Genomic DNA, 144179 nt, shown 5'->3' with positions numbered 1-144179 from the left:
GTCCTCGTCTTACATGAAGTTACCTCAAACATTCTCAATATCATTAAAATCAAACATGTTATTATAACGTTTTAAGTACTGGTACCTTAGCTTTTCTAGACTTTCACAAACAATTATTAAGTGTAGCAGGGAATCAATTTCATTGCTGCCACATAAGCGACAATAACGCCTCTCTTTACACACGCCAAGCCTAGCACCCATTGTTTCTAATGCTAGAGATACGTTAAATTTAATCAGCAAGTAGGTTTGAAAAATCTTAGCACTAGGATAAGCTGTGATATATTTTGGTAAATTAGTGCGAATAGCTCGTACCTGACAGTAGTGACCAGTATGAGCTTTGGATGCAAGGTCAATCATGTTTTGTTCATAGCTAAATTCTCGCAATCTACTTTTTAACCAAGTTCTTAATGTCACACTTACAGATAACAGAGAGTATCTAGCAGTCCATGTTGCATGGAGGTTTCCCAGTTTACCAACTGTTCCAATTGTCAAAAGACCTTCTATACACATATATACCTGCTTATAAGAGACAATGATTGTGTCATTCTGTAATTTACACATTGTTTCATAAAACATAACACATTGACTGTTGAAGACTGACATGATGTTTTTCAGATTGAATTCCAGATATATGTATTCTACTGAGACATTCTGTGGTAATCTCATACGTTTCCGCAATAGCATCGCTTCAAGAACCACAAATTGTTTCCTGTAGTTATGGCCCCATATTTCAACTGCCTATGATGCGATCATTCTAATCTTTGCGGTATATATTGTCAGAATGGCTGAAGTCGAGTACCCCAGATTTCTCCCTATAAAAACACTGAGTGCATTGGTTGCAATTTGGCAACTAGATTTAACTGAATTCCATCTCAGTTTATCATCAATCAGTACTCCCAAATATTTATATGTGTGTACTAATTCTAGACTTTTTAATTTTTTTAAATTTAAAATGTTTTAGTTTGTCACAAACTTTTCATTTATGAATTACTTTCAATTGAGAGAGAAGAAAAATTCAATTACAACTATACACTCATCAAAGTAAATATCAGTTTGCTACTAATGTATTGGGATCTTTCCCTATTCCATTGTTAAAGGTCCATTCATAATTGCTTCCCAAAATTGCATTATTCTGCATGTAATTAAGTTATTGTTTCCTATTACAATCTGTGTCCATCGTTCTAAGCGTTCTAGTTGTTTGCTTAAGCATGTTTGCGAATGTTCTTCTTTGTTCATTTAGTTCTTGACATTCCATAAAGATGTGGAAAAAAGATTCTTTCTGATACTTCAGCCACTCCCAAGCTCACAGAATCCGGGAGAGTATAGAAGACCAGACAGGCACCTCTGGTAGCAGTGCCTCTAAGTCATAGGATGAGAGGACCAGGGTGACCCGAACCAAGAAAGCCAACAAGGTCAAGAAGGCCTTGCTCAAGGATCCCCTAAAACAAATAAAGGACATTAGGAGCGTCATCACGCCCTATCATAAGAATGCGAAATATTTGGTTTGGTAGCACCTTGAGCTCTTTGAACAAATGATGGAGACTTTCCATTTGAAGGACAGCCAAAGCTGTATTCAATATGTGAAGTGGACTTTCTCTCCCGAGTACTCCAGCTTCTTTGCGTGGCTGGAGGATCAGAATCACTCCAGATGGTCCACATATAGGGCGGCCATCCTGAAACATTTTTCTGTTCACAGAAATCCTCAGGAGGCTCGCAAGGCAGCCTATAACTTGCAATGTGGGGAAGATCAGTCCCCACAAGAATTTGTTCAAGAGTTAAAGCATGCCTTTGTGCAGACCACTAGAAGGGTGCGCACTGACAGCAAAGAGTTTGTAAATACTTTCTTCCAAGCTCTCCCTAAGTACATCATGACCCAGCTAGTGAGGGACTTTCATGAGAAAATATCACTAGAATGGGTCATCGAACAAGCCACGTACATTTATGAGGTGCAAAAGCCAGTGGAAAACAGAAATAGTCCCAAAAGCCCCAAAACAACCAACACCCCTTCTGCTCCTAAGGTAGCAGAGGTGAAGGTTGCCCCCATTTTAGATTTAGAGATGGAGGGGCCTAAAAACCTGCCCGCGCAGAATCAAAACAACCCCAAACCCAGAAGGCCCTTGGGCCAATCACAAACAGTGAGCCAGGGAGACAACCCCACAAATGGGACCCCTAACTCCCCTGATTGCATCAGCCCCCACTACAAGGGCAATAGACCCATCCTGGGTTATGCATGGACTCCTCCAGCCCAAGGGGCGGGGATCCAACCAGACAACATCTAACCCAGGGAACTTCCCTCCTCACTTCCCCCAGGGGGGCAGTAATCCCCAAATACTAGACAGAATTTCTTCGCAAGGTACCTGCAGAATTTCAACCCCCAAAACAATCCATCCTTCGTTCACCAATTTCCCGAGCCCAGACAGCCCAATCCGGGAGAGGGGAGTCCAAGGGTGGAGGGGTACCCAAACTTTCCTAACCCGGGGTATTTTGGGAGAAGGGATAGCTACCCTTCCCAGGATCAGCCGAGGGGAGACATGAGGACCCCGTACCAGAGGGTGTCCCAACTAGAGCGCCAGGTCCAAAACATGGCACAGGATCTGGGTTGCATGCTGAGGGCTCAACAGAAACCTCAGATGGGCATGGCGGCGCAGAATGCCTCAAATCCAGGACCTGGTGCTCCAGAGCAATGACGGGGAAAGAACCCCGAAAACACACCGGTTCCCAGGGAGGAGGCACAAGGGGAAGGGGGGTGTAATGCGTTGGAGGAAGATTCCTTCCCCACTTGTAAAAAGCCCCGGCAAACCCAGGAACCGGAAAAAAAAAATCCTCCCCCTGTCAATCTGCCACCCAAGGAGTAGAGGGGGATAGGAGAAATAAAGAGCCCAAAAAGACCTATTTTGTGGAGGAGGTACAAGTCTTCCAGTTTGAAGGAGAGGGATCCTCAGAGGATCCTGGGAAAATAATCTTCTCCTTCAGAAATGGGGGAACTCCTCCCAAAGAAAAATGGGTCCCAAAGGATCCAAATCCATACTGGGTAGATGTGGGGACTGAGTTAGCACCGCCCATCATCAAACCCCCAGAATCATCAGCACGAAAAAAAACCTGGTTCAAACCCATACTGGTGACTGCCTCCAAAAAGGGGGGGGCAGCCCAGAACCAGAACCAGGGGAACCCAAAACTTCCCCCATATTTAGCTTTTCTTTCAGATTCCCAAGACACCAAACAGAATCCTGCCCAAATCACCTTTCTGTCAGCATCCAAAACCAAGAAACTAACCCACCAGTTGTCCAAAAATGTACATTATCTGTGTCCCCTTGAGGAGAAGGAGGGAAGATTCTATGCCCCCGTCCAAATACAGAGACAGTGTACAATTTTGGCACTGGTGGACACTGGATCCCAAGCTACCCTTCTGTCAAAAAAGGGCCTTTGATCAACTGAATTCGGGAAGGGGGGGAGAAATACCAAATTCCTCTCACCCCTCTTCCTGAACAACTTCAGAACTTAGACGGGAAGGAAATTCCCATCAAGGGAACTGCGGATTTGGACATTAAAATTGGGCGACACAAGGTGAAGCACCCGGTCATAGTTGTGACTCCAGAGGGCACCCCTTGTTTACTAGGGAATGACATCCTGCAAAGGTTGTCACCCCTAATAGATTGTGTAAACAAGGTCCTCTGGACCCAGACTACCCAACCAATAAAAGTGAAACAGAGTGTCAACCATGCTAGTTTAAACGGCACATGCCACATGGTTGAACAAAAATTTGATCAAATAGAATTTCACTTCCAGAATAATCAAATCCCAGACGTGAAAGTGATTGCAGTAGGACAACAAACTGGTGATGGGGTGTCCTCTCTATTTCTGAAAATCAACCTTCCTTCCAGTTTAAGGTGGCATTCCACACTGGAAGGAAACACTCTGAAATTCTTTACAAATTCACAATCAGAAAATCCCACTCCTATAGTGCAGAAAGATGAAAGATCAGCTGAAAGCCTGGCTGATATTCAGAAAATTGGAGAGCAGTTGTTCATCCCTGTTCAGTTAAATGAAGGGAAGGACTCTGTTCTCGCCCGAGTGTGTGTGAACAACGGTAAGAGCTTCATCAGCAAAGCCATGTTCCGCAAACTCCCAAAATATCCAGCCATTCCCACATTTAAACAATGGGAAATGGACCTGGAAACATCCAATTCCAAACATCTCCTGCCTAGCAGGTGTATGTTCAAATTTCCATAGGCAACAAGAGCATAGTCCATAATTGTTGGTTCGTGCGAGATGTCCCTGCTGCATTTTACTTAGGCAGTGATATTCTCAATCGCTTTTCCATTAGTTTGGACCTAATAAACTTCAAAGCCTGGTCCCGATTAGTGGGTAATCCCATGGACTTTGATGACCCAGAGAAAGCATTTAGGTCAGCTCAACTGCTGCCTTATGCAGTTGAAATTCAGATTGGAGAGGAAGTCACCATCACAGAATGGACCCAACAATTCTCACTGGAAGTGAAAGTTAAAAGAGGACAGAAACTGAAAAACCCTGATACCTATATTCATCTTAATGCCCACTTCTAACACCAAGGGTTGGGGGTAAACCCAACACCACTAGTCAACATAGAACATGACACCATTCCAATAGAGGTGGATAACAGCAAAAAAGAGTATCACTCTAGCTGCAGGCACCATTATTGGAATGGCTGTTGATGACTGATATTTTTCCATAGATTTAGGTAATGAACTGTTAGGACCAATCCCCAAGGACTGTTTTGAAAGTGATAGCGACGATGTTGCAACATCAGACAGGATCTTCACCCGGCATGGGGGGAAATTCCTGGTGTACACTTCCTTCCCTTATGGTAAGGAAGATGTGAACTGTGACTTCAGGAAGGATGAGGTGATATTCCAAGTCCACGAGGACTGCCTTCCCCACCTGAAGCCATCAGTCCAAATCAGCACCCTGACCAGGGACTTCTCCACCCAGCTGGAGGAGGCTGCTGAGATAGCAAAACCAGAAGTCTTTCCAGGCTTCAGGCAGATGGTTGAAGAGAGAGTCAAACTAGCTGATGCCTATGAGACTCTGGAGCAAAAGCAAAAATGCAAACAAGTTTTCTTAGATTTTCAAGATCTCTTTGCAGTGGACTCATATGACTGTGGTCGCACCGACATCCACACAACAACAATTCCAACGGACCCTGGCATGACTCCAGTGTTTGTGAAGCAATATCGCTTGCCTCTCGCATCAATGGATTCCCTTACCGAAATAATTAAGAACCTTTAATCCTGTGGGATAATTCGTCCAGTTCACAGCACCTTCAATGATCCGGTGCTGGTCATTTTAAAACCAAACGGCCAGTCGAGACTCTGTGCCGACCTAAGGTAGCTCAACAAACGGGTCCATACTTCCGATGGCCTCTTCCCTACATAGACCAAGGGCTGGCCCAGATCCAGGGGTCAAAGGTATTCACTGCCCTTGACCTGACCAATGGGTACTGGACTATACCTGTCAGTAGGGAGGACCATTACAAGCTGGCTTTCACCTTCGGGGGGCAGCAGTACACATGGACCCAGACTCCCTTGGGATATATCAACTCCGGCAATTAATTTAACATTTTTCTCTACAAGGCCATGCCTGACCTGGTTGAAAGGGGTAACCTGGCCTATGTAGATGCTGTTTTAGTCAAAAGCTCAACTGTGGAGGAACACATAGCGGAGATCCGTTATGTCCTGACACAGTTGAGGGCTGCCGGAGCAAAACTCTCCTTTCAAAAGGCACAGTGGTGCACAACCCGTGTCAATTTCTTTGGGTATGAGATTACTCCTTAGGGTCTCTGTCCCCAGGAAAAGAAAGTGGAAGCACTCCAGAAAATAAAAGACCCCACAACTCTGCAGGAACTAAGTAGCCTCCTTGGACTAACTAATTACAGCAGAAAGTTAATTGAGTACTACACAGAGATCACAAGACCCCTGCTCCATCCTTTGAAGGGCGGGTCAAGTGGGAGTGGGGTCCAGAACAAGCCGAGGCAGTAAGACAACTCAAAAGAAGCCTTTCACAAGCGCCTTGCCTAGCTTACCCTGTCAAAAACAAGGAGTTCTTCTTGGAGACAGGGTTCTCGAATCCGTGCTTGACTGCAGTATTATATCAAAAGCATGACAAGGTCAATAAAGTAATCTCCTATGCGAGTAAAACTTTATCCTCTGTGGAGGAAAAATTCAACGATTGTGAGAAGGCACTCCTGGCAACGGTGTGGGCATTAAGGAATTACCGCCCGTTTATCCAGGGGGAACACATCATAGTGGAGACTCCAGACCAGCCTCTGCAATATCTCCAAAGTGACAGAATCGGTGCTGGAAATGTGAGTAATTCATGAATTACTTCCTGGATTCTGTCAATGCAAGCTTTACTGTGGAGGTCAGATATGGCCAAAACAAGAAGAGTCCCCTTGCACAAGGTCTGGCTGACTTGCATGATTGTGTCAGAGAAAACTGCCTCGAGGACGAAAATCTTAAAATCAAGGACAACATGGAGGCATACCTTAATTCCCCACACAAAGTCTTTGAAGAAGACCAGTGTGATGAAATGCCCACTGTCTATGTGGATGGATGTTCCTACCATGTTGACAACAACGGGGAAAAAGGACTTGTGGCCGGCGTAGGGAATGCATGGGTGAATGATGCCCCAGAACCCTCCGCTGGGTACAAAATCGGTCCCCGAAGTAGTCAAGTGGTAGAGTTGATGGCTGTGCATCAAGCCATCCTCACTGCTTTCCAACACCAACTCCACGAACTAGTCATACTCACAGATTCGGATTATGTACGGAACGGGTTTGTGGAGCACCTGGTAAACTGGAAAACCAGAGGCATGCTATGTACTAATAACAAACCATTGAAACATGGAAAATGAATCCAAAATATTGATGATCTGGTCACCTCGAATGGGATGACCATCTACTGGAAAAAGATCAAGGGTCATTCAAAAGTAGAGGGACCAGACAAAACTGGAAATGACCTAGCTGATCAGCTGGCCAAAACAAGAGCCATCCAATGGGATCTACTTGAGATCGAGTCCATGTTGGGGGAAATCCAGGTCACTGCTATCACTAGGTCCCAGACAAATGCTCACAATGAACTCTCAACTGCACAATGGAGTAAGGAGACCCCAGATGCTGATTTGATTATGGCTCAAAAAGGGGATCCAATAATTGGTACGTTTTATCAACACATTGAGGATCCTGAGAACTTTCCCCTGATGGATACCGATTAAATAGGGAAAGAGGACCTCAGAGTGTTGATGAAACGTCCAAAAATGTTCTGAATCCAAGACGGTTTGGTGGTAAAGAGATCCCTAGCTAGCCATGACCAGTGGGTGGTCCCTACCTTATTCTGAAGCATGATGCTAGGTCACGCCCATGATGCGGCCACAGCCGGTCATAGGGGGTTTCATACGACATTAGAAATCTTAAGAGAGGTTGCATACTGGCCACACATGGGGCAGGACCTCAACCAATACTTGAAGGGGTGTCTTGTGTGTGCACAATTTCAGCCAACATCCCTCACACACTGTGCACCTCTCATAAAGAGGGGGATGACACTGCCTTGGTCAGATTTACAAGTTGATTTTATCGGGCCCGTGATTCGCTCCTCTAGGGGGAACAAGTACATGTTGACCGTGACATGCTGGTTCACTAAATGGGTGGAATGTCTCCCGGCCCCAAATTGCAAGGCAGAAACAGCAGCTGCCCTGATGATCAACCACATCTTCTTGCATTTTGGACTACCCCAAATGATCGAGTCAGACTGAGGTAGCCACTTCACTAGCGAAGTAATGACAAAGATGTGGGAGATACTTGGGGTCAAAAGGAAACTACACATTGCCTATCGGCGAGCCTCTAGTGGTGGAGTTGAGAGATACAACAAGACAATTGTGAGCATATTAAAAAGGTTTGTGGCAGATTCTGGGCCAAGTTGGGACATTTGACTACCTCTTATCCTGATGGCCATCAGATCTACACCTTCTTCTGCAACTAAAATGTCACCGTTTGAGCTGATGACTGGACGAAGGATGGTGCTTCCCCAGCATCTGCTCTGCAGAACCTAAGAGCAGACATTGATAAATGCCTCCACAACGCATGAGTATGTTGAAAGTCTGAGAAAACACCTTTGACATGCTTTTGCCTATGCTCAGCGAAATCTAGAAAGATCTGCAGAAAGTATGAAGACCAACTATGACCTAAAGACTACTAGAAAAGAATACCAAGTAGGAAACTGGGGCTACTTATACAATTTCCAAAGGAACCAGGTCAAACAGCACAAATTTCTTCCTAGCTGGCGGGGACCTTTTGAAATTGTAGACAAAATCTCACCAGTCGACTACAAAATCTGTATCCCCAAAGGCAGTTTGGCAGAAGGGGAAGATAAGTGGGTCCACATCAACCAGCTGAAGTGTTGCCATCCTCGGCACACTCTGCAGCAACTAGAGGGACTATTTGGAAACCCAGAGGGGGACATTCCAGCTCCCTAGAAAATCTTGATTATAAAACTATTCCACCTGTTGAAAATCAGTGATAATTGTAAATAGAAAAGATTGTCATTAAATGTCAAATGTATGCGTCTGCCCCACTACATGAATAGTGGTGGGGAAATGTCTACAAATATGCTCTGTTTTGTCATCCTAGGACTGAAACCATGGATCCTTAGCCCAAGGAGGACCACTCAGGGACCAGGAGGAAAGACTCAAGGGGCCCGTGGTATCGCTCCATCCACTTCCATCTGGAACCGGCGAGGAGAACCTGTCGATCCACCACTGATGGGAGAAGCAGATTCATTTTTCCACTTGGACCAAAAAGAACGAACTGAACTTCCCAATCTCCCGACTTCCCCTTGATGGGCGGTCAAAAGTCAAGTCGCAAGGGGGGGCTTTGTGGGATGTTTTAAACCACTCTGCTCTGCCCTGCGGCATCACTGTGTGCTGGTGGCACCAGAATCAGCAAAATTACCACGAAAAACCCATGCGCGCCAAAACCTAAGGAAATTGCGCTCTACCAAGCACAAAAAGATGGCTGCCAAATCTACCATGCATGTTGTCAGTGGTGGAATGGAGACCACACTTCTGAAACATGTCATTGGGCTGTCCAACATGTAAAAATGGAGCACAGATGAAAAGCAGTGTTTGCTGAAAGAAATCCGAAATCTTGTGTTTTAATCTTTTCTTGGTTGCTGAAAATACAGAATGCTGGTCCTAAACACCCACAAACATCCAATTTTCTTGTTGGGTGTCACATTTTACTGAAGTCAAGAAAGCATTGTGGAATTGCAATATCCTGGAAAGCTGAATTGTTCACAAAAACATCCACAGCCAGTGACTGTTTCAAAAGCCTGTTTTAAAACTGTAATTTTGCACCATTAAGATCTAATGTCCCAAATCTAAGTGTCCTGTTATCAAGAGCAAAGTAGGTTGTCACTATTTAAACTTCATGGTTTAGAGCATGGAATCAGTGTTCTAGATGTTTGTTTTAAAATTGTAAGTTTATTTTCAGCAAAGGAAAATGTAACAAATTGACTTTTAAAGTAAGCCTGATTCAGCCAAAACTACAAACAAACTTCCCCCACTGGGCAAGGCACCTCCCTTCTGCTCTCTGGGCCAGGAACTCACATTCAGGTGTTGATTAAGAGGGGAGGGGCACTGGGGCTGCTCTGGGAAGAGCACAATGGCTTCTTTCCAGGCATGGAGATGCTAATCAGGAAGGATTGTAAAGGACCTCTGCCAGAAGGAAGTAGGCAGAGATTGCTGCTGAAGCTGCAAGAAGGAACAGGAGGCGGGGAAAGACAATTTTGTGGATTCACAATGGACAAAAAGCAGATTTCTCATAAGACTGATAATTTACTGTGGACAATTGTTAAAAATATATAAACCCTGGACTTCTGAATCTAAATTTGTGCTGCACATTTTAAGAGGAGCCAGAACTCTGTGTGATGTTCTGGAATATAACTGTAGAAATTGTGGTTTTATACCAAATGTAATTATGTCAGAAGTATGAAACTTCACACACTTATGCCCCTATGCAATGCGCACATGTGTACCAAGTTTGGACAAAATAGATATTGTGTCCCGGACAAAAAGTGCAAAATTCTGCTAAATCCAGACCCGAGATCCTACCGCTACGGGGCTTGGAGGAATATTTGCTCCACAAAGTATGTGATATAGATATGCTATTGTTATCAAGTTTGTAAAATTGTAAATATGTATTATATGAAAAGTAGATTTCATGTTCAAAAGCCAAGGGGAGGATTCCCTGGCCCATAAAACCACATCATCATGATGACACACTGTTTTCTCCTCCAATCAAGGGAGAGAGCGGATTCTAGACAATAGACTACCAAGGGGTGCGCCTAGGATAATTCAGCATACCAACCCCTTTATCAAATGCATAAATAGAGACAGCTGAGGACTTAGAAAGACACACACATTCACCCACCAACCGATTGCTGGCGGAGCACTTTGCAAGAGAACTATCCACATTCCAGGTTCCAGACTACAGAAACTTTGCAAGCAGAAAGGCTCAGAGCATAGCTGAATCACTTTCAGCTGGGTCTAACTTCCAGAACCCATCCCTCAACTTAAAGGGGAAACAAAAGAAGCAGCCAGGCTATGCTGTAACTGCTTTCCTGCTAAGAATTATTGCCAGAATCCAAAGACCCAACCCAGTAGAGCCATGCTGTGACCAGATAGCTGTGAACCAGAGCCATTGCAGATCCAGTCCAGTCCCACCGTGTAGTGATCAGAGTGTCTTGCTGATTGCAACCCAGAGTGCCTTGCTGTCCAGTCCGGTATACCCAGCAGAATTCCTGTCCAGAAATCTTGACTGACCTGAGTACCTGACGGTTCTGTTCAAAGATTGGTAGTGAGTATCCATAGTATAGGATTGTCACTAGCCTATGTACTGTCCATAGTCATCCCTATCCAAACCCATCCTCTATTATTTACAGAACTGCATTGTTAGAATAGTTTTGAATTGCCTGAACTCTCTATCTCATCCCTATTATCTTCTGTACTAGTAGAGTTAAACCGATCTTTGCGCTGACATATATTTCATCTGAAGAAGGCGAGCGTCTCGGCAGGCAAAAACCATCCAGAGACGTTGTGTGCTGGTGGCTGTGCTGTCGTGTAGTTTCTTTCTTCATAGTCCATCCCTAGTGTAAGAAATCCTGTTTGTCCTTTTAAAAGCGCATCCTTGTTTTACAAATTTGCCTCCACAAAAATGTCCATAACTTCTCCATATTTCATGCTAGAAACGATATTTAAGTGTCTACTTGTAGCTAAAATCCTAAGATTTCTAAAGAACCCACAAGTGCATCGCAACTCCTTATCGTATTTCTGCAATTGTGATTACCGCGTACAGAAAAGCTTGCTGCCAATTTGTTTGTTTTGGCAAAATCTATAACGTATAAAATAGCTTTTCATTGTACCTGACCTCAAAATTAAGTTTTCAACTTGCTTATTACTGTCAAATCATTGCTAGTGTATGTCTGAAACCATACAAAGCGACTCCCATTAGAATTTCAACAATTTCAGTGAATTAAACCATTTTCAGTGTTTTACCTCTTCCATTCAAAGCCAACTTTAAAACCATTTTTGACAGTTTGCAAATCATTCCTGTTTCTCTCTTGTGTTTGCTGGGGGGAAATTGGGATTGATATATTTGCTTGAATTCTGCATTCCTGAAACCTGTTCTCTCTCCTTCTATCTCTTTATATTGCATATTGGGGGGATTGAGGGGTGTGCAGGGGGAAATAGTAATCATACTGCTATTTGATTTGAATATACACACAAAAGTATTATTTCTATGTTGCATTGTTTGCTCATCATTACTCCGTGTGATTAAAGAGATTGTTTAGTGTGACATCACCCCATTGGTAATTATTGTATAACCATTATAAATAGTGTGATATATATATGGGGAAATACATCAATAAATATTTTAACTTTGCAAACCAGCCTGATTCCTGGTTAGGTGCGACCGGGGGGGAATCCAAGAGAGGGGCGTGATATAAGGGTACATCGTTCGGAAATAAAAGAACTTATAGACACAAATGATTAATTAAGGATTTCAGTTGTGCATTACACACTTGGCGTTGACTTAGGTGAAGTGCCGGATTGAAATCACTTACAAGCTGCAGAGAGGCCAAGAAGAACAGTGAGTGTTTGTTCATGTACAGAGTTACTTACATGCAAACCTTTAAGCATTATTGAATGCCAAACGGGGAACCAATGTTTAAAAAATATATCCGCATAGTTTTGAATACTGCACTGAAAGAAAACCATTCCTTATGAAGATGCTAAAAGAAATTAAGCTTTTCCACATAACTAAATACACTGTGTGCCAATTCTTAAAGTGAATGAAATTTACATTGCAAGCAACGTTCACCTATATTATTTTAACAGATCAATTAAGGGTTACTTCAAAGAAACCAATGTTTAATGAACCCTAAAGTGAATACAACTTTAAGAAAGCCAGCAAAGCCAATGTGTATTTCAACCCAAAGTGAATGGAACTCTGGTAAATTAACTTCAAACAGTGATTTTAACTGAAAAGACATTTTGTGGTGCAAAGACCAGTTAAATGCAGAGGGTGCAAGTGTGGCATATAACATTAAGAACATTGGGAAACACCTTAATATTAAAACCTCACTGAAATGACTCATTGGGCCTCATTACACGGTAGGTGGTCGCGGAATGAACTTTGCTGGTAAGGGACCGGCACCGTACATTCCTGGCCGCCACATTACGAGGTCTGGCTAGAACAGACTTGCAGAGCGGGACCCGCCAGCAGACCAGGATGCTAACAACGGGCCCGTCATTAACCTATGGGGGCTCAAATGGGAATGTGGATGTCCGAGTCCCGTGAAAGGGAATTACCGGGCCATCTAAGTTTGGAATGGCCCGTAAATCCCCTTTTGCGGGACCCAGACCCGTTACCCGGTTTGGCGGTAGCCATGCCACTAAAAACAGCATGGCTACCTCCAAATTCCTAATGAGGCTCATGTACCAAGGGGGCAGTTATCAGTCAATAGTACATTTTTGCAGTTCTTGGTGGTCTGACAGCACCAAACAAGACTTCTTGGTGCTGTGCAAGGAATTTAGTAAGATTGGGATAGTGCAAAAGGCAGCACTGGAGGGCCATGATGGTTTAAATGTGTCGAACGATTTTTGAAAGACACTCCAAGCAGTTCAACAGTGAAAAACACTAGGATACCAGTTGTCGTGGCTCTCAAGGTGTTGTGAATCCCAATACAGGGGCTCAGTGACAAGATTAGTACTTTTCTCTTGCTCCCAAACATGGGGCAGGCTGACACCACTGCAGGGGTCCTTCAACATGGTGAGATCCAGGGTACCGCTGTGGCTGACAGAGAGGCATGTCTTGTTCCAAATCAGGTTCACCCCCAATGGTCCCAGGGCATGGTTAGGGGCAGACGGTTGAGCATTCACCTCGCAACTGAAGGACTTTGGAAAGGACTGCTCTCCCGACAGAGTCCAACAGAGTCCAATGAAATCTTCTTCAAGGTCTGAATTCCAAAGGGTGATTCATAGAAGTGGTCATAGACCCCTTCTTTTAAAGGTAGAAGTCTGCAGGTGATTGGACCAAAGCTAGCCTGCTTTAAGGCTTTAAAGCTACAATCCCTGTTCTTAACGAAGTGGACTTTGCCCTTCTGGTATCACACCCAAACTGCTTTGTGCTAGAGGAAGTGGATGGGACAGGAAGGAGAGAGAGGCAAAGAGAAACAATAGGGTGGAATCCTTCCCCAACTGTACAGAGCTCTCCCGAGCTGCACCAACCCTGTCCCCTCCCTTCTCAATAGGATCAAAGGCCCCTCTGCTATGCAGCACCCTGGTGTGAGGCTACTCCCTTTGAATGGGTATACACCTTTGATGTATTTTCCCAGAACAGTTACCTGTTGAGTGGCCATCTCTGGTGTAGGTTATTGAGGTTCTTGTCCTATCACTTGGCGTGACCAGCCTGTCTGGTCAGAATTCATTTCACTGTGCACAGATCAGCTGGCTCACAGGAGCTAATGCATGTATGATATCAAATTGGATGTGGCTGCAATGATTTTGAGCAGTGCCATGTACCATGTCCTATCTCAGCATAGCTCATATTTAGAGTTTACCCTGCCATTAGCATGGGCTGCTTATAATAATGATATTTTGGAACAGGGGTGCATATCTTAAATGCTATCCATCTGCTGCAGTGACTTTGGTCATCACTTCAGCTGTCAAAAGTGCACTTGCGACCTGAACATGCTCTATGCAACTGTAGGGCAGTCGCTGCAATCAGGCTACTGATGCAGCAGTGCACAGGTGTACACTATGATTTTGGCATGCAGCTTATGAAAGGGCAAACTGATCATCAGATTACCCTTTCAGAGATGGATTACCCACATCACTTTATTAAATTAATAAAAATCAAAAGCAAGGTCTTCTCAACCTTTGCCAAATGGCAATCCATCACACCTACCCCTCCCTCTCCTATCGACTTCTTGCCAAACCACTTTGACACTGAGCTCCAACTAAAACAATACATCACTGCCACCACTTTTCCTGCTGATATTAGCTTTCTCAACACTCAGAAAATTCATTCATTCCTTTCTCACCCGTCACCCCTCTATGAAAACACTAGTCTCTGCCCTCATGCACAGCAAACTGGAATACTTCTTGTGAAGGATTCCAATCGGGAAACACACACCGGACCAGGCCTTAGATGTAGCGCACAATTGGAATGCTTTTTCTTTATTTTCAATGAAATCGAATTGAGCTGATACCCGACCATCTCACACCCCCTTTTACAAATACCCCGGGTCACAATGGACCATGAAACAGGCCGGTGGGTCGTAACACAATATTTATTTATTTTAATTTCAAAGAAAATCACACAATTTCTATATGGGGCAGCAATCACCAATGGGGTGATAATTACAATGAAAAGCACTGAAATACACTTGGGTAACCTTCTACAAGCACATGTCCAAATCACAAATGAATAGGAGCACTTTTTGAATTAGGATAGATAGCACCCAAGTTAAGCTTTCCCCCTGCAATGTTCCCTCAACCCTCAATTAATCTAATTCTGAGTGGATAGAAAGAAGCAGCAGGTAGTCAGGGATATGAGGCAGCAAACAGAATCAAAATCTGATCCTTTTCAATGGCCTAAAATGACACTTGGATTTTAACAAATAATTAATTATATGTGTAATTAAATAATTATGTACATATGTTTTATCACAGTCGGGTGAAATACTCTGAATTGGAATGCGTTTTTTGGGCTGGGGGATAGATGCACATCCCAGGGACAATATAGAAGTGAAATGAGGGCTATAGCTGAAGAACTGGATGAGTTTGCAAGATAAAAGGAGGGTCGGTTTTGGTAATATAAAGCCATCAAAGAGAGGAAATCAGTTTGGAAAGAAAAAAGACAAGTTTTACTTAAACTAGATTATTCAGACTAAATTGTTAAAGAAAGACACGGTACGATCCCGGGTTAATTTGCAATTTAACCCTTTCACCCTGCGTTCAGATCTATGTGGGAATTAATTTAAATTATTCCAAGATGAGGTGAATTAAAGAATTGGGCTAACACTAGAAAAACAAGGACAGGGTGCACAGAGAATTAGAACAGTTTAGACAAGTTATCAGGGTATGGATAAGATTACTTAGAAAATAGGGCAAAGACAAAGGGGTCAAGATGGGGTATGCTATGTTTTACTATGGGATGGGGAAATACTCACATTCCGCACTTGAGTTTGCAATTTGGGACAGCCAACCAGGTTCTGGGCTCAAAATGTTCTGGTCACCGGAGAGCAAGCTCCCCTGGCAAAAGATAGCTGGGCAGAGGTCTGGTCACGGCACAGTGACGCCTCAGCTGGATGGAGCGGGTAAGCAGGAAGAGCAGGCAGCACTGGAGAATCCCAAAGTGGGGTCAGCCACCTTTCCCCTTTCTCCCTGAAGTTAGTGGACTTTTGTTGTGGGGTTTTAGTGCTGAAGGGTGCTTCTGCCTTGATAGGAAGGCCTGGGTCAACTATCCCTTTTCTGGCAGTGGGGTCTGGAATCTTGCAGAGTGAAGGTGGAATATCTGGATACGCATGCGCTGGAAAATTTAGAAGAGAGTGTGCAGAGTTCTGTCAGCCACTCTTATTTATAAGGCATAGTGACATCATTGAATTATATGGTGGGGCCGGCTTAAGCTAGGCACGCCTCTAACAACTGGATTGGCCACGGGTGATTGTTACTGCCTTGCTGTCAGCTGGTTGGATTTTTAGAGATATGACATCAGCTTTATGATGTGGCTTTACAATGCCTAGGATCATCCCACATTTACTTTAGCTAAAATCCAGTTTTGACATAAATGGCACATTTTTACAGTTGTGGCATCTTAACAAATTACATAGACAGATTACATATTTTATGCAGAGCATGGCAGTCCCATCCTCATGTCTGTAGGACTTTGTTTTGCCCATCTAATAGTTTTTCGCAATTTTCAGTGATAAATATTTGACCTAAAATTCCATAACTTTATACATGGGTATAGATTATCATAAGGCATGTAGGTATTGAATTTCACAGTGGCATCACGTACACTTTCCTCCAACTGTCCAATTCTCTGCCATTTCTGTTCCCAATATGGCAGTGAAGACTTCCATGTCTTCAATTAAAAACCACAAAATTACATTTAAACTGTTAACTGTTTACATTCCTGCGAAGTCCTGTTGCAAAGATAAAGGTCTTAAAAGTTTATTAACAAAATAGTCTTTAGAGCCAAAATGGTCATCATTGTTCACCATATAAGGGCATAGTTCCCAGGCTGCTCTTGAGTTGGCTTTGAAGCTCCCAATAGAAGTCGCAGGGACGTGTGATTTTCTATTTCACATGGCCATGTCCCAGAATCTCTATTGTAAGATGCCTCAGCCCAGACAAAAGTCTGATGAACCTGTGATATGCAGCCTTCTGGCCCATTCAAAGTTTTTCAAGGTAGCAATTATCACCCATGTGTCCTAGAATCTATGGTGGCTCCTTCTTTCGGGGGTTAGACCACTCCTATTGTCAGCCAAATGTCCCTTGAGCCATGGAAGAAACCTGTTTGGCTAGTTTTCAGAAGGCAGCCCATGTCTTTATTTCTTATTTTGTTTTAAATAAAAAGCAAGCCTGTTGAATAAAACATCCCACATATATTTCACAGAAAAAAAAACCCTTTACATTGCTAGGCCAAGACAGGGCCTTCTTTCAACATTACACTTTTAAAAAAGGCATTTCTCCTTATTTAAAAAAACACATTTTAACACATGGTGAAGTCTGCTGGGCTGACCATTTTAAAAGGTATTCTCTCTGAATTTCCCTCATTGTTTTACAGCCCTAGTCAGTTTCACTTTTACAACAATCTGTTTAAGACACAGGTACATTGAAATTGACATGGGCCCAGAGAGGCAGAGTCTCTTTTGCAGCATTGATATTTAACATTGTGTAACTTAAAAGTCAAGTGTTTTCCCATGCAACTGAAAATAAAGATTCTTTTGATTTCTCAGATTTGGCTGACACAGCCTGTCATACTGAGATAATGTTCTATTTTGCTGGAGCACAATCTGGATATGGGTGGGAATGGCAGAGCCTCATTGATGAAAGCAGTGTGATGTTTGAACAAATGGAAATATCGTCAGGGTGCCATCATTATAAAGGCCAAATATTTCCTTTTTCAAGGGGAATGTGGATCAAGCAGCAAAGCAGTGCTGCTTCTCAATTTTCTTTTTGGTGCATTTAAGGAACACACTGGCAGGCTTTCTCAGTGCTCCCCCTTCTTCCATCCTGCCCAATAGGTGCTTGGCAAGATGGTGCAGCTATCGTTTTGTAGCTGTAAAATGCAGTTTTGATGTGTGGCAATGGTGCTCCAAGGAGCCAGATCAGCCATTTTGCTGTTAACTGATGAAGTGCAGCTGGATGATGTGAGGAAGTACTGCTGAGTGGGTAAATATATCCCACATTCTTGTGTCTACCCCTTGGCAACCCCTGTTCTATTTCCTCCCTCTAGATGAAGTCCTCAACTACACTACCCGCACTCTCTTCAATGTACCCAGATCCTACCACACTTCCACCTACTGAGACCATGCAGGCTGGCTCTTCATGCACAGCCCCTTTCTTTTGAAATTCCTTCTCATAGTCTACAAAGTTATCAATGGTATTCCTTATCAGTACCTGGCTGACTGTCTCTCTGTTTACTCATCATCGCGTTCCCTCAGCTCCTTCTCTCCACTCAACACTGTCCCATGACCGCTTGTGCTACTGCCGCTTCTGCTCTTCTTCCCTACCTGACCCGCTTATTCGAAACCCACTGCCCATTAAAATCAAAGCCAGCCTGACTGCGGATGTCTTCATAGCTCACCTTAAATGTCACCTAGTTTTCAAAGCGGGAGAACCCCACACCCTCTCCCCATCCTCCCTACGTGAACCAAACACTCTCTGCAGTGCCACAAAATTGTGTAGTTTTGTATATTTGTACAGTACTTTTCTATAGTTTGAAGCACGTACCATCCTAGTTTAATTTCACCTTAATACATGAACTCTTCCTGTTATCATTTTATTTTGTCCCTGGCGTATGTTCCACTTTATTCACCCCTCATAAATTGGCTCACCACTTGTTCTGACATGTCTGCTAATGTATGGGTACCCCTCAGGAAATACCTCTGCCATCTGTAATCTGTGATTGTAAGTAATTTCTGATCACAATTGACAGCCCTGTTCTTCAAATCAATAGAAATAAATACACTAACTGTATTTTTAAAACTTGTTATATTTACCACCAGCATTATTTTCCCCCAGTTCTAATATAATACTGCCAGAGTTACTGTGCAATTGCATTACCACTAGACATCTTGTCCAGTGGAGTGGAAATCTCTGTAGTGTTAATTTACCACTGGCAGTACTAAGGCCCTCTGTGTCCTCACAAAACTATCCATGGACTCTTTTGACTTTTGCTTTGTAGAAAGAAAAATGTATCTTTTATAATTGATGTTTTTTACCATATGATGAATTTATGCTTCCTTTTTGCCAGTTAATTGAGTTATAATAATTGTTGTGTATGGTTTCTGTAGGAAGCCATTCACTATTTTAATTTTAATTTTGTTATTTTGCAAATGGTTTATAAACAAACTGTACACATTTAATATTAATACAATACAATACTATGCTAAAGAAATTATCAAAACCAATACACTGTACTTAATCAATAAATCAACAAACTGCAATATACATAAAATATACAATAAACATTACTACATACATCCACTTGTAATAAATTGTGTACTATTAAAATGCCTATAACCCGTCCAATTTCCAACAATCATCACTGCATACACTACTAAGTGCGTACACATCTATTAATAATTTCACTATACGTATATAAGAATCGCCATTGCATAATGTCAGTAGTGTACTGTTAAAATTCATTTAATTCATTCTGTCAATAAAACTCATGTGGCTTCCTATAAGACAATACCTGCAACAGGCCAAAAAGAAAGGAGAATAAACCCAAACATATTACAACGTGTTGTAGATAAAGTTAAGATGTACTGCTACTTAATTAATTGCTTTACAGGGGTTTACAATTTCCTGTGTGCATCTAATAGTTGTCATTGTCAGAGATAAATGCCTCCCTGCAAGGATGTTGTTCCAAAAATGCACTAGTATGTATAACCTCCTTTCCTGAAGAAACCCTTCAAAATTCTTTAGCCTTAGGGTGAGGGTCTTCGGGCATTCTGTAGGAGATGTTCCAATGTCTCAATTACACCCTCCTGAAGGCAGTACCTACATATCCTTTTAACTCTAGGGATTCCCAATCTGGCCCGTTCCACCACGAAAGTAGGCAAGAGGTTGTGTCTCAATCTTAAAAACATCATCCTCCATTTTGGACATGGGCATTTATTAATGTTAGGCTCTACCTGGTAGGAATCCTTCTCTTGCCGGCTCCTTTTATGATATAGAGTGAACTTGCTGATACTACCTTGTGTGTTATTCCAATCCTGTTTCCAAAGGGCTTTATTTCCTGCGTGGAGTGTGATCAGCAGAGTTTCACTTGACCTAATAATGTGATTCATTAGTGACTTGCATTCTTTCACCCAATCAGTTAGGTGAGTGAAGCTTTTCCTGATCATCAGGCCATTCAGTTTGTCGAACATCAATTTTTTAAGGTTGGGTTCCAAGACTTTCTTATATAAGGCTTCAGCTCTCCACTTAATCAAAATTTCCATTGAAAGAAGGCCACATTCCTATCTTATAACCGAGACTGAAATGCCATTAGGCAGGCCCAGAACTTTGCGCCAAATGAGCACCTCTACTTTCTGCCATTCAGAATCTTTGTAGTTAAATAGGATCTTGGTATCAAAGAGCAAGGCTGGAATTACCTTTACTCTGTAGTACTTTACCATTGGTAGAAAAGAATAATGACCATGTTTTCAATGTAGCCTTCTGAGCTGTACTACATGTATGCCACATTCGTTTAGAATTCTCAAAATGCACAGTTAACTGTAATCAATTGTATATAGAAAATCCTAAATATGTGTAGTGATTTACTATATCCATCATCTCCCCATTGATATTCCAGCCCTAGCATGGATTCTTCTTTTAATTGGAATATATCATTACTTTGAATTTTTGGATATTAATGGTCAATTCCTGTTTCGTCATATAAGTAGCCAAGGCATCCAGACTGCGCTGAAGACCTATCAGGGTCTCATCCAAAATAATGAGGTCGTCAGCAAAAGCTAAATAATGCACAGGCAACGTACCGATATGCAGAAGGAAATCTCTAATCTGTCTGAGGTGATTCCCCAGATCAGACAAATACAAATTAAATAAGGCAGGCCAACACACATCGCTGGGGAATACCCCTGTAGGTGTTTACAGCCCCAGACAAATGTCCATTCCCATTCAATCGCACTTTAACGTTTGTTGTTGTGTGGCTAGCAATTCGAATTTCCAGGCTATGTTCCAAATTTATTTAGTTTTTCCCAAAGCAAGTGCTGACTCACCCTGTCAAAAGCCAAAGAAAGATCAATAAAGGCTAAATATACAGGGCTCGATTTGGTCCATCTAGCCTTCAGCAGTAAGATCATAAGGAATATGTTAAGTTGGGTACTCAACCCCTGTCGGAAACCTGCCTGACATTCATCCACCCTGTCTGCATCATAGGTCCATAAGTTAAGGGACCTGAGTATGGTAGCAGAAACGATTTTACTTCCAACATCCAATAAAGCAATCAGACAATACTTAAGAGGTGACAGCCTAGCCCAAAGTTCACAGTCTCTCTTAAGGACAAGGTTCGACAAACCATAAGTATCTGGGGCTCTCAGCAGGTTAGCCTTATGGATCAGTAACGCTATATCCTCAATATCTATAGCCACCTCCCAGGGTACATTGGCGGAAGAGGCTCCACCAGTCTGGGGACATTAGTTATGCCATGTAGGCCATCTAAATAATGTATCCATGATTATTCAGGAATATGTATGAGTTAACTGCTTATTTTCTTGGAAGCCTGGGTCATCATCTATGAGTTTCCAGAAAGTCTTTGTGTCATTAGTTATACGAATCTTTAGCATGGTTTCCCCCTCTGATTGATACCGAGCAATTTTAGGACCCGTTAGCCAATTTTCAAAAGCATGCTCAAGCTTCTTGATCTTTTGCCAATTCCCTGGGTGAAGATTGATTACTTTTTTTTAAAGTTCACAGAGCTGCCGTCTGATGTTGGTCCCCTTTCTTTTCTTGGACCTTAAAATCATAGGTATATTTAATCCTATTGTTCCCTGTGAACCCATGGCCTTGATTGAGCTTACTTCTCTTATTGATATACGTCTCTAAAAAAAGTAGAAAAAGAAGGAACAGAAAACAAGTCAAACAGTCTTTTTTATAGAAATGCAACTGCAGAAGTGTGAACGTTCTGCATTGACCACGACCCAAGGCCTGGATGAAAGACTTGTACTAGAGTTGTTTAATAACATGAGCGTGGCCAATGTCATTTCCCTGGTCGAGATATTGGTCGTAATAACACCACCCAATAAAAGATGGTCACTTGGGTGGTGGGAAAAATCTAAAACCCCATACATTTATCCAGCATTAACTGTGTAGTGAAGGAGGTGGATTTGTCCCTTCTGCATGTATATTCAGGGACTGGGCTGTTAGATTAAAGCACATTTAGGCAATACAAATGCCACTCCTGCATAAGGTTCAACCATCTCAAGGTATTAGCTATTTCCCTTGGGTCTGCCCCTCTTCATTTAGGGTGGTACAACTCATGATGTCAACATAATTGCAATTGAGTTCGCCCACCATCAGTGGAATTGTTATCACTGAACCATTCTGTCGGTAGCTCATCAGTCTCGTCAACTAAGTCAGTATTGTGGGAGAACAGTGAAAAGGGCCCACTCATTCAAAATGATCTTGAACAGTAGTTAAGGCCACAGCTAAAATCCCATGATGGGATGTAGTCAATTGATAACCCACCATGCTCAAGTCATTCTTGATTGATTAGACCACCATATGGTAGCCCACTAGTTCCTTGTAATGCAGTTTCAAAAAAGATTTTAGACCCATTAGATCCATGCATTAATGGTGCATCCTTTAGCCATCCCTCTTGTAAATTGGTAATGTGAAATGTTTTCAGCAAGTCCAGATTCTTCATGGCCCTAAGAAAATGACTAAATTCTCACATTTTCCATGGAGCTATCAGCAAACTACTTTCCTATGCTTGATACCCAATCCCTCCCTCTGTTCTAGCTGTGGCTAGACATTTTGCTATCCATGACTATCCCTCCTCACATGGGTCGTCGAGATTCCTCGATGATAGGGTGAACAAAGTCGTTCAGACCGCAGCTTCAGCCTTTGCAGTGCTCGTCGACGATCGTTCGTGGACGTCCTGCGAAGATGAGACATGTGGGGCACCTGGATCATGAGAGTTTGTTACCACAAAGAGTACTTAATGAAGAACGTGGGTCCAGCAAGGGCGTCGGGTCGTCAGCGTTTGGCGTTGACGATGGGACTCGACCATGGCTGGCTTTCGGATCTTCGTCAGCGTCTTTGTGGACTTCGGGTGGTGGAAAACCCACCGGCAGATTCTCCTCGGTTCGTCAGCGACCTCGACTTTCTCCGGCGGGACAAAGCGTTCGACGGTGATGAGCAAGGGTGCCCTTGATTTCAAAGTGTGTTAGGCAATGGAGCGTTGTGGCTCTGGTCGACGAGGTTACAGCAGTCTTCCGAACCTCAGTCAATGGTGATGGTCATCGACAGCCTCGATGTTGTGGCGCTTCACTTCAGATCCCTCGGTTGTGCCGTCTCCGTTCGCCAGCCTTTCGAGGACTGACTTCCAGGGAGCCTTGTTGAAGGTTAGATGGTTCACAATGTTCCCTCGTAGCTCAGGAAGAGGTCTCCTAGCCAGGTCCTCTCTTGTATCAGCTCTTGAAAACACAACAGCTTTCGGATTGCGTCGAAGGAAAGCAGCAGCAAAGCCTTCTTCTTCCAGCTGTACTTCAAGATTAAGCATCAAGTTTCAACTTAATCTTCTGAATGATTGCAGTCAGTGAGAGGTCCCCAGGTATACTGTTCTGTCTCTCATTCACACTGCTGAGCCAGGCTCAGGCAGCCCATCATTCAGAAGGGCATTCAGCAGGCAGGCAGCTAGGCAGGCTCACAGTACATTCAGTCCATTCTTCTCCATCCAGACACTCACAACAAGGAATGTGGATTGGGGCAAGCATCCAGCCATTACGCATGCCACACTGCATTTATACCAGTTTCGGGCAGGGCTGTCTCATTCATTGTGTTACACACCAGAAACCAGACACTCATAACATGAAATGTATATTGGTCACACACTCCATTCACCCAGGTACCACCCCAAGGGTGTACCCACAACATACAGTCATTGGGAAGGCTCCAGCCAGTCTGGCCTGGAGTTCCCCACAATACCATATATGGAACATCCACCCAACAGCCAGTCAGGGGAAGGGATATAGGCAGGGCTTCCCAGGACATTTAGAAAACAAGGTAATAGGCAATGGAAAGCAAGAGGCCACAGGGGCCATCTTGTCTCCCATCAGGATTCAACTGATTCCAATGGCAGGGCCTGGGTATCCCAAAATGGTGGATACTCAGAGCACCTGTCAAATTCAGCATGGAGCTGCCACCAGCCCATACCCTGCTCTGTGGGCCACACACAGGTGCTCAAAAACAAACAGAGTGCAGGGTTGTACCCCCACCCATGGGTGCCATAAGGGTATCCCAAGGGTCTGTTCACCATGACCAAAGTGAGGAAGAGCTACACTGTGAGGAGTCCCACATGGACACCTGTGCAAAAGATACACAGAACACACATGAAAAAAGTAATACAGGACAAGGACATGGAGGCGCTGCCCCTCCAATGCATTTCCAGCATCACAGTAACCAAGGGCAGTTAAATGCACACTACCTGTGTTCCTGTTCTCAAATTGCATTCCTTTGGTTTCCCAGTCTCTATTTGTCCATATTGATCCTGCTCAATCTCTATGGACAGTTCACGGTTTATTGGGATTTAATTTACCTTTTTAAATCTGGCTTCTTATTTTGGATAATCATCTGGGCACTTAGCCTGGGATCATTCCTTAAGCAGACCATCTTTTCAGCACTGTCCGTAAAACAATTTACAAGCGTAGTCTGGTCATTCTTCTCTCAATAGACTGGTCTCGAATCTGCATAGGGCACTCCTTGAAATAGTATGAGCTCTGCTCTCTGCTTTTCATTCCAAAAATCCTCAATGTTCATCTCCCTATATCCATAATAATCACAATCCTATTAGCTGGCAAGTATACATTGTTTAACTCCTCCCAGATCTTGCCACAGAGGTGTGGTTTTGCAGTCCCATGATTCAGGAACGGTGTGGGGAGGAAAAGTGTGGGGGACTACTCCTATTGAGAAAATACAATTTTGTTCATGGGGCCTTATTTTAGATATGCACATGTGAGATTAATAAAATGAACATGATCAGACTCTGCAGATCCGTGCCCACAATTAGACACTTGAATGATCCCACTGTGATAGAATTTGTATAAGCTATGCATTTGTGCCTTTTTTCCCCTAATGGTAGTGGGGCACGATGTATACATTTTTACATATTTTGGTACGGCACCCTTCTTACTGCCTTCTCCTCTCTAGGTATCTTAGGTTCAGTTCTTACCTGGTTTGAGTCCTACCTTTCGATCGCATACTGTGTCTTAGGCTGGCTGTCTTTCTTCCTCCCGCTCTCTTCTATATGGATTTCCCCAAGGATCTTTCCTTGGTCCCATCATGTTTTCCCTTGATATTATTCCTCTTTCCTCCCTCATTTTACCTTTTAACATATCCTGTGACTTCTGCACCGATGAGTCCCAAATCTTTTTCTCCTTTTCCGAGTTTTCTGAAGCTCTTCATACTTTTGTCTTCGGCTGTCTTCCTGCAGTCCAGACTTGGATGTCCTCCACTTTCTCTATCTTAACCCTTCTAAAAATGTAGGTCCTCTTCTTTCCTATGTCCTCCCCTTCTCACTTTCCTTTCTGTCCTTCCCCTTCACAGTTTCCCTTTTCTCCCTCTACTGAGAATCTTGTGTACTGTTTGACTCTTCTCTCTGTTTCCACTTACATATCTCCTTACTGCACGCAACTGTTGCTTTCTTCTTTTCAACCTTTGTTACGCTTGTCCTTTCTTTCCTTCCACGCTTCTAAACTTCACATATCTACCCTAATCATTTCTAGGATTGACTACTGTTCAGCTCTCTTATTTGGTCTGCCTCTCTCTTCTCATTCCTCTTCAATCTATTTACAACTCTGCCGTTGGCCTTCTCTTCTGTATTCCTTAGCCCTTGATTGATTCCTCATTGTCATCTGCTTCTATTTTAGCCTTTGAATCTCAGCTTTTGCTTCTTTGTCTATTTATTTTGCTGTCTCCTATCTTTTTTCCCTAATCTCCTTTTACTCCCACTCTCGCTCTCTCCGCTCACAATCCACTTTCCATCTAGTTGTCCCTAGACCTGTATGTGCTTCCTCCTGCTTCCTTTCTTCCTCTATATTGGCCCCCTTTCACTGGAATTCTTCGCCTCTTGCTATCTGCTCTTCTACTACCTACCATTTTTTTCAGACTCATCTTAAAACGCATTTGCTGCACTAAATTGTTTGTATTGTTCCAGTGTTTTCAGTGCTTTGGCGAATGTGCTATAAAAGTATCAATAAATGCAAATACAAATATTACTTTTAGTGACAAAATGCACTTTGTTTTGTGTCAAGCTGACCTTTCATCATGATGCAATGAGTGTTTTAATGATTATATATTTTGGCTGTACATGCATCCATTAGCTTTCTATTCAATTTTTGAAGTGAAGATAATGTATGAACATGGAAGGCTTCTTCTGTTTTTGCATGTGAATCAACAACCTCTCCCTTGACCTAGGCTTAATGGGTTTTATGAGGCCTGGAATTTGATGGATAATAACAGTTTATTTGAAGAACAAAACCTGACACAGCTTATTTGGAAATTGCCTGCAGAACTATAGATCAATGGTACTGATCCATGAAATTCCCATATCTAGGTTAGGGCTGGAAATGTGACTCTTCAGAGGGTTTCAATTTTTCCCATTTTGTACACTTTCAAACTCAGCAATCATTAATTTTGACATTGCTGGAGAATGAATGTGATCCATTAAATGCCATCAGGAATGTCTCCATTTCAGTTGCTAAGATCACAGAGGTCTTTGTAAGGTCAGTTTAAGCACCTAATAAGTTTCATAAAACTAAAGGGTGGTTTAACGATAATTGTTGAAGTGCCAAACGCAGTCTATTGCGTGATTTACAAATTCCAGATCTAAATAAAAATCAAGTGAAACTCGCACAAAAGAACTATAAAATTGTAATTGCGAGAAGGAAGGCCGAGCTTGATAGCCTTACCTGGATAGAGCTAGAAGTAGCAACCACTGAGAATGATTCAAAAAGTTTTGAGACATAATTGCAAAAGACAGATCCCAGATTGGAGGTTGCATTACCTGATCAAAAAAGGCTGGCTCACTTTCAAAATGTACATGGGGAACCATCTACACTGTTCAGAGTTTGAATGTGCTATCCCACTGAGTAGTCTTAATCCTGGATCTTTATCGGCACAGGGCATATCGATTTGACCGAGTCATCTATTTTCGGTAGTGGAAGTGATACATGCAATTAAAGCCCAAGCTCGTAACCGTTCATACGGTCTACAGGGTATTCCTGCATATTTGTACCAGGACCTTATAGAGCTTTGGGGACTATTATTAACAACTTTATTTAACACAGTCATTAGCACTCAAATTATACACACCATCTGGAGAAAGACTATCTGTCAGTACCTGGCTTACAGTGACCAGAGTCCAGGCTTCTTTGGTTATCGCTGCAGGATGATAAAGCTAGTAAGCAGGTAAGAGCCAAACCCCATATATCCTGTTGGGTAGGTTTACCCCTTTGTCCCCAGGACCTCAGTTGGAACCTTGCATCAAAGCTGGAATACTGCTCTGCGCTGTCCTAGGGCATCCCATCTCCAGGTGGAAAAGTAGAGGAGAGACGTAAACTGATTTAACAAAGGTTATTTATTTATTTATTCACATTTATAGAGTGCATATCAGCCCTTAGGCATTGTGGCGCTTGTTACAAAAGGTGAGCAAAGGTTAGTTACAGTAGCAGCATATATACATTTTGACAAACAATGTTTTGATAATATACAAGAATTAAGGAAAGGTGAGGGTGGAGGGTGTGGTGTAGGTATGGGGATATGAGGGTGGAGTGTTAGTTGAAAAGTGCTGTTTTCAGATTTCTCCGAAAGGCAGGGAGCAAGGTTTCAGCTCGAAGAGGGTGGGGAGTGAGTTCCAGGGCTTTGGTGCTATGTAGGGGAAGCCTAACCCTCCTGCTTTAGCCCTGTTGATCTGTGTGATAGTGAGTTGATTGGTGTAGCGTGTTCTAGTAGGTCTTGCTGAAGTGGTTCTGTTCAGAGTTTCTGATAGATAGGAAGGTGCCGTGGAGTTGATGCATTTGTGGGCTGTGGTGAGGATTTTAAATGTAATGCAGTCTTTTACTGGAAGCCAATGGACAGACTGTCTGGCTTGAGAGGTGAGAATGTTGAGTGCTGCTCTTAGCACGTTGTTTTGGGTGATTTGGAGTCTGTTTAAGTTTTTTATCGAGGTGCCTGCTAAGAGGGATGGTGGCGTAGATTTTGCTTAGAGCGGCCGCATCTTGCTCGTATGAGCCGGTTAGCGGTAGGAGAACTTGGGTATCGTCATAATTGGTATATGCGATCCCAAGTGCATCCAGCTTGTCAAAAAGGGTTTTCGTAAAGAGATTGTAGAGCGTAGGCACAGTACATGATCCCTGTGGGACACCACAGTGAATGGTGGTAGGTGCTGCATTTGCTATGTTTGAGAAACCTTTCATCACTCTTCCTTCTAAGAAGGAGGAGATCCATGAAGTCGCTTGTTTGGAGAATTGTGCTGCTTGAGTGCAGTGAGTGGTGAGAGTTTTATGGTCTACCAGGTTGAAGGCCGCTGATAGGTCTAAGAGGACCAGGAGGGCAGGCTTACCTTTGTCTAAAATTTGGGTTATTTTTTAGGTCTAATAGTGCCGTTTCAGTGCCGTGCCCTTTGCGGAATCCCGACTGTCTTTTTCCTAGGACCGAATTATTCTCCAGATGGAGTTGGATCTGGTTAAGAGCCGCTTTGTTCAGTATTTTAAGAAGAAATGGGACGGTGGTTATGGGCTGATAGTTGTTAGGTTGGGCTGGATCTAACATGGGTTTTTTCAAAAGAGGACGCACCCAGGCCTCTTTAAGGTTGGCAGGGACGAGGCCTGTTCCAAATGAGGAGTTGATGAAGACCGTGAGAAGAGGTGCAAAGGCCTCTGCACAGTCTTTTATGATCTTAGGGGGGCACGTGTCTCCCTTGCATTGCAATGATTTAAGGTGTTAGAGAATGTCTATAACTTCAAGTTCAGTGACATCCTTAAAGGAGAATGTGGGTAGGTGTTGTCGCTTATGCACAAGCGTAGTCTGTGTGGCCCTATTTTGATTTTGGAGTGCTTTGTAGTGAGCCTGGATTTTATTTTGGCAGAGATCTATTTTTTTAAGCATAGCCGCTTGGATACTTGCGCACCACGCTTTGTCATTGACGATTTCGTCTGTGCTGGTAGGGGGAGCCGTGAGTTCCTTAAATATGGTGAAAAGTTTGTTGGTTTGTGAGTTTGCATTAGATAAACGAAGATTAAATTAAATGGATTTAGCAGAGAATATGGCTTCTTTATATGTCAAGGCAGTCAATTTAAAGCTATCTTTAGTAAAGTCACATGGGTTAGTTTGCCCCATTTTGAGAGCAAGCCGTTTGTTTGAACGCAATGTTTGTAGTTCATCTGTGAACCATGAGTTCGAGTGAAACAACTTTTTTCTTTCTTACATTCTAAGGTTAAGGAATCTCCTATCTGCCCCATATTACACAATAGTTTCTACTCACACGTGTCAGTGAGGGCCCGACCATAGAAGAACAGGATAGGGTGCCTGCAGTATTCGTATGACATGAAGGTATAGATAACCTAGAAAGGGGGTATGGATTGCAACAGAGAGTCTAAACATGAAATGAACCAAAGCGATAGGTTTCTTGGAATATCATACGTCAAAGAGGGGGGTTCACTCTATGAGATTCATAGAAATCTCCTGCTTGCCCTAACTTACTGTATGGTGGTAGACAGTTCTTGGCTTCTCTCTGGATAATGCAGGAGCGTTTCACAAAGAGCAATTTAGCCAATGTAGAGCGTGGTCATGAAGGAGAGTAATCATGGAGGTTAATCCAATGGGCAATTCGTTTTGATCGATTCTATTGTGGGTCTGTAAACATCTGTTGCTCAGGTGCTGTTTCCACGCCCTGCACAGAACTTCATAGATTAAACCAAAAATGTTAGGGTATTACTTCCGGTTCGTCACACTCGTCTTCGAGCCTGGCCCCATCCGTGAAGACATCATGGACTCGGGACACGTGCATTGTTTCACAACAGTCTGTGTTCCTAGGGGCTTGTGAACTCGCAGGTAAGTCATATCGCTAACAGTTAGTCCCCTCTTAGGCTCCTCCCTGATCAGTGCTTGTGGGGATATGTTTTGTGATATTCTCGGAGTAGGTTGGGTGCATGTATATTGGTTGCGGGTTTCCAGAACTTGTCTTCATGCCCATAATCTTCCAATACTCGCAGATAGTAAACATTTTTACGTTGCCATTTGGAATCCACTACTGTAGAGACCACATATTCTTCTTCAGCCTCAACAGCCACAGGTGGGGATCTTGGATATAAGTGAGGTCTGTGAGGTTCGGAAAGGGGCAAAAAGTAGTTTGATAGCCACAGCATTGATTATATTCTGAATAGAGTAAGGCCAAATGTAGCGAGGCTGGAATTTGTGAGAGACACCTAGAATATGTATGTTCTTGATGAACAACCGGACCTTTTGGCTGACTTTATACAGGGATTCATTACATCGGTAAAGATCTGCAAACTTCTTGGCTTGTGCTTGTCTTTGAAGGAGATTAGCTTGGCTACTTTTTCATTTGGTATGCATGCTTTTAATCCATTCATCTGGCTGTGGGCACCTTGGTATTTTTAATTGGTTTCAGAGGTAGAATTTTAGGGGTATGAGCCATGAGCCAATAGAAAGGGGAAACACCAGTAGCAGTATGCATAGTATTATTGTAAGTGAACTTTGCCAAGAGGAGGAGAGTAATCCGGTCCTGTTTATATTGACTACAATAATAACAGAAATATTGTTCAGGATTTTGATATACTCTTTCAGTTTGTCCATCACTCTGTTGATGGTATCCTGTGGACAGATGTAGTTCTACACCTAGATGTTGCTGTAATGCTTTCCAGAATTTGGACACAAATTATGGGCGTTGGTCTGACAAAATAATATCCGGAAGACCATGGTATTTAAATATCCTGTGAAGGAAGGCTTCAGCTGATTCAACCAATGTAGGTACTTGTTGCATAGATTCGAAATGAGCTAGCTTTCGGGGACATCTGTTACAAAGTCCATGCTGAGGGAGTACCATGGGCGTGGGGGGTATAGATAGAGGCCTAAGAAGACCACTTTTGTGCTGTTGAAGGCTTTTGATCTAATGCAAGTTTCACATTGATTTACATAATCTTTCACATCTGGGATGAGTTCTTTCTAGCAGACATATCGTTAAACTAGATCTAGCCATTTGCATTGTCTGTAATGACCTGCTAAAGAGCTAACATGGCACCACGCCAATATTTGGCATTGTTCTTTATTATCAGGCTTCCATTGTTGTTTCACTTTTTAAAATAACCCATCAACTTCCATGTTTTATGGGTCTTGCAGGAATTGAAGCATCTCATCTGTTTGATGTGATGTTCTGACTGAATCTAAAAACTGCAAGGAGGATGGAGATAATGCTAATGGAGATAATGCTAGTATTACTTTACTGGGGTGGCTCATCTTTGGTGTTCTTATGTTATGATATGTTAGGTTATTGCAATTTGTAGAGCGCAGCATTCACCCAGAGCTATCTTGGCACTGAAGAGGGAAGAGAGTGAAAGAGGAGTGTTCGCTGGAAAATTAGAACAGATGTGTCTTTAGCGCTTTCCTGAAACTGAAATGGTCAGACACATTTTTTACTGGTAAAGGGAGGTCATTCCACATTTGAGCAGCTGCAATAAAAAAAGCACGTCCACCAATGCGTGACCTACGGAACGTGGGAACCAACAGCAAGCCGGCCAAAGCTGAGCGAAGAGAATGAGTGGGAACATAGCTAGTGAATTTCACCTGGAGGTACTCAGCCCCCTGTCCATGCAGCGCACTGAGTACTATACACATAGCCTTAAACTTAATCCGCTGTATGACAGGGAGCCAATGAAGGGCTCGTAGCACAGGGGAAATATGGGCCCCATAGGGAGAGCCTGTCGCTACCCTGGCAGCAAGATTTTGTAAGTGCTGCAGCCATTGGATCATGCCATTGGGCTGAGCCAGATACAAGGAGTTACAGTAATCAAGTCTGCTCAGCACAAGGGCAGCGTCTACCGGGGGATGAAAGGCAGTCGGAAGCATGGAGAGGGCCTTCCTTAAAATGTTTAGGTGAAAATGACCCATCTTACAAACAGAGGACACTTGGTCATTCATCGAGAGGGAGGAGGAAAGAATCACTCCCAAATTCCTCACCTAGCCAGAGTAGCAGGCCAAAAGGAAGAGACCCAGACAGTGGGATCTGGGCGGGCTCCGATCACCAGCACCTGTTGTATATTCAATAGCTACATGACAAAGCATCCGCTTTAGTGTTTTGTGCTCCTGGTTTATACGTAATGATAAAATCAAAACGACTAAAGGAATGTACCCACCTTGACTGCCTTTGCTTCTTGCTATGGGAGGTTTTGAGGAATCCAAGATTACGGTGGTCCATGAGTACGGTGATAGGACATTGGGCCCCTTCCAAGTAATGTCTCCAAGCAATGAATGCATCCTTGAGGGCTAGTAACACTTCATCAAATATCGTGTAGTTATTTTCGGAGTCTCCGTTTTCTGGAGTCAAAGGCCACTGAATGCATTTCTTGTGTGGTATCGTGTTTCTAAGATAGGATTGCTCCTAGAGTATGATTGGATGATTGCATCAATCTCTACGACAAGTGGTAGATTGGCTTTAGATAAACATAGAACAGGACCAGAGGAGAAAGCAGATTTGAGGTTTTGGAAGGCTTCATTAGTTTTCAAGTCCCATACATACTTCACATCTTTCTTGAGATGTTGTGTCAATGGAAACGCTAGTTTGGATACTATGATCTAAATCTCCCATAGTAATTGGTAAACCCTAAGAGCCTTTGGAGTTTCTTCATTGTCTGGAAATCGACCAATCCAGTACCGTCCTGAACTTTTCTTTATCCATATCCACTCCAACTGGGGATAACATGTATCCTAGGAAAACTACTGTGCCTTGATGAAACACACCATTTGCAAGATTTTGTTGCTGGAGTTGGTGTAATACAATCACATGTTGAATATGTTGGGAGTAGGTTTGTAAGTAAATTAGAAAGCCGTCTAAATAGATAACAACGAAGTAATGTAAATTAATGTAATGGGCATTTGTATAGTGCCTTTCACCATTGGTATGGTCACAACGTGCTGTAGGTTGAACGCCCTTGGGGACTTAAGTCAAGGTATGAGAATGAGAATTTTGTCAGAGAGTTATAGAATGTGTTTATGCATTTTAGCCAATAAGAAAGTAGATAGGAGTGACTAAGTCCCTGCGAGTCACTCTTGTTGATCTCGTAATTGGGTGGGCGCACATAGGCAGTCTGGAGAGTGTGGTGTTATGTGTGCAGCAAGGCTGAATTCTATTTTGGGGATAGTTGCATTCTAATGGCAGAAGTGCTGTGCAAAGTGCGTGAAATAGAAGACATTATGGGCCCGATTCGTGGAATATTTGCCCGGTTCAAAGTGAATTTGCACTGCTGAAAAGTGACTTTGCACTGCCGACACAAACACTGATTCATGGAACCGTGCAAAGTGTATTTTTGCTGTGCAATGTCCGGGCAGAGTAATTTTGTACTGCATTTTGCACCTAATCAGCTCATTCCAATCAGGTTTCTACCATCCCAGACAAAGAAGAGACAGCTTTTCTAGCCCTACTTGACCCCTTAGCAGTTTGACAACGTTTACCACAACCTCCTAAGCACCAGGATAAACCTCTGGCACCGGTTTCAACCTGCTTAACTCACTGGCAGGAGAATGACAATGCACCCAAATCAGGGTTCCACAGGGATCTTCCCCCAGCCCCTTTTCTGTTCTGTGTATACCTTGAATTCCTCAGACAAACTAAGCAGCCGCAACTTCCAGCTTCACAAATACGCAAACAAAAATCTACTCAAGATCTTCAGATGCTCAAGAGTTATCCCCATCATCACCGCCTGAAACTGAATACTTACCCTGCCCTCTCCCACACAAACCAGACCACACCCCAGGATAAAAAACGGATAACCCACACGTCCCGAACATATCCACGTAAGTGAAGGGAACTGGCATTCCAGGGAAAAAAAGGAAAGTCGCCAGCACACAGTGAAGTGTGGCGCCAAAAGGTATATAAGGGTATGTGGGTAATGTAATGCGCAATTACACCGCAGTGTGCTTATCGAATTCAAAATATTAGAATTTGAAAGTTTTGCGCTGCAGCGTAATCACGTATATCCTCAAGGCACTAGACCGTTGAAAGATGGACTACAGAACTGTACTACACAACACCCCCCTTCCCAACCCCTGCTAGCCATACAAAACAAACTAGCAAGACTCATCAAAAAATGTCCTTTTAACTAGCTAATCCAGTCAAACCTTTGTCCCTAGCAACCTTTATCCTGATCTTCGCATTGCATTCTGAATAATTCTAACTTTCTTTACCCTCTCCCTTTAAGTTCAAAGTGCTCAGAAAGCCCATGTGTAAGACCAGCTATGTATACTATTTTTTTATACGGCACAATTAGAACCACAAAACCGTTACAAGGACTGGCGACTCCTGAGAATATTTTAAATAGTTAATTGATTAGATAAGGTCACTGCTCTCACCTGTTCGTCTCATTCTGCACGTGAGTTCATCACAACCCTGCTTTGGTTCCACAAAGATGATGGTCTTGTTCTCCTTCTCAGCCATAATCTCCTCCATTAACTGGATCAGCTTATAATCTTTCAAGTATATCTTTGAAAACCTCTTTGAGAAAGTATTGAAATGCTGCAGGGGCATTGCACAGCCCGAAAGGCATAACCATATATTCATAATGCCCTCCTGGTTCTCCACTCATCTCCCGCATACTTACCAAATGATATGCCCCTCATAAGTCGAGTTTCATATTAAACGTGTGTGCCTTGGACTTGGTCAATTAAAACTGGAATGAGAGGAAGAGGGTACCAGCTTTTGACAGTAAAATCATTAACCTCACAATAGTCAATGCACAGTCTCAGTTCTGTGCAGTCCTTTTTTGGTATAAAGAATATGGGAGCACCAGCGGGTGAGGAAGATGGTTGAATGAATCCTTTTGCGAGAATTTCTCAGACATAATTCTTCAATACCAATGTTTCTTTAGGGGTAAGGGCATATGTCTTTCCATAAGGTATATCAGCACCAGTGATTAATTCAATCCTTCAGTTATATGGACAGTGAGGGTGTAAGGACTCTGCTACTTAAGGGTCAAACACGTCTTTGTAGTCTTGGTAGTCCTGTGGTAGACTATTGATAATGGCCACCAAATGTGGCTGTACAGCTGATACATCTTCCCTGGGAAATCATTGGTGGGCAGAATCATGGATTCCAAATGGCAGTACTGAGCACAATGAGGATTTTTGAATTTCACCGCCCCCTTACTCCAATCAATAAGGGGGTTATGTTTGGCCAACCATGGCATCCCTAGAATGGTCTGAAAATAAGGACCCTCTATAATGTCAAATGGGAAGTATTCATGAGGGTATACCCCACACGTCATGTGTAGGGTTCCTGTCTGGTGGATATAAGGATCAGAGGTTAAATCAGAACCATCTATGGAATGTAAAGGCTCAGCAATGGGTTTATCATATATGTTTAATCCTAGTTCTTGGGTTAATTGGGCATCAATAAAGTTTCCTGTGGACCCACAATCTATCAAAGCATCAGTTTCTATGGCTTTCAATCCTTTTTTTCTTAGAATAATACCTAAATATATATATATATATATAACTCAGGGAGGGAGATATGAATTCTCATAGATTTTAACGGGGCCCTCCATTACACCCTGATTTAACATGGGCCCTGTTTTTTTCCCTGTCTTTTCAGGCAGGCCCGAACAGCACGTCCAGATAGTCCACAATAGAAACACAAGTTTCGTTTCTTTCTGCGTTCTCCTTCTTCCAACTTGCCAGACATCTTATTCTGCCAATTTGCATGGGTTCTGGAATATCCCTTGGTTTTTCCATTAGGGTATATTACGTTTCAGTTAAAATCTTTTCTTTTACCCCTCTTCTTTCCCCTTGTCGCGGATCTAGCTGTAAAGATAAGTCAATTAACTCCTCAACGGTAACAGGTGGAGGGTGTACTTGAACAATGATATCTCTGATGTCTTCTCTCAATCCTCTGTAAAAGATAGTAGCCTGGGCATCTTCATCCCAAGTTCATTTTCACGCAAGGATTTTGAAATCAGGCTACATAAGTCAACAAATCCTTATTTCCCTGTTTGATGTCTAAGAGATAATGTTTTCATAATCTCTTACATATGTGCCAATCGAACATCTTACTAAAGGCAACTGAGAACTCTTCGTATATTATCAAAGAATGGATCTTGTTTATTTATCCAAGGAGTGGCCCAAGTAAGAGCAGGTCCATCCAAATTCATTAGCACAAAGGCTTCTTTAGCTCGATCTGAATTATATGCCTAGGGATGATTCACAAAATGTAACAAACATTGGGTTGTAAATCGTGGAAATTCTTCTGAGTTTTCTGTGTACTTCCCTGCCATCGGTGTGGACAGTATCTTTGTTCCTTTTCTGCCTTCTGCACCCTGCTTTATAGACACAACCGGAAGTGTTAGGGTATTACTTCCGGTTCACCATACGGGTCTCTGAGCCTGGCCCCGTCCCTGAAGATGCCATCTTGAATACAGGCACCAGGACTCAGGACGTGGGCAGCGTCTTGGAATGGTCTGTGTTCCAAGGGGCTTGTCAACTCGCAGGTAAATCATATCTCTAACACTATACTATTTCTGATTTTCAAAAGGGGGGACAGATCTTTGCCAACATCATACAGGGCCTCATTACGACCCAGGCGGTAAGGGGTTTACGGCGGCGTAAACAGCGCCGACCCTTACCGCCTGATTCCGAGGTCCCTTAGCGCCATGGAGGATTTAACACCTGCTTTTAGCAGGTGTTAAAATCCATGGCGCTAAGGGACCTTGTTGTTAATTACGCTACCGTAATTTACGGTGGCGTAATTAACGCCTTCCCCACTCCCATTATGCCCTATGGGGCAAAAATGGGAATGGGGAAGGGTAAATGGGTTAATGGGGACTTACCGCCCCGCCAACCTCGGAATGGGGCGGTAAGTCCGCCAACCACCATGGCGTAAACATAGTTTACGCCATGGTGGTAAAGGTACGACCCAGGCGGTAACTTACCGCCTGGGTCGTAATGAGGCCCACAGACCTGTCTCGGTTTTGAATTCGATTTTCAAGATCTTCGGTAGAGGTTTGCTGGCCAAGTTGGAACATTGGGTTGTTGAAAATAACATCCTCTCTATAACACAACTCGGTTTCCGCCCGACACTCAGAAGAGCTGATCAGGATCTAAATGTTTATCCCTTGGTGGCCGTATATCAAAAGTGAACCAGTCTACTTGGCATTGATGGACCTGAGCACCACCTTTGATAAGGTAAACAGAGGTAAACTCTGCACATGCACCCAATCAGCGTACTCTAACTCATTACACAAGTATACACAAACATAAACTTTAAATCAGTCCTTAACCTCTGCCCCAATCCTGTTGCTTCTCACTGTAGCACCTCTCTGAAAGCGCTCCGGCTTCTGTGCAGAACAAACAGGAACCAGGAAGCTAAGAAAATGTTCTGGTTCCTGAACATGCGTGCAGGAGCTGGAGCACTCCATTGGCATCACCCTGATCTGTTTCCATTTATGGGGAAGTGCAGGAGCACCCCCTTGCACATACAAATGTGATTTCCCCAGCCTGCATCCCCAATGGGCCATGCAAGACTGTGTGTTCATTCTTTAAAATGCCCAATTTGCATCACGTTTGATCTAAACTCCCCCATGGGTTCCATTCAAACAGTGTCACAAAAGGAACGAATATCCATTTGCAACTGTGGGCCACTTTTTCATTAGTGCCCAAGGCGATTTTATGGCACGTTTTAGACCTGATAGGAGCGTTTTTGATTAGAACGAACAGAGCCGCAGGTGCTATTGTGTGTAGGCTCCAGTGCCCGTCACTTAATACAGTTAAGACTAGATAGTTGTCATCAGCGACCCATACTAATGTTGCTCTTTTTGTGTGCAGAAATCTCAGGCATTTGAAGACTGGTCCCAGAGGCATGATATTGGACGTAATAGGGTTAACCCTTAAATCCTTTGTGTTCCTATTGGCAATTCATTTTCGTAGGGTTAAAAGGTGTGGGGCAGGCCATCGATATCAGAGCATGTGTTAGATAAAAGCATGTGAAGGGGTGCCATTACCCTAATCAACGAACATTAAGGAGCCCTCCTCCATGCCAATGGGCAAACCATTGGCATATAATGTATACATTGGAGGCGCCATCACCCAAGCTTGTCTTCCTTTGCCATCAGAACGGAAATGTCGAGTGAGTTAGCCTCGCCTTTCATCAGGTACTGCGGCTGCCATGTGGAAATTCAAAGTGCATACAGGGGTGGACTGGCATCCAAAAGATGCCCTGGAAATAATTATCCAAATTGGCCCATATTACACATTTTCAGAAAGTGCAACCCTTTTCCTATTGGTACATTTGGAAATGCCACATAAAAGATGCCCAAGGTGCACAGGCCTACCGGGAAATCTCCAGAGTTCTCTATCAGACAGTCCACCCCTGCCCAAGGTGCAGAGCCCTACCGGGAAATCGCCAGAGTTCCCTATCAGACAGTCCACACCTGCCCAAGGTACAGAGCCCTACCGGGAAATCGCCAGAGTTCCCTATCACACAGGCCACCCCTGCCCAAGGCGCAGAGCCCTACGAGGAAATCGCCAGAGTTCCCTATCAGACAGTCCACCCCTGCCCAAAGTGCAGAGCCCTAGGAGGAAATCACCAGAGTTCCCTATCAGACAGTCCACTCCTGCCCAAGGTGCAGAGCCCTATCAGGAAATTGCCGGAGTTCCCTATCAGACAGGCCACCCCTGCCCAAGGTGCAGAGGCCTACTGGGAAATCGCCAGAGTTCCCTATCAGACAGTCCACCCCTGCCCAAGGAGCAGAGCCCTACGAGGAAATCGCTAGAGTTCCCTATCAGACAGGCCACCCCTGCCCAAGGTGCAGAGGCCTACTGGGAAATCGCCAGAGTTCCCTATCAGACAGTCCACCCCTGCCCAAGGTGCAGAGCCCTACGAGGAAATCGCTAGAGTTCCCATTCAGACAGGCCACCCCTGCCCAAAGTGCAGAGGCCTTCTGGGAAATCGCCAGAGTTCCCTATCAGACAGTCCACCCCTGCCCAAGGTGCAGAGCCCTACGAGGAAATCGCTAGAGTTCCCTATCAGACAGGCCACCCCTGCCCAAGGTGCAGAGGCCTACTGGGAAATCGCCAGAGTTCCCTATCAGACAGTCCACCCCTGCCCAAGGTGCAGAGCCCTAAGAGGAAATCGCTAGAGTTCCCATTCAGACAGGCCACCCCTGCCCAAGGTGCAGAGGCCTTCTGGGAAATCGCCAGAGTTCCCTATCAGACAGTCCACCACTGCCCAAGGTGCAGAGCCCTACGAGGAAATCGCCAGAGTTCCATATCAGACAGTCCACCCCTGCCCAAGGTGCAGAGCCCTACGAGGAAATCGCCAGAGTTCCCTATCAGACAGTCCACCCCTGCCCAAGGTGCAGAGCCCTACGAGGAAATCGTCAGAGTTCCCTATCAGGCAGTCCACCACTGCCCAAGGTGCAGAGCCCTACGAGGAAATCGCCAGAGTTCCCTATCAGACAGTCCACCCTGCCCAAGGTGCAGAGCCCTACGAGGAAATCGCCAGAGTTCCCTATCAGACAGTCCACCTCTGCCCAAGGTGCAGAGCCCTATCAGGAAATCGCCAGAGTTCCTATCAGACAGGCCACCCCTGCCCAAGGTGCAGAGGCCTACTGGGAAATAGCCAGAGTTCCATATAGGACAGTCCACCCCTGCCCAAGGTGCAGAGGCCTACCAGCAAATCTCCAGAGTTCCCTATTGGACAGTCCACCCCTGAGAGCAGAAGTTGTTTAGTGAAGATTGAGGCATGCCCAGTCTTTGCAGCTTTTCCCAAATGATGGCGCTGTTCATGCAGCAAAGGCAGAGCTCGTGTGCATGAAGGGAGTGTAATGTCCCACACATGACCTCCCTTGTCCTTAAAATATGTTAAACGTAAGTTGAGAACGGGCTGGGAGGTGCCCAATGAAACATTTTGGAAGTCTGTCAGGCAATGTCTCTCAGTAGCCCGCACCATTACACGTCAATAGATAACGAGGCCAAATATTTTGGCGGATGAATTAAGAGTGACTTTGGATGATAACATGCCCGGCCTGCCCTATCTGCCTTCTTGTGCGCTTGGATTGCATCTGCCTTCCTTTACTTCACAGCCGTGACCCAGGCCTAATTTCTGCATCCCTTGTGATTTATTTAAAATCCACACCCACAGATCCATGTCCAATTATAAATGGTTGATTAGTCGGCCATTGCGGCCGAAGACTTGATTAGCTATGTGTGACCTCGAGGTGACTCCTATCTGACCCGGGGTTAATTGCACTGGTTACTTTCTGTGACCCACTGCTAATTGGGGCGGTACCTTCTCTTCACTGACGCACGGTAGAATTGCTGCCCGCGCGAGAGTGCAGAGTCTGCCCCAGCTGGTGAGAACGGTGTTTGCTGGGTGTGGTTTTATCTGAGGGCCCTTCTAGGACTGGATTCCATAAGTGGAGGCCATGATTGGGGTGTTAGGGGGGGGGGGCTCTTTTCTTTTTTTATTGTGATTCTAGTTGCAACTAGTCAACCTTACACATGGATAACATACATCAAGGTCCTTAAAAGAAAATCATTTACATCCAATACATCCTGTGACATTCGGTGATAAATACATTAAGACTCCAATAAATATCAGACAATATGACAATGTAATCATCTAAAAAAAACAGGCTAACATCCATACTGACAGATAACGTGCAAGTATATGAGAAACTGTGCAAATTGGGTTTCAATGTGCAAATATTGCAAATGCTCATATGCAATGGTAAGCCTTTCTTCATTAATACAATGAAATGGCCCAACCTCACAGGGACAATTTAATCACACCTACAAAGCTACCTCCTTTTAGAGATGCTATTGTTAAAGAGGTTTCCTCGCAGCTGGTGAGTCTATAAAACATATCAGCTAAGTTCACAGGATCCCAGTTATGTACACGTCTACCCAACATTAGTAACCGTGCTTCTTGCAGTGAAACCCTTTTGGTCAGTATATGTTGTCTCGTTTGAATCGTATTGGTAATATTGCAGAGTTAGCATTAACCCCCCCCCCCAGAACCAGCGTCTCACTTGGGGGCTCTGCTGCTTGCAACTCTTGCCAGTCATGAGTCTTGGCTTTTGTTCGTGCTCTCTCTGATCGTGTGCTTGAGTTATTTTCTCTCCAGCCATATTCCTTGTATAGCAAGTCCAGGATTGCCCTCTTTAAAGACCTCTGCCCATCCAGACATTAGAGCCAACCACAGGCATGACTCGTTGACCTTCATTAATAACAAAGAATCCACCAAGCAGGGCAGCTACTGTCAGCAGGTGTGTCGATTTTAAGCAACCAGTACTGCGGGGATTCTGCAGTTTTGACACAAATATCTTAACGAAAATACAATTTGTTAACAGAAAAGAAGCAAGCAAACAGAAAGGGGCACAGGAAATTGCAGTGGACATGGTGGGAGTGCAAGGGGGAACACTGGGGTGCCAGGTTCGTTAACCTCAACTTTATGAATAACAACATCGTGAAAACCACAGAGCTCCATAAGCAGAAATATCTTGGTCCAAATAATTCAGTAGGCTTTGGCTTATTTTGTGGATATTTTGAGGTTGGGGATTGGTAGGGGTGTATGTTTTGTCCTTTTTTTTGTTTTTTGTGTTGTCACGTCTTGCCATGAGATAGGAGGGTGGGGATGTTTTCGGATTTCGTTTTGAATAGCTGTTACTTTAGTATTAATTTGCATTTTGTTGCACTGATGTATATGGAGTAATCTTTTGCTTGTTCCCATTCTGTTGTTACTCAGTTGTATTATGTTTTGTATAATTATTAAATAAAGGTGATTAAAAAAAAGAAAAAAAAAAGTAAGAAATATCTTGGTCATAAAAGAAGATGACACCGGGGCGGGGTATACATGTATTTAGGTTGCACGTAAACAAAATAAATGTTATCACCACCAGACAGGCTGAAAAGTAGTCCACAAGAGGAAAGGGTGATCAACAGTGAGGTCAGATGTGATTAAACACTACAGCGGCCGGAGCAGGCTCATTCACATGATTCTGCTCTGCAGCCACTGTTGGAAGCCCTGGCTGACATCACGTGCGCCCTAAAAGCTCGAGCACTTTCAGCTGGAAATAATAATGGCGATGTGCGCCTGTGGCTAAACCGTTGGCAGTGGAAACAGGAAATGTGGGTTTAAATCCTGAATCGATGCCATCCAAGTGAAATAAGCATGCCTCGCTGTGACTGCTATGTTTATTCCTCAAAAACCATAAGCTCGTACTGTACAAAACAGCGCTATGCGTCCATAAAGAAGAACAAATGGTCGTTTGAGCCTGAGTAAAAGTTATGCTATTAAAATAAGATTTACATTTTCATATTCAACATTAAACATAATGTGGACTGAAGATTCTGTAGAATATGTAAGCCTTGGGGCTCACCTAATTAGAATATGTATATATATATAGTGAGTAAAACCAAGTAAATGCCACCAATGTGCATTGCTAAGACTAACACCCAGGACATCAAAGATGACATCACAAATGTCATTGATGACATCACTGATGACATCACTGATGACATCACATATGCATTTACTTTCCATGAAAAGTCTGTACAAGGGATTCTTATTGTAATGTTAATAAAAAAGTGTCAAGTATCATTGCAATAACTATCATGAGGTACGTAGTTTATAAAGCAATGCACTAATCCAAATAGCATTGTATGATGACGTTTTTTCCAATGTACACATGTAGTAGCATAGGCATAGTGTGCAGCAGATATGATGGAGGTGCAATATTAATAATCTTTCCATGTTAAATACTAAAATTATAATACTAACATTATAAATGCTTTCTTATTAGAGTTCTGCATACTGTATATATTTTCAGGCCGATTCATGGAATTAATGTGCACGGAAAGTCGCAGCGCAAGCTTGAAAATCGCACCGCAAGCGTGCCAAAGCCGCGCACATCGATTCATGGAAGACTGTGCTTCTGTAAATCCTGGGATGTGAGCTAAAATCGTGGGTGCCGCACGCGGGCCCACACGTCATCAAACGGCGTGCGCTACGCACAGAGCGAAAGCGCACATAGCGCAGCGCACACAACAAAAGTGGGCAGAACATGTGGCGTAACACACAGAATGGGGAACAACACGTGAAAATGTGGGCGTTACGGGGGAAGTACAGGAGGTAAATGCTCGCAATGCCCACACGCGTGCCTACAACACGTATTCATGGAATCGAACAGGGGAAACCCGTGCGCCAAAAAAGACGCACTAATCCGGAAACACGTACTCCAGCAGGAAGCAGCCTTGCGCAGCATAAAAGTGCATGCAAACAACAAACAAGCTCAGACGCTACGATGAATATACCGTTCCTCGCAGCAGTGCTCGTGGGACACCGCAGGAGGAGGAGTAGGATAGCCAGGCCCTGAATTTTTACACCCAGGACCAGCCTTTTTGGGATGCCTGATGACCAGGTGTATGGGAGGTACAGGTTTCAACCACACATAATACTCGACCTGGTGAGTGAGTGGGAGGATGACCTCACATCACCCACCCTGTGCTCCCAAGCACTGAGCCCCTTGGAAAAGGTGCTCAATGTACTGCACTTCTTGGCCACTGGTTCATTTCAGCGGACAAGTGCCATAGTGGGGGGGTGTCACAGGCCACGCAGTCACGCTGTCTACACCAGGTGTTGGCCATCATGACTGCACGCTCCTCAGTCTGCAGGCACATATACATGCCCAGAACACCTGCAGAAAGGCAGGCTGCCGCCCAGGACTTTTACAGGGTGGCACACTTCCCCAAAGTGCTTGGTGCCATTGATTGCACCCATGTGGCTCTACGTCCACCCAGGGCAACTAAGCACATCTATAGAAACCGCAAGCACTGGCATTCCATCAACGTGCAGGTAGTATGTGATGCCAAGGGAATCATCACCTCAGTATATGCCAACTATCCAGGGTCCACCCATGATAGTTTCATTTTCAGAATGTCACCCCTAAACCGGGACCTAGAAGCTGGGCGGCATGGCAATACATGGCTGCTTGGTGAGTATAAATGCCTCTGCACATGCATGCATGTCAGATACTGAGTAATGTCACAACCCCACTAATAATACCCATCATCACCTCCCCAGGGGACAGTGCCTACCCTCTGAGCACCCACATGATGACGCCAATTCGGAACCACACCACACCACCTGAGGTAAGATACAACACAGCCCATATTGCAACCCGGGGCATAGTGGAGCGCACATTCAGAGTGCTCAAGTCACGCGTTCCCTCCCTTGACCGCTCTGGTTGGCAGCTGCTATACGCGCCCCCAGTAGTGTGCAGGATCATAGTGACAGCACGTGTCCTGCACAATGTTGCAACCCGCCGGGGCCTGCCGGTGGACATGGTGGTGCCCCCACATCCCAACCACATGCACAGCCGCTGCGCATGGGAGGTGAAAGGGCACGTGGTGAGGCAGCCCGTACACAGCTGGTGGCTAATTACTTCACCTAAAATCCTACCCCTGTGGAGTGCACACAGCCCTGGCACATACCAGCTGACAATCAATGATGATGACATAAGGGACAGTCAACTGTCACAACCATACCAGCCTGAGATTGGTCACCTGGAAGTGTTACATTGTGTGCATCCATACCTACTTAAAGACAACCAATGCTGTGTGACAAAAAAAAACACATTCATGCTGCATGAATGATTACCCCCTTGAAAAATACAACATGAAAATAGTGCCATATCACCCAACTCCTCCCCATCTCAGCTACCCAACACACCATGGCATGTCATGCAATGTGAAAGCAACAAAATGAATGCACAACACCTGACACAAGTGTCACAAAGTGCACTGTTCCAAATGTAAACAGGCCACAGACAATATGCTCCCAGTAATCAATAAGAAACAGCACACATGAACAAATACTTACCAGCAACACAGAACAGCAACACAGGATGAAACAGTGTCAAAATACGACAGTACAAAATCAAAGTAGTGCAAGTCTCACAACCTGACTAAGGCAGCACATCGACCCCTTCCAACTGCAGAGTGTTGCTGTCAGGCAAATGTGTCAGTGTACTGCATACAACATGAACTGCATCTGCAAAGGAGACGGCCTTGTGAAGACATGAAGAAGGTACATGTGAATAAGGAGAAAGTCATGGATGCACAAGCACATATCAATACACCATTCAGTGTTCAATCCAACAACAATCCCCACTAGGGATGTACACAGAGTTTTGACTACAGACTGCCCGCAGGGCTCATGGGAGCCAAATGTCACTGTGTAAGTTACTGTCACTTAGTCACACCCTTTGCAAGCCCATGAAAAGGGGAAGCAGGAGGGGTGTGTGTGTCAGGAACCCAAGCATCTAACCCAAAGACAGGACAAGCCTGCATGTGCCCAGCTGGAATACACAGTGGATGCCCACGGGAGCCACACAAGGCAACACACTGTAAAAAAAACAAACACAAAAAATCAAAAATGGCCATGTGTGGACCAGGGGGGGGGGGCACCCAGGAGGTTCGAGGACAGGGGGCACACCAACACCCACATGCGTGGATGTTGCGAAAATAAATACCTCCATGGGCTCATGGCCTGCACGGCTACGCTATTGTGGGAGAACTGCTGTCGCTCTCTTCACCCTCTGCTGCTACATCAGGAGGTGGCTGTGCTATGGGAGGCAGCCCACGCAAAGCCCTGGTATGGTCCTCCATGGCAGCAAGCATGCAGGCGTGGAAGGTTTAGTTCTGGAGGATGATGCTGCGGAGATCCCCATGCAGCACCTCACGGGTAGCCTGCATTTCTACCAGCATGGCCTCGCGTGATGCCCGGGTCTCCGCATGGGTTGCCTGGAGCTCTGCTGAGAGTGAACATGTGAGCTGATCCAGCTGCTGTTGTGACCTAAAATTTCAGGAAGCCTCAAGTTCACCCATAGTCTCCCTGAGGAAATGGAGTTCTAACCTCAGGGCTTCCCCTGTGGCCCTGTGACTCTACAGATATGGCTTCGCGCGGAGTCTCCAGTGCCGCCCGTCGGTCCCTGTTGGACGCCAACATGTCTTCCCTGTATGACTGGCAAATGGAGTCTGTTGCCTGCTGTTGTTGCTCCATCTGCCTTTCAGGGGGGAATGGAAGTGGCCACCCTATCCATTGCCTGAGCCATCATTTCAACCGATGCTCCCTGTTGTGCTGCTATACTGGAGTTTTCCCATACAGTATTGCCTGGTGGCGTACGGCCACCGCGTCGGCGGGTACCACACCTGTTTGGGGCAAGGCAATCTGCACCATGCTGTGCTGGCACTGCCTGAGGCTGCAGGACTGCATTCCCCCTCTGATCTTCTGGCCCAGGAACAGGATCAGATGTTGTGGAGCGTGGCCCTGCATCCGTAACCGCCAAAGGCAGAGTTACCAACACTGACATCCCCATAGAGGGATCTCCCCCTGGTGCAGGTGGGTTGGACAGAACAGCATCCCTCCCAGTAACACTCACCTGCGACGCCACATATGTCTCACTGTCCGATTCAGCACCTGAAACATAGAGGTCTGGGGAGGTGCACCCAGAGACACTCGTGGACAGTATGGTCTGCAAGAGGATTGGGTTTTCACCCACCACCACCCCACATCCTCCACTGGTGCCCGGTTGTGGCTGAGATTCCTCCTGGGTCTGCACCATTTCCTCCACCTCAACAGCATCAAGTGTCTCATCACCTGCAAAAACATGAAAGGCAAGAAATGGAAACAGGGATGAGCACCATAGCACACACATAGGCCTGACAAGCCAGAGATCCAGTACATGAATTACACATGTCCCACATGACTATAACCCTGGCATGCATGCACTGTCAATGAGTTTGAAGGGGAGGCAAAAAGCAGACACTGAGGACTCCAAGATGGAAAAGCAACACATTTGATGCATGCTGGATAGCACTGGCATCACACATTAGCCCGTGAGTGGCATGTCCAATACACATACATGACACATGCCAGCACACAGATGGCATGTAGTACAGCCATATGTTAGTGAATGAGTACTGTCACCCATCCATGTGAGATGGACACGATGAGATGAAAAATGCAAAATAGTGTGACAAAATACGCATGTGCCACACACTGCAACACATCCAGTGTACAAATATACAGTGATGGCAGGCAGATGGATACATCAATGGTTGGTCACTTCAACATGACAGGAAACAACAATCATGTTCCACATTCAAACTTGCAGCAAAAATTAATGTGAGCAGGCACTTACTCAATCGGCCCGAATGGTCAAATCATTCCCATAACATGGTAATAAATGTGGGACATTGTGGGGGGTAATCTATGACAGAAGCATGTCACATATGTGGCATTAGGGCAGAAAAATGTGTTGCAAGAATGGGAGGATTGAAACAATCAGGCTGAATGAACACTGAAAATTCCGAACAATGTTGTTGCAAGATGACATTTCAAGGGCAACTGCAGTAATGTGGTGCTAATGGCCACTGTGGTCAGAAGGGATACTGTCATACCCAAATGCAAGGCCGGCGAATGGTTTGGAGGAAGCACATGGGTGACCCATACCACTCATGAGTACACACCCTGACCTGGCACTCAATCATAACACATCACCCAAGCAACATACACATGGATTACACACACATGCATGGGCACTCACCGGACAATGCTTCATAATCTGGTAGGTCTCCAACGCCTTGGATGTGTTCCTCTGTGACGAAGGTTCCAGCAACAGACTCATGTTCAGTGAGTTGGTCGTCCTCTGGTGGAGACCCACCGCCAGTCACCAGAGTAGAGGCATGATTGGAAGCCAGTTTGTTCTTTGCTCTGCGTTTCAGGTCATTCCACCGCTTGTAGCAATCATCAGCTGTGCGCCTCACAAATCCAAGGGCACTAATGTGGTCCCTGATGGTCTGCCAGTGGGCCCTACATTGAGCATGCGTAGTCTTGCAGCCTGCAGTCACCACAATTTCGCGGCTATGTGCCAACACATAGGCCACAAGTGCATCAAGTTTGGCGTCATTGAAGCTAGGCTTCCTTGACGTGCCGGAGTGTGTAGCCGTGTCTGGGGTCTCAGCCTGAAGTGCAAGAGCACCCTTCTTCTTCTTCTTGTAAGGTGGTGCAGATCCTGAGTGGCTTACGCCGCTCTGATCAGTAGGGGCAGAAGCGCAGGTGGACTGGGTACTTGAAGCCTGTAAAGGCACAATGAGCAAAGGTCGTGGTGCAGGCATTGGCTGCAGGGTGATGGTTGCAGGGCCAACGTCGGTGTGATGGACCTGGACAGACACTGTCCCGGCTGGGAGACTCGGAGCTGGGGTGGATTGAGCTGCAGCTGCCCCTGCAGCCTCCCCACCCTGGCTACTTGGGGCAGCAGATGACATTGCGGCCCCAGATCCACGTGGCCTGGTGACAGCAACTTTCACTGACACACGTGGCTTAGACTTGGTGACCTGGAAGTCAGCCTGGGAGTCATCCTGTGCCGGTTCAATTGACAAAATGGGCCGGTCCAACAAGGGCTGAGCTGGGATGGTGTCAGCTATGTTTCCCACAACCATTGGGGGGGCATAGGTGGCCCCGATTGATCCTCCACACACTGGGCTCTAGGGGCACCCTGCAAATCCTGGCCACGTCCCCTACCGCGACCACCACGCCCACCTCTTTGAGATCGGCCACCTTTGTCTCCCTTACTGCTTGGTCGCCTCCCAACCATGGCACTGATGTTGTTGTGCGTATGGGAGTTGCAGTAAACAATTGTCCTGGGCAATTAGGGTGAAAGGAGTATGTACTAGATGGAATTCATACCCTAGTGCTCTAGCAAGGCTGTCTGTGACCCCTGGGGGAAGATGACGGGTCACGAAACGCACAGGCACCCCTAAAACAAAAGTACACATGCACGCAACCCCTGGTAGACAACATGCGTGGAAAAATGAACCCCCACTACGCTGTGGCACCCAGAAACACGAAAATAAGCGTACGCGTGTTACACGCAGCCTACAATGAGCTCTGAAGGGGTACGCGACACACGGGGGCAACCACAGTTAGAAAATACGTGTGCTACTCACCGTCTGCCTTGAAAAAAAATGTGAAAAAGACGCGCAACACCCCCACCAAAAGAAGAAAAGAACGCAGTCTGAGGAAACAGGGAGCACGAACTGGAAACGTTGTGAAATAATCGCGCGTGAACCGACAAGAAGTACAAGAATCACCTGCTCGCTCTCCACAAAAAGCACGTACAAAAAACTAGTGTCATAATCGTACCTTTTAAGCCAGCCCACACGTGCAACATCACCTACGCGCTTACGCGCTAAGGCCTTTCCTCCAATAGCACGGTGACGTGCAGTTATCTCACATGCAGTTATCTCACGTGCTGTCTCACTATGCACCTGTGTTGTGGGGACCGCCCGCGCATAACGTCACTTGCGCGCTTATGCGCTAAGGGCCTCCCCTCGGATTTCATGCTGACGTGCACTTTTTTCACGTGCCAAATCACTCCGTATCAAGCTGGCCACGCGAAAACACACAGAAGACCACCCTCCTGCCCAGAAGGCCATATTCCTGCCCCCCAGAGTCCCAAGCACGCTCCCACCTGCCATCTGCTGCCCACGTGCCCTGCTATTTGGTGCCTGCACATCAGCCAGGGGTGCAGTTGCTGTGACCACCCCTGCTGGAACTGAAGACTTCCGACTGGGATACCATCATTCCACAGCCCAGCCCCAGGACCCAGTTGCCCGCCCACACCTGCCTCTGGGGTTGCCATGTCGGACACTACACCATCTGGCACCACTGTCAACCCCCAGGCAGAGAGACAGAGGGCCACCAACTTCAGTGCCAGTGAAGTTGGTCTCCTGGTGGAGCAAGTCCTGGGGCAGTATGATGCCCTCTTTGGAAGTTCGCGCGCCGACAATGAAGGACGGAAGAGGTTCTGGATGGACATTGTGACTGCCAATCAACGAGGAGGGGGTGGCAGTCCGCGAGATCAAACATGTCCGGAAGCGCTGGGAGGAATTCAGGTCCAGGACCCTCAACAAGGCCCGGCGCCTCTTGAAGGCAGTGGATGCCAAGGGGTGCCGGATCCACCTGACAGACAACCAGATGAGGGTCGGTCCTGGAACGCATACGCCCAGCGCTCCACGTCCGGGTCCTTGAGGGGCAGACCCGCCTGGAGTCGAGTGGTAAGTGTACATGCATACTGATCGGACGCCGTGCGTGTTGTGGTGTGCCAGGAGTGTGCAGGTTGCACATATTTCTTTGTAGGGACATGTATGGCTGCGTATGTACAGGGACGTGAACCTGCCACATGTGATTCCTATCAAGTGTGAGACACATCGATGGTGTATGTGTTGGTAAGCATGCTGTGCAAATGTATGTGTGGGTGCACACATGTAATGAATTATGAGTATGTACTGTGGCATGGTTGTGGTGTCACACATGGATGCTGGTTCATACTGCATGTATCTGCACTATGCACATGTGCATGTGGGTGTATTTGACAAGTGTGCAACTGTGATGCAACATGGATGCATGTGACACTGACATGTAGAAGGCTGAATGTGAGATGCAACATGGATGGCGATCTCATCACTGCGACAGTTGGTGTAGATGTACACATGCATGTAAGTCTGGTGGCATGTGTGCATGTGTTATGCACTCCTCGTGTTTCATGTGACGTCAGGCTCACCTTCGGCTGCTCGTGCTGTTGTTTGTGTATGGACGGTGCTGCCTGGTGCAAGATTCCTGTTGATTTGCTCATGTGTGTGAGTTGAAATGACATGTCTGTTGGGGAGTGTGATGCCATGTCTGCAGTTTTACACTGCCACTCATGTGCAACTGTCATGTGTGTATCAGTCCATTGTACAGTGCCCTGATGCCTGTGTTCTATCTCTCCCTGTCTGCAGCGTCAACTGATGAAGAGGGCGGAGAGGGTGCTGTGGAGCAAAGCGGCAGGGATCGCACCACCAGCCGGAGACGCAAGGCCCAGCTCCCCTCCCACGTTGTCATCTCGTCAGGGAGTGAGGAGTCTGGTGCCGCGTCCCAGGCCGCAGCTGCCGAGGGTATGTCCAAAAGGCAGAGGTCGCAGGTGGACTCCTCGGCAGCAGAAGGGGCAGCTGAGACCCCACAGGGTCCGACGGAGGAAGATGGCATGGAGTCATCCAGGTTGGTGGGGGGTTTGGTGGAGGAGGAGGCCGTGGAAGGGACACACACAGGGTCTGGAGGTGGGGATTCCACTTGTGCTAGTGGTGCAGTGCAGGGGCAGGGACAGGAGGCAGTACAGGCTGCCGCAGAGGTGCCTGTGTGTAATCCTGTCTCCGATCCTGTGACTGCATCATCCTGCACCAGCAGGGATGCCTACGTCCAGACCCGTTTTCAGGGAGTGGATGAGCACACAACAACTGGCCTTCCTCTCCCTGCGGACGTGGTAATCCGGGACCGGGTTCAGCCTGTCCTGGCTGGGATGGAATTGCATCAACGGGGCATGCGAGGTGACCTGCAGTATTTTCGTGAAGACACTGCACGTCATCTCGGATGCCTCATTGACCGCGTTGACCTACTGGGACGGGTCACCAGGGCTGGATTCCTCCGGATGCTGGACCTTATTCCGACCCCCTCCTCACCTGAACCCCCTATGTGCCAGTCGTCCTCCATGCCATCTTCCCACCCATGTATCACCTGGGTACCCTGTGGAGCTGCCACTGACCCAGCGGCCAGGCTGGTGGAGGACACATCCCTGCCACAGTCGGGAATCGGACGTCCAGCAGGGTTGGCCATCATGACAACTGCACCCCAGCCGGAGGATGACGTGCAGGCAGCAAGAGCCTGGGCACAGGCACAGCAGCAGCAGCAGCAAGGTGGGAGCGATGATGGCTCGGGGCCATCAACATCGGAGGGGCAGGCATCGGCCACAGGGCAGGAGGACCCAGGATTGGAAGTGTCTTCCGTGTGGCAGCGGTTGGGCACGGCCATAGGTGCAGAGCGACGGCGGGCAGAAGAGGCACGGCTCACAATGTTCAGGGCGGAGAACTCCATGCGGAGGGCAATGAGGCGGGCCGAGTGCCTCGAGGCTATTCGCAGGGAGTTGGAGTCCAACATGGCATCCTCCCTGTGAAGCCTCGGGGCCATGGAAGAGGACTGCCTCCAGGACATTGAGCAGGAGTTTGATGATGCCCTGGCCCGGGACATCGGAAAGTGAGCCGTCAGACTAGCCTCCCACCATTGTAAATAGTTTTTAGTGTTAGGCTTTCTTTTCGTTTTGCTTTATTTCGGGGTGATTGGACTATGCCCCACACTTTTGTATATTGTTCTTTTCTGAGGTAGTTTTTTGGACAGGTTTCATTTCTTTCGTTGGGCTCATGGAATCTGGATGAACTCGGTGTACATAGTTGAACAGTGGATCATGTGAGGATTTTATTTTATTAATCACCATGGATCAATGGATTTTTCAATTTACGTTTCCTTTGGATTTCATTTGGTGGACCATGAGATTGGACACATGGTTTTTTTTCATCACTTTGGATTGGTTCTACATATGTTTTTTTATTCTGTTTTGGACATACATTTCATTTCATCGTTTGAAATATGTTTTATGCTTTCATTTCATTTCATTCATTTTGTTAATAATACATTTTTGTTTCTTACTTCCATGTGTGGTATTCGCTTATTGGGTTACTGCATGTGAAAAAGTGGATTTAGACAATCACTTGCCCCCAGTGTGTGTGTGTGAGGGACATGTTTTAATGTACATAGTTCACTTTCGTTTTGTGTCATGGAATAGCCATTTCAGTGTGGGGTGGATTGGGGACTTGATTGCCTCTCAAGACTGGTGTGGCGTGCTGTGGGATTTTGGTGCACATGAGGAGCATGATTGTGCATCTTTATGACGTGTTGGGAGGGACATGAGTCGGGGCCTGCTGGCAGGTGGCTCTCAATGCTGGGTGGGTGGAGGTGCTGAGGGACATGAGTCAGGGCCTGCTGGCAGGTGCCCGTCAATGCTGGGTGGGTGGGGTGCTGAGGGACATGAGTCGGGGCCTGCTGGCAGGTGGCCCTCAATGCTCGGTGGGTGGGCGTGCTGAGGGACATGAGTCAGGGCCTGCTGGCAGGTGCCCGTCAATGCTGGGTGGGTGGGGGTGCTGAGGGACATGAGTCGGGACCTGCTGACAGGTGGCCCTCAATGCTGGGTGGGTGGGGGTGCTGAGGGACATGAGTCAGGGCCTGCTGGCAGGTTTTCGTCAATGCTGGGTGAGTGGGGGTGCTGAAGGACATGAGTCGGGGCCTGCTGGCAGGTGCCTGACAATGCTGGGTGGGTGGGGGTGCTGAGGGACATGAGTCGGGGCCTGCTGGAAGGTGGCCCTCAATGCTGGGTGGGTAGGGGTGCTGAGGGACATGAGTCGGGGCCTGCTGGCAGGTGCCCGTCAATGCTGGGTGGGTGGGGGTGCTGAGGGACATGAGTCGGTGATCACTTGTGCAAGGTGACATGTGGGCTGGCTGGGGGGCATGCCCATGGTGGATGGGCTGCCTGCGGGACATGACCAGGGGTGCAGGGTAGTCCCCTGTGGTGTGGGCTGCCTGCACAGGCTGGTGAGGGGGTCGAGGGCACACCTGGGAGGACCCACACTGGCAATTCACGTGTGTAACACCCCACGCACCCCACTGGATACACGTACCCTGCTCAGACAGCAAAATCACGTGTGAAACTTCCCGCGCACCCCCAAAATACATGTACCCCGCTTACACAGGGCCAATCGCGTGTGAAAGTTCCCGCGCACCCCCTGAAATACACGTACCCCACTCGCACACGGCCGATCGTGTGTGAAAGTTCACACACACCCCCGATATACACGTACCCTGCTCGCACAGGGCCAATTGTGTGTGAAACTTCCCGCACACCTCAGAAATACACGTACCCCGCTCGCACAGGGCTAATCGCGTGTGAAAGCCGGTCAAGTGGCACAGCGAGTAGAGCGCTCGCTTTGACATCCGTGCAGAGCCTGTTAACGCAGGTTCGAATCCCGGTGGGGCCAAACTCAGCCTTTCATCCTTCTGAGGTCAATAAATGAGCACCCCACACTGTGGGTAATAATAAGCAGCGCTCAGATACCTGAGGGTTCGTAGCGCTATATAAGTGCCAAATTATTATTATTATTATTATTAAAGTTCCCGCGCACCCCCGAAATACATGTACCCCGCTCGCACAGGGCCAATCGCGTGTGAAAGTTCCCGCGCACCCCTGAAATACATGTACCCCGCTCGCACACGGCCGATCACGTGTGAAAGTTCACGCGCACCCCCGAAATACATGTACCCCGCTCGCACAGGGCCAATCGTGTTTGAAACTTCCTGCGCACCCCAGTAATACATGTACCCCGCTCGCACAGGGCCAATCGCTTGTGAAAGTTCCCGCGCACCCCCGAAATACACGTACCCCGCTCGCACATGGACGATCGCGTGTGAAAGTTCACATGCACCCCCAAAATACACGTACCCCGCTCGCACATGGCCAATCGCGTGTGAAACTTTTCACACACCACAGAAATACACATACCCCACTCCCACAGGGCCAATTGCGTGTGAAAGTTCCCGCGCACCCCCGAAATACACGTACCCCGCTCGCACAGGGCCAATCGCGTGTGAAAGTTCCTGTGCACCCCCGAAATACACGTACCCCGCTCGCACATGGACGATCGCGTGTGAAAGTTCACATGCACCCCCAAAATACACGTACCCCGCTCGCACATGGCCAATCACGTGTGAAACTTTTCACACACCACAGAAATACACATACCCCACTCGCACAGGGCCAATTGCGTGTGAAAGTTCCCGCGCACCCCCGAAATACACGTACCCCGCTCGCACAGGGCCAATCGCGTGTGAAAGTTCCTGTGCACCCCCGAAATACACGTACCCCGCTTGCACAGGGCCGATCACGTGTAAAACTTCCCACGCACCCCAGAAATACACGTACCCCGCTGGCACAGGGCCAATCGCGTGTGAAACTTCTTGCACACCCCAGAAATACACGTACCCCGCTCGCACAGGGCCGATCGCGTGTGAAACTTCCTGCGCACCCCAGAAATACACGTATCCCACTCGCACAGGGCCAATCGCATGTGAAACTTTCTCCACACATGTATTCGGAGGGGTGAGCGGGGAGTTTTACAGATGTTTTCATTGTTGGTGGGGCTATATGCTGGTCCACTGTCCTGTGCGCCGTGTACGGGATTGGTGCGCTGTTCATGGTGCACGGGGAGGGGTTGGTGGCGTAACTGGCACTGCTGCACGGTTGCTCCGCTAATCTGCGCCAATGTTGGTTATGGATGTTGAAATCCATGAATACGCTGTGCGCGGAAATTGATTTTGGCGCACGCGACTGGCGCAGACTGCCGCACGTGCACACTGTGTTCCAGCCGCATGCGCCACTTGTGCGCTGAATTCTATGAATTACCCCCTTTGTAAATACCTAATAACACCCACTTACTACATAATTGCATGATTGCAAACATAAAACAGACAACACATACAAATATGAGCCTACACAAGGAAAATGAAGTAAACAGAAAAACAGCAGTATTACCAGACAATCTTCATAGCCTAACTGATTATCTTCATGCATAGAAATAATTGCTCTGCTTCAAAGCTACTACTGCCCTATGTATAACTATCACATGATGTGACTGGATCCTAAAGAAAGTAGTGTGAGTACAAATATGAGAATATCCAGAGAAAGTACAGTAGTAAAAAAACAGCAGAACAATAAGAAAGTGTTGATAACCTTACTGATTATCTTCATACCCAGAAAGCATTGTTATCTTTCAAGTCTGTGTTTTCCCCTATATATGTGTTTCATATGCTGTGAGCGGACCCCAAGTGAATTACTGTAAGAACATATTTGAAGTATAAGTCTACAAATATAGTACTTTTTGATAAACAAAAATGTCCTGACTGTTACTGGCCTAGATATATCAGTAAAGGAAAACAGAGTGAGCCAGACATGTGATGTCATCAGTGATGTCATCAATGGCATTTGTGACATCATCTTTGATGTCATGGGTGTAAGTCTTAGCAGTGCACAGTGGTGGTGCGAGTTATGGTGCTTAGCTTACCATAACTGGCAAATTTCAGGGGTTTTTCGGTTTTACTTGGAACCATAACGTCCATTTAACAAAGTTTTTTACTAAATTTCACAGGTTTTTAGTAGCGCACCTTAACCATAACGTCCCTTTAACAAAGTTTTTTTTACTGAATTTCATAGGTTTTTAGTAGAGCAACTTAACCATAACGTCCCTTTAACAAAGTTTTTTCATTTAATTTGATAGGTTTTTAGTAGTGCAACTTAACCATACTGTCCCTTTAACAAAGTTTTTTCAGTGAATTTCATGGGTTTTTACCAGTGCATGCTATTTTTCTACAATTTACGAATATCATACTTAGCCAATAAGCAATATTTTTGTCCAATTTACAAAGTGTCACCTTAAAACTCTGCCATTTCCCACCTTGTAGCATCATTTTTAACAAGTCTATAAACTTTTTGCAACTTTTTGAAATAGTTTTGCGTCCTAAGACATCCGGGAATGTTTGACTTCATCGCAGTCCTTCTAGACAGTGCAACGTGACCATACGCTTGCGCGCGCCATGGTGACGTGTTCGCAAATGCGTCTGCACTTCGTGATCAGATCCGTGTTTCGAAGACAGTTTGGAACTGCATTTTCTAATGATCTAGGAACTTTCAACTTCAAAATTTCACTTGCATACCTCCTACATCTTTTCGTACTCATTATCCATTACCAATCTAGTACACAGTACATACTTGGAAGAATTTTATTAAAACTGCTATTTAGCTTAAAAATGGCATCAGTTATTGCCATCCCTCCTCCCCAAGAGCCATCACCACCACCACCAGCTGGAGGACCTTTACAACAAAAAAAGCGCAGTACTTTCAAAAACAATGAAGAGGACCAAGAAGTTGAGGTAGAGGAAGTGCCTACTTTTAGCACCAAGATCGAATCATGAGTGTGCCAGTTATTTACTACTGTTGGGAGTGTACCAAAGGCTAAAGCTACCAAAGTGAAATGCACAGAGTGCAATTGTGTACTCAGTCACAGACTACCTGGACAGTACTCCTACGGGACCACCTCCATGCGCCGCCACACCAAATACAATGACGGCAATGCTCTCAGAAAGGTTGTTCCTTTCTCAGCAAGTAGTAAGCTGTCTTCCTCCAGCTCAGCTTCCTCAACAAATACTGTAACCACACAGCCTGATGTCTGCAGGCTTTGGCTCGATATGAATAAATAAATAAAGAGGGCTACCGACCATTATCATCCATTGCAGCCCCTGAAATGGGGGATGAAGGCCATTAGCACACCTGGCTCCCAAAGCGGGAACCCAGGGTGCTAAAACATAGGTTTTTCTTCCTATAGCGGGACGCCACAGGCGTCCCGACTGTAAGAAGGAAGGATTATCCTTCCTACAGCAGGACACCACCGGCGTCCGGCTGTAGGAAGAAAAATCCTTTTCCAAGACAGCCAACATGGAAAGAGAAAGTGGGGCTCCGTACACAGCCCCTCTTCCCTTGCCATGGCAGCCTGCAAAACCCTATGAACATATTACCACAAGCACTTTTTTCCCTTTCAAACCTATCCTAACTTCGAATAACTTTACCACATAGCCGGTCCCAGGTAGACATAGCCACTTCAACACCATTGTTCGTCCCTAGCCGTCATGGCCAGTAGCCAGATTGTCTGTGTCATTACCTTATGCCATGACCCAGACAATATGGCTACTGCCCACGGCCACAGGCTATACCTCAGTCACCAAAGGTATATGACTATTTTCTGTACCTACATTATGACACTTGTTGAAAAATAAAACACGGGCACATTTGCAAAACCATGCTTTAATGTCCTTGCCAATGCTCCTCACGAGTTTGCTCGAAACTGTCAAAATGTATGTGCATACAATAGTCATATAACTTAGCCCCCACGTTCCGAAATCGATTCAGTCTTTACACAAACATTGAAAGTTGGGTCTATAATCTTTCTCAAAACTTTTGTCCACATTCATCAAATAGCAACAAAGTTATAACCATTTAAATATGTTGAGACCCCCCCTCTAATTACGCCCCCTCTTGAGAACATCCCACCAAACTTTAGAAAACCATTTATATCTAGATCCAAAATGGTTTTGCCAAATGTTGTGCAGATTTGTCAAATGACACCACATTTATATGCCTTTACAATATTTTGGGACCCCCCCTCTAGTTTTGCCCCTCTTGACAGAATCCTACAAAACATTGCAAAACCATTCTGAATTAGTTTTAGAATAGAATTGCAAAATGACATGCAGTTTCAATGAGTGGCGCAAATGTTATAAGCCATCCAAAAACTGCTTTCCACTATCCCTGTAATGCAGAAATAGGTACAGATGTCCTAGGACATCTGAAGTGCTCGCGAACACCACAGGACTGCCCCAGGACATCTGGAGTGTTCGCGAACTGTCTGGGTGTGACACAGCCCATTTTTTGGCTTCTTATGGCCATATCCCATCCCATCCTCATCCCCCCTTCCTCCCCAGAGATTGTTTGTTGAGTTTGACAAGTGCAATGTTGCTTTTTTCAATTTGTTCACCGCGGACCCCAAAAAAGTCTGCAAATCCAAGATGGCGGGGATTTCAGGAAAACCGATGCATTTCACGTTTTCTGACCACCCAATCAGCGGGACCAAGCTGCCGCTCCTGCCGCAAAATGGTGAAAATCCGTCCAGCGGTTTGGGCTGTAGGCGTGAGCGAATATTTTTCCCATTATGTCTATGGGAAAAAGTACATTTTGGGACCCCCCTATAACTTTGCCCCCCCTTGACCAAACGTCACCAAACGTTGCGAAAAAATGGCGAGGAGTGGGCCATATACTTTTTTTGCAAAGTTTGGTGAGGATTCGTCCAGGGGGAGCAAAGTTATAAGCCACCCAAAAAGTGCTCTTCGTATAGGTTTAGCAACTTAACTATAACTACATGGCCGCTAACGCAGGCCATGTAATATGTCTGAGCAGGCCTTTAACTTAGGTCCGACAGGATTTACTAAGCTATCCTTATTCACCTTTTGGTAGACATAGCATTGCAAGCAAGCCCTGGCTCTCCAAGGCAATGAGAACCACATATGCATTTAGTAGAGGACCAAATCACAGAGAACCTCTGTGCATTTAGTAGGAGAAGGCGAAAGGACGCAGAAAGCGAGTGCTTTTTGTAAGAGTAGGAAAAGGCCAAAGCACTGAGAACCACATGTGCATTTGGTAGGAGAAGGCCAAAGGACTAAGAACCAGAGTTCTTTTTGTAGGAGTAGGAGAATGAGAGGCCAAAGCACTGTCAGACAACATGCAGTTAGTGTAATAGAAGGCCAACACACTTAAACCCCACATACATTTAGAAGGCCAACACACTAAAAAACCCAAATACATTTAGAAGAAGGCCAAAACACTGAAAACCCCACATACATTTAGGAGGCCAACACACTAAAAACTCACATACATTTAGTAGAAGGCCAACACACTAAAAAACCCACATACATTTAGTAGAAGGCCAAAACACTGAAAACCCCACATACATTTAGTAGCAGGCCAGAACACAGAAAACACCATAACCATTTAGTAGAAGGCTGAAGCACTGAAACCCTCTTGTGCTTTTAGTAAAAGGCCAAAGTACCGAAATCCCCTTGTGCATTTAGTAGTATTTGTATTTGTATTTATTTCATTTGTATAGCGCAGACCAGGCCCGGAGGCTACCGGGCGCATTTCTTAAGGCAATGGTTACATAAGTTGCATACAGTGATAATATATCAAACAATAAATAAGGCATAGAAATAGACATAGGTAGGTAGTACAACGATACATGGTTTGTCAAGTAGTACATCCTTACATAGGTTATTGCAACACGTTTTCCGAATGTAGCTTAGGCATTGGAGGAGGCGAGCCAACATTTGGCTCTATGTTTGAAAAGGTTGAGGGAGGGGAGGTTTCTGATAGTCAAGGGGACAGCATTCCACAGTTTGGCTGCCAGGACTGGGAAACTAGAACCACCAGCTGTTTGGAGCTTATATCTAAGTATCAGTAGGCTCTGGTTCAGGGTAGATCTGAGTGAGCGAACTGGAGTATACAGCGTGAATCGTGAGGAGAGATAAGTGGGGGCCAGATTGTTCATGCATTTGTAGGTAAGGGCAAGCGATTTTAGTGAGATCCTTTGGGTGACTGACAACCAATGAAGGTTCTTCCTGGTATCCGAAATGTGTGCAGATCTGGGGATATTGAGGGCTGCCCTGATGGCGTTATTTTGTATGATTTGGAGCTTGTCTAGGTTACCCTGATTAGTGCCCTGGTACAATGCATTGCAATAGTCAAGTTTAGACATGACCAGGGTCCTAGCAAGAGTAGTACAGTTGTGCGAGGAGAGGAAAGGGCGACATGCTGTGATCAGCTTGCAGGTATAGGCGGCGGCGGCCGCAACTGCATTAGTTTGACTGTGAAGGGAGAGGGTGGAGTCGAGGTAGATTCCAAGCGTTTTTGTGTCTTTGGAGACTTTTATTATATTTCCATCGATGTTAAAGGAACTGTACATAGGGTTCAGCTTGTTTAGTCTTTGCTGAGTACCTAGGATGAGGAGCTCTGTCTTGTCGTCATTGAGACAGAGCTCATGTTGGGCCATCCATGTTTGAATGACATGGTAAACGTCATTCAAGGCTTTTGAGTCTAATGTGTAATCACCCGTGATGGGGATGAGTATCTGGGTGTCATCAGCATAATTTGTGTAGGTGACACCCAGATAGTCAAGCACATCAAATAAGGGTTTAGTAAATACATTGTAAAGGGTAGGGGATACAGACGATCCTTGGGGGACTCCGCAAGGGACTGGTGCAGGGTCAGCCGCGGAGGTGGGTGAGAATACCCTCATCTGTCTGTTATCCAGGAAGGATTGAATCCAGTTTGTGGCCATGTCGGAGAAGTGAGCTGCAGTTTTCAGGTGGTGACAGAGGATTTGGTGATTAACCAGATCAAAGGCAGCAGATAGGTCTAATAGTAGTAACAGGGCTAGTTTACCTTTATCTTTGAGATCCTCAATTTGGGTCTTGAGATCGAGGAGGGCTATCTCCGTACCGTGCTTCGGTCTGAAGCCAGACTGTCTCGTGCCTAGTAGGTTGTTTGATTCCAGATAGTTCTGTATCTGAAGATAGGCTGCTCTATTTAAGATCTTTAGCAGAAATCGGACCATTGTGGTAGGTCTATAATTGGTTGGAACCTCCGGGTCTAAGGTGTTTTTTTTAGGAGAGGGATAACCCAAGCATCCTTTAGGTTATTGGGGACCACTCCCGATTGAAAGGAGGCGTTGATAAAAGAGGTGATAAAAGGAGCGAGGTCATGTGCCGAATCCTTAATGATCGGGGCTGGACAGGTGTCCCCTTGGCAGTTTGAGGGTTTTAAATTGCAGATGATTTTTTCAACCTCCAGAACGGTGAGTGGTGTGAAGCTGAACAGTAGAAGGCCAAAGCACTGAAAACCCCACATAAATTTAGTAGACGGCCAAAGCACTGAGAACCCCAGGTGCATTTATTAGGTGGAAAGATTTAAAGCACTGAGAAATTCACATGCATTTAGAACTCATATGGGATGGCCAAAAGCATTCAGAATGCCACATGCATTTTTCAGGAAGAAGAGAAGGTCAAAGAACTGAGAACCGTAAATACATTTAGAAGGGATAGAAGGCCAAAGTAGTGTTAGGCATTTTGCTTATTGAAGGTCAGAGGTGAATTAAGTAAAGGTGTTCATGGTGAGTCGGGTGTATTGCGCTTCAGGGGGGCACACGGCCCACCTCACTCCTCAAGTGGATGGCTACACCCAGCGAGCGCGATCTTCAGATGAGTGCTGGAAGTGGCCTGGAATCATCAGGTCCTCGTCGCCAATGTCAGCAGCAGGAATGGACCACGCTCTGTACAGCACGGCTTTCCCCAATCATTCATACACATCCAGGAATAACAGGGCATAGGCGGAGTGCGGTGTGGAACCTTCTTTATTGTTGGTCACACGTGAACTGAATTTCCTCCCCTCCCAGGTCCCGCCCCCTCCCTGCCCCAATGTCACTTCCCTTCCAACCTGTCGCCCAAACATGGGACCACCCACCCAACGATGTGGGCAACACAAGGCCTGTCACTTCAGAACGTGGCAAGATGATTACTGAAAATTCTCCACCTCCAATTTCCTCGAAAAAAGATGACAACTATGAACATAACAAAGATGATGCTCCATCACCGGACAGCGAGTGAGATAAGAGAAATAACAAGAGGGTTCAGGCATTGTCAAACCATGCATTTGACGGTGAGAAATAGGCAAGCTTCATATGCTTCCTGAGTGCTAATTTACATTTGAACACAGAGAAGTGCCATCAGCCAATCAGGTGGGTGGAACAGCGGGCGAGAATAGGCATTAGCTGCCTGCTGCTTCCAGCCACCCAAAGCCCTACCCCGGTTGGCACAGTTTTTTAAATTATTATTTTATGTAGCCACATGCAGCCTCTCCCCATTGCGGCCCTTCCTCTTCTCCCCCCAAAATCTTCTGTTACCCTTCCTTACTCCCCCCCTCGCTTTGCTGGCTGGCGGGCTCTTAAAGGCCATGTCCGCCCCCCACAGTGGGCATTAAAGCAATAATCTATTTCAACAACGTTCTTAAAAATAACAAATTTGCAGTCAATTACATGAACAGTAAGGGACCTTCAGTCAAGAGCACCCACGCAGCATCCACGGTAGAGTGTGCTTAGCAGCCCCCATGACGGAGGTGAGGTACGGGCCCAACTCAGCCAGCCCAAACTATCAGTAGCATGGAGCTAAATTAGAGATAACAATCAACAAGTATATCTTTACCACTGCCACTGTCAGTACACCACTTTCATCTGCATATCCCACTGTATGCAGACAACTCATTTTCCCCTCAATGTGCACGTGCAAGCCCACAGTTGCTGAGGTTTTTGAGCATGTAACAAAATGTCATAAAAGAGAGCAAAGACTTTGCCCATTCAATGACAACCCTATTGTAACATTGGCAATAGACTGAAATTACTGATCTACTCTTTTGTAGAAAACCTTGCTTCATGCAGTTTCTTGACCCCATTGATTCCCATTGGGCAATTGTTAGTCAGAACTACTTCACACAATCCTCAGTCATGCCTCTGCGACCATGTTATTGAAGCAGTGTGACTGATACAAGACCACTCCGAGGGTAAGAGGTCTACATCCGCTTCTCCTCTGCTCCTCAACTCCTGGAAAGAGCCACGCTTCATGAGGTGCCGGAGCACTCTCATTGCATTTTCTCATGCGCAGAGCACACACTTTGAAAGGGTAAGCCTTTCTCATGTTGCTGTTTGCACTGCACCTGTTGCGTGGTTTTTCCCTCTTTTACATAGAAATTCCTGGTAATCCACTAAGGCAGCTGGAGATTTCTATTACATCTATTCTCTGCCCTGCCTTTGATTTTCATCATGGATTTCCACTGTTCTTCGTGACTTGTTTTATTTGGCCTCATTGTTACACGGCCATTCCAAAATGGCCATGCCACATTCTGCAGTTGGTTTCCTTGCTGCCTTGTCCCCACTCCCCTTCCCATTGGTTGTCCCGGCCTAGATAGGCCAATGAGAGCAACCAGAAGGCGGAAGTCAGCCACTGCTACAAAGGCCCCCAACTAAGGGCCTGTCTGCCCCTGTCCGCTCAATGGATGCTCCAAGGTGAAACACTGTCCCCCTCACTGCCCACCTGAATGTGCCCCTTTCTTGACTTTTGCATCTCTGTGTAGTAGCCGCCCTGCAGCATGGGGTGAGGCTCCATGAATTTGCCCCTTTATTTGACTTTTGCATCTCTGTGTAGTAGCAGCCCTGTAACACGGGGAGAGGCTACATGACTGTGCCCCTTTAATTGACTTTTGCATCTCTGTGTAGTAGCCGGCCTGCAACATGGGTTAGGTTCCATGATTATGCTCACCTGAACTCTTTCTGCACTTTGCTTGTGATGTAATTGCTTCTTTATGTTCCCCCCTGATGTAATCACTTCCTGAGCTTCCCTTCATGTAACCAGAAGCACTGTAATCAATCTCTCAAGTTTAAGCACCTAGATACCCCAGGGTTTTGAGCGCTATATGAATATTAAATACATATACAAAATACAAATACAAAAGTTTTCCTGACACTGGACATATGGACCAGTGTTCAAGGCATATACTTTAAGCTTCTCATTGGACACATGCTCACCCTCCCCTGTACTTCTACTCAACAAAGCCCATGAAGCATCCGCCTAATGTCCAAATGGAAGGGTTTGACAGCACGCCCCACAGAGGATTTGAACTCGGCAAGAGATTTCAGGGTGTGGTGCCATTTGGAAAGGACCGGTGGGGCAGAGTGGGGAATTTGTAGCAGTTGACTAGGTGTGTAATGTTGTAGGATAGGCAAAACCCTCTATGTGCTCTCTTTTGCCCATATCCTCCATCCTGTGGCAAACAGCTTCATAAAACAGTAACCACCAGCAGATGAGATGGACAGTGTAACCCAGAAGATCTGTGCCTACTTTAGCTATTTCAACATCCCCAGAATATATTAGGAAAGTGGCAACCATGCTGCCACCTTACTTACAATCATTTGAACACCACAATGCTGTGTGAAATGTAACCATGCATAGGCTTGCATGACTGCAACAGCAGTGCAGTGCTTGACTACTGCAATAGTCATAGCCGGCAAGTAGAAGATGCCTACTTACCACCTATGCAGTGGCATGTGTTGTACAATATTTGTTTTTTACTGTGGCCTTTTAAGAAGCCACCCATTCAGTTAGCTTGCATGCAAAGCCATGCAGCAAGGTGCTGTCACTGATGTATCTATTATAAATTGAACATAATACCTTAACAGGAACTGTCTGGCAGTATGAAAGTAGCAATGAATCGACTCTCGGCCTTCTGATAAGATCCACACATGTTGAGATTAATGGGAATATGGAGTACCTTCTGGCAACTTTCTTGGCCCACAGTTTAAGGTAAAGCGACACCATTTAAAGATGTATGTGAGGATGAGGAAGATGAGGAAGATGTGTTCTACTGGAGGTAAGGAAGCTCTGCTGGTCAATGGTGCCACTGGGTCAGGCTGTGTTGGATAAGACTCATAAGGCCAGGAGGACAGTTGAACTGACCCAGAACCAGGGGGATGGAGGCTGTTTGCTATAGTGTGACAGTGGCTGAGCTGCAGTGTCAGCCAGTACACCTTCACGGTGGGTGCCAATGCTAGAGGAGTGTGCTGTAGTAGCAGGGTTAGTAGCAGGGTTTGTGACACATGAGTTGCTCCCCTTGAACATTTCAATTGTATTACAGACTGCAGAGATTGTGCTTCAGTACCTAAGCCACTCCTGCTGTGCTTATCCTGATGCACTGTCTTCTGGTAGAGGTTGCATATTACACTGCCTGCTTCCTCTTGACAGTGCTTCTCTCAGCAAAGCGGAGGTAGGGTTGCACCCGACCAGAGAGGGAGTGATGTTGTGACTGATTAGGTCTTTTCATCAAACTTCAACCTACTGAGAAAAGCTGATCCCACCTTTTCCTCATCCACAATGCTGCAGTGGCCCCAGTTGCCTCCTCCTATGCTTGATGCTGGGTGACTATCAATGTCGCCTCTGCCTGGAGTTCTTTGGTCTCCTGAAACACCACCACATCCTCCTCTCACCTCAAACATTTGCCCCACTGCACTTCTGTTGATACCAGAAGCCAGCCTATTGTAAGGGGTCCAATCCGGCCTGCTGTTACAAGTACCTTGACATTACACCCAGTGTTTCTTCCCATCAGAATATGGGGTGGAAGGAAGAAGTAGGGAGATCGAACAGAAACCAAGATGGCAGAAGCCCTCTCATTTCACCTTTCCCACCTGGCTACTCTAACTCTGCCCCCTTCCCACACCTGCTGACTTCAAAGGGACTCCAGTGGTAACCAAACTGGTGTATGAGTGGCTTTTGTTATGGCAGTACTGCCTTTGAAACACTGGTTTCAAGAAGACCTCCTAGGGGAAATTTGTGTCTCCTGAAGGAAGGTGTTGGCCTTCCTCTGAAAAATCCTCCCTGCAATCGTTCCATCATGCAAGCAGTGGAAACATTGAAACCAGACACCAATTCACATCAGTTACACATGTCAGAGTTGGCCCTACTCTCAAAGCTTACAACAGTGTGATATCAAATGTGTGTGGCTTTATAATAGTGTTCTCTTATCAGTGACCATACCACCCTAGACATGGCTTATATTTCTATATGTATGTGCCACCAGACTGACTATCGAAAACAATCATTATGATTAAGATCAAAGGTGCAGACAGTTAAAAAGCCTCCTCTGCTTGCAGACAATTTGTCTGCCAGCTGCTATCATGTGACCTTTCAGACTGCCCCGTGCCACTACAGAGCTGGCCCTTTGAGCACCTGTGGGCTGTCTGAGCAAAGGCACGTGATTGCACCAATATTTGATATGGAGCCTTCATGAAAGGGGGGTCTGATTAGTAGACCTCCCTTTCAGAGACAGTATTATCTGCATCATTTTATGTAATAGAAATAAAAAGCCAGAGTGTTCCCATCCTCACAGATGCCAGTCCATCACAGAAGGTAGTCAACCTACTTTGGGTACTCCTTGAGTGGCTCTGAGGCTTCCACAACTTCCTGCACCAGTTCTCATTCCTCAACCATCGCCTCTCCCTCTCCCAACTCAAAGTGAACCATTATCTGCTTCCCCCTTGCTCTGTCTCCTCTACATAAACCTCCGACATGGAGGTTGAGGAGTACACCCACCTCCTCCCTCACAAGCATCTTACAAACACCCCTAAACTTGCCATCTCGAACGCGAAGTAAAACCCACAAAGAAAGCAGGAAGCAAAATGGACCATTTAAAGGCCCTCAATGGTGCAGATCCTCTTACTGGCCTGTTGCACTCCCCTCTTAAGTCTGGGCCTTGTGATTGAGACATGAACTCCCCACATGAGACACAAGGCACAGTCAGATCCTTTGGCACTCCTAAGAAAATCACATTGGGGCGCCAGACCCACCTGGAAATGATTAAGTAACCCACAGGCAGACTTCGGAAGTTAAAGAACCCCTGCTTGATCCCCACTTTATTTTCTGGAAAGAACTGAAAACCCCTGTTGTTCGTGAATGACCTCACTCAAAGAAGGTAATCCTTTCTCTCTGTCTGGAAGACCAGGGGACACTAGATACCCATGAGTAGTACTAGTAGATTGCATTATATGTCGCTCTGCCACTGGCTATTTCTCCCTATTTCTCAACTCGCTCCTTTCAACCTGCCTTTATGGTTGAATAACCTGTACATTGGAACACTGTCTTTGTAAGCAGTTCAGGAGTCAGTCCCTCCATAATGCCATTAGCTTACTGTTAGTATTCTGAAGACACCAGTAGGCATGACTGTACTCTCCCATGACCTACCTCTTCCTGCTTATCCCCCAACCGACATTCCTTGCACCCTTCTGGACAACACCTTTCAAAATCTGCTGGCTTCACTGCTTGCTTCCCCACCCCTGTGTAATGACATGCCCCCCCCACCCTCCTCACTACGTTAGCCTACCTTGAAATGTTATTGGCTTAACTTCCTTCTGCTCCCATCCTCCGGATACTTGCAGACAGCTGCAACGTCTATTTGTATGCCCTACCTACCTTAAAATCATGGTATTCTTCACACTATAATAAAACTCATCAATTAGGATGTAGATGGTCAATTTCAATGCCTATGCTTGGCTTTCATTTCAGCCCCTCGTATTCTGCAAATCTGACACAGTTGGGCCCAATGGAGTAACAGATGTCACAGCCATTTTATCCTCACATCAAAATCCTGTGGTATCCAAATGAGCATATATGGTTCATAGCTACTAAAACTTTCATGTTAAGCTGAGTGATGAAATTAACACCACATACAGTCTACATTATCTACAAAGTGATGCAATCATGTACTCCTTTTGTCTCAGACATATTTTTAAAATATAAAGCTCTGTGTGTCGTTCTTAGGTTCCCAAAATGCACTTTGATTTTTTTGCAAAGCAGTCAGGAACCCTCATTGGTGTTATTTGTGGCTGTTCCTTTTCCCATAGGGTTATTTTGGAAAATAACAGCATGCACATACCAAGCTATCAATGGTGGAATGATAACATTGTATCAGAAAATAATGTATATGGTAAATGTAGGTTTTGATATTATACTTTGCTCAGAAGATAAGTGCAGCATTCTTATTATGACTAAATTACACACTGGAAGTATTGGGAATGAAAATTGCAACAATGGAATAGTTCCAAAGCCAATTTACAACGTTAATAAGGTCAAATCATTCCCTTTTTTAAATGTCTTCTTTTGTTGAAAATACACGCCATTTTGTCTCCCAAAATGTCTTTCCTTCCTTGCACTCATATAAAACCACCAATCTCTTTTTTTCTGTGAGCGCCAAAGCAATAATGTATTTTGTGTGATGGCTACTAATTTGAAAAACGTAATAGTTTACAAAAATATGAACATAAAAAACACAATTGTAGACTTTGCAGCCTGGTCTTTTATTTTCTGGTCTGGTCTGGTCTGTCCGAACAACATGACCCACCTCCAGGGCTTATCTGTGTCCCTCTCACCACTCCAAATAGGAACAACGTGGCCTCTGTGTGATGGCCAATTTAAAGAACTAGGATTGTGTCATAAGGGTCTCTCTTGCAGTTTTTGGGTGGATCGCAATTATAGAGCAAATTACTTACCTTGCCAACAAATATACAAAAATAGAGTTTATTGTTGAAAATCAGCAATGGAAATGTCATGCACAATTCAACAATTACTTTGCATATAATAATAATAATAATAATAATAATAATAATAATAATAATAATAATAATAATAATAATAATATTGATATTCTTCATTGTGTTTTAGCCCAAATTGAGCTTTCCACAAATCAAATCATATAATCATATCAAAGCAAAACAATTAGATAATAACATATATATATAATATAGGTACATAAAGCCAAATAAAATTCGTGACACCAATATAATATCCTCAAAAGGTGAATAGCAACACCACACATAACACCTGTGTTTGTTTTCCTTGAACAGTCATTCACACCCGTAGTATTCTTGAAAAAAGCACGTGTGTGCCCCACAGATAAGTGACATGATCCTAATTCGAAACACACTAGTACATTTACAAACACGATTTGTCACATATTAATTGCAACCACCCTGCAAATTGTTCACCAAATCAAAAGAGCACAGCTGAATTGTTGCAATATTGACCAACGTGCCATGTTTTGATTCATAAGCGTGTTTTAGTAATTCCCTTTTCTAAGACACTTCCTGTCTTTTACTATAGAGGAAATATATACCTATATAGGAAAAGTATCCCTATGCAGTTAGACACTTATAATTGTGTCTCTTTTCTATATGATGCAGTGATCACCAGTAGTTAAATCTTACACTCAGCTGAGTTTGTGAAATAGCCCTCTGAGAATGATTTGCCATTTGTACAAGGGCATCTGTTACATGTTTGGGGAAAATAGCTTAGCCATTAGGCATCACCGAGGAACCTACTTTATTCAAAATGCACACATTCTCTCAAATATGTTCCCTAATTCTCTTTTAAAATGGCACAATGTCCTTATGAAAGGCTATTGCCAGTCCCGCATTCTTCGGTTTTTTGCCATAAGACTCTACTTAATAGGCATTCTGGAAAGATTGTCTGCCACACGGTTGCCCTTAACATATAAGGTATTCCACAGTGAAAACATAATCCTATTGGTTTGTGGAAAGGGGAGTCATTATATGTTATGCTATGTTATGTTATGTTATGGAATTTTGTAGAGCGTGCGGTCGCCCGCAGGCGTTATGGCGCTAGAGAGTAAGGAGCCCAAAAAACAAGGCACGAAAGGGGCCAGAGAAAAAGAAATGCTGAATCAAAACAAATTAGTCTTCAGGGCTTTCCGGAAGATCAGATGATTAGACAATAGTTTCACCGCTAGTGGGAGGGCGTTCCACAGCTGCGCTGCCGCAATTGAGAACCCCCACCCGGGAAAGCCGAAAAGAAGGCACACAGAGCAGCAAGCCAGAGACCGCAGACCACAGGGAGCGGTTTGGGACATAGCGTAAAAACTTAGTACACAAGTACTCAGCTCCTTGATCATGAAGAGCACGGTGAACAATACACAGGGCCTCATTACGACCCAGGCGGTAAGTTACCGCCTGGGCCGTGACTTTACCACCATGGCGTAAACTACGTTTACGCCATGGTGGTAGGCGGACTTACCGCCCCATTCCGAGGTCGGCGGGGCGGTAAGTCCCCAATCCCCATTTACCCTTCCCCATTCCCATTTTTGCCCCATAGGGCATAATGGGAGTGGGGAAGGCGTTAATTACGCCACCGTAAATTACGGTGGCGTAATTAACTCCATGGTCCCTTAGCGCCATGGATTTTAACACCTGCTAAAAGCAGGTGTTAAATCCGCCATGGCGCTAAGGGACCTCGTACTCAGGCGGTAAGGGTCGGCGCTGTTTACCCCGCCGTAAACCCCTTACCGCCTGAGTCGTAATGAGGCCCACAGTGTTTTAAATGGAATGTTCTGGGTCACTGGGAGCCAATGTAGGGAGCGAGCACAGTACGGAAATAATATGAGCCACCTGGGCCACCATATTTTGAAGACGTAAACGGCCTACCAATCCCTTTGGCTGGGCAAGGTAAAGGGAGTTATAATAGTTTAACTTACTCAAAATCAAGGCGGCTACGACTGGGGGATGTAGTGTAAGAGGAATCAGATGGAGTATCTTTCTCCGAATTTTTAACTGAAAATGCCCAGTCTGGCAAACCACTGATACATGAGCGGCCATAGAAAGATTGTCAGACATGATGACCCCAAGATTTCTTACTTTAGTTGAGGGCACAGTAAGTGGGCCCAGAGAAAGGGGCCAGAAAGAGGAAATCCAAAGTGAAGAGTCAGGAGGGGAGCCCACCACCAACACCTCTGTTTTATCACCATTCAATTTCAGCCATTTGTGGCCCATCCACTCCCCCATGGCTGTCAGGCACTTATGCAAGCACGCCAACACCTCAGCCTGATCAAGATTGAGACGGATCAGAAGCTGGGTATCGTCGGTGTATGAATAGCACCTGCTGCCGAAGGCTTGGATGAGGTGCACCAACAGCAAGCTATAGATGTTGAAAAGAATGGGGGACAGAGCAGAATCCTGAGGAACACCACAGCTGTTGTGACAAGATTTAGACGTGAAAGGAGGGAGAGAAAGAGTTTGAGACCTCTCAGCCAAGAAGTAGGCGAATCAAGCCAGTACCTGACCTGAGACACCAATTTGGCTCATGCAGGAGAGCAGGGCGGCGTGGTCTACGGTGTCGAAGGCCGCTGACAGATTTAAAAGAATCAGGGCTCCGACACCACCATTGTCAACCCGCCTGGCCATGTCATCCTGGACAGAGACAATGACACTCTCCGTGCCACTGTCAGGACAGAAACCAGACTGGGCGGGGTCAAAGAAACTGGAAGATTCAAGAAAAGAAGACAGAATAGGAGAGACCAGTGATTCCAGAAGCTTCATCAGAAATGTAAAAAAAGAGATAGGTCGGAAATTGGAGGGCAAAGCAGGATCCAGAGAGGGCTTCTTCAACAAAGGAATGTCCAAGGCAGCCTTAAATTCAAAGGGGACGAGCCCGACTGGCAGGAGATGTTAACAGCCGCTGTGATTTCACTAAGGAGGTCAACTGAGATCTCCTTCATCACTCCCAGTGGCAGCGGGTCTGAAGGGGTGCATGATTTGATCCTCAACATGGCGTTATGGACCATATCATCTGAGAAAAGAGGAAAAGAAGACAACCTGGGACCACAACTGTGTAAAACTCCACTCAGAGGCAGATTGCTAAGCAGTAAACCGTGGGCTGCAGGGAAAGGATCTCTGCAATATTGGGACGAATGGTCGCTACCTTATTTATAAAGAATTTGGATAGGGAGTCACGCAGCTTCTGGGTCGGTCTAATGCTAGAGGCACATTTGGAAGCTGAGGATAGGGACTTAATCACAATAAAGAGTGCCTTAGGCTGATTTAAAGCAGTCTCAATTTTTCGGGCGAAATAGGATTTCTTTGCCATTAGAATGGCCCCTGAATAGGCAGATAGGGAAGCCCTATACTTCAGTCTATCATTAGGGTCATATTTAGAGCACCATTTACGCTCCAGTTTCCTCAGTCCCAATGCGAGAGGATCTCAACTGATCTGAGAACCATGGCTCTGAGGTAAGCCTGCGCGGCTGAAAATAGCGCAGTGGGCCGACTTCATTTGCAGCAGTTAGGAGAGAGGTAGTTAAAAAGAGAAATAGAGGGCCCAATAGCCGCTGCACATTTTTTCTTAACAGATAGGACAAGATTCTGTAGATTGGCCGACCGCCAGCAGCGCCGCCAGACCCGCTCAGGTAGGGTCTTTGATAATCCATGGGTACACAAGTCACCAAATAGTGATCAGTGCAGGTCATAGGCTCAACAGATTGGATAGAGAGGGAGGCTCTGTTAGCGAAAACAACATCCAAAGTGTTCCCCAACTTGCGAGTGGGTCCAACCACCTGCTGAGGCAGATCTAGATCCCTAAAGCCGTCATAGAACAAGTCCTGTGCAGCCGCCCTAGGTGCATTGAACCTCAGATTCAGGTCACCAAGTATCTTTAGATTAGGATACTTGGTTTGCAGATCTGCTATAAGATTGATCAGGGGTTCCAATAAACCTACATAAGAGCCCGGAGGGCGATAGTTGACCATGATATGGCATTCATAGGTCAGGGAGATAACACATCTGAGCAGTAAAGACTCCATATATAGTGTGTGTGAGCAGCACAGCTGAGTACATAGAAGGTTAGATTTAAAAATAACGACAGCCCCACCACCAAGCTGAAGTGATGGCCTGTCAAGATGGATAATTTTGTAACCATCTGGGATGGCCTGGGCCAAGACTGGCGCCAAGCGCTCCTGGAGCCTGGTCTCTGTAAGGACCAGCAGTGACGGGCTGCAGTCAGAGAACAAATAGGACACCTCAGTAGCAAGTGCCGTGAGCTTTAGAAATACCTTTTACCGTGAGCCCATTCCTGTGTGATCAGCGTGAAGCATACATTTAATGCTCCATATGTATTGCCTAAAATCGATAACATCCCAACTGCATTCTGGTGACTCTTATCCTAGCACCGAATACCTTTTCTACGTTTGAGAAATGGCTCTACAAGCAAATTCCCCTTTTTGACCTGAGTGAGTATATGCCCTACGCACATCACACTGGCATTGAAGGTGGCAATGAATTAAATATTGGGATTAAGAACATCTATTTTAGTGCTATTAATTAATGGTTTAGATTGTCCTAATGCTACATGTCCACTCATCATTAAAACCAAACATCACTTTTTGTTTTTATCAACATTGGTAAATGTTACTTTGCAGTGAAAACATTCTGGAAAACCTGCTGCAGAATTCAGGTAGCCCTGGGAATTTTTTTGAATCATCTTTGATTTGATGCGCTACAGATGCTTGGATATCTTTGGGAGAAATTCATTGCCCTGTACATCAATGTCCAAGATATTGCACTCCCATTTTCCTGAATTTACATGTGTTTGCTTTAATAGTAAGATCAATTTCTTCCAATGTATGTAAATCCTCAATGGACTTAATATTTTCCTCACAAATCATAATATCGGCCTGGAAGATTAAAATGACTTCCATTTCTTTCAAAGTGTGTTGCATCAAAAGCAGAAACATGGCCAGCGAAATGCAGAACAAATGGTATGCACTCATTTTGGATGGAGCCAAATAGTGCTATGAATACAGAAGGTGCCTTGACTCGGCATGCCGGCGTACCTGATGCTATGTAGTGGATAGATTAGGAGTGGCAAACAGCTTGGCTCCTTTGATGTTTGTCAACATCCCATTGATGACAAGTGGAAGAAGCCTCTCTACCCATATACCATTATTCAAATTGCAACGGTTGATGCAAACACAAATTGGATCATTGGCCTACTTGGCCATGACTTGGGGAGCCTAGGGCAAGTATGCATCTACACTCTTCTACTCTTCTACCTGTATTAATCATTCTAGTTCCCTTTTCACGTCAACTCTGAACAAATAAGAAATGTTTCTGACTTTGTGTACAGTAGAGGTGACCTTTTATTTTTAGAATAATCGTGTGTATTTAGCCCCTCAATTTGGCAATTTTCTTTAAGAAATCTTTAGCAAATAAGATTGCCCATGGTTACTTATTTGACTTCATTAAAATAACCTCATTCACTCAGCCACCAAATCTCATTGAATTTCACAGCTGGTGATAAGGGACATTTACATTGGCCTGCAAGCTCATGCGTAGGCGTATGAAAACTGATAGCTTGGACTACAAGTCCTATCATCTCTCACTATTGATTATGCTTGCTGTTGGTGATAACATCAGCCCAAAACATCTGGAGAGCCAAAGTTTGCAGACCCCTGCTTTAAAGAATGCAGAAGAAGCCAGATTTTCCTTTCTTGACATCAATGTTCCACCAGTACTCCTTCCATTCTTGTCATGTAAAGGGTGGAGCACCAGGTGTTGCCAGGAATCTTTGGGACTGTGGAGAAGTATTGAAATGATGACGTTAGTTCAGGAATACAAAGGTAGATTTTCCAATTATACAAGTTTGAAGTGGTCTAGATCATGCAAATTAGTCTGGTCTGTGTCTATGGTGCTGTTGGTCAGTTGCTTCAGCTGTTTGGGAACGTGGGCTCCAGTTTATGACACTTAATAATTTAGCTTAAAGGCCAGGACTTGGAAATCAGTTCCTCTATGTTTGTAGAATGTGTTCCCCTGTCCCTCTTTATGTTTTCTTCCTAGAAGAATGAAACTTGAACTTCAGTTCCGAGTACGTGCTTTCATCCAGGGTCTGTTTCTTTCTCATAAAATCTAGTGCCTAGATTTTCTTTAGTTCCCAACAAACAAACCTGGTGTACTCCATCTCTTTCTGAAACACGTGTGTACGAGCGCAATATAAATAAAATATCATATCATATCATTTAGATCATTGTCTCCTGTTCCAAAATGCATGTTTTCTTTACTGGGACACTTTTCCAGAAAGCCTCTTTGTCTGAGGCATTGGAAACCGCAGTTGGAATATACGAGGTCTGAACAACCCCATGAAAGCCCAGAGTATATTGGCCTATTTTGAGAGACATGGGGCAAAGATAATTCTTCTACAGGAAATAGATCTGCATGGGGTAGTGAATTAATCCTTTGCTACGCCCTGAGGGCCCTCTAGATTGTACACCTCGTTTTCATCTAATTCGCGTGGAGTTCTTACTCTGAAATGAAATGCCAAATTTCAACAAGTAGCTTATAGGTTTACTAACCGGTTTAATACCTATAACTCCTCCACCTTGCTTATGGGAGATTTTAATAAGTGGAGCGGAAATGCTGTAGACAAAGAGACGATCTCCTTGGAGCAAATTCTACAAAATATTGATGGAACTGTTCATAATAAAGAGGTTACACATGTTAATGGCACTGTCCTGGACTGGGTTGCATCCAGGAACATGCAGATTTGCACCACCCCCTCTGTCTAGTCCGACCATTCAACTATCCTTTTTCAAATAATTCTGACACTTAAAAGGCTGACCAGTAGGAACCTAAATAAAATTGGGCAGCATGATCCCAAAAATTGCTTACGTAATATCATGACAAGTACATCAGATCTTGATTCCCCAGATTCTCTGGCTATAAGATATGACCAAGTTATGACGGAAATGCTCAATAAAATATACCTGTTAAGACCACGATGTTTAGGGACAGGTAGAACCAGCATAGTTGAAACAGGAGAAGAGGACAGCAGAACAACACTGAAACAAAAAAAAGACGGAAGAAAATAAAATCATCTGAAAGAATATAGAAAAGTGGTACAGGAATAATATATTTAAAGCTAAGAACAATTTCATGAATGTTCAAATCGAGTGCTGTACTAACAGCATCAGGAAATTGTTCGAAATGTTAAGAAATCTGGAAGAACCCCACTTGAAGTCGGACTTGTTCTCCCCTACAATGGATGACTGTTCCAACATCTAACAAGCTTTCATAGATTGAATTACAGGGGCACATGCAACAATTGCTGCAGATCCAGTTTCGCCTATATCTCCTAAGAATATTGCTGTAACCCTGAGTGAGTGGTCCCAACTTTTTAGCTTTTCTGCTATCTCAGTGCACAAATATGAACTTCACACAACGCCCAAGCAATCCAAACCATGTCACCCCTACCACATATCAAAAGGATTTCAAAAAATGTCCAGTACATAGTAAACGACTCAATGATCCCACTAGGAGTATTTCAGTCTTTCCAATTAGTACATTGGTCTCCTTGTGTAGCCAGGCAAACCTACACACCCAACGCCTATTGTCTGTCTTAAAGAGATCACCAGCACAGATGTGCACCCTTAATACAATTAAGACTACAGTCTTCTCTAAGCATTTATTTGAGGTTACTTTTCCTTGTGAAACATCAATATACTCTGCAGTGTAAGCAAGGTTATAATTCAGTTTGGTAAGACATCATAATACAGCCGTAAGCACACACATAAAGCAGGTCAAGTTTTGTTTCTCTGTAATAAACGCAAGCATATCATTCAAAATGTAGACTTTTCTTAAGGTATATTGGCCTAGTGCTGCATGAAGAGGCTTACTCCTTAAATCAGTCTACTTCTTTCCCTTACCTGTATACTTCTTGGCCTTACATTGAAGTTTACTTACAATTACATTTCCCATCAACTTTGTTTAGACATTAATTTGCATATATCTGACTTTTCCTCCACACAACACAATGTCCCACATGTTCTCTTTCTTTGACTTGCTAGATAAACTCACCCTCAGATATATTGGGAATATGGACATCAATTCCCACAGTGCACCACCTCTTCCTTTTAATTGCTTGATTGAAGGATTTCTTGCTAGGTCTGCCTCTGAGGGCAGCTACATCTCAGCCGGCAAATTAATTTGCTCTTTGATTTTCATCACCTTTACCGGATTTTTAACGTTAACCCCACCCCCCGGTCCCCCCTGTTGGCACGTCAGGTGTCCATGCGTCTGCAGCTCACCAGAGATGTGCCTTTCTAGGTGCCACAATCACTGATCTCTCTAAATTGCAGCAACAGACTCTTCTCTTAATACCCCTGCTTGACACATCTCTGTCTCGATCAGGTGCTAACATCAATGGCAGGCTCTGCTGATTGGTATGCTGATCACTCTTCTCAGCATACTGCTGTGGGTGGTGCAATCTCAGTACCTGCTTTTTAATACTCACAGCTTGGACATGATTGGACATACAGCTCCCCTTGATCGTCTCCTCAAATGGCAGGCTTCAGTGGCTTCCAGCTTCCCCCAGACTCCATCTCCCTCCTTTGACCAATGAACCTGTGCACCCATACTTTCAGAGGCCCACTCAGCCGCCGTGTAGCAAGTCATGTCACATGATAACAAGAATGGCAAGATAATCGTGCCTGTGTTGGTGTTGCTCATTCTCAGAGGGTATTTCACCAATGAAGGTACCACAGTAACACTGTGTGTTTGTTAAAATAAAATTGATTGTGAATGCATTGTTAGCCAGAGTTAGCCACAGTGGCAGCAAATTTTCATGTGGTCCAAAGCAGTAATTGTCTGGGCAGGAAGGAGTCAGAAGAGGTGCTGCTAGGGACTTGTTAGGTTCTGAGGATCAGCATCAGGCCGATGCCTTTCAGCATGACACAGCACAACAGCAAAGGGTCCACGATGAGGCACTTTTAGGGAGCATTTAAAGAATTGCTTTTCCTATTCAAAATTCACATGAATGACTAGTTCACCTGGCTACATGGGATATAGGTCAACTCCTCTATTTTGTCTGCAAAGCTTTTTATTTATTTTTTCATTACTCCCTTATTTTTCTTCAAAACAAATTACCAACCATAAACAAGAGGGGGATTAAAAAACAGATTGTGATTATAATTTAAACAATATGCAATCCACAAAGATCATTCTTCTTATTTGAACAATTATAACCATTAAACAAATGTATCAACAAATGTATACAATTGAGCAATCAAGATGTCATGTTACAATCTTCATTGAGGTATCCGGGTGCGTTCTATAACTGTGTTGCCTTCTTCAGGACCAGGGCATCCTGTATACAGTAAACCAGAGGAATATATTCCTTCAATTACACTCTGATTCATTCTTCAAAATTAGAGAGCCAGGGATTAAAAGAGAGGAAATGCTCACCAAATATTTCTTTAGTATAGGATACTCCAATCGTGGAAGCAAGACGACACCGAGCTACAGGTTTGATCCCTGGGTCAGCGTTTAGAAACCTTTGGGTATTAAGAGCGTTATAAATAACTAATTACAATTACAAGAGCAATCAAACTCTTCCAGAAGCCGCAAAAAGGAAATCTATAGGGAAAACAAAAAAGCAAAAGCCAGACCTGGTCAATTTATTGTTAGCAAATAGTAGGATTCTAACAAGACCAAATGCCCTAACTAAAATGGCTTACCTAATCCAAGTAAAGGAAAGGACCACTCATTCGGAAACACATAGACTAGCCGAGCCCTATGCGCGTGGTAACTTTTATATTCTCTTCGAATATCAGACGTGATGGCATCATTGCGTACAGCAGATAAACGCTGTGACATCACAATGTTATGAACGTTCTGTATGTTTTTTCAGAAATCACAGTCAAGTCAAACTAACACAATTCCCAACCGGGGTATTTTGGAAAAACCATCACAATAAGTATTGGTGTTAATTTACAGAAAAAAATCTGATTTAAACAGGTAATAGGGTCAAACCCAACATATATTAATAAAACCTAACATATATAAATCTGTAAGAAGAAAATATATACATATATGGTACAAACACTTTTTGTTACAGTACCACAGATACAACATATATACAGACTTTAAACACATTTTTAATAAAAGTGAGGATATTTGCTCAAGTACACTTTGTCGATAAAATCTAAAAACAGAGCTCACTGTCTAAAAGGGAATTTCCCAGAAAGTGTGTATTTAGTTTCACAAGCAGGAAATTAAATATACAGGTTTTTACTTGGGCATATTATTAGGATAGAGTTATATATACACCATTCAACATCCCTGTACAGAAATAGCCTACCAGATAATGTAATCATCCAGATTAAGGCAAGTATTGTTCATTAAGAACATCAATGTCAGTACACATTCTGTGAATCCACCTGGACTCCTCTAGTATGAGTAGTCATTCTACAGTGTTGTTTCTTTTAATGTCTAACACCCACCAATTGATATTGTCTGGAAAGTGCTTCATTGCAACTAGTGGGGCAGTCTGATTTTTCCATTCAGTTCTTGAGCGATGTTCTGAAATTCTAATATGTACACCCCTTTCTGTTTGGCCCACATATCTCATGCCACATGGACATTCTATGGAGTAAATGGTTTGTTTGGTTTTACAGTTGCTCACTTCTTTCAGGACCCATGTCTTAGCACCAATGTTAAAGGCATCAATCTTTTGTGTAAAGATACACACGGAGCACAAACAGCATGGGAAAATTGCCCTTGATAGGACATAAATTCCATCGTGTAGTATTCGCATAGCTTATTTTATATAGAGAATCAACCAATTTTTCCTTTCTGTTCCTGGCTCATTTAAGAGCAAACATAGATATATGATATGTCATTTATAACACATCTGTACACAAGTGTTGCTAGACGCGACAAGACAAAGGATGGAAGTCAGAGGGAGGACAAGACAAACGATCTTAATAGTCCTTGTGTCATTCAGATTGTGCAAGTGCGACAATGCAAAGTGCAGGGGGAAGGGATAGGGGGAGATCCAGAGGGACGCAGGAAGTGCATTCAGGGCAGCAATGCTCTGAGTAAGTGCAGCCAAGACAGCGCAGCTCTAGGTAAGTGTCCAGAGGCGGGGGAATGTAGGGGTTACAGTTACAGCCCCTAAGTGTGTGGCAGGCCAGGAGGCAGTGCTGGGGAGACTGATCATGGAGGAGCCTGGTAACCAGTGAAGCTGTGAGGGTAGCCAAGCAACCAGCTGGCGGGGCAGACAGGTAGGTCAGCAGGGGTCGGGAGAGAGAGAAAGCAGAGGAGAAAAGGAAGGTCTGGAGCTGCTTATGGAACTTCAGGTGGTCTGACTCAAGTTTGGGCCGGGAGGCCATTCCAAAGGAAGGTACCTGCAGAGGAGAGAGATATCCCTGCCTGGAGAAGCGTTGGACCCTCAGAGAGTTGGAGGTGGCTGAGCGAAGGGCTCAAGAAAGAAGGTATTTTTGATGCGTTGGATGTAGACATTAAAAGAAACACCAATGTAGAATGACTACTCATACTAGAGGAGTGTGGGCCCCGGCCCCACGAAGGCTTGTGGATGATGCAGAGGGTCTTGAACTGGATCCTTGCGAGATACAGTCCCTGGGCTTGATGCCAAGGATACGTCTTGCAGTCCTGTTCTGGATTAGTTGCAGTGGTGGGAGAGTAGAGGAAGGCAGATTGAGACTGGAGTCGAAGATGACACCAAGGTTTTTTTCCTCACAGGAAGGAGAGGGAAGAGGGACCAAGGAGGGTGGCCAGAGTGAGAGAGGGAAAGTGGGATCAGGGGGCCCAATGAGAAGGATCTCCGTCTTACTGGTGTTAAGGCAGAGATCATTGGAGGCACACTAATCCTGAATCGTGGGTAGACAGTCAGGAATGAGCAAGAGAAGAGAAGTGACTGAGGGGAGCCTGAAAGAGAGCTGAGTGTCATCAGCATAACACAGAAAGACCAGGGATACTACACCTTTGGCTCAGTTGATTCTGGCCTAAGAGAGGATCTAGTAGCCATCAGGTAGGATAGTGTCAAAACTTGTGACAGAGGTGGCCTTAAACCATGTTGCGGCGAGAGTGAGGACATCCAGTTTAAGTTCTTCGAGGAGGTGTCAGATGTCAGAGGAGTGTTTGACAGCAGAGAGATAGTTGAGAATAGTGACGTGGAGCAGGTTGCCACATTTCAAAGACTTCCGGGGTGGGGTACAGGATTGGGGTAAACCCAGCGGAAGTGGTAGAGGGGCCCCAGAGTGGGCAGAGGTGGTAACAGGGGGTGGAATAGTAGCCATAGAGGAGAAGGAAGATGCCAGAGATGCAGCCGAAGAAGGAGGTGGGGAGTAGCCAGAGAGGAGCTAGTAGGAGTAGTGGGAGAATGAACGAAGTTGATAAGACATGGCAGATGCCTATCAAAAGTAGGAGATTGGGCTGAGGGCCCTGGACCAAGACAGTGCCATTCAGATAGACATTAATGATGGTCTTGGAGGAGTGGAAGGGGGCCAAGAGGACCTCCCACCGAGTGCCACCGTTAATGGGAGAGGAAGAGATTGGAGAGAGATCTGAGACCATATGAGGGGTCCATAGGTCTGGAGAGGGAACGACAAAGAGTTCTGTCTGGAGGAAGTGCTGATGTGGGTATCAGTGATAGGAAGGCCAGGGTTGGAGACCAGGATATCCCTCTTGGACCTTTTCCTACCAGACTTAGTGAGAGGGATAGGATAGGAGATAGAGTATCATTTTGTAAAAACACCCAGATTTGACTTTCCTTGAAAGAAGGAAAAGGGCCTAGTTTCAACACACACAGCAATGTAAAAAAGGAAAAGCAAACTTTCCTAGAGAGATGGCCAAACAATACATCTCTGATATGCTATGGCTGGTGCAATATGAATAGAGTAATTAGAGGGATGGGTCAGTGGAGTGGGGTGCAGTGATTGCTGCATCCCCTGACCCACCGCACTTACTTTAGCAGTCGCAGTAGGTTGATGGCTGCAGGTTTCTTGCTTCCCCGGCTGACACCGGACGACACCATCTGGATCTGCATTGGTCTCCTTTGCCACAAGGGGGATTCAACGGGCAGTGGGGCTGCTCTGGGAGCAAGAATTAAGTAGGGCCTAGTGCCCAATCACGACCGGGGCGGGCAGAGGAGACAAGGGGTGGGGAAGGGAAGGCAACAAGCAAGGCAGTGGATGTTAACCACACATATGGGAGCACTGGGCCTCGAGGATGCTGCTCACCCAACAAGAACACAAAACGTGTGGCTGAAGCAGTTGGTTGCAGGGCCTTTTGTCTGGGGGTTATGCTGTCGGTGTAGGCGGAAGCCCCACGGGCCAGTAAGCATGTTGGTTCAACAGTTATTTAGGATAGCCTTCAGTTATAGGTCGTTCATCCAAAATCTCATAAAAATCTTCAAGTTGCGTAACAATTTCTCCTACAGTCCAAAGGTTAAATGATCTTTTAGGCTCTGGGTATGGAAGCTCTTATAATGCAACAGGGTGTTACTTTCACTAGGATTTCTAAAGAGTGTACATTCCAAGATGCCCTCATTGTTCTTAATGCTTAGATCCAAGAAGTTAATCTTAGATGGACTACATTCCATAGTGAATGTGATGCAAGAATTACAGTTGCTCAACCATTCATGAAAATCAGATAGGAGGTTATGTTGCCATGCCAGTTGACAGTAATATCATTTATGTAGTGTTTCCAAATGGTTATATTATTCACAAATGGATTGGTGTTAGCATTCACAAATTTATCTTCAAAAACAGCTATGTAAATTACTGCAAGACTAGGGGCAAAGACTGCACCCGTAGCTTTGCCCTTGATTTGCAAATTAAATTGTCTATAAAATTAAAAATAGTTTTTCGGTTAAACGGACGAGGCTTTGGAACAAACTTGTCAACTGGAACATACCAGTGGGGCTTCTTACTATGAAAATTGCACTCAATGAAGGAACCAGAGTTAAAATCTGTTTTGCAAAAGCAGGACATCTTACTGGATTACAACACACCAGGGTCTCAAACAGGGGTGTTTTCTTGCTCCCCTTCTTTACAACCTATACATGGCTGACATGGGTTTGGTTACACAATAGTCTGAGTGACAAAAAACCTTTGTAATTGAAAGCTGTGTATTGCATGCGCCCAGTTGGTTCTGAAACAACATTAGGATCAGTTGCTATTTTTCTGTTATTAAGACACTCAATTAGTGTTAATATAAGAGTCTAGTTCAACCATCACTAGAAATTAGGGCTCAACATGTTTCTGTCCTCTACGTTGGTATGGGACATTCATCAGGAGATGTCACTTTGGCTAGGGTTATAATAAAAACATGCAATCTTCTTTCAATGAAGTCTTGTTAACTGGCTGGTAGGTGTAACTGTTGATAAAACAAAGAACAAACACAAGGGTAAGCTTTAATTGCTCATATTCCTTGGGACAAACTTAAGTTGTCATGGCAAGACGAGGTAGGAAAATTACCTGGTCCACAACGTGGAAATAATCCTCAAAAGTTGGACGTCCTGAATTGGACTGGTAGCTTTAGACAGGTAGGGAATCTCAATTCCATCTGTAGACAACCTATTAATTAATTGAATAGGAGGACTATAAGATCTGACACAAAAATTACAACACATAGTGCTCTCTCCTCTCGTACACATCTTGTGATCTTAACACTACTTGAGTATATCTTCTTGTGTTGGGGGGGTACGAGATAATAGCTATCGCTATCGCTATCTTCTTTGGATCTATGGGTGCTGCTTATTCCTACACTACATCTGTTTCCTCCTAATGAAAAAGTACCAAGGTATAGACATCCATTTGTATCTACGCCCAACGCCAAATCATCATTCTTTAACCACTTACACCAACAAAGTTCTGATAGAATCAGAATTCTTACCTTGAGGGGGTGTCTTTTATTCATAACCTTGCTCTCTCTGGAGGGATCGAGAGTCGTAGTAACATCCACTAACTCGATGTGTGGCGAGTATGAAAAAACGCTGTTGGCTTCTGATAGGCTCCCTCTGGTAGGAATCTAAGGGGTATAGTGAAGATCCAACCATTGATCAGTAAACCGCCCGTTCAGTTAAAAAGTATGAACAGTAGTTCTGCATCATTATAAAATCCACACTCCAAGCTCCTCCTATGGCGTAAAGCCTGTTGTCTTACCTTTATTGTTCCAAAAATGCAAGATCGGCACAGTCAAATCCATGCGGTCTCGTGAAGGTAACAAGAGGGGCCAACTGTGGCATTCAATCCTCTCTTGTAAGTTAACAAACGTGGGAACGGCTGGTATGAACGCCGATCTTGCATTTTTGGAAAAACAGCAAAACACCTCCTTATGAGCTGTGATTCAGTTGTGACCCTAAGGTCCGGTGCATGTCAATCTGCTGGTATACAGGCTGGTATACAGGTTGATGCTAATGCAGGGCTGTGGGGACTGTTTATGGATGGTAATAATGAATCTTGCACCATTTATTTTACTATCCTGTGGAGAAAACTGACCACCATCTTGAATGACCTTTATGCACATAGAAGGGAATTGTGAGTAACTATGGAATGGCTGATCTAGGTTGTTTAGATCTTTATATGACGAGTTTTGTAGGAAAGATTTGGTCTGTTGACTCAGTGGTTTTAGAAAATGTTCCACATACTTGCAAATAGGTTCTCGTATAGAACCACAAACTGCTACTATCAGACTTTCTAGTGGGACGCTAACGTGTGTATGTACCTTAGGTAAGGAATACGAATTTGGAACATTACCACAGGGATTGTTCAAAAATTCGAACTCATGTTCTGTTAGCCATTCTCTTTGTAGGCCTAAAGTGGTACAGGCTTGAATCATGTTTTTTATGTCCTTGGTGGGATCCTTTTGAAGCAGACTGTAATTCTCTCTTTTGTATAATAGATTAAAGATAATGTTCTCATACTGTAGCAGTGTCATTAGCACAGTTCCACCACCCTTATCTACAGGTTTTATTACTATACCACTAGAGTCAGATCGTCTTTAAAGTGCCAATCTTTCCATATTAGTCAGGTTATGTATTATCCTTTTTTTAAATGCTGTAGTGTCATCAGATATGTTGTGACACATTTCTCACATGTTACGATGTTTGACGATATTAATGCTCTAATGGTGTGAATTGAGTTTGTAAGCATAGGCCTGTGTCTTCAATCATCTCTCTTTCATTATGATCTTTAAAAAGGCTTTAAGCATACATTTCCTAAGGAATTGTCTAATCTTACCTTCAGTCCCAAACCAATAGGACTTTTTCTCAAAATGATGCCTCTTCAGGAGGGCTCTATGGCTGGAGAAAGTGTCCTCACCATGCATTTTCTACCTTCCTGGGCGGCAATGTTTTCCCACTAGCCTTTTTTTCCATCAATTCCCTGCCAACGGGCAGCAGTTTAGTTTTATGGCTATTGCAACCCCCTTCAAATTTTGCACCTTTGTTGATGGGGTCTGCTCACCTTCACATTCACAGATAACGAAAGGCACCTTAACAGCGGCCTCTCAATTGCACTTACAAAACCTTTATCTCGTTAGCGGCGCCTTTCTTAGGCGTGAGTGCTTAGTAAATTGACACAGTGATGGGAAATTTCCAAATTGAAGACCCCTAACACACCTTCACTTACATGCCAAATATGTATCAGCTACAATGGTGTTGAGTTACATGTTTAATCTCCTCTAAAGATTTATTTATAAACATGTTGTCTGCTAGCTTGATAAACATAAACATGGCTTTGCATGTATGTGGATACCCAAATGTTCTTATTATCATGCATAACAGCAAGCTGGGTGTTTGTGACAAACAATCTCTATTCCAAGGTGACCATATTGCACAATTTCATTTTGTGTATATCTTAAAGTACTAGAAGTATAGTAGTGTAAAATAAGACATTTTAGACTTGCATTGTTTTGCATTCTTGGATCTGTAGTATTTCATTTAGGATGAACAAATAAAATCACATTATTTAGGGTTAACATGTTTCTATAAGTATTGACATATTGTCAGGTTGCTTTACTGTGTGCTTTGAAAAATAGACTTAGTGTTGTAATTGAAAGCCAGACCTTAAATATTTGTATCAACTAAAACTTCAAAAGTATGTGGTCAAGTGCCTAAATTGAGGAGTGGGTTAAAATCCTAATATACTATCACGGTGACTTGTCTGCAACCCTCAGAGTACGGAGTTCTTAGAATTTATAAGGTTCACAATGCTCTGAAAAAACTCCCATACAATGGGTCAGATTTAATGATTTTAGACACAAAATACTTGTGCGCCTCTGTTAGTGGCCCCTAAGATTGTCACCTAGAACTGTGTTATTATTTTACTGCCCCTCTCACTGTGCCCTAACACTTACATTTGACAGGCAGATATCTCACCAGCCAATCAGTGCATCAGAGATCCTGGTATAGCAGACTAACTGTGACAGAACCAACGTTAATTTCCTGCCCCGTTGCTGCCAATCCCCGAAGTTCCAATTCAGGGCACACATTTTCTATTCAGTTGTACACAAAATCTGTTCTGACTGCCCAATGACACCTCAAAGACACTCTACCTGTAGTGTCATGCAATCTGACTGTGAATGTGGCAAAATGCAGATGAACATGCAGCATGAACGAGCATTTGCCAAAGCCATTATCTGATGCATTAGTCTGCCCCCACGTCCAGGTTTCGGGGCACAGTTGCATCCCTGGCAGAAGACATGGCAAACAATGCACATGTAGCCTTTTCCTCTTAAAAGTCTCAGCTTTCCTTGAGTGTTACAGATGATTGATGTGCAAACGTTGTATATATGACTACGGTCTGATGACACCCTGGTGATGTTACAAAACAGCACTTCTCAGACACTGGGCAGGTGCCGTAAGACCACTATGGTGGCGATAGACACAGTGTAAATATCTAATAAAATAACATAACATATGAAACATATTTTTCTCAAATGATTACTACATGCAGATGGGATTATTACAAAGGCTCACCTGGGGGTGTCTAAATCTTGAACTTATTAAGGCATATTGGACAGTTTTCCAATGTCAGGTGTTAAATAGTTAACCGTTCCTGGCTTTTTGGCACATAAGAAAGAAAAAATTCAGTTTAAAAAATGTTTGATTGCAGGCATATTTGTGTTTAAGTGTACAAATGTGTATGTGTGTGTGTGTGCGCGCGCACGCGCGTGAGGGTGCATGTTTGGGACAAGGGCGCAGTTTGTGGGCACTGAGAGTGACATGATGCAAAAATGAGGTCAGCATGGGCATATATTGAGACCTAATGCAGGATGTGATTTTGGCACTAGCCGCATGAAGTGTGGGCAGCCAAATACACATTGTTAAGACAGGCCATTGTGGGTGTGGGGGGCGGGGGGTGCACTAAAACCTTGAAAACGTGTTTTACAGGGGCAATGCTGGCATGTATTGTTGAGGCAATACTCATTATTTCATTTGGACAAAAAAGCATAAGAAGGGGATAGGCCCCATGATCTGGTCTGGGAAAAATGTGTTTGAAAGTGGGGCCATGATGTTTCGGTTTTTTGGGCGACGGGCACCACCAACACTTGTTATAAAATGTTTCCAGGGTGCTGTTGGTGAACTGGCATCTAATGGAGCGCAGAGCACAATGTAAATTCTACAGTGTTACCAAATGTTTCTGTGTATTGCACAATTTCAACCCCTTAGTTTAAAAAAAAAAATGTCTGAGGGAAAGTACCGGCCAAACATGTACATGATACATGATTATTTCTGGCGTGTTCCCTCGGTTTCATTCAGGGAAGACATTTAGAGGCATCCATTTTACAGATTTGCCAGCTGCCACTGCTCTAGGGTGTAGTGGCGTTCTCTGAGTGGGTCTTGGAAGCCCAAGACAATGGCTGGTCCCTTCGTTCATCACACAATTCGAGAAGCCGATTTCCCCTATAAAAAACAAGACCTTTTCCATAGGTCACCCTTCACTCCTGCCACCATGGACAATCCCTTGCTCTTGACACAGTAAGAACGGTTAACTACTACTTCAATGCCCTACCCAACTGGCAACAGGCTATACCTGATCAGCATCTACACGGTACATACCAGGTGACATTCTTCCCTGGCCTTTGGTATGCCATCTGGCGCGCACAAATTTTTAACTTGAACGGGATATTATAGATATCCTCCTTCTAAATGCGCTCATCATTAGAACCATCTTGCGGTAGTTCACGCTAGTTCACTTAGCCGCTGCCTGGCCAAAACATTGGTTTTTGACCTAGCCCAAAATAGAAGTAGGTCTAAGAATTAAGATCACCCTGATCCCAAAGGTCAGTTAATCTTACACGCCTGAGCCTAGAGAATTGGGGTTTGCACCGTTTGACCCCACTCTGCCCTGTGCATTCCCAACCTTAGCATTTAACCTGTTTGAAGTATTTGTGGGCCACCCATTTATTGACTCAGAAAACATGCATAAAGAATACAATCCTGAACGACAAGCGGGAGGAAATGACTAATCCTTCCTTATCTCGAAATAACTACAAAAACCCACAACAAAATGGTGGTGAAAGTCTTAACAAGTAAGCTCAAACAATCCAACGGATTCAATGGAAATTAACACATGAAGAACAAATGAGTGATATAATTGGCTTTGCCTAATTGGAAGCCATAGAGGTTAACTAAATTGAACCCTTGAAACAGCTGTGCAAACATTGTTTTTCAAACAGTCGGCGACCCGTGAACACCTCCCTGGTGGAATGAGTGCCTTGCGCAGGCAAACTTTCAAATAAGATACTGCGCCAGAGTTGAAAGTTCACTTGGCCCTGTTCCCCCGCGATAAAGGATATTACTGTTTGTTTTTACTTTTTGACTGGAGCTGAGTATCCAGCGTCCAGGCGCAGTGGTGCAGCAATGCAGCTAGCTCTACTGCAAAGGCCTCCTAAACACAAGGCTTGTCACAGCAGAGCCCCACTGCGCGTCACACGAGTCTATTTAGAATAGAGCGGGAGAAACCACAATAGACAGGAAACACATCAGAGTGCGTCTGGCAGACACTGCAGGCGCGAGGAGCCACTGGTCACCAGGACAAACACTACTGTGTTATGTTTTTTACACAGCCCTGTATTTGCCATTCGCATGGCTTCTTGGCACTGCCAGTGGTCTAAAGAACAACACGCCTGTAATTGGGCCACAGCACCTGCCAAATGAAGTTTGGAATGATGCTCGTTCTTTAAATGACATTGATAGGCTATTGATGAGATCGATAGGCTATTGAGGGCTACAAAGGTTTTCTTTTCATAGAAAACATATGGGCCTGATTCACCGAAGCGTTTTATAATGGAAACCCCCCCATTGGAAAGGCTCTGAGACTAAAGGCCGTAATGTGCAAATACATGTTACATGTTCTTAGATCATGCAGTAACCTCCCCTGCCATCCCCAGTTTACCCTGGTCTTCATATCAAGCCCTGCAAAATGCTGTACGTTCTTTTTCACCTCGTTCCTTTTCAACTTTACATGGCGCTCTGACACGCGTTGGGTGAGGACCAGCGGGGGGGTGGCATACGGGGGTGGGCGCTGGACACCAATGCAAATATATAATAAATAGTAACTAGTACTCATGCACATATTGGCTTTCACTGATATTTTTCTGCCAGTGTAAAGTACTTTAGATACTGCACGCTCCCATGAATGAGTACTACGGCAATTCACTTCCTCCAGCTGCAGAAATCAAAGTTGATTCAGGCCCCTGAAGCCAATAAAATGCAACCTGAAAAGGGATAATTCTTTAACTGTGCGCTCAAAAGAGTGAAGATGAGTATTCATCTAGCCCACGCAGACATTGGAAGGGAAGAACACTAGACTGGATAGCTGATTGTAACTGTACAGCCACTATTTCATCTATAATGCCCTTACCCTGGACAGACCATTCCCTGGTGTCCTTTAACCAGCTACTGCCAGACCTAACCCTACGGCCCTTACACTAGCGCCACCTTGTCTAACCAGAAATAAAAAATATATCACTGCAGAGAAAGTGATCCCAGCTATATTACCGACCCTTAACGCTCTATCAGCTAATCTAAACCCTAGCATCCTAGTGCAAGAATTTAATACTATCATGCTCACTACCCTAGATAAAGTGGCTCCTCTCAAACTTAGACCACGTAAACCAAAAGCTCATCTAAACAAATGATTTACTCCACAGCTAAGAGATTTACGCATCCTGAAAAGAAAGAGCGAAACCACCTGGAGGCTCTGCCCATCAGTCGATAATAAAGCTCAACTATCCACTCTCGCCTTACTTTACAAAAAAGAAGTTTGCCAGGCAAAACGGAACTCATATGATGACCGTATAGCTAAATCTAATTCCAGCATGAAAGAGCTTTTCTCCGTTCTAAAGGAACTCGAGTCTCCCATTGCCATTCAGGACAACTGTACCAAGGACAAACCTTGGTGCACGGATATCCAGCAAGCCTTAGCAAATAAAATTATCACACTCCAAAATAAAATCCAGCAAAAAAAAGAAGTACTCAAAATTCAGGATTCGCCTAAAATGCCTCACACCAATAACCCACTAGCGCACAGCAATACCTTCCACTTGTCCAAAATGACTACCTTGGAGGTAGAAAAAGTTATCCTGTCGCTTAAACCATCAAATTGTAAAGGCGACATTTGCGCAGCACAGCTAATAAAAGACGCTGCCAGAGAATTATCTCCCTTTATCACTAAATTGATCAACGCCTCCTTCGCCTCAGGCACCATCCCTGCCAACCTTAAACAGACCTGGGTACTCCCCCTCCTTAAAAAACAGACATTAGATCCCCTCATCCCTACTAATTACCGCCATATTACTACGGTACCGTTTCTTCTTAAGATTCTGGACAAAGCCGCATACAACCAAATTCAAAAGCACCTAGAATTACATAACCTTTTAGGCGAAAGACAATCAGGCTTCCGTCCCCTACACAGAACTGAAACTGCCCTCATTGACTTGAAATCTCAAATTGATGAGCTGAGAGACAAAGGGAGAACAGTACTCCTACTACTCCTGGACCTTTCAGCTGCCTTTGATTTGGTGGATCACAAAGTCCTCTGCAGTCACCTGAACTCCGCCGCTCATTTCTCCTCGGAAGCCATTGCATGGATCAAGTCATTCTTGAGCGAGAGAATGATGAGAGTCTTCTCCCCCTCAGCAGTGGCAGATCCCACCCCTATCTCTGGTGGTGTTCCCCAGGGCTCTTGTGTATCCCCAACTCTATACAATATCTTCACCAAGCCCCTGTTTGATGATCTGGACCATCTTGGTATCACCTACACTAATTATGCAGATGATACACAGATCCTCCTCCCGCTTTCTGGGGATCATGCAAAAGACACGGAATTGGTGAACAAAGTATACCTTATCATCCAGGCATGGATGGCCACTCACGGCCTTTGTCTAAAAGATGATAAGACAGAGTTGATTATCTTGGGTACCCAAGCCAATATCAAAAAACTAGGTCAGGAATTCTCCTCATTCAACATAGATGGGAACATCATCCAAGTATCCAAGGATGTAAAAAACCTGGGATTCTATCTTGATTCTACCCTATCACTTGATAAACAGCTAAAATCCCTTGCCTCCTCCACGGCCTACACGTGCAAACTGATAAGAGCCGGTAAACCATTCCTTTCCAATAAGAGCTGCCTAATCCTGGCCAGAGCCTTAATTCTCTCCAGAATTGATTATTGTAATGCTCTATAGTCTGGAGCTAATAAGAAAATAACCCAAAGACTACAAACATTACAAAATAATGCCCTGAGAGCAGCACTAGGCATTAATAAAAGATCCCATATCTCTTCCGCCAGACGCCACCACAACTGGCTGACCACGGAGAATAAAATAAAACTCAAGATGCTATCCCTGACCCATAAAGCCCTTATTAACTCTGCCCCTAGCTACCTGACTGACAAATTCCACAGAAGAACATCTCTTAGACCAACCAGAGCTGTCAATTCTAATTGCTTGACAATACCGAACTTTAGACTCAGTACTATTGGAGGAAATAGCTTCCCAGTAAAGGCAGCTAAAACTTGGAACTCACTACCACAAGACCTTAGAGCTGACCTGCCCTACCTTTGCTTCAGGAAAAAAGTCACTCAATTCCTTACCTTGACTGACCTCAGTTGACCGGTGTTACCTACCTCCTTCTGATATCTATCACTAGACCCTCACTCTATACTGTAATTCTGATTGACCTACTTGAACCTGTATATTCTGTAATTATTTATGTGACCTTATTGTATTTTCTAATGTACACTTTGCTATGATGTAACCTTGTAAGTTTCGCATTTTCTTGCCATTGCGCCCTGTTACCCCTGGGTCTGGCGTGCACTAAAAATGAATAAAACAAATAAACAAACAAACATTTGATAGATGCAATTATTTTAAAAAGGATCAATATTGCTTAACATTCCAATATTTAAAAGAGCAGGTGCTCTCTCTACCACAATTATTCAGAAAAGGCAACACAGGGCCTGAAGGTACCTGCCCATTTAAAGTACTGTTGGTAAACAAAATGATTACTGCTCTGCTGGAATTCTGGGATGAAAAGTGGCTAAACCGGCTACACAGCCCCACATTACTACCAAACTAGCAGTGGCCCCAATCATCAAGGATAAACAGACAAAGTCCAAAAAGTGCACCTCCTTTGGGGTATATGGTAGCGCAGGCCGAGGGCAAACCTTCGGCATCATTGCGAGTCTGGCGGTAAACCGGCCGGTGCTACCGGCGGGTTGCCGCCGGCTCATAACATTTTACCGGCACCGACTTCCCGGTGCCACAGGGAGAATTCATGTCCGGCGGCCCGGGAAGTCAGCCACCTGTAACATGTAATTCCCCATTTCCGTGGGGACACGAAAGCACTGGCACTGTTGCTAACAGTGCCGGTGCTTCTATGACGAGTCTGCCTACTGTGGCCACTGCACCTGCCAGTATCAGTCCTGTCGGGCACAGCAGCGGAGGCAGGCACACTCCTAGTTTGCCAGTCCGGAAACACGTGTGTCGGTGAGCTTACCGACACCCTTGTTTATGGACCGGTAAACCTATAATGAGGCCCTATGTCTTCAGGTGGGGTGTGAGCTGATAACAGTAACGGGAGGATAGCTCAGTGCAACGTGCTCGCCTTGGAAGTAAGGCGACACAGAGCAGCACTGGTTCGATCCCCGGGTCTGCGCTTAGAAACCTCTGGGTATTAAGCACGTTATAAATAACCAATCATATCATAACAGTCCAAACAGCAATAGTTCAATTACTCGAAAATAAAAGAATGTCCAAAAAGTTCTATGAAAATAGAAACATTTAATTCAACAATAACAAAGCAAACAACTAACTATAAAACACTGGAAAACCCGCCAATGTAAAAGAAAATACAAAGCATGGAGATTTTTGTAGAAGTACACTCTGGGCATATGAGCAGGGGTGTTCAGGCAAATTGGTGACAATGGGCCTCATTATTAGTTTGGTCAGCGGAACACCACCAAAAGGTATTACCTGCAGATTACAAGTGCCAGTAAATGTATGCAATTCCCCATTCCATGGAGTCCATAGAACTCCAAGGGGGGAATTGCCTGTATTACCTGCACTGGTAAAACTGGCATGTTTTGGTGGTGGTGTGCAGGAATTACCGCCAGCTCAGAGCTTCAGGTAAATCGGGTCACCCTAATAACATTGGACGCAAGTACATTTCAGCTCCTCTTCATCTCCACCATCACTTACTGCATGTTTTCCCTAGGCATACGCTATTCCTGTATGTCCAACACATATCGGAGGTTCGAGTTGTAGGCACGGCTTCCCCTCATTTGTATTGGACCAATGACTTCTGGCCATCCTCCTTGGGCCCTATTTCTATGCCTGTTGCATCAGTAAGAAACCTGGGCATAACAATAGTGGCCTCCTTGGCTATGGTGGACCAGGTAGCAGCGGTGTGTAAGACTCGTCACTTCAAACTATGTACTTAAAGGAAAGTCCTTCCTTTTATTCCAACCGCTTCACTAGCGCCTGTGGTGGCTGCCCTGATTTTAAGCGGAATTGATTACTGCTATTCTCTCTACTTAGGCCAGCCCCTGTGCTTGCTCAGGCGCAGCAGCAAGATTGGTTCTTCGCCCTTCTTTTGGTATACACATGTCCTGTTACTTGGACAACTCCATTGGCTCCCTCTGGAGGCTAGCATTATGTTTAAGTCTATGTGTATGGTTCGGCTGGCTTTTTACGGCATCAGTGCTGAGTATTTGCAAGCTAAGTTTGTTCACTATACTCCTACTCGCACTCTTCGTTACCAATCCCCTCATCTCCTAATTGTCCCCCGGTTCAGGTGCACTCGCATTGGCAGGCACGCCTTCTCTGTTGTGTTAGCAAAGCTTAGAATAAGCTTCCTTTTGACCTTCGAAAGACTGTTGACCACCTCCTCTTTCGACGGACATTAAAAACACTGCATTCTAGAACGTTCTTCTGTTGTTCTCTACTATCTTGGTTCCTCACAGCGCCATGATGCCCTCGGGCATGCGTGTGCTTTACAAATTCTACTAACATAACATCACATATCTGGCAGCTGGGTTGGCAAACCCAGTGTTCTGCCCTGATGCAGGGGTGATTTTTAGTTTGGGCTATTCTATGGTACATTAGCGCCACCTGTAAGTTGAAACTATTGCATTAGAGTACAAATAGGGTGATGTGGCATATGAGGAGGGACACCAAGCTTGTAAGTGTTGTTTGGGTTTTTGCCCACCCATTAACTGCCCATGGCATTTCCCACCCAGTTCCTGCACCTCCATGCCCCAAATCCTCCACATGGGATTGCTTTGACCTTGCTTTAACCAAGCCTTACGATCAAACATTACACTCAAAGGGACTGCCAGTATTTTCGCAAAGCAGTCTTCTGCGAGTTAACGCCTTGGAGTTGTGAACATGCTAGTGGTGTAATACAAATGTCTTGACCAGGTCGCCCATCAGCCACTCAATTTTTTAAGCACTGTGCATGTTATTCACTAAAGTTTTGTTAAAAACAAGCATTGGCAAAGCCAGCATTTTTAGCTTTTGTATAAGTGTTATGCATTAGCCAGGCACTGCTATTAGATGCATAGGTACTTGCACCATTTTGCACCTGCTACCACCAATAGCCAGTTAATACCACTGCGACAGTGACTGGCAAGTGTCGTTCCCATGCCTACATGCCAATGCTTGTTCTAGAACCTGAAATGTTGAAAGCGTCCATACTACTAGCGCCCACTTGAGCACTGTTAAAGTCACTCATGCAACCATTTACAAACTACATCTAGTACCATGCTTCGGTGGGTCTAGATTTTGCCATCATGTTTCTGCTCTCATTTTAGCCACACATTCCTTAGTCCTTCTCTCATGCATATCAATATCCAATCCCTGTTATGGCACACACATTCATACAATCACCAGTGGCGTAACTCAAAATTTGGGGCACCCCCTGAGAGCCATGCTGAGGCCCCCCCCCAACTTGGCCACAAATCATGGGTCGTGCCACACTCTGGGCTGGAGTAGTTTACCACGCTTGCGCAATACACATGAACGTGCTGCTGCAGGGGTATGCCGCACACTGCTCTAGGAGAAAGATATACATATGTGTTTCAATGCAATATGCAGCACATCTTCAGAGAAAAATTGGCTAAAAAGCTAGATTGTTTGCAATTGTTTTGTTGGGTAACACCAATCCAAATATCCAATACATGCAAGTCACCAACAGTGCAGTCATTACTGCTTTACTATTACAAAATACCATGCCGCAATGAATACATGCCCAACTGACTGCACAATGTAGACCAGTGTTGACACGTAATAACATATTAAAAGCATGCCAACCCACATTTAGACATACCTGAACTTGTTGCACCAAAATGCCAGTCGAAGCAATAACACTTATCATGGTAATGTTATATTATGTTATTTTGCATTCATACAGCGCCTTATGTATCATTGGTATGATCTCAAAGCGCTGGTAGGTTGAACGCCCTTGTAGGTTATCGCGGAGCGCCAGGGGACCACTCCGGTGGTGATAATGCACGGTATAAATATCCTTTAACATTAACATTAACAGATGCCCAGAAAAATGTACAAAGCCACAGTAAGAAACAGCTAGACTGGCAGCACCCAAATGCCAGTCTAGCCAGGTAATTACACTTAGCACGAGTGCTTTATCAGAAATGCTCAGTTAAAAAAAAGTCAAGCCAATCTAAGAAATGACTAGACTGACTGCACCAAAATGCCTCTCTAGCCACTAATTCCACATATCATGCCTGCTTAGCCTGGACGTGATGACCATTATGATGTATCTCACAATCCCATCCCCCCACAGAACCCCGCCCCCTAACCCAACCTCCAAAATCAACTCCTTGACACATAATTATCTCCATGTCCCTCTCCCTTGTCCCAGTGCTCACGTATGAGGCTCCTTGCCTCATAGGTAAGTACTGGGATGAGGAAGAGTGAGACTAGGAGTAATAAAGATTGCAGGTAGCTAAGTCAGACATTAACTCCATGTACCTCTACCTCATACACAAGTACTGGATGAGGAAGAATAGGGCTAGGAGTAAAGAAGATTACAAATAGGTAATCAAGGCATTAAACAAAAGTAGTGGAGCAACACCATTGAGCTGACTGGGCTTCAGCACACACCCCCCTGCAATATTGGGCTATGTTGACTCGACTTGGCTGGCCTACAGAGCAGTTTCTGTACAGGACACATATGTTAAACGGCACCTGGGATTCGCTGTTAACAAAGGCCCAGCAATGACTAAGGTAAAGCATTTTACTGTTATTACCTGCATTCAAATGCATAATTTTTTAGGCAATTGAAATAGTGATGTGGGTTTAGTACTTGCATGCCAGGAGAGTGATTGGAACGTTAGAGAGGGAACAGGAGATGACTCATTCTCACAGCGGTCCATAAATGGGCGCTTTCAGACTTAAAGGAGAGAGTCAACTGCTACGACAACAAAACAGAAGCACTCCACAGGACAAAACAAGGATAAAAAAGCAAACCTAAAAACTACATCAAAAAGATCCATTGCAACCTAATCAACGCTAGATCAATGTCCAAGGATGCCACAGAGGTTCACAATCTCCTGTGTGACGGAAGTATCGCCATCTTATTCCTAACCGAAACATGGCTTGAAGACAATTACAAAATTACACTCCATAACTGACAATAAAAGGAAATCTGTGACTCCCTAATCTGCGCTCTAACAGCAAACCCAAAAACAAACCTCAAATTCATCCTGATATACCGACCACCGACATACGATGCAACCTTTGTGGACGCATTCACTGAAGCCATCACCAACCTAGCCATAGAACAGGAAGACCTGAAAATCCTTGGAGACTTCAAAATCTAGTTTGACGAAAAAACTGCTAACACACAAAAATCACTAGCCAAACATATGAAGATAATGAAACTACAAAAACTAGTCAAAGGAGAAACTCATGTGGCTGGGCATACACTACATGCAATTTTCACCAACAATATCCTCATCACCACAGTGCCACCAATACAGATCCTCTGTAGCGACCACCTCATCATCCCCTTCATGATTACGCTAGCCACATCAACAGCCAAACAACATGACAAACTGCCGACTTTCATGAAAAGAAACTGGAGGAACATCAAAAATAGCAACTTAGTAGCACTACTTGAAATCAAAAAACTGTCTGGATGAAGTTGACCTTGACAAAAAAAACAGAACTACTGCACAAATGTATCTCCAGAACAATAGATGAGATCTCCAAGGAAAAACCATTCACCCCGTCGCGTAAGAGAGCAACAGCAAAATGGTTTACCTGCTATTCAGCACCATAAAAAGAAAGAACAGGAAGCTTGAACTACAATGGAGGAAAAATAACGACCTTGTAAAGAAATTACAATTCCAACGACAAATCCACTCATACAAAGAGGAAATCTATAAGGTCAAAAAGAAATACTATGACAATACAATCACTAAATCCGCAAACACCCAAAAAGAACTGTTTGAAATCATAAACGAAATGAGAAACCCCCCTGGCTGCAACAACACGCTGATACCTTCACTGAAAGTATGCGACAACCTCGCAGACCACTTTAAAAACAAAATCAGCACCATCCAACAGATCATACATAGCAAACCAAGCAACTACAACATGCAACCTACCCAGCCATCCGAGCATCGTCAGAACAAACTCTGAAGCTTCCCCCAAATATCAGCAGAGACATTCGTCAAACTGGTACGCAATAGCACAAAAGCTGGCTCACCCATGGATCCCTGCCCCCCTGACATACACAAATCAATCATCACAAATGGAATTCCCATGAAATACTACAGAAAACTTTTCAACCAATCACTTTCAACAGGGAAAATACAGAGTTCATTCAAATCGGCATACATCAAGCCGCTCCTCAAGGACACAGCAGGAAACCTGGAGGACCTCTTCAGCTACCGACCCATCTCAAACATTCTGTACCCAGCGAAATTACTCGAAACATACATCCATAGAATAACACAAGAATTCATAGAAGAATACCTATTGTTGAATCAAGCACAAGTAGGCTTCAGACCGATGAGAGGAACTGAAACAGCACTGCTCTCGATCTGGAACGATCTAAAGGCTAATTCAGACTCAGACAAAAGCATAGATATGATACCTCTGGATCTCTCCACGGCATTTGACACAGTCAACCATGACATTCTCATTGGGCGATTGGAAGAAATAGGAATCACCGGCCTAGTCCTACTACGGATTAAATAACAGAACAGAAACCATATGGATCAAACCTTTCACATCCACTCCAAGGGAATCCACCTGTGGAGTACAACAAGGATCCTCCTTATCCCATTGTTTTTCACCATGTACTTGACGCCACTAATCAAGCTCATTAAGAAAACACTGCCTTACATGCTAGAACTACACTGATGACACACAGATCGTCTACAAAATACAAGATACACAGGAAGGAAACACAATGCTGGAAGACTGACTATAAGAACTCTATGGCAGGATGAACACGAACAGCCTCAAACTCAACCTGGCAAAGACAGAAATAATGATCATATCCAAAAGCAGGGAAAACAATCACTGCATTCCAGGGCCGACTGAACTTGGAACTGTACTGACTCCATCAACAATACAATGTCCCGGGAGGAAAGCTCAGCGGCAACGTCCTCGCCTTGGAAACAAGACGACATGAAGCAACACAGGTTCGATCCCCGGATCCGTGCTTGGAAACCTCTGGGCATTAAGCGCGTTATAAATACCAACTAAGTCATACACCTGTAACAGTGCCTCGAGGCCCCCGGGCTGTGTGAGCACTTTAAAAATGCAAAAAATCAAATAAAAATAAATAAACCTGGGAGTCTTGATGGACAGTGAACTAACACTTGAGCCACAAGTAAATGCTATAATCAAGAATTGGTTCTTCCTCCTACATGTGGTTAAAACAGATCCCTATTCCTCTCTTTCACTCACAAAACAATCACTCTCATCACACTCATGTCCAGAGTAGACAACGCCAAAAGCCTGTACCTAGGAATGCCAGAATGTCTATTAAAGAAACGTAAGTGCATACAAAACGCAGTGGCCAGACTCCTGCTCAAACTACAACATATTACGCCATCGCTGAAAATGCTACACTGGCTACCAATAAAACAGTGAAGAAAGTTCAAAACAATGTGCATGACTCACAGAACAATCCACGGCCAAGGAGCAGAATTCCTAAATGAGAAAATAACCGTCTGCCATCCGACAAGACCACTCAGATCAAGCAACGACATTGGCGTAGAACCAAAACCAAACAATAAAAGAAAATTCGGAGGATCACCTTTCTCTCACCTGGCAGCAATAACCTGGAATGACCTACCAAAAAACATATGCAATCCAGGGTAGTTCAGAAAATGACTCAAAACATGGCTCTTTGCTCCAAAACTGGAAGGAAACCACTAGGAAGCATACACCCAGTGGGAAACAAGAATCTCAAGTAGTAACCTATGTCCACTAAAATAATCTTCTCTAACCGTAGGGTGAGGGGAGGACACCCCTACAACATATGTCCACATACAGCTAGTCCATAGAGGAAACCTAGGTAGATAGGGACCCCCACTCAACAGGCAGCGAGTGACCAGAACCCTGCCAACCCAGGGCGGGGGAGAATCATCCAGATACACATACCATTAGGGTAACACAGAGGAAAGTGACACTCCTCAACATACGTGACAACTAGGCGGACAAAATATAACACCAAGCACACCGGATAATCATAGATGTTGAGCACAGAAATGCAAAGTTAAAAAGGTAAGAAAGAAACTGCTAACCCAACTGTAAAACCTCAACTTTCTGCATACACTTCTCATACAGAAAAATGCCACTACCACTTCTCTGCACAGCAATCCGCACATACTTCACCACATTGCAACAACAGACAAACACCACATAGCTCAGCACAACAGCACACTGGGAAGTCGCACCAACCCAAAAACCGCACTTAAGCTCAGTAAATGGTGGAAACCGAACTGAAGCTGCAAACCGGACATCAACACTCTCACTTTCCTAGTCCCACTACACCCTACTAACCACCCCACTCCCGCCTTTTACAGATCCACCAGAGCACCTGGGGACCACTCTGGTGGTGACAGTGCGCAGTACAAATACCTTTAACATTAACATACACTCCCATAGGCAGCCACCTATACATTTACGTGTGCACCCTTTCACCATACACTCACACACGCACACGTCATGGGGCTGAGGGGAGCCCTATTTCTTCAAAAAGAAATGGTTTCCTTTTGAAGTGGCTCTGACTTCATAAAGAAATTATTTCCGTTTAGGACCGAACCATAACAGAAATAATGTCTTTATGAAGAGAGTGACTTCAAAAATAAACTATGCCTCTAGCCTAGAGGCTTCCATGTAATGAGGTGGGGGGCACTCGGACTTCAAAAAGAAAGTTTCTTTTTGTAGTCACTCTGCCTTCATAGAGAAATAATTTCTGTTACAGAAATAATTTCTTTATGAATGCAGAGTGAATTCAAGAAGAAGCTTTTAAAAAAAAAAAGAAAAAAAAGATTTAGGAAAATAAATGTTTGTTTTTTCTAATCTCCAAGAGGGTCTCCTCCCAGGACATGTGGTCAGGAGGTGCTGTGGCCTCCATTACGCCAATGACAATCACCAGGGTGCTGTGCCTGTGCCACTCCACCCCTCCCAATTGCTGCTGTATTCCACTTTCTTCGTGCTATGATCTGCTCCCTCTTTCCCTTAACCTTCTGCCCCAACCCTACTCCATATTATCACCTCCCTCCTTTCGCCCTACTGTTTCCTGTGGGAAATACCCTGGCGTGGTCACCATGCGCCATCTCTCAAAGTCCAGACACCATACGACAACTACTGTGGTGATGGGCACACTATAAATAAATAGCATATATAGAAGCTCAAACTTTGGCCATCTGACAAGAGTGTGCAGAAGAAAGCACAGCAATTGAAAAGCTCTCTCACTTAGTTTACGGGGGTCCTATGCTATGTCCATATGTAGATGATGTAGGCCTACTTTGTAAGGGAATCCTGCCTACACCACTGCTCTTGTCTGTTACTCCAGGACTATAATGAAAGGCAAAACATAGACACTGGGTCAGACAGAAAAAAAAAACGAAGCAGGAGAAAGAGAAGAGTAGATGATAAAACCTAACCCCAGAAAGGGACTAGGAAAAAGGTAGACAAAGAAGAAAGTGAATCAGAAAGCAATGCGGTTAAAGAGAGATGCCATGTGATAAATGGAAATAAAAACGTATGTTTGTGTGTGAGCACCCCTGCCGTGTAGATCTAAGTCTATGCACACCTGTGGGCAGGGTGAAAGGTTTGGCGTGTGTGCGTGCAGGGCATTAGTGGGGCCCCTATTCTATTTATTTATTTATTTATGTATTCACATTTGTTGAGCGCACAGCAGACCGGAGGCATCGTGGCGCTTCTTACATTGGTGCTTATACTTAGTTACATACAATTGAAGTCTGTAAGAGTTACATTGGACGAGATTATTTATTTACATACATACCTTGAGAGGAGGGTATCTGGGAGCGCATGGTTAGTTGAAGAGGGCAGTTATGAATTTTTTGCGGAAGGAGAAGAGAGACGTTTCAGCTCTGAGGTCAGTGAGGAGCGTGTTCCATAGCTTGGGTGCGAGGTAGGGGAAGCCTATACCTCCTGCCTTAGTCCTATTGATGCGAGGTATCGCAAGTTGATTGGTATATTGTAGTCTGGTCGGTCTAGTGGATTGAGATCTGGATAAGGTGTCAGATAGGTACAAGGGTGCTGAGAGATTGATACATTTATGTGTGGCAGTGAGGATTTTGAAGGAGATGCGGTCCTTGACTGGGAGCCAGTGAGCTGTCTTTCTAGCTTGTGTAATATGCGCTCTTTGCGTTATGCTGAGGGCCGCTCTAAGGGCGTTGTTTTGAGTTGTTTGGAGCCTGGATAGGTTTTTTTGGAGGTGCCGGCTAAAAGCGCATTACAGTGATCTAGTTTGGCTCCTATGGTTGCTCTAGCCATGGAGAGGCAGTTATCCTTAGTTAGGAATGGTTTTATCGCATTGATGAGTTTAGTACTCAGTGCGGAGGTCGAGACTATGGTGCTGACTTGTTTGTCGATAGATAGACCCCCAATGTTTTGACTGAAGATAATACTGGGATGACAGAGTTATCAATGTTAAAATTAAGGTACAGCGGGTTAAGGTTGGAGAGTGTGGCTTTCTGGCCGAGAATGATGATTTCGGTCTTGTCCCCGTTCAAGCAGAGGCCGTTAGTGGCCATCCAGGCTTGTATGGTGGAGTAGATTTGCTGTAGGTTAGTGGCGTCTTGATAATAATGCCCCATCAGGGGAAGGAGCACCTGAGTGTCATCCGCGTAATTTGTGTATGTGATCCCAAGTGCATCCAATTTCTCAAAGAGAGGCTTTGTAAAGAGATTAAAGAGCGTGGGGGCAGTACAGGAACCTTGTGGGACACCGCAGTGGATGATGGATGGTGCTACATGTGCTGTGTTTGAGAACACTTTCATAGCTCTGCCCTCTAGGAAAGAGGTAACCCATGACGCTGCGTCCTTGGAGAAGTGTGCAGCATGCGTAAGATGACTGGTAAGAGTGTTATGATCTACCAGATCAAACGCTGCTGAGAGGTCAAGGAGGAGGAGGAGTGCGGGCTTGCCTTTGTCAAGGATGTTTGTGATTTCATTTTTTAGGTCTAGAAGGGCGGTTTCGGTTCCGTGCCCCTTGCGGAACCCAGATTGTCTTTTCCTAGGATCGCGTTCGATTCAAGGTATAGTTGAATCTGTTTGTGAGCGGCCTTGTCTAGTATTTTCATAAGGAATGGAACTGTTGTTATGGGTCGGTAGTTATTGGGGTTAGCGGGGTCAAGTGTCGTTTTTTTAGAAGAGGGCGCACCCAAGCCTCTTTAAGGCTGTCTAGGACTATGCCCGTTTTGAATGAAGCATTGATGAAAGCTGTGAGAAGAGGGGTGAGCGGTTCTGCGCAGTCCTTAATGATTTTTGGGGGGCACAGATCACCCTTACATTGTGAGGTTTTGAGGTGTCTGAGGATGTCAATGACATCGGCTTCAGTAATTTCAGTGAATGAAAATGTGGGCAGGTTGCTTTTTTTTGCGTTGGGTTGTGTCTGAGCACGAGCGCTTTGCTTAGGTAAGGCTTTGTAGTGGTGAGATATCTTGTTTTGGAGGAGGTTTATTTTTTCAAGCATGGCAGATTGTATGGCTGTGCACCATGCTTCGTCTTTGACGATCTCATCAGGGCAGGTTGGTGGTACAGTTAGTTCTTTGGAGATACTGAGGAGTTCTTTAGTGTGGGAGTTGGCCGCAGTGATACGGTGGTTGTAGGCTTCAGATTTAGCAATGAAGATGGCGTTTTTGTATTTCTTGGCTATGGATTGGAAGTTATCTTTTGTGGTGTCACTAGGATTTCTCTGCCAGTTTTTGAGCACCTGACGTTTGTCTTTGCGCAGAGTCTGCAGTTCCTCTGTGACCCAGGAATTGGAGTGGAAGGATTTTTTCTCTTTTTTGTTTTCCAGTGGGGCAACAGTGTTGACAGCCATAGTGATGGAGTCTTTGAAAATCTCTGCAAGGATGTTAGGGTCCGAGGAGAACAAAGGTGCTAGACATTGCAAATTGAGGTGTGCGCTGACATTGTCCTCAGTGATTTTTTGCGCTTCTGGCTAAGGTAGCCGGCGCTGAGGTAGGCATTTTAGTGCATGGTGTGACTGGGATGTCGAATTGGAGATAGTTGTGGTCTGTCCTTGGGAGGCTAGTATTGGAAGTGATGACTGTGTTGCAATTGTGGTCTATTATCCAATCTAGGATGCACCCTTTTGTGTGAGTAGGCGATGTGATTTTTTTGTGAGAATCCTAGATCGCGGAGGTCTTTGGCTAGAGAGATAGCAGTTTTGTCATTGGGGTCGTTGAATCCTAGGTTTAGGTCTCCTATAAGTAGGGATTTAGTGGTTCTCTTAATATTGAGTTCAGTATGGTGCCTGTTGTACCTCTGCGGGGTCCCTAGAGATGAACAGACAGTGGGCCCTCCAATTGCTTAGTGCAGAGGCTGAAGGGGTCCTTTTGGGTGTGTACATGAGCTACATTGAGGGCTCTGTGAGGTGCCTGTAAATGTCATAGCTCACATGAGCTCAATGTGTGCTTGCAGGAGCTAAGGAGTGGGTCTCAGTGGTGTACCTTCAGATAGCACCTGCAGGAGCAGGGTTTAGTAGCGGCTCTGGATGGGCCTCAGTGGTGTACCTTCAGATAGCAATTGAAGGAGCAGGGTTCAGTAGTGGGCCCTGGATGGACCTCAGTGGCGTATTTTCAGATAGCAGCTGCAGGAGCAGGGTTCCGTAGTGGCCCTGGATGGGCCTCAGTGGTGTACCTTCAGTTGCCAGGAGCAGGGTTCTGTAGCGACCCTGGATGCGCCTCAATGGTGTACCTTCAGATGCCAAGAGCAGGGTTCTGTAGCAGCCCCGGATGGGCCTCAGTGGTGTACCTTCAGATGCCAGGAGCAGGGTTCAGTAGTGGGCCTGGTTGGGCACCTTCAGATAGCAACTTCAGGAGCAGGGTTCAGGAGCGGCCCCAGGTGGACCTCAGTGGTCTACCTTCAGATAGCAGCTGCAGGAGCAGGGTTCAGTAGCGGCCCCAGATGGGCCTCAGTGGTGTACCTTCAGATGCCAAGAGCAGAGTTCAGTAGTGGGCCTGGGTGGGCCTCAGTGGTGTACCTTCAGATAGCAACTGCAGGAGCAGGGTTCAGTAGCGGCCCTGGATGGGCCTCAGTGGTGTACCTTCAGATGCCAAGAGCAGAGTTCAGTAGTGGGCCTGGGTGGGCCTCAGTGGTGTACCTTCAGATAGCAACTGCAGGAGCAGAGTTCAGTAGTGGGCCTGGGTGGACCTCAGTGGTCTACCTTCAGATAGCAGCTACAGGAGCATGGTTCAGTAGCGGCCCCAGGTGGACCTCAGTGGTCTACCTTCAGATAGCAGCTGCAGAAGCAGGGTTCAGTGTAGCAATAGCTCAATACAATTCCTACAGGCTCTACATGAAGCTACACCGAGAACTCAGTGAATTTAAAATAAATCGCTGCACTGCCGTTACGTTGAAATGTCTTAACATGTCAATAACCATATCTACACTCTGGCAGCTGCACTTACAGAGCTGCCAGCTGCAAGGAAGTATCCTTAACTGCTCTGCTGCTGCTCATGTTAGTTTCTCTCGCTTATTTTTTAGATGGTACCTTTTTTTAAACCTCGAGCGACACACTGCCCCTCCCCATGCAGGGAGGACCTCCCAGCGACTACATGTTAGCTCACACAGCCACGGAACCAGCTGCCCAACACACACGGAGAGAAGCCCATACGGCAGATAAATACTGGGGTCTTCCCACACCACAAAAAGAAGCAAGAAGGACAGGGAAGACAACCTTCTTTATAATATGCCACATGCCTCAGAGGAGATCAAGGGCATTAAAGGTGAGACTCGGCGCATTAGACCAACAACCTCGTAAAAATCCAAAGTAATCAAGGTGGGGGAGGCTGGCAGCCAATACCTCAAGCGTGGAGAGTCGGATCTTCAAGAGTGAGGACTCCCAAACTGCCTTGACCCAACTGGCTCTGCGGCTGCCCCTCAAGTGGGTGGAGGGGGAGCATACCGAAAAGTTCTCAGAACAGGGGAATGCCCTCAGGCAGAGCAACATTCACCTTTTGGTGGTACCGAATGGCGCAGAGAATGTGAATCCAGCAGAAGTTCTGCAAAAAAAACATTCTCAAAGACCTGCCTCAATTGTAGAACCTTGAAACTGAAGGGGGCTCATTGGACTTCTGTGTGAAAGCCCAGAGATTGAAGGAGACCCCAGCAAATGATAGTCACATTTCTGCACTTCCCTACTTAGGAGTTGATCCGTAAACAGGAAAGACATCTCCACAGTGTTTAAATAGGGGAAAACGGGTTCGTGTTTTTCTTAATGATCTGAGTAAGGATATTATTGACCAGTGGAGGAAGTTCCCAGAGGCTAAGGCACTTGCATAACAGATACATGTTTCCTGATAAATGATGTATCAGGCTGCTTGTAAAATGGTCTTCCATGGTCAGGACTTAGTTTCCACAGACCCTACCAAGTTTGTGGACCATATTAACAACATTAGACCAGTCTGAAGGGAATCCTTCAGTGATTCGAAGGAGAGTAATCTATTCAGCTGAGGCCGAACTGCTGCTGTGTCCCCCTCTCCTGAGGCTTCATGTATGAAGAATAAACATTCAGCTTTGGAGCTAAGACATGACCACTCCCATAGGCACTAGCATTGGCTTGGCTGAAGGGATCATTCACAGAATAGATTCCCTTCTCTTGAACTTCAAAAATCCTGGGATGAACTACATCTAATGTTAAAGGGAGCTGGAGCAGCAGGCAGTGGCAAAGAGAGAAAGAAATCAGCCTGTAGCAGAAGGTCAGAGGCTCGGAGATGGCCCCAGATATCACAAGACAATATAATCTTAATCTTTGGCAAAAGCTAGAATGTCCACAATCAGAGCTGAATGATGAAATATTGGGAGATTGCTTGAGCAAATAGGACACCCAGCTAGCTCACCCTATCCATGTGTTAAGATGATTCAACATGTGGAATACAGGGAATAGCAAGGCACAGGGAAATTGACAGGGCCCAAATTGTTATCTAAGAGGTACCCAGTTAAAGGGCGGAATGCACAGCTCCCTGAGGTGGTGCATGTGTTCTCGGTAATGCCCAGCCTTACTGGTAAAGCTCAGATGGTGGCTGAAGATATAGCCCCAAGAGATCAGGCCTAATGGAAAGTTGACTCTGCATTAAGAAAGGCATATGAAGGAGACGATGTGTATCTACACAGTGCGGTTTACCAAGTCCAGCTCATCCAGGAAATGTTCAAAGATCATCGCTATGAAACCACTACAACTTCCACTTTGGAATCCAGACAATTATCCAGAATATAGAGAACCATATCCATGTTGAATACTGCCATGTAAAGCAGGACAGCTGGCAGGCATAATATTTACTGGAGGACAGAAAACAGTTCGAAAAACACTCTTTGAACTTGCCATTCTCCAGGAGTAAATATTTTGGAGAGAAATTGAATGTTCTTGCCAACATATCTTATGAGGACAGGCAATATCCTACTCCTCTCCAAGGTGCATCTAACATCACCACCAAAAGAGACCCTATCTTCAAGCTGGGCTCCTGTCCATTTAAGCAACAGCGTATACCAAGCTTAGGGGCCACCAGAGTTTCTCCGCTTTCAAAATGAAGCAGGTAGTCAGACATTCATCCCAAAGCCCATCAGTCCTGACTCTTCAGTCAATGCAGGATATGTAGGGGGCAGAATATCACACTCCCGCTCAACATTTGAAGAATGGATACAGGATCCATGGGCTCTTGATGTGGCCAAACCTGGATACAGGATAGAATGATCTAGTTCTACCCTCCATAGAACATCGTAAAGACATGTCTTTACAGGAATAAAGAAAAAGGACAGACTCTCAAGAAGGCTCTCAAGAAATTCACCATGAAGGTTAAGAGAGAGTGGGAAATCATTTGATTCCATAATTTTTCTGACGGAAAAGTCTTCAGCGGTTTCTATTTTATCCTGAATGAAAAGATGCTCAACACGTGGATGCCCAACATAAAATTCAAGATGGAGACAGTGCAACAGATAACACCACTGATATCTCCAGTGCAGTGCTTGACCAAGCGGGACTTGCAAGATGCGTACCATCACATGTCTATAATCGGGAAGCACTGAAAATGTCTCTGCCTTGCTCTGCAAGATCATCAGTACAATTTTCTGTTGTTGTTAGATTTCCGTCCCAGAGAGGATAATCATAGTGGTGACAGGTCTGCTCCACATAGAAACCATATGCATCTACCCATATCTGATCGACTGGATGATTTAAGCACGATAGACAGAGAAGACGAGAGCAGACTCACACCCAGTAAGTGCATTCTTGAAATGAGCTGGACTGTTAGTCAGCATTGATTTTCTGTGATTCCCAAAATAGATAGAATTCTTTGGGGCAAGATTTCACATTTTTCACCGAGTCACATGTGACCAGAAATGTTTAACATAGTTGGCAACCCTCCTAAATTCTACATCAGCATCTGCAAGGGAGCGGCTGACTGATCAGGGGGAGATGTCAGCTTCGGCCATCGTGGCTCCTCAGACCTCATCTCAAGCAGACAATGGTGCACACAAATAAACATTGGGATAATAGCTCTACAGACTTTGACCCTCCAGATAGTGGTCTTTGTGGATATCCAGTCAAGTCACCAGTGCTGATTCCATGAGGGCTCTCTATGGAAAGCATGTGATCCTAGACCCTCCTCCAGCAGTGGTTGTTATCATCAATCCCTGTGGGATGTATCCCTGGGACTTCATTCAGTATATGGCAAGTGGTTCGCCAGACAAGAGAACTTAGAAACCTCTGGGTATTAAGCGCGTTATAAATAACCTATCATGTCATGTCATGTTATACCTCGAAGAAGCTGTACCGTGTGTTATTGGCTCTTTAACAGTTCCGACCCTGGTAACAGGCAGACCAGTGTTTGTCGGAACCAAAAATCTGTTAACCAAAGTGTAACTCATCTGAGAGGGAGAAACATAACCCAACTATCAGTTAACGCAGCTGACAGAGATCCACATTATTTTCCAACACGCGGCCCACATTCAGGACTTCTACACCATGAAGGCACATCGCCTCAGTCGTGTGTTCTCGTCCCCTCTGAAGTATGTGTCAGGACGCAAATGCATTGGTATATATGCAAGAGATATGGAGTTCCCATTGGTGACATATTTTCTAACCAAAGAAACAATAGGGTCCCTGTGTATTGCTTGAGATCCTGGGTCCTTTTAGTTTGAAGGGTGGGCATGCTAGTGGTAGTATGGCACAACATCCTCCTCTATACCACCCCCCTGTGCATTCCTCCTTTGTCCAGGGTACTACCAAAAGGCTGTAAAGAAAAATAGGCATCCTCTGAGTAGCCCCTTTTTGGCCCAAGGGCCCTGAATGATGATTTCACAGAACTGAATGATAGAATCATTTTGTCTTTTGATAACGTCCCCATCTCCTCTCTGCACCTCAGAATTCACAACCAGAGCCCCATTTAGTTCAGGTTTGAGTTTGGAAATTGAAAGTCAGGGCCTGATGAGAATGGGATTGTCAAAGTGGCCTAGACCATTGAATTGTCCAGACAGATGTCTCATAAACAATCATATGGTCGACACTGCGAGTCCTTCTGAGAGTGGTGCACGAACAGACAAATTCACTCCTTGTCCTCCTCTTCCACAATTATTTTAAATGTCCTTTTGTAGAGTTTCCATACGGGACAGGTCATCTCCATGTTGAGGGTGGAATTGGTTGCCATCAGGGTCTTTAGAATTCCCATGGGTGTATGGAGATATCTCCCAATGACTGTCAGAGAAACTCTATTCCCTGCAGTTATTTCTTCCATAAGAATACTAGGAGTTGTGGGGCATTAGCATGCTCAACTCTCTATTTAGGATCCTCCTGAACATCATCCTCCTTTGTTCAAGGTCGGGATAACTGCCTACGATTTGTTCAAACGTCAACCCCTTACGGATGGTGGCTGTATCTGCCCTGCATCCAGATGTCCTCTCTGGGGACCATGGATATGTTGGTACCCTGGACGTCTATAGCGCCATACTCATTCACAAAGGGTGAACAGCACCATTCAGGGAATGTGATCATCTGTTCCTGATCATGACAAGAATGGAAGCGGTGTGAAACCATCTGTGTTCTTCCTTAGCAGGTGGATCACATTCTGACAAGCTCCACTGTCTATGAAACGCAAGGGACCTCGCTTTTACCTATAATGCAAGGCAGGTCCACTAGGGGCATGGGGGACCATGGACAGAGATCCACCATGTCCTCCTGGTTGTGTCTGTCTTGTGGCTACATAGGTGTCTCGATCAGCTTTCATCACCCTTTATAAATTGCATAAGGAGTTGGGAAGATGGAGATTGTGGGCAATATGGTTTTAAAGGTTGCTTTTTTGTCCTGAATACACTATTGTGGTGTTGATACATTAAACACATGGATGGTTTTCTAGTAATTGTGTGTGGTTTTCCAGTGAGATTAGCGTAATGACAATATGGATGAACGGGTGTATCCCCAATGAGTAAAGCTTAGGAGGCAGGAGGGGAAATTGGTTTAATGCCCCACTCATCCCAAAACTCATGAACCACCAATTCTCCCCTAGGGTTATTCACATACCACCCACCCCTCCCCTAGGGCAGTCACAATACATGAACCTGCCTATTTTAGGACAGGCCCACTTCCCGGTTTACCCTGATAGCCCAGGTAAGATGCAGGGAATTGGGGGTAAAATGGAAATGGCTAAAATAGTTCAAAGGAAAGATGTTCTTGTAAGATGTTTAGGGGTTGTCAATTGGTGAGCATTGGGGAGAGGGAGCAGAACCTGTGTAATGGTGATTATCAAACATAATCTAGACATTCCCAGCACAATGACAGACCTCCCAAAGTAAAAGGCCGCTGTATAGCTTTGACAACTAAAAAAATGTTTTTGGTTTACTCAAATTTCTTTCAGCATTGGTCACTCACACAGTGACATTGTAGCCCAACCAGTCCTATAAAATGCAGTCTCTGCACTGAAACTTCATCAGAGCTCTCACAATGTGTCTTTGTCTTGACCTGCAATATGCAACACTACTGTTTTACTGAGACATCCCAAATCACTCATAATGGGACACTGCCCTGACCAATACCATTCCCTGCTGTCCCACTAATGAGACATACAAAGTGTTACAACAATGCACTGCTCTCTTTTCCTGTTGTGCCCTACTATGTCACTACTGAGAAATCAGCAGAGCTCTCACAACTCACCTCTGTTCCTAAGTGCACCATCTCCCATTGTTCTGCTACTGAGGCCTGCACAAAGTGCTTGCAGTGCTTGCCAGATACTGCTATCCCAAGATGACGATTTGCACAGAGCGTTCACATTGCAACTCTATCCTGATTGCTGCCCCACTCCTGAGTTATCAACAGAGCGCCCACAATGTGCTAGTCTCTTGCCATGCACTACTTCTGACACCTGTAGTGTGTACTGGCATCTCTGTACTCAAAATATTGACATATCTGTCAAAAAGTACTTTTGGTTTGTAAGCGACTTCAATTCAACACTACAGCTAAGTCAATGCCTAGTCTGGGATGCTGATGGAATCCCTTATTGATGTATTTCTATGTCCAGTTCGTTTACTCTGGATGACAACCCTTATATAACACCCCTCTCTTAGAATCCCCCTGACCCCACTGAGCCAAGAAGTAGGTTTGTTTTGCAAATTAAAAGGTTTATTTGAAAATTAAACAATATATATCTATCACACCTTTATAGTAAATTAATATTTGATAGCACACTTGTGAAGCTGATAGTGATCAACAATGGATAATGTTACAGTGGTACACTCTTTTTGATGGCTTAGAAGTGATATAGAGAGGATGAAGTAGCTGAGAATGCTTTTATGGCTTCAAAGACAATGCAATGATGAATGAAATGCAGTACAGAAAATAAACTTGATATGATTTCAACCAAAACAATGTAATCACTTTTCCTCCTGGTAGCAATTCACCCCCCCCCACTTTATGCAATGTAAGGAGATGGAAGAAAAAGCACACAGGTCTCAGGAATGCAATCAAATATAATTCAGTTCCCCCCTAGTAAGCTTAGAGGAAAACAGGTAGGAGTTTTAAACACAGGCAAAATCCTTTTAAATGTGGTGGCAATGAAGTGAGAAATGCGCTAAAATTGCTTTTAATTCTCTATAGGAGGTTCAGGGTAGGTGATAGATACTTGCAATGAGTTCAGGTCTGCGCTACAATGATTAATGAGGGATTGTTAGGTTGGAAACGGATTTCAGCAAAGGAAAGCAAGGACAAATATGTTTACACTTGGCTGAAATTAAACAAAATGTCAAATTGCGGCAAATTTAGTTGTGTGCGTCGAGCGCAATTACGGAGGGAGTATGAGAAGTAGAGCTTGTCGGAAAGTGTAGAATCTCAGCTTCAAAATAAAAGTTAAATCTCGCTTCTATCACAAACGGTTCCGGAGATAAGGCCGATTTAGTAAAGGTAGTTTTTTGGATTTGAAATTTTAAAGCTCAGAATGACAGATGACAGTTTTCAGGTTTAAAGATGACAGAATGACACGATTCTAGGAGGCAGTTCTAATTAGGTTAAAATAGTTTGGATTAGATTATTTTAAACTAAGAGATTGGTTTTGGCACAGTGCTAGCTGGGTACTCACACTAGATTTTGGACAGGAATGCGACTTCATCCCGAATCGGGTCAGGATTGGACTGCGGTTCCCTCGCCACGGACGGTCTCTGCCTGGTTCTGCTCACAGTGATTTGGGTCAGCTCTGCTAGCGGCACTGCACAGCGGTCTGGATCTCTGGTTCTGACAAAAGTTCTTGGCAAAAATTCAAACAGCTCGCCCGGCTGTTGAATAGTTTGAAAATGATTTGGAGGCCTGCTGAAAATGATTCAGCTTGTGGATTCAGGCCTCTCTGCTACAAATTCTGGAGTTAATTTCTGGTCTCTGGAGATTGATGGATTTGAAGTCTGGATCTCTGGATGTGAAGTCTGAAGATAGAAAAGTCCTATCTATCTTCCAGTGGCTCTTTTTATGTGTTTAGAAAGTGGGTGGGTCGGCTAATTCTGCATGCCCAACCCTCTCAACAAATCATTGGCCAGTTCCTCCTCTCTTCCTTGATTGGGGGAACTGGGTTGTGAGTCAGAGTGATGAGGTAGGTTTATGGTCAGAGGATCCTCCCCTTGTCAAATTGCACACAAATCTATTTCTGATCCAATACATATTTATCTATGTACCATTTTTCTAATATTATATGTCCAGTTAACATATTTTCTGTAGCACCAAACCATCCGATCCCTGTCTTTGTAAGATGTTGTGTCCACTTATGACAGAATTCTGCCCTTTTCATCCAGATCACGACCTCTAAACCTTTCCAGATTTTACACAAATTTGCACCAGGGATATGGTTTTCAGATGATAAAGTGTCAGATTTTTAACATGCATACATTTGGAGTAACAACCTTTTTTTCCGCCACTATCCCCAAGAACATACCAAAGGGTCCTAACACCTCTTAAAATGTGCACAGAAAAATCACAAGAATGATGATGTTATTTATATTATTTTTACAAGTCCACACTATCAATTATCCATCTTTTTAAAATTATGCTCTTGCCCCAAAGGGGAGTGGTTTTCCAAAGCACATGGTGGAATTTCTGGTTTATCCACTTCCCCCAAGCTCAGCTTGCTCACAGATGCAGTGCCCCTCCCACTTCTCCTTCCAAGAGGAAGCCATTTTACGACCCCCTAATATAACATTTCCCTGAGCCAGAGACAGTGCTTTGTTTAGTTTCCTGTAGTCCCCAGGTGCCACTCCCCTAATTCAATCAGAGAGGTGTCATCTCCTTTTTTCAGGGGCAGCAGGATGCAGCCAGGCCTGGGAACACAGCTGTTGATAAACTTCAACTCCTGTCGGGGGTAGTTGTCAGGCAGAATCCAGTCTCATTAAGCCAGGTTTCAGCTAAATGTCACTTTTGTTCCCAGTTTTTCTTCATTGAAATCAAACTTACAATTTTTACACATGCAGCTAGAATGCTGATTCTAAGTTCAGAACTATGACATTTAACAGTTGCAACCTATGTTACACTCAAAAGTAGGTCACTCATTTATTTTAAACATTTCGATTTTAGTGGCTTTCTGTCCATTTAACTTAAGCTGCTGACATCCACAGCTCAGCCAGTTTTGTTATAAACATTGTTTTGGGCTCTTCATCTTTCCAGATTTTGTATGCACACAAAACTTCATTCTGCCAGATGTGTGCTGGTGTTCAGTAAGATTTTTGAATATCCTGCAATGTTTGAAATAGGCATTTTGAGCTTGCATTCAGGCAAACAAAGGTGATTTTAAAGCGCTTTTTTAGCCAACCGGCACTGCTGTTTTTCCTTTGGCACACATTTCACTCATGGCACTCCTGGCCCATCATGCTTGCACGGTGGGTGGCAGGTTAGGCAACCATTTTGGTGTGCGCACAAACTGCGCTGTTTTCCCGGATTCTGGCGCAACTGTGGGCTTTTCCGCCATCTTGGATTTTCTAAGCCCACAGCACCAAATGTTGCAGCTTAATAGTCCAAACGTGGGTCACGACACCCAACAACACCCCCCGCCCGACTGCACTTTGATTTCGAGTCGAGGAGGAGTCAGGTGCAAAGGATGTTTTGATCCACGCGCTGGTATGTCCACATCATCTTCTTCCAATTCCGTAGATGGCACAGTTCATCATCTTTTCCTCCATCCAGTTGGATCGATCGGTTCTCCTCGCCAGTCCTGATGGGAATATTGGGCGGTACACCGGGCCCCTCGGATCTTTGCTCCCGGTCCCCGAGTCGTCCTCCTTGGTCGGTGTCCATGGTTTCATCTCTCCTAGGATGATAAAGCAAAGCAGCAATACACATTCCTAGACATTTTTCCACCACTATTAATGGTGTGGCGAACATATACATTTTATACATCCGAATACATTTTGCAATATTATTTTTAATAAACAAGATATAACAGGAAATATTGACATTAGGTTACTATATTTTTGGTATGTGGAATATTTTATGGTTGGAGCTTTTATGATCTGGGGCGGCCCCCGCTGGGATTCCAGAGGATTCCTCTAGGTGTTGCAGAGTCTGCCTAGGATGGCAACACTTTAGCTGATTTATATGGACCCACTTATCTTCCCTCTCTGCCAAACTGCCTTTGGGGATGCCGATCTTGTAGGCTACAGGGGATATTTTGTCTATAATTTCAAACGGTCCCTTCCATGTAGGCAAACATTTTCACTGTTTGGCCTGGTTTCTTTGGAAATTGTATAAATAAACCCAGTCTCCCACAGTATATTCCTTCCTGGTGATCTTCAGGTCGTAGTGGGTTTTCATGCTATCAGCTGATCTTTCTAGATTCCGCTGAGCATAGGCAAAAGCATGCTGAAGGTGTTTCCTTAAATTCTCCACATACTCATGAGTTATGGAGGCATTTATCAGTGTCTGCTCTTGGGTCCTGTAGAGCAAATGCTGGGGAAGCACCATCTTGCGTCCGGTCATCAACTCAAATGGTGACATTTTAGTTGCAGATGAAGGGGTAGATCTGATGGCCATTAGGACCAGAGGTAATCGAATATCCCAACTTGGCCCAGAATCTGCCACAAACTTTTTTAATATGCTCACAATGGTTTGATTGTATCTCTCTACTGCTCCAGAAGAAGCTGGCCTGTAAGCAATGTGTAGCTTCCTTTTAACCCCAGTATCTCCCACATCTTTGTCATTACCTCGCTGGTGAAATGGCTACCTCTGTCTGACTCAATCCTTTGAGGTAGACCAAAACGGGAAAAGATGTGGTTAATCATCAGGGCAGCTGCTGTTTCTGCCTTGCAATTTGGGGCCGGGAGACATTCCACCCACTTGGTAAACAAGCATGTGACAGTCAAAATGTACTTGTTTCCTCTAGACGAGCGAATTACAGGGCCTACAAAGTCGATTTGCAAATCTGACCATGGCAGTGTCATCCCCCTCTTTTGGAGAGGCCCCCAGTGTGTGAGGGATGTTGGCTGAAACTGTGGACACACCAGACACCCCTTCAAGTATTGGTCAAGGTCCTGCCCCATGTGTGGCCAGTATGCATCCTCTCTTAAGATCTCAAGTGTTGTGTGAAACCCCCTATGAACGGCGGTGGCCGCATCATGGGCGTGACTTAACATCAGGCTTCGGAATGAGGTAGGAACCACCCACTGATCATGGCCAGCTTGGGATTTCCTTACCAACAAACCGTCTTGGATTCGGAACCTTTTTGGACATTTCATCAACACTCTTAGGTCCTCTTTCCCAATTTAACCGGTATCCGTCAGGGGAAAGTTCTCAGGGTCCTCAATATGTTGGTAAAACTTACCAATTATTGGGCCCCCCTTCTGAGCTGTGATCAAATCAGCATCAGGGGTTTCCTTACTCCATTGTGCAGTTGAAGGATCATTGTGAGCATTTGTCTGGGGCCTAGTGATAGCAGTGACCTGGATTTCCCCCAACAGGGAATCAATCTCTATTAGATTCCCTTGGATGGCCCCGGTCATTTCCAGTTTTGTCTGGTCCCTCTACTTTGGAATGACCCTTGATCTTTTTCCAGTAGATGGTCATCCCATTCGAGGTGACCAGATCATCAATGTTTTGAATTAACTCCCCATGTTTCAAAGGTTTGTTATTAGCACATAGCATGCCTCTGGTTTTCCAGTTAACCTGTTCCGTACATAATCCGAATCTGTGATTATGACCAGTTTGTGTAGTTGATGTTGGACAGCAGTGAGGATGGCTTGATGCACAGCCATCAATTCTGCCACCTGACTACTTCGGGGACCAATTTTGTAACCAGCGGAGAGTTCTGGGCACTCATTCACCCATGCATTCCCTACGCCGGCCACAAGTTCATTTTCCCCGTTGTTGTCAACATGATAAGAGCATCCATCCACATAGACAGTGGGCATTCCCTCACACTTGTCTTCTTCAAAGACTTTGTGGGAGGAATTAAGGTATGCCTCCATGTTGTCCTTGATTTTTAGACTTTCGTCCTCGAGACAGTTTTCTCTGGCACAATCATGCAAGTCAGCCAGACCTTGCGCGAGGGGACTCTTCTTGTTTTGGCCATATCTGACCTCCACAGGAAAGCCTTGCATTGACAGAATCCAGGAAGTAATTCGATAATTACTCACATTTCCGGCCCGGATTCTGTCACTTTGGAGGTATTGCAGAGGCTGGTGTGGAGTCTCCACTATGATGTGTTCCCCCTGGATAAACGGGCGGTAATTCTTCAATGCCCACACCGTTGCCAGGAGTGCTTTCTCACAATCGTTGAATTTTTCCTCCACAGAGGATAAAGTTTTGCTCGCATAGGAGATTACTTTATTGACCTTGTCATGCTTTTGGTATAATACTGCCGTCAAGCATGTATTAGAGAACCATGTCTCCAGGAAGAACTCCTTGTTTCTGACAGGGTAAGCTAGGCAAGGCGCTTGTGAGAGGCTTCTCTTGAGTTGTCTTACTGCCTCGGATTGTTCTGGACCCCATTCCCACTTGACCCCCCCCCTTCAAGAGATGAATCAGGGGTCTGGTGATCTCTGCGTAGCCCTCAATGAACTTTCTGCTGTAATTAGTCAGTCCAAGGAGGCTCCTTTGTTCCTGCAAAGTTGTGGGATCCTTCAGTTTCTGAAGTGCTACCACTTTCTTTTCCTGGGGACAGAGACCCTGAGGAGTAATCTCATGCCCCAAGAAATTAACACGGGTTCTACACCACTGTGCTTTCTGAAAGGAAAGTTTTGCTCTGGCGGCCCTCAACTGCGTCAGAACATAACGGATCTCCGCTATGTGTTCCTCCACAGATGAACTTTTGATGAGGACATCATCTACATAAGCCAGGTTACCCCTCGCACCCAGGTCGGGCATGGCCTTATGTAGGAAAATGTTGAATTCATTGCCGGAGTTGAGGTATCTGAAAGGAGTTCGGGTACATGTGTACTGCTGGCCCCCAAACGTAAAAGCCAGTTTGTATTGGTCCTCCCTACTGACAGGCACGGTCCAGTATCCATTGGTCAGGTATATTGCTGTGAATACCTGTGACCCCTGAATCTGGGCCAGCCCTTGGTCAATGTAGGGCAGAGGCCATCGGGAAGTATGGACCCATTTGTTGAGCTCCCTAAGGTCGGCGCAGAGTCTCCACCGGCCGTTTGGCTTCAATATTCCCAGCACCGGATTATTGGAAGTGCTGTGGACTGTAAAGATTATTCCCCGGGACTCAAGGTTCTTAATTATTTCAGTAAGGGACTCCATGGATGAGAGAGGCAAGCGATATTGCTTCACAAACACTGGAGTCATGCCAGGGTCCGTGGGAATTGTTGTTGTGTGGATGTCGGTGCGACCAGAGTCATATGAGTCTACCGCAAAGAGATCTTGGAAATCCAAGAAAACTTGTTTCAACTTTTGCTTCTGTTCCAGAGTCACGCATGCATCAGCTAGGTTGACGCTCTCTTCCACCATCTGCCTGAAGCCTGGAAAGACTTCTGGTTTAGTTATCTCACCGGCCTCCTCCAGCTGGGTGGAGAAGTCCCTGGTCAGAGTGCTGATTTGGACTGGAGGCTTCAGGTGGGAAAGGCAGCCCTCATGGACCTGGAAAATCACCTCATCCCTCCTGAAGTCACAAGTCACATCTTCCTTACCATAAGGGCAAGAAGTGTACACCAGGAAGTTCCCCCCATGCCAGGTGAAAATCCTGTCTGGTGTTGTATTGTCATCACTGTCACTGTCAAAACAGTCCTTGGGGATTTGTCCTAACAGTTAATTTCCTAAATCAATGGAGAAATGTTGGTCATCAACCGCCATTCCAATAATGGTTCCTGCGGCTAGAGTAATACTCTTTAAGTAGCTGTTATCCACCTCTATTGGAATGGTGTCATGTTCTATGTTGACTAATGGTGTTGGGTTTACCCCCAACCCTTGCTTTTGAAGGAAAGCATTTAGATGAATATACGCATCAGGGTTTTTCAATTGTTGTCCTCTTTTAACTTTCACTTCCAGGGAGAATTGTCGGGTCCTTTCTGGGATGGTGACTTCCTCCTTAATCTGAATTTTCACTGCATAAGGTAGCAATTGAGCTGACCTAAATGCTTTTTCTGGATCATCAAAGCCCATGGGATTATCCGCTAATCGGGACCGACTCTTTGAAGTTTATTAGGTCCAAACTAATGGCAAAGCGAATGAGAATGTCACTGCCTAAGTAAAAGGCGGCAGTGACGTCTCGCACGACCCAACAATTATGGACTATGCTCTTGTTGCCAATGGAGATTTTGAGCATACACCTGCTTGGCAGGAGATGTTTGGAATTGGGCGCTTCCAGGTCCATTTCCCATTTGTCTATTAGTTTGAATGTGGGAATGGCTGGATGTTTTGGGAGTTGGCGGAACATGGCTTTGCTGATGAAGCTCTGCGAGGTGCAATCCCTGTAGAAATCAGGTAAGTCTTGATGAGCGTTTTTGGGTAATGTCTTTTCATTCGCTCATTGACGCTAATGTCTTTTTCCCCATAGGGGCCGGGGTCCGGAAACGCCTGGATGCGGCGCGGACCCGAAATGAAGAGGGAATGACCCAACAGGTAAGTCTTGACATGGAGGTTTAGGTTTCCTCATTCCCTTCTCTCTCTCACCTTTGCTCTTCTCTTTTTCTCCCTGGGCGTGGAAGCGTGGCTGCGAATCCGGGTGATCGCTGCTGAACATAGAGGCGCCCTGTGAAGGTGAGTGGAATGCGGCGCTGCGGCGGTCGATGCGATGTGCTTTTAAATTAAGTGTCTTCCTTTGCAGGATCGTCGGCGAGCTGACTCCGGAATGCGGATCTTTCAGGTAAAGTCTTTTCCTTCTCCTATTCTCTCTTTCTCTTCCTTTGTAGGTGATCAGGATGCTGGCAGGCGTGGCAGAAGTCCGAATGCAGGAGCAAACACGGTGAGCGTCCAGCTGCTAGATGCAGAACAACGCGAAGCATGTGCTGCTCTTCGGGTGTGGTTTAAATAGCCTGTAAAGTAGTTCTAGGTATGTATCCTTCCACTCAGGTATGTATTCTTCCTCAGACGACACCCGAGTGATAAAGTAGTCCAAAAGATAAAGTAGTCCCATTTAGGCCTCAAGAGGGCCTGGATGTAGCAGCACGGTCTGCTTCAGGTAAGTGCACATTAAAACACTTACACACATGTCTTGCTTTATGAGCCTGGCGCCTAAGGCGCCAGGACTGGGGTCCAGACTGAGCCTGGCGCCGAGAGCGCCAGGACTGCGTCCAAAAGGCCCCAACTTGGGCCCGCTGAGACGTCCTTGGGGAAAATGATGTCTGCCTCTGGGGTTGCTGGGCTGGGCCTGGCTCCTTGGAGGTAGGCATCATGACAGAACCACTGCTCTCCAATTTGCTGAATATCAGCCAGGCTCTGAGCTGATTTCACATCTTTCTGGACTATAGGAGTGGGAGTGTCTGATTGTGGATTGGTAAAGAATTTCAGAGTATTTCCATCCAGTGTGGAATACCACCTTAAACTGGAAGGAAGGTTGATTTTCAGAAATAGAGAGGACCTCCCATCACCAGTCTGTTGTCCTACTGCTATTACTGTCACGTCTGGAATTTGGTAGTTCTGGAAGTGAAATTCTACTTAGTCAGATTTTTGTTCAACCATGTGGCAGGTGCCGTTTAAACTACCATGGTTGACACTCTGTTTTCATTTTATTGGTCAGCTAGTCTGGGTCCAGAGGACCTTGTTTACGCAATCTATTTGGGGTGACAACCTTCTCAGGAGGTCATTCCCTAGTAAACAAGGGGTGCCCTCTGGAGTTACTACTATGACCGGGTGTTTCACCTTGTGTCGCCCAATTTTGATGTCCAAATCTGCAGTCCCCTCGACGGGAATTTCCTTCCCGTCAAAGTTCTGGAGTTGTCCAGGAAGAGAGGTGAGGGGAATTTGGTACTTCTCCCCCTACCTGAATTCAGTTCATCAAAGGCCCTTTGGGACAGAAGGGTAGCTTGGGATCCAGTGTCCACCAGTGCCAAAATTGTACCCTGCCCCTGTACTTGTACCGGGGCATAATATCTTCCCTCCTTCTCCTCAAGGGGGCACAGATAATGCACATTTTTGGACAACTGGTGGGCTAACTTTCTGGTTTTGGACATGGCTAGAGAAGAGATTTGGGCAGAATTCTGTGGAGAGTCTGGGGAATCTGAAAGAATAAGTTGGCAACTGGAAATGGTTTCGGGTTCTGGGCCGCCCCCCCCTTTTTGGAGGCAGTCATCAGGATGGGTTTGACCCATGGGTTTTTGGTATTGTTGGTTCTGAGATAGAATGATGGGCGGCGACAGCTCAATCCCCACATCTACCCAGTCTGGATTGGAATCTCTTGGGACCCATTTTTCCTTGGGAGGAGTTCCCCCATCTCTGAAGGAGAAAATACTTTTCCCAGGATCCTCTGAGGATCCCTTTCCCTCAAATTGGAAGACCTGTACCTCCTCCACAAAATGGGTCTGTTTGGGTACTTTGTTTCTCCTACCTCCCCTCTGTTCCTTGGGTGGCAGACTTTCAGGGGTAGGAGATTTTGTTTCTGGTTCCTGGTTTTCCAGGGGCTGTTTACAAGTTGGGAAGGAAGCTTCCTTCAAGGCTTTACACCCCCCTTCCCCTTGTGCCTCCTCCCTGAGAACCGGTGGGTTATCGGGGTGCTGCCCCGTCATTGTTCTGGAGCACCAGGCCCAGGGTTTGGGGCATTCTGCGGTGGCATGCTCATCTGAGGGTTCTGTTGAGCCCTCAGTATGTGACCCAGATCCCGTGCCATATTTTGGACCTGGCGCTCTAACTGTGAAACCCGCTCAGGCTGATACGTGGTCCTGTTTTCTACCCTGGGCTGATCCCGGGAAGGGTAGCTATCCCTTCTCTGGTAATACCCTGGGTTGGGAAGATTTGGGTACCCCTCCACCCTTGACCTCCCCTCTCCCGGATTAGGTTGTCTGGGCTCAGGGAATTGGGGAAACAAGGATGGATGGTTTTGGTGTTGGAAATTGGGTGGATACCTGGGGGAAAAGTTCTGCCCAGGATTTGGTGAATTTCTGCCCTCCTGGGGGAAGTTAGGAGGAAGTTCCCTGGGTTAGGCGCTTGGCTGGATCCCCTCCCTTGGACTTGAGGAGTCCACACATAACCCAGGATGGGTGGTTTCCCTTGTAGAGGGGACTTACATAATCAGGGGAGCGAGGGACCCCATTTGTGGGACTACCTCCTTGACTCCCTGTCTGTGATTGGCCCGAGGGCCTTCTGGGCTGTAAATTATTTGGCGCAGGCAGGTTTTTAGGCACCCCATCTCCAAATCTAAAACGGGGGCAACCTTTACCTCCGCCACCTTGGCAGCAGCAGGGGTGCTGTTGGTTTTGGGGTTTTTCTGCACATTACTTTTATTTTCTATGGGCTTCTCACCTCATAGATCCGGGTGGCTTGCTCAATGACCCAGTCTAAAGATCTTTTCTCGTGAAAATCTCTCACGAGCTGGGTCATTATGTACTTGGGAAGAGCATGGAAAAATGTGTTGATGAATTCTCTGCTGTCCGTGCGCACCCTTCTGGTGGTCTGCGCAAAGGCACGCTTCAATTCTTGCACAAATTCTTGTGGGGCCTGATCTTCCACACATTGCAAATTGTAGGCTGCCTTGCAAGCCTCTTGGGGATTTCTATGTACAGAAAATTGTTTCAAGATGGCCGCCCTATATGTGGACCATCTTGAATGGTTTTGGTCCTCCAGCCCCGCAAAGAAACTTGGGTATTCAGGGGAGAATGTCCATTTGACGTACTGGATACAGCTACTGCTGTCCTTCAAATGGAAAGTCTCCATCATTTGCTCATAGAGCTCCAAGTGTTCCCAAACAGAATACTTGGCGTTCTTATGATAAGGCGTGATGACACTCCTGATTGCCTTAATCTGTTTTAAGGGTCCTTAAGAAGGACCTTTTCACCTTATTGGCCTTTTTGGTTCGGGTAACCCTGGTCCATTCATCCTCTGATTCAGAAGCACTGCTCCCAGAGGTGCCCGTCTGATCTTCCAGGTTTTCCCGGATTCTGCGAGCCTGGGAATAGCTGGCAGAATGTGGGGACCTGGTCTCCTGTGTCCTGTGACGCTCAGAGGAGTCTTCAGATCCCTCCTTGCTACCAGGATTTGATGGGTACCCCCCCACTGACCTAACTGGGCAGAGGTTTTCAGGATGCCCTTAGTGGGCCTACTCTCCTGGGGTTCCCCACTAAATTGCACTGTACTTAGGTGCCCATACCCGGATGCCCGCCCATCCATTCCTGGGTGGTGCTGGCCTACAAGCCCCATCCTTTTGGCTGGATAGTAATATGCCATCCCTGTGGACCTGTGCTCATGTGCGCCAGGGGAAATGGGGGTGGCAGAGTCCAGGGACTGAGAGAGATGAAGGCCTCTAGTATTAGGGCTCCTGAGGTTATGCTCAGGCGTTTCCCTTTCCCAGCGAACCTCATCTCTATCAGCCCCTGCTCCCTGTTGCAATGCAAGAGCCTGCGCTTTCAGTTCCTCAGTTAAGGCCTTACTAGACTCTATCAGTCTCTCCTGCATGGCTACCTGTTGCTGGAGCCTATCATTGTGCTGACAGAGAGCCTCATTCTCTCTCTGTGCGTCCTGATTGGTCCTGGAGTACTGGGCCAGTCTTTGCTGCAGGAGGGTTACCTCCTGAGTCCCATCCCTACTGGCCTGCTCCTTTCTTGCCAGAGCCTCTTCCACCCTCCTGGTGTGCTCTAACAAGTTCTGATGCTCTTTTTGGAGGTCACCCAGCCCCTGGAGGGCCAAGTGATTTTCTTCAGTTTTTCTTTTTAAATGGCAGACTTCCTGGCCTAAGGTGTCCCTTTCCTGACTAAGAGTCTGCATCTGTGCCGCCTGGTCGTCCCTTTGCCTTTGAAAGGCACCAGCTTTCTGGCGCTCCTGATCAAACTCTGCCTGGTTATCCAGGTCTTTCAGGATCAGTTTATTGCTCTCTGACTTTTCCCTATCTAGGTGGCTTTGCAGGGTGACTACCGGCTCAGCACATGCCCAATTGAAATCTAATTGTCGCTCCAGCTTTTTCTGGCTCTGCAGTAGGGAGTCCAAACCTTCTTGGTACTCCTTCTGCAAGGCCAGAAATCTGGTATCCTGGTCAGTCTTTTCCTGTTGCAGGATAGACATGTCCTCTTTGATTTTAATGAGATACTGTCTGCTCTCATTTTCTGACTCCTGGCTTCTGTGCATCCTCTGCTCAGAAGAGACCAGGTCAGATTGGGCCTTCTCTAACGCGATCTGTTGCCTATTTGCCAGATCTTGGCCTTCAGCACATTTGTCCTGCATGGCTCCCATATATAGATACAAATATGCCGCTATCCTAACCATCTTGTTGTGTTCATCTTTAGCTTTAGGAGCCATGTATAGTTCACTCAGGGCCACATGTAAGGGACCCTGATCTCTCCAGGTATCAAACCCAGTTGCAGTGACCTGTTGTGTGATTGCCTGCAACCATGCATCCTGGCCCTGCTCAGTCCATTCACCTCTCACAAAAAGTGCTCTCTGGCTATTTTGATGTCTACCAGTGTCGTCATTCTGGAATTTGAGTTCCGTCCTGACTTACAGAAGTTTGTATTTTATTTTGCAAAACAGACCGTTTCCTTACAGCGTTCTATTGAGGGGTGCTTTCACAGTGTAAAACAGCATGGTGATCTAACTGGATATGTGTATCCGGTCAGTTGGCACACTGTATTAAGCTGCAGAAGTGGTAAATCTAACCCAGAATATCCCTGCTCGAGCCCCCACTTTGTAAGCGACTTCAATTCAACACTACAGCTAAGTCAATGCCTAGTCTGGGATGCTGATGGAAGCCCTTATTGATGTATTTTTATGTCCAGTTCGTTTACTCTGGATGACAACCCTTATATAACACCCCTTTCTTAGAATCCCCCTGACCCCACTGAGCCAAGAAGTAGGTTTGTTTTGCAAATTAAAAGGTTTATTTGAAAATTAAACAATATATATCTATCACACCTTTATAGTAAATTAATATTTGATAGCACACTTGTGAAGATGATAGTGATCAACAATGGATAATGTTACAGTGGTACACTCTTTTTGATGGCTTAGAAGTGATATAGAGAGGATGAAGTAGCTGATAATGCTTTTATGGCTTCAAAGACAATGCAATGATGAATGAAATGCAGTACAGAAAATAAACTTGATATGATTTCAACCAAAACAATGTAATCACTTTTCCTCCTGGTAGCAATTCACCCACCCACCCTCCCCCCTTTATGCAATGTAAAGAGATGAAAGAAAGCACACAGTTCTCAGGAATGCAATCAAATATAATTCAGTTCCCCCCCAGCAAGCTTCGAGGAAAACAGGTAGGAGGCTTAAACACAGGCAAAATCCTTTTAAATGTGGTGGCAATGAAGTGAGAAATGTGCTAAAATTGCTTTTAATTCCCTCTAGGAGGTTCAGAGTAGGTGATAGATACTTGTAATGAGTTCAGTTCCGCGCTACAATGATTAATGAGGGATTATTAGGTTGGAAACGGATTTCATGCAAAGGAAAGCAAGGACAAATATTTTTACACTTGGCTGAAATTAAGCAAAATGTCAAATCGCGGCAAATGTTGTCGCGTGCGTCGAGCGCAATTAAGAAGGGAGTATGAGGAGTAGAGCTTGTTGGAAAGCTTAGAATCTCAGCTTCAAAATAAAAGTTAAATCTCGCTTCTATCACAAATGGTTCCGGAGATACGGCCGATTTAGGAAAGGTAGTTTTTCGGATTTGAAATTTTAAAGCTCAGAATGACAGATGAAAGTTTTCAGGTTTAAAGATGACAGAATGACACGATTCTAGGAGGCAGTTCTAATTAGGTTAAAATAGTTTGGATTAGATTATTTTAAACTAAGAGATTGGTTTGGCACAGTGCTAGCTGGGTACTCACACTAGATTTTGGACAGGAATCTGACTTCGTCCCGGATCAGGATTGGACTGCGGTTCCCTCGCCACGGACGGTCTCTGCCTGGTTCTGCTCACAGCGATTTGGGTCAGCTCTGCTAGCGGCACTGCACAGCGGTCTGGATCTCTGGTTCTGACAAAAGTTCTTGGCAAAAATTCAAACAGCTCGCCCGGCTGTTGAATAGTTTGCAAATGATTTGGAGGCCTGCTGAAAAGGATTCAGCTTGTGGATTCAGGCCTCTCTGCTACAAATTCTGGAGTTAATTTCTGGTCTCTGGAGATTGATGGATTTGAAGTCTGGATCTCTGGATGTGAAGTCTGAAGTCAAAATGCTCCGCAGAAAGTGAAAAGGAAAAGTCCTATCTGGCTTCCAGTGGCTCTTTTTATGTGTTTAGAAAGTGGATGGGTCGGCTAATTCTGCATGCCCAAACCTCTCAACTTATCATTGGCCAGTTCCTCCTCTCTTCCTTGATTGGAGGAACTGGGTTGTGAGTCAGAGTGATGAGGTAGGTTTTTGGTCAGAGGATCCTTCCCTTGTGAAATTGCACACAAATTTATTTCTGATCCAAATACATATTTATCTATGTACCATTTTTCTAATATTATACGTCCAGTTAACATATTTTCTGTAGCACCAAACCATCCGATCCCTGTCTTTGTAAGATGTCGTGTCCACTTATGACAGCATTATGCCCTTTTCATCCAGATCACGACCTCTAAACCTTTCCAAATTTTACACAAATGTGCACCAGGGATATGGGTTTCAGATGATAAAGTGTCAGATTTTTATCATGCATACATTTGGAGTAACAACTTTTTTTTCCGCTACTATCCCCAAGAACATACCACAGGGTCCTAACACCTCTTAAAATGTGCACAGAAAAATCACAAGAATGATGATGTTATTTATATAATTTTTACAAGCCCGCACCATCTTTTTAAAATTATGCTCTGGACCCAAAGGGGTGTGGTTTTTTCCAAAGCACATGGTGGAATTTGTGGTTTATCCACTTCCCCCAAGCTCAGCTTGCTCACAGAAGCAGTGCCTCTCCCACTTCTCCTTCCAAGAGCAAGCCATTTTACGACCCCCCTAATATAACATTTGCCATAGCCAGGGACAGTGCTTTGTTTAGTTTCCTGTAGTCCCTAGGTGCCACTCCCCTAATTCAATCAGAGAGGTGTCATCTCCTTTTGGCAGGAGCAGCAGAATGCAGCCAGGCCTGGGAACACAGCTGCTGATCAACTTCAACTCCTGTCGGGGGTAGTTGTCCGGCAGAATACAGTCTCATTAAGCCAGTTTTCAGCTAAATGTCACTTGTGTTCCCAGTTTTTCTTCATTCAAATCAAACTTACAATTTTTACACATGCAGCTAGAATGCTGATTCTAAGTTCAAAACTATGACATTTAACAGTTGCAACCTATGTTACACTCAAAAGTAGGTCACTCATTTATTGTAAACATTTCGATTTTAGTGGCTTTCTGTCAATTTAACTTAAGCTGCTGACATACACAGCTCAGCCAGTTTTGTTATAAACATTGTTTTGGGCTCTTCATCTTTCCAGATTTTGTATGCACACAAAACTTCATTCTGCCAGATGTGTGCTGGTGTTCAGTAAGATTTTTGAATATCCTGCAATGTTTGAAATAGGCATTTTGAGCTTGCATTCAGGGAAACAAAGGTGATTTTAAAGCGCTTTTTTAGCCAACCGGCACTGCTGTTTTTCCTTTGGCACACATTTCACTCATGGCACTCCTGGCCCATCATGCTTGCACGGTGGGTGGCAGGTTAGGCAACCATTTTGGTGTGCGCACAAACTGCGCTGTTTTCCCGGATTCTGGCGCAACTGTGGGCTTTTCCGCCATCTTGGATTTTCTAAGCCCACAGCACCAAATGTTGCAGCTTAATAGTCCAAACGTGGGTCAGGACACCGAACAGGTTCAACAAATGTATTGGGGAGTTAAAGCATATTCCTCTTTCTGCTCAAAGAGATGTGCCTACCGGTGAATGCACAAGTTGCTGACATTTTTGTAACTTACAGCCTGACGTTTCCTAAGCCTGACATTGCATATTTTGCCTTCCTTTGAACCAGCCGGGGTATTTCAGTTTAAAAGGATAATAAGAATTCTATTACTTCTGCATCAGAAAGCTTAGTCTTCATACAGTATACTATATTAAATAGTTTAAAAAGAAGCTGCCAAGTCCTAGTAAAGCTTGGAGGGATTTTCTTTTTACCTAAATAAGCTGACCTAATAGCTGAGTGAGTGGCACACTGCAAATGAATGTTATCTGGCAAGGGTGCAGAACCCCCGTTTTATTTTGATTTGTATTAATAATAAAATGACGCAGGCTCCATCTCTGAAAGGTAGGTCTGCTGAACAGATCTCCCTATTCAGTAAACCTCATGCCAAAATCCTAGTGTACATAGTTGCCCTACTGCATCAGTCTCCCTGATCTTCAGCTCCTGCTCTACAGTGGCATAGATCAGGTTTAGTGGTTACAGGTGCCCTGTTTGACAGCAAAGTCACTTCAGCGCAGAGGTTGCATTTAAGTCTGCAATTCTGTTCCAAAACCATAAAAAGTATGACAAACTAACACCTGGTGGCAGGGTAATATTTAAAAATATATGCCATACCTAGGTTTTGTGATGGTGGCTGCTAGTTCACGTGACCACACCTGAATTCTGGCACACTCATGTCAACAATGTGAGCCGAGGTCAGCCAAGAGGGAAGTGTTGAGTGGATTCTAGTCAGACTGCCCAACTCCGCGCAGCCAGAAAATCAATGAGCAGGATGACCTTGCTTCGCTTTGATCTTGTGTGAGGTGCAGTAATTACTCTGTCCGGCAGGGTAGCTCCCAGCAGCAGCTAACATAGGAAACAAGCTTCAAGGGCACAACCTGAACTGATGAGCCAGTCTCACACCAAGGTTTTGCATACCAAAGGGCCTTTGAAGAGCAGGTTTAGGGAAGTAGGGGGAGGAGGGGGGGTTAGACAGTGAGTCCGAACAGGAGAAGAAAGGATTCCTTCATCTTGATTTTTTTGTGAGCTTCTATTTCATCCCTGCGTCCTACACTTCCTGCACTTTCACATACCTGAGGTCAACCCACAATAATTATGCTATGCCCAGGGTCAGTGGGAATCCCAAAACATATGAGCAAAAGAATCCAATGAAATTCTTCCATCAAAATCTGCACAACACAATTTAACAGCCAATTCAAACAAAGTATTAGCATGGTGTGCTGTTTATTAAATACACAATGAATATTTTCAAAATATTGTAAAGTGCAATATGCAAACAAATATAAGAGTCAATATGCATATGAATAGGAATAAATCTATCACATCAAACCCACTTGCACAACAACAAACACATAATTCACAATCACAGCCAGCATCCTTCCATGTACAAAATGTGTTTTTGCGCAAAAAGACAATTAATGTAACTCAACAATTTGTGCACTTTTCTGAGTCACTGGTACCAAATACCATCTAGCACTGTGCACCTAATATAAAAATGTGCCACTACTCTGTAAAACGTGGCGAAAAAGTTAATTTGACACCTACCTCTAATAACACACAGTCCTGATGAACAAGTCATTTAAGTCCAGTGTAAGAGCTCCACATGCCTACTCGAGTTTCGACTTAAAAGGTTCCCAATTTTCAATGAACCCTGCCTTCTTTAGGGCAGAAATACCTTTGGTCGTGGAGTACATAAAAAACTGGCTCATGAATTTCTTTGCAGTAAATACCACTTAAACTGGTACTTCAATTCTGTGGACGATTCTGCTCCCATCACCCCCATGAGCACCACGACAAGTATACATGATGGCAGATAACTGCACACAAGGCGCATGTGCCACATCTAGATACATTGTTACATCTCTCCAACAGCCTAATTGTTCCCCTTAAAGCAATCAAGCATATCCGGCGTGTCCCATATTCTGGGGCACCTATATCACGTCCTGCAGAGAGAAGGCATTGCGGAAACCACTTCCTGCACAGCAAAGCACTTTGGCTATGTTGGCAGGACGCAAAAGTCACTTGTTGCCTTAACATGGCTTGGACCTCTTACAGCAGACTGCTTTTGCTCAATCCTGGCTGGGCTTTTGCCATTATAAGGAAGCGGTCTCCTACTAATTTCTTGATTCATTTAGGAATTTCAAGGACATCAAGAAGAACTTGTTTGTACTCTACTGGGAGAAGGCAGGTGTCACAAGGCCGAGGGAAACCTTTCCTCCCTACCTTCCCAAGGGCACATTGGGAGGAACTGCTGTTGGAAAAAGACATGCCGCCCTCTGCTAGCTCCACTGGTACCCAGACTCCAGCAGGTGCTAGCTAGATAGCATCCCTGGGTTGGGAGGGAAGAGAACTGGGACTACTCTTCTACCTGGCCACTGGATTGGGACTCACATCAGCAGTAATTAGATGGTCTCCTGCATTATAAAGTGTAAAAACTCTGCTGATCCACGTTTAAATGCCCTCGATCCATCAGGATCTGCTGTGCTGCCTTTGGCTCTCCTTCAAACCTCTTCAAACTGCTATTGCTGCATTCCTTCAACCAGTTTGCCACTGCACCCACCAACAGAGATTGTCGCTTGCTTCGGCTCAAACTAAAATCTTACTGCTGAGCAAGTCTTTGAACCGCCACGCTTTGAGCAGCACCCTGTAACACCAGCATCTTCGCCTTTCAACCAAGCTCAACCGCCATACTGACGCTTGTGGCCTCATCGACCAGCATCGTTCAAATACCACATCGAACCGCATGGAGCTTCATCTCGAACCCGACTCTCAGGCTACCCATCTAGATCACTGTGAATTGCTGCATTCAAACCTGGTTCAAATCCCTGACACAACTTTAAGAAGCCTGGTTTCATGCCGTTGAACTGTCAAGAACTGAGAATGCTACTGTTGAGGATCCCCAGCCCTTTGGTCCTCTTTTGGGACCAAAGAGACTGCTAAGTCACCCATTTGAACATTTTTCAACCACTACATATCCTTTTTGGTAGCCGTTACCCCCTGCTACATTACCCAGAGTAATTGCATCATTATATTGTGCATATTCTGTGGTTTTATAGTACAGTTATGTTATTGCATATGGTTTTGTTACATCTTGTATTACTAATGTTTTACTGTATACACAGTGTTAGCATGGCAGCCAGAGGGAATGTAGTGAGGTGGTAGGATTCCAAGCTGGAGTGCTGCTTGATTGCCCCAGAATGTTTGAATATGAAAGAGGAGGGTTGAAGGAGGTGGATAGATGGGAGGCAGAGAGCTGGGACTGATGTAATGTTACAAGTTAAATAAACTAGGTTTGAAGTTACTCACCATGCCTGAGTACTTAATACTTTCTCGTATTATTCACCATCACATCCTAAATCACAACCTTCCTCCTTTTCCATCTGGAACTTTCGCCATACTCTCTTTACACCACACTTGTCCATTCACAAACCTCACTGCATTCCCTAAATTCTCCTTCACCGCCATGGCACTAGAAAACCTTGACATATCCATTGCCAGTCTCTGTCCCAATCGCACCTTAACCACAGTTCCCTCACCCATGGGAACCTCCTTCACACAATTAAGCTTATCATCCCTCTCTTTTGCCAGCACCCCTTTGCTTTCATTTTTCCTTCTCATCTCCTCATCCTCAATTCTTACGAGTCTGGCCATATTCATCCATCCCAGACACAACCTAGTATTGGGTTCCTTCTTACGAAAGTCTCAAACATAGACACACCAGTCGTCTCATACAGTGCCAGCCTATCTGAAATACTCTCTCCATAACCGCACGTACTGTGAGAAACCTGAGGGTATCCTTATACCTACTCCCCTTGGATCCTCTTCTCAAGTGGCCAGGGAAAGGACGTTGCTCTTAGATCCTGACCCTGGGGGTGAAGATGCAAGGGAGGATCACCAGGGTGGAGGGTCCTTGGAGATTGGGGAGAGGGTATACCCCCTTTTCTGATGAGAGCAAACCTTGCCCATCCCCTGCCTTTGTAGACTTTTGTAAACCATCTCCCATCAATTTTCCTCATTTATACCATTATAGTACTAGGATGAGGAAGAGGTGACTAAGAGTCGTGAACACGTGTCATTTCACCACTCTGACACTGAGATGAGGCAGAGGCCTGAGGAGTTTTGGAAGGGGTCAGGCAAGGAAAACTTAGTGTTCCGATCTGCAACCTGTTAAATGGTTGCAGGTGTATAAAAAGAGTCAGAAGCAGTAGAGAAGAGAACCAGTTGGGGCACAGTGTGTGGCCATACAAGGTCGAGCGAGAAGAGTACAGGTCGGTGAAAAGGATGCTGACAGCAAAGAAGCCAGGAAGATGCCAAGGCTATTGCGGGCCGCCAGAGAGTTTGGAGTTGAGCAGAGCCTGTTTTTCTCGTGTTCCCTGTTGGAAGTGGGGACCACCGAGATGCTTCCAACCACAAAAGAAAGAACTGTAAAGAGCGAGAGCTGCTCACCAGAGTTCTTGTGGAGTGAGAGAGGAGCGTGTGAGAACCCAGAAGCGAGACCAGAGCGCCCAGAGGAGTGGCCGCACAGCAGTGAATGACAGGGAAGGTTCACTCAGGCCAGGGTGTTCCAGGGGCATGGTATGGGTTGCGGTGAATGCTGAACTAGCAAGAATACACGATAAAGGGGTCTGGAGACCAAAACATAGACTATTGAATACTGAACAAATTGCTAAGCAAATAATGTGTTTTGAATGCTGATAAATGGGTCGGATAACCAAATATCAATTATTGAATACGAACAAATTGACAAGTACTGAATAAGTTTTGAAAGCAAGGTGCATTTGCGAAAAAGATGAATTTAAAGAAACAGCATTTGCAAACAAAGTGTTAAGGCCAGAAAATAAAACAATGTTGGATAGTATGAAAGCAAGGTGGTAACCAGGAGAAATACCAAGAAGAAAGTGTATGAAAGTCACATGTTGATAAAGGCAAGAAGCCAGTAAAGTGAACCGTAAGTATAAGTGGGCTTATAACACAGAGGCAGAAAGGAAACCTGTGTTGTGAATGAAGTGCTAAAAGAAAGAATGAACTGTTGTAAAGTGCCAAGGGTTAAAGGTTGCGTGACCTATGATGGGCGGTCCGCGTTGTCCAACAACTATGATTAGACCGACAAACCCTTCCTTAGAATAAATCAAGAGAAGTCAAGGGGCTGAGACTGGTTGGCCTAATAAAAATAAAATAATTTAGCATTTATATAGTGCTACGAACCCTCAGGTATCTGAGCGTGGCTTATTACCCACAGTGTGGTGCTCATTTATCGACCTCGGAAGGATGAAAGGCTGAGTTTGACCCTGCCGGGATTCGAACCTGCGTTAGCAGGCTCTGCACAGATGTCAAAGTGAGCGATCTATTCGCTGTGCTATCGGACCGCTTAAAGTGGTTCAAGCGGGATGGCTGAGAACTCTCAATGTGGTTAACAACCACTGAACGAACAGGTTATCATGCCTTGTTCTTCCGAGAGAGGGGCGCCTGCTACCTTTGTTTAATTTCTTGAAAGAAAAGGCAAACTGAAAAAGTTGATGAGATTGCAAACTTGAAGCCTAAAGAACTTTGTTGAACTTGGGGAAGGGAACCATGCAACCCTTTTGTTGGAACTGTGTTGAACTTGGGGAAGGGAATGTCGCGTCTGGAGGTTTGTGTATCGTGCAATCACCAGTACAGGGTCAACAGACTATTCCACGGGTTGAAGAAGACTTTGACAACAATGAAACAAAGACTTTACCCCCAAGAGAGCAGCCTGCAGGATGGCAAGTAACCTGACAGGCTAGGGGCTTGAGTGGAGAGGCAGGAGCAGCAACAGAGCTAAGGGGAGAAAACACAAACATGTACAGTGGAAAATGAATACCTTGGTAAACCACAGGTCCCAGCCACACCAACCTCTGATTCCCCATTCTTACCTATTTATAGAGATGAGTGTGTCTTGAAGTGAGAGCAAGTGTTCCAGAATAAAAGTCCAGTTCAATAACCCTGATCCGTACGGCACAAGGGCACAAACTAAATGTCTTATTAGAAACCACAAAGGAAAGCAAAACACAGCAGAGCGTCCCAAAATGCTTTCTTGTAGTTTCCTGGAGGTGATACGTGAGGAAACAGCAAAGCGTCCAAGTAAAGCACTAGATGAATACCAGCAAGGAGTCCAAAGAAATCACCAGGTGAAATCCCAGCAAAGCGTCCAAAAAAGATCACCAGGTGAAATCCTAGCAAAGTGTCCAAACTTAAGCCACAAAATCCTATGTGTACTATGAAAAGTAAAAGGTGCAGTGCAGTGGGTGATGTGGAAAACAGCCAGTCAAGGAGCTGCAAGGAGCGCGTGGCAAACAGCTGAGTTAATGTGCAGCAGTACACGAGAAGCGTGATACACAGTAATTGGCAGGAGTACGTTTAAACACTGAATGAGTCTAGCAGCAGTGTTAACGTACGAGGGTTAGGGAATGGACATCAGACAAAGGAGGAAAGCGCAGTCATAATCCATGGACAGAGACGAGGTCAAAAACCGGAATATCACGAAGCAAAGAGCCGTCAGGGAGTTTTCAATAAGGAAATCAGGAAAGAACGGTCCGAGCGGTAACCAGGAAATCCAACGAATGCTTTAATCAAAATGCTACTTTCCGAGACAAGGCAACGGTTTAGGAGCACCGAAGCCGTGGAGTGACTGCAAAATAAACAGACACGCCGTCATCACGCAGAAACGTTTGCGATCAGGATCATGTGACTGCCAGAAAGCTAGGGTGCCTGGGAAATGTAGTCTCTTCCAAACCTGCGGCGAGAAGGATATTGTGAGAGACGCCAGGGCAAGGACCAGGCAGTGCGGAGGAAGAACCGATGTCAGAAAGGCAAAACACGAGACATGACATGACACGAGCCCCAAGACCCTTTTATTGGAACTGTGTTTAACTTGGGGAAGGCAACCTCAAGACCCTTCTGTTGGAACTGTATTGAACTTGGGCAAGGGAACCCTGAGACCCATTTTTTGGAACTGTCCTGAACTTGCGGAAAGGAGACAAAAGAAAACCTGGAGCTGGAAGAAGCTTAGAACTTTAGTTTGAACACTTTTATTTTGGTTGCTAACATCACTAAACATTGTTTAGCTTTAGTTGTGAGGGCAAGTGAAGGTTTTGGACACAGACAGACTTTTAAGTTGAACTTACTGACTCAGACTATCCTTTGCTTATTTAGGTAGAGAAATCCCACCTTATAATAGGGCAAGTTAGGCCTTACACCATCCTGACATTTGAGTTCATAAAAACCTTTTATTTGAACTTTGAATCTGTTGTCTGAGTCTTGCTTCATGATGCCTTCACAGTACCCAATCCCCTCCTGTGACAACTGCAATTCTCACTGCATCCATTATCGTTCTATTGAACCTCTCCACCACTGCATTACCTTTGGGATGATACAAAGCTGTCGTAGAGTGCTGAATTCCCTTTTCTTCCAAAAACTCCTCCATCTCTCCACTCACAAACTGTGGACTATTATCAGTAATTTTCCTTTTAGAAAACCCCTCTCTCCAGAAAACTGCCTCCAAGAACTGAATTATCTCTGTGCACAGATCTCTTTCATCACACAATACTCAGGCCACTAAGGTAACACATCCACCAACACCACCACATAATTTGCTTGGGCTCCCCTCACAGCCAACAGTCCCATAAAATCCACAGCCACAACAACTCAAACCCAGCCGGCACCTGCGGAACACACATCGGAGGAGTCCTAGTACACAACACCTTATTATTCAGCCTACACGCCTCACAATCTCTCAACATCTTCTCTATATTTTCATCCAGACCATGCCACAATTCATCCTTCCTGTTCAATTACTTGGTCTTCTTCACTCCAAGATGACCCTATTGTTCAATTTCCAGTATTCTCCCTTTCATTATTTCAGGAACCACAATTATATGTCCACTCACCAGTAAAATCCCTTCCATGCTCAACTCACTCCTCACTCTACAAAATCCCTTGAGCTCTTCACTCATCTCATCTCTGAGGCATCCTCCACACAGACACTCAACCGCCTTCTGATGAATCTCATCCTCCTCACAAAACTCAGCCCATTTTCTTTCTTGAACCATTGAGGTATTCATAAAAACCTACCAATGTTCATCTTCACATCCCCACTCTTCCCCCACTTTACCATCCCACATACCAGCCATGCTTTTGGACAGAGCATTAACCACCACAATCTTCTTCCTATCAATGTACTTAATCTTATAATCCAACCCCTGCATGGTTGTAATCCAACAAACAATCCTCCTCGACACACCATCAAGACCGCTCTAAAAATTGCCGCCAATGGTTTATCAGTCACTATCATGATTGACCACCCTCAGATAAATGGCTTGAACTGTTCAATTCTTCACAGACATGCTAAGGTCTCCCTTTCTACCACTGATCACCTCTTCTCTGATCCCTCAATGCATGTGAAGCCACTGTATTCAATGTTCCAGAACCCAGTTGCATCAAAACACATCCTACTCCATTCTCACTGGTATCAGTGAACAAATACACCTTTGCTCCATTATAAAATCCTTGCAACACCGGAGCCTCAATCAAATTATATTTTTTCATCGCAAATTCTTCCTCACAACGATCATCCCAAACAAACTCCACATTCTTTCCCCTTAAATTCCTCATGCATCTTGACTTGTCGGCCACATTTTTTATACATTTTCTGTAATACTCAACCATTCCCAGCATTGACAACACTTCAGCTTTGTTTCCACTTTTTTTGATGCAACTTACACGTCTCAATCGACATTGTCAAACCTGCCCTGCAAACAACCCTCAACACCTCCTTCAACATCTTGTAATGCTCTACCACATTCTTCTCCCATACCAAAATGTCCACTTGATAGCAGGCGACTCCTACAAATCCTCTCAACAATTTATCCATCACCCTTTGAAATACGCTTGAGGCTGAAATGAGTTAGAACAGCCTCCCGTTGTAACTGTACAATCCAAACAAAGTCAGAAATGCTGTGAAACCCACTGAACCAGCATCTAACTTAACTTGATGATATGCCCATTTTAGATCCAATATTGAAAACACCCCTGCCTCTGATATTCCAGCAATCAAATCGTTAATCCTAGGCATGGGAACCTCTCTGGCACCACGTTCTTGTTCAATGCCTTCAGGTCCACACACAATCTCACTGCTCCGCTTCTCTTCCTCACTACCACAACATGACTCATCCAATCTGCAGCTTCTGCCTCTTCTATTATCCCTGCACTCATTAGTCATCTCAATTCCTACTTTATCTCATCGATCAATACCACTGGCACCACTCTCACCGGCACCACATTGCTTAACTTGATCCTGTGCACCTACCCCTTCAGACATCATGTGTTCCCATTAAATACCTCAGGATACCACTGCCTATATTCTACTCTACTTCACCCTCCTTAGATACACATTCCACAGTAAAAACTTGATCTGTATGTTCAGGATCCAATGTTATCCCCAGATCTACTTGTGCATCCCATTACAATATGTTCCCTCCTCTTCTGGTGACTTACACACACCACTTTGCTGTCTTATTCTTGAACCCCAGAGTTGCTTAAATTCTCCCAATATGTCTATAGGCACTTCCCCATATGCGTCCACACTGTTCTCTTGCAACACACAACAGTCTCACTTCTCCTTCCACAAATCTGCACTCAACACAGTGTAGTCGGCCCCATTGTCAATCAACATCTTGATCCCAACTCCATTCACGTTGATCATAGAATATGGTTTTGCACGTCTTGGATGGAAGTCACCAGCATTAACCATGTTCATGTTGTCTCCCTAATCATCTCACGATCTTGCTCTTCTTCCACCAAGTCACGATGTACATGAAATGCACAAGTCCCATTTGACCAATGCTTGCACCATCTAGCAATGTGCCCCTTCCTGCCACAGTCTCTGCACACAACGTGAAAAGCAAAACACTCCATATCGCTCGCAAGATGATCAGTACTCCCACAGCAATAACATTTCTTAATGAAGTTTTGTCTTCTTTCCTGCCTCAGCTCCTGATCATATGTCTTCTTAACCACCGCATTAGGCACCTCTTTTGTCCCCTCTGTCACTCGCTTATTCTTTTCTGCATGTCATATGTTTCCATATGCTCCACAATCTTAACAACCTCAATCGCTTTTTCCAAGATTATGTCACCTTAAATCCAAAAGGCCTATCTCATTTTTTGATTATTTCACTTGATCATCAGTTGATCTCATAAATGCTCCTCTCTACAGTGTTCAAACCCACATTTTATTGCCAGCCCCGGAGAGTCGCAATATATTCCTCTACGGACTCATTCACCTTTTGTTCCCTGGTGGCAAAGTGATACCGCGCCAAAATCGAATTCTCCTTCACTATATAGTGTTTATCCAACTTTGTTATGCTCACTTCAAATGCATTCAATTCCTGACAGTTCCTGACAGTGTGCCTCTGGCAATTCCGGCAATCTTGTATACACTGTTTGGCCCTTATAACCTAGGTAGTGGTACAACAGCGAGTCCTACCAATCTGCTGCAAATGTTAGCCAATCACCCCACGTATGTAGCGCAGAAAACCATCTTTCCATTCATCCTATTTAATAGGGGTCTCTCCAGGCAATTGTAAAAACAACGGGGCCCTAGTAAATTCACCATATCGCTTTTCCCCAGATGCTCCCCAACACTCTGACGACTTGATGCTTGTCAACACAGATCAGCTTAACACACCAAATGTCATCATGGTATGTTGTATGGCATGAGGTAAAATTGAAGCAGACACCATTCCAAGATGTCCACCATGCTATACAGTACAATGACTACCAGACACAGCAAAATGTCCCCCACACAGTGCATGGTGTAGGGTCCTTAGAAGATGCTCACCAGACACTCACTGCATTCTTTAATGGTTTCACTGCGATCCTCAAAGTGGTTCGGAAAATGTCAACTGACCTGCTGCCGGCTAGGAGCAAAGAGATCTCATTCCATGGTGTCGCCTTACCTCCACCCCGTGCACTGCCATGGATCATGCCTTGAGGCACTGCTGCTCAAAGTGGTTTGGGCGCAATACTGTGTTCCTTGGGTGAATAGCTTCCTCACTTGCAGCACCAGACTCCCCTTGGTCTCTGCCTGCTCCAAGGAGGGCAGCAAGCTTATGGTCCCTCTGTGGACCGAACTAGAATCAGTGAAAATCTTGGAGCTCCACACGACACCCAAAAAGGCACACATAGACCAATCGGAGGCACGTGAGGTAAGGTTATGGTCCCTCCGTGGTCCGAATCAGGATCGGTGAGAAGGCACACACAGGACAATGGGAGGCCTGTGTGGCGGGCCAAAAAGCTGGACCCTGGGCTACTGCAGGATAACTGCTCCAGATCATCGTCACCAGTATTAAATACACAGGCACGGTGAGTAACTTCAAACCAAGTTGCTTCAACTTGTAACATTAAAGTAGCCCCAGCTCCCTGCCTCTCATCTCTCCACCTCCTTAATCGCTCCTCTTTCAAATCCAAACATTCTGGTTCCATCAAGCTGCACTCCAGCTTGGAATCCCTCCACCTCACTACATTCAGTCTGTCTGCCATGCTCAAAATATGTATACAGTAAAACATTAGCAGGACAAGATGTAACAGTGTTCAATTAAAGAATTGCACGGCCTGCAGTTATGGTTAAATTGCTTAACAAATAAGAAGAGCACTATTTGGGAGGCCTATAACTTTGCCCCCTCTGAATGAATCCTCACAAAACTTTGTAAAATAAGTATATGGCCAAGTCAGATTGATTCTGCGATGGTGAGGTTTTGTGGAGGGAGGGCAAAGTTATAGGGGGGCACAAAATGTGTGGTATTTTCCATTTACGCATTGGAAAAAAACAAATGTTGCTCATGCCTACAGCCTAAACCACTGGACACATTTTCACCAGATATCTGGCAGGAGTGGCGGCTTGGTCCCAAAAGTGTACTTTTGTAAATTTGGTGTAAATCCAGCCAGAAGTTTTTTTAAAAATTGCCAAAATGTAGGTAAAATAAATAGTGATATCTGGGTTTGGTCTGCGGCCTCACTTCCCTGTTTGGTCCGCTGCCAGTCCTCCGATTGATCCAGAGGGCGACGGGATATCTGCAGACATCGGACGCACCCACTGATTGGATGGTGAAAAGCATGAGGTGTATCACATTTTTGGAAACACCCATCTTGTTCGATTAGCGGACAGCCACCGTAGTCTGCGAACACTGTGGTGAAAACATATTAAAAAACACAACATTGCACTTATCAAACTAATGAAACAATCTCTGGGGAGGTGAGGGGTGTTGAGGATGGGATGATATATGGCTTAAAAGGCCCCAAGAAATTGTGTTTTCTCAACTCTGACATCTGCGAACAGTCCAGATGTCCGGGGCAGTCCTGTGATGCCTGCGAACATCTGAGATGCTTCGGAACATCTATGCTTATTTCTGCATTAAAGGGTTGGTGAAAAGCAGTTTTTGTATGGCTTATAACTTTAGCTCCGCTCAATGAAACTACATGAAATTTTGGAATTTAATTCTATACCTGACTGAATGGTTCAGCAAAGTGTGGTGCTTTTTTGTCAAGAGTTAACACAATTAGAGGGGATGGGGAGTCCCAAAGTATTTTAAATGCTTATAAATGTGGTGCCATTTGACGAATCTGCACACATGTTTGCAAACATATTTTAGATCTAGATATGAATGTTTTTGCAAAATTTAGTGGGATCTTGTGAAGAGGGAACAAAATTAGATTATATTTTATAGTCTTATAAAAGTGGTGCCATTTGACGACTGTGGACAAAGGTTTTCAGAAAGATTATAGACCCAACCTTGAATGTTTGTGCAAAGTCTGAATGGATTTTGTCAAATGGGGGCTAAGTTATATGATTATTTTATGTACGTACATTTTGACACTTTAAAATAAATAAAATATGGGTGAGTTTGCAGCAAACTCGTGCAAGGAGCATTGGCAAAGACCTGAAAGCATGGTTTTGCAAATGTGTCTGTGTTTTATTTTGTGAAAACTGTCATAATGTAGGTACAAAAAATAGTGATATACCTTTGGTGACTGAGATATAGCTTGTGGCCATGGACAGTGGTCAGATTGGCTACTGGCCATAACCATGAGGAACCAGCAATGGGGTTAAAGTGGGCATGGCCACCACAGATGGGCTTTATGGTAAGGTTCTCGATATTGGGATAGGTTTGAATGGGGGGAAAAATCTGCACGTGGGTACGGTTTGAAGTGCTGGATGGGATTGCAGCAAATATGCAGGAGGATGCTCAGCAAGAACTTCAAAGCATGATTTTACAAATATGTCCTGTGTTTTATTTTTTGAAAGTGTGAAAATGTAAGTACACAGCACAGTGATATAACATTGGTGTCTGGGCAATGGGCCTGGCTGTCAGCAAGGAGAAATGTGTACTGTAATTTGCTTATTGGGGCATGTGGCATGGCTGAAGTGGTAGGTTTGAATGTGAAAAAATATATATATTTTTTTTTTATTTAAAAACTTTATTTGTTTTTAGTCAAAAAAGTAGACCTTACAAATAATTTGTGATTCTTTCAGACAATACAAAATTGTTAAAATCAGACACCATAAAATATTATGGTATGAACACAATCGATATGACATGTTGAACATAAAAATATCAAATTCATAAATTAAGATTTGTACAAGAGTACACTAGATTTAAGCACCATCAATTCTCAACATTCATTAGTTCTTTAAGGTTGCGATGCATTTTCTAGTTCTTTCTCAATGATATTTACAAAGTTTGTTGTTTTTACTACAGAAGTATCTGTTGATCCCCACATACATTTAGTCCAAATCCACTCTCTAGCTAGAATCGTATTTGCTTTCATAAAGGACTTTATAAGAATGCATCGTACATTTTCAAAGTAACAGCAATATAAGAACAGATGTTTTAAAGTCTCCACAGCTTGATTACAAAAACAACATACCTCGTTAGAGTGAGCCAATGTTTCTTTAGACCAGTGTTTCGTTCTAGATTGAGTGTGAATTAAATCTAGCCTGAAGCGCATAAAAGTGCGACGGACCTTAGAACAGGGGCAAAGTGTTAAATAAGACATGCATGGTTTCTGCTTGTGTATAAATTTGCAATATTCCGCACAAGAAGGGTAAATTTCCATTGTCGTACAGGTATCGCCCCAATCCTGTAACAGTAATTTCTTCTTGAATTTCTCTTGAAAAAGTTCCAGATCTTCCATTGGGAGATTGATCTTATCCAGTAGGGTTAGCATGCGTTCTTTAAATTGCACCATAGAGGGAGGGTTGTTATCTATTAACATTCTGTTTAGCCCTATGTAGAGCGAATTTCTAATGGGAAATAATATTTTAGCAAAATTGTTTAACATGCGCCAATTGTATCTGGAGGAGAGGGAGTTAATCCGCAACTCATGTCTTACGACAACATTAGGCATTGATGAGGGTAAGCCTAATACATCTTTCCAAATCTGCCCTTGAAGTTGGTCCAATAATGGCCCTAGATCATGTAAGGTAAGTTCAGCTCCGTATAGTAGAATGGCTTCAACTTTTTTTGAATAAAATTCCAATACTGGCAATAGAGAAAATTTGCAAATTTTCTTTAGTAGAATTTTCATTTGGCATTTTAATGGAGAAATTTTCACAATCAATTGTTCTTTCATGAATTTATAGGAGATATTCTTAGAGAGAATCAATCCTAAGTACGGTACAGTGTGGCTAATTGTAATTGGGGAGACACCAATTTTCCATACAAACTTACGTACTTTTTTCTTATTTGAAAAGATAATAATGTAAGATTTATGAGGATTGACTACCAAATTATTAGAGTTACAATATTGCATGAAGCAATCTAGTTTAGCTTGAAGGCCTGACTGAGTCCGATCAAAAAATAAGATGTCGTCAGCGTACGCTAACCAGGACAATGTAAAGGCTCCAATGCGAATAGCGAACGACTTCTTAGCATTCCATGGATCTTCTATATCTCGTAGATAGAGATTAAATAGTATCGCTGCTAAGTTACAGCCTTGTTTAACACCTGTAAACGATGGAATAGCTTGGGTTAGTGAGCCTTCCCTGTTAATTCTAACTTTGAAATTAGTTTTGAAGTGCAACATTTGAATAAGAATAATGAGGTATTGGGGGAATTTTGCTTTCCGCAATTTTTCCCATAACCCTATCAAACGCAGCTTTCAGATCTAAGGAGGCAACAAAGACGGGGCCATGAGACGGGCATGTGGCATGAGATATAATATGAGCCATCAAACACGCATTAAGGGGGGTTCCCATCCCTTTGCGAAAACCCACTTGCGAAGAACACAAAGAATCGTGGTTGCGTGCAAATATTTCAAGCTCTTGTAGAATTAAAGAGGCGAATATTTTCGCAGCGACATCAATAATCGCTATAGGACGATAATTGTTTGGGTCTTCAATTGAGCCTTTTTTGTGTAAAGGAATGATAATAGAAGTAAGTCAAGACTCCGGTATCTTTTTGGATTTGAATATCTCTTGGAAGATCGTAAGAAAGAAAGGGGCCCAAAATAAAGGATCATCCTTTATTAAACAAGGAGGGAGTCCATCAGGACCTGCACATTTAGAGCTTTTTAGTTTCTGAACAGCCCCAAGTATGTCATTCTTTCCCCAAGGACAAACATTAGGAAGTAGATGACAATCAGGTGGAGTAGCAAGCACGCTAACATTTTTTGGGAGAGCATATTTGCCAAGAAAAAAAGAAGTCCAGGTTGTACTGTCAATGCCAGAGACAAACTCACGCGATGGTTCTTTATATAGAGATCTTATCGTATTCCATATGTCTTTAGTCTTGCAATTACAAAGAAGAGTTACTATTTTTTGATTTTGAAGCAGTTTGTTAGCATCATTAATCTCCTTTACTGCTTTTTTATATGAAAATAGAACCTTTTTTTTTAGCGCAAAATACTCGGCATTGGAGCACCACGTAG

This window comes from Ambystoma mexicanum, chromosome 5q (genome assembly GCF_040938575.1).
Source record: "Ambystoma mexicanum isolate Mex_15411 chromosome 5q, UKY_AmexF1_1, whole genome shotgun sequence".
NCBI classification, from domain to species: Eukaryota; Metazoa; Chordata; class Amphibia; order Caudata; family Ambystomatidae; genus Ambystoma; species Ambystoma mexicanum.
This window is presented reverse-complemented; position numbering follows the sequence as displayed.